The sequence below is a fragment of the Paramormyrops kingsleyae genome, chromosome 17 (assembly GCF_048594095.1).
Source record: "Paramormyrops kingsleyae isolate MSU_618 chromosome 17, PKINGS_0.4, whole genome shotgun sequence".
Classification (NCBI taxonomy): Eukaryota; Metazoa; Chordata; class Actinopteri; order Osteoglossiformes; family Mormyridae; genus Paramormyrops; species Paramormyrops kingsleyae.
The window spans coordinates 6,979,915-7,104,255 of record NC_132813.1 but is presented as its reverse complement, the minus strand read 5'-3'; the positions used below and the strand labels follow the sequence as shown (position 1 = coordinate 7,104,255).

At 46.3% G+C, this 124,341-nt stretch overlaps 5 protein-coding genes across 13 annotated transcripts; all 5 read left to right on the top strand.

Moving 5' to 3' along the window:
• Positions 1-5,212: 5,212 nt before the first annotated feature.
• On the top strand, positions 5,213-17,057 carry nufip2 (nuclear FMR1 interacting protein 2). Of its 4 annotated transcripts, none has more exons than XM_023836320.2 (4): positions 5,213-5,822; positions 8,659-10,374; positions 10,916-10,948; positions 11,780-17,057. In XM_023836320.2, exons 1-4 carry the CDS (start codon positions 5,684-5,686, stop codon positions 11,830-11,832), a joined length of 1,941 nt encoding a protein of 646 aa, XP_023692088.1. In that variant the 5' UTR covers positions 5,213-5,683; the 3' UTR covers positions 11,833-17,057. The 4 variants fall into 4 exon arrangements, with proteins under 4 accessions (XP_023692088.1, XP_072557084.1, XP_023692086.1 ...); XM_072700983.1 differs by lacking the exon at positions 5,213-5,822 and adding an exon at positions 5,920-6,192; XM_023836318.2 differs by lacking the exon at positions 5,213-5,822 and adding an exon at positions 6,204-7,348.
• Positions 17,058-27,269: 10,212 nt separating this feature from the next.
• On the top strand, positions 27,270-73,336 carry nlk2 (nemo-like kinase, type 2). 3 transcript variants are annotated; one of them, XM_072700989.1, is made up of 14 exons: positions 27,270-29,110; positions 46,374-46,503; positions 47,320-47,375; positions 53,810-53,916; positions 54,586-54,671; positions 57,650-57,859; positions 58,866-58,967; positions 64,307-64,393; positions 65,580-65,778; positions 66,924-67,017; positions 67,101-70,705; positions 72,254-72,325; positions 72,469-72,578; positions 73,071-73,336. In XM_072700989.1, the coding sequence occupies exons 1-11, from the start codon at positions 28,611-28,613 to the stop codon at positions 67,153-67,155; spliced, it is 1,626 nt and encodes a 541-aa protein (XP_072557090.1). In that variant the 5' UTR covers positions 27,270-28,610; the 3' UTR covers positions 67,156-70,705; positions 72,254-72,325; positions 72,469-72,578; positions 73,071-73,336. The 3 variants fall into 3 exon arrangements, with proteins under 3 accessions (XP_072557090.1, XP_072557089.1, XP_023692093.1); XM_072700988.1 differs by having other exon boundaries at positions 67,101-71,731; XM_023836325.2 differs by having other exon boundaries at positions 67,101-72,325.
• On the top strand, positions 72,231-73,336 carry lyrm9 (LYR motif containing 9). Its single transcript, XM_023836316.2, has 4 exons — positions 72,231-72,325; positions 72,441-72,578; positions 72,707-72,799; positions 73,071-73,336. Exons 2-4 carry the CDS (start codon positions 72,453-72,455, stop codon positions 73,083-73,085), a joined length of 234 nt encoding a protein of 77 aa, XP_023692084.1. The 5' UTR covers positions 72,231-72,325; positions 72,441-72,452; the 3' UTR covers positions 73,086-73,336.
• An 855-nt stretch (positions 73,337-74,191) lies between these two features.
• Positions 74,192-106,621, top strand: nos2b (nitric oxide synthase 2b, inducible). Of its 3 annotated transcripts, none has more exons than XM_023836341.2 (26): positions 74,192-75,810; positions 94,333-94,404; positions 94,501-94,593; positions 95,315-95,463; positions 95,687-95,849; positions 95,968-96,059; positions 96,182-96,323; positions 96,428-96,567; positions 97,692-97,866; positions 99,291-99,392; positions 99,849-100,043; positions 100,603-100,682; positions 100,785-100,929; positions 101,139-101,243; positions 101,353-101,402; positions 101,711-101,885; positions 102,027-102,159; positions 102,300-102,378; positions 102,929-103,119; positions 103,338-103,507; positions 103,929-104,139; positions 104,223-104,310; positions 104,487-104,608; positions 105,082-105,230; positions 105,452-105,646; positions 105,849-106,621. In XM_023836341.2, exons 2-26 carry the CDS (start codon positions 94,348-94,350, stop codon positions 105,897-105,899), a joined length of 3,252 nt encoding a protein of 1,083 aa, XP_023692109.2. In that variant the 5' UTR covers positions 74,192-75,810; positions 94,333-94,347; the 3' UTR covers positions 105,900-106,621. The 3 variants fall into 3 exon arrangements, with proteins under 3 accessions (XP_023692109.2, XP_023692108.2, XP_023692111.2); XM_023836340.2 differs by lacking the exon at positions 74,192-75,810 and adding an exon at positions 94,079-94,196; XM_023836343.2 differs by lacking the exon at positions 74,192-75,810 and adding an exon at positions 94,099-94,145.
• A 1,092-nt stretch (positions 106,622-107,713) lies between these two features.
• mrps23 (mitochondrial ribosomal protein S23) lies at positions 107,714-109,720 on the top strand. 2 transcript variants are annotated; one of them, XM_072701567.1, is made up of 5 exons: positions 107,716-107,913; positions 108,339-108,518; positions 108,763-108,840; positions 108,932-109,055; positions 109,534-109,720. In XM_072701567.1, exons 1-5 carry the CDS (start codon positions 107,870-107,872, stop codon positions 109,555-109,557), a joined length of 450 nt encoding a protein of 149 aa, XP_072557668.1. In that variant the 5' UTR covers positions 107,716-107,869; the 3' UTR covers positions 109,558-109,720. The 2 variants fall into 2 exon arrangements, with proteins under 2 accessions (XP_072557667.1, XP_072557668.1); XM_072701566.1 differs by having other exon boundaries at positions 107,714-107,913; positions 108,932-109,720.
• Positions 109,721-124,341: the final 14,621 nt, after the last annotated feature.

Here is a 124,341-nt window from a genome sequence, read left to right as displayed (position 1 = left end):
CTGGGTTAATTTCCCCTGCCTTGTGCCCTGTGCTCCCTTATGGCCTGTGAGCTCCAACTTTTCTGTGTCCCATCACTGAAAAGGCACAGAAACGCTTTCTGAAAATTGAATTATGTGTCATGCTTTATGTTTTAATTTAATGCAGCAAAATTAAGAAGGGAAATGGTGTATTAATTATTAGCATAACCTGAGAGAACTTGATTAACTTCAATATCTTTAATGAAACACTAATGGCGTCGATTGTAGAAGTTGTTTTAGGCGAAGCTTGTAAAAATTACCACAAGAGGGCAGAAATCACTTCATCCACTTTCAAAGTACAATTTTCTAGGCTGTCTACAAACAAAAACAAAAAGTATTGTATTTAGTTGGCATGATATTCTCATCATGTCCTGCTGTCAGGCCTGCCTGACCCGCCTGTCCCTCCGTAATGTGGCCCTCATGGGCCCTCCTGTCCCTCCGTAATGTGGCCCTCATGGGCCACACCTGACACTTATTGCCCCTCTTTCGTCCATGAATTTAAGTACCTGTATGTATCATCATCACTAGTCTGGTCATTAATGTCGCTCCTTTTGCCAGCCTGTGTCCTTCCACGTTGTAGTCCTCTTGTTTTGATCCCTCATGGTCCTGTTTCTACATCATGGGGACAGCCCCGCTTCCAATCAGAGGACTTTATCACCCTCCTGAAGGCCCATCAGAAGTGGAGGAGTAATGCCACAGTCTGGAGGATCCCTGAGGCCGTAGCTCTTAGATGTTAGCGAGACTCTCCCCAGACACGGATCCCTAGGAAGCAGAGACAATCCGGTGCTGGCAGAAATGCAGGGAATAGTCAAACACGAGAACATTCATCCTGCCATCTCTTTGCCGCCTAATGCTGGTCAGCGCACCGCTTCTCCAGAGCCTGCTGCGGTCCGGCCACCCGCCATTTCTCCAGAGCTCTCTGCTTCCCCGCGAGGGGAATTCCCCCTGGCCGCCGGCTCCCAGCAAGATTCACTCACCAGCTCCCTGTAGTTCATCGTAGATTTGCCCGCTGGCTTCCCACATTTCGGCACAGATCCACCTACTGTCTCCTTGTAGCTCGATGTAGCCCCTCCTGATATTTCCCATCACAGGAGGAAGAAGCAATGGAAGTAAGCAGTGTCCATGGCTATTGCCCTACCCAACCTGGTGACTCCAGAGTACACCCAGGAGAGGTTGCCACCACACCCCCAGATCCAGACCTCAATGAGACTACCACCGTGCCTCTAGAGTTCTCTCTTTGCTTCTGCGGAGTCTCCGAAGCCCGTGTTTGCCACTTCGCTGTCTCTGAACCCCTTTTTCATCTCTGTTGTGTCACTGAAGCCCATCTTCATCTCTTTTGTGTCTCCGAAGCCCGTCCTCACCTCTGCCGTGCTCCCAGAGCCCATCTTTGCCTCTGCTGTGCCCCCAGTACACGTCCATTTTCAATTAGCCCACACCCCAGACTCCCGGCCCAAGAGGAGCCCCTGTGCCCTGCTCTCCTCCAGGTGTTCTGGGTCCCCACTCACCCCCAAGTATCCCAGCTTCACCCCACTTGCATCATCTCATGCTGTCCCGCCAACACCCGCCTCTCTCCTGATGTCCCACCAGCACCCGCCTCATCTCCTGTTATCACGATGCCTGACTCTCCGGTCACTGCCAAACCAGATTTGAGTGATCTAGAGGACTAAGAGGAAGACCCTCTGGGCCTTGCCTTGAGCCCCACTCCGTGGGCTTCCGCCTCAACCTAGGTCCTAGGCAGCCATTGGTGACAGCTGAGGTTCAAGAGAGGGGCTGGCTGAGTCTCTGTCTCCCTGTCTCTGTCTCCATCTTGCCCGATGTTGCCCAACCAGGCAACTCTCCTGCTGCGGCCTTAAAGAGACAAGTGCTCTCCAGCTCCTGTCCAGCAGTCCCCTTGGCGTCCTCCGGCCCTGCTGGCTCTCCAAGGCTCTCAGGTCCTGTGGTCTGTACGAGCTCCACCTTGCCAGTGAACAGGGTCCCCTTGGCGTCCTCTGGCCCTGCTGGCTCTCCAAGGCTCTCAGGTCCTGTGGTCTGTACGAGCTCCACCTTGCCAGTGAACAGGCCTAGGAGGATTGGCGTCTCAGGGTCGTCACTCAGCTTCCCAGTGTCCGGAAGACTCCCTAGACAGCCTCCGTTTTTATTCATTGCACCTCAGTCTCTGTTCCAAAGCTTTGGTTTTCACCTGGTCTGTGTGCCGAGTGGCTCCCTCATCTGTTCCCACATTTGTCTCAGTTGCCCCTCTACCGTCTGCCATGTTGTCGTTTGACCTGTTCTATTTGTCCTTGACTTTCTTCTGCACTCAGGTCCCCATTGATGTCTAGTGTTTGTCCCTGACACCTGGTCATGTCCCGTCTCTGATCTGTTTCGTTTGTGTGGTTTTGTCTGTTGGCCTCTCCTGTTGTCCTTTGTGGGGGGGGGGGGGTACTGTCATGTCTTGTCCACCGAGTCTGCCTGACAGGGTTGGGGCCATTCCGGAATGCATTGATCAATTCCAGTCCAAATCAGGAAATGGAACTGGAGTTGGAACTTAAATCTCCCTGAAATTCAAATTCAACTCCAATTCTGTTCCCTTTAGTTTTTTTTCCCAATCCCAGCTCCATTTCCTGATTTGGACTGGAATTGATCAATGCATTCCGGAATGGCCCCAACCCTGCTGCCTGACTCTCCTATCTCCTCCCACATGTGGCCTTGATGGGCCACACCTGATGCCTGTTGCCCTGCGTTAGTCCATGTACTTAAGTACTTGTTTGTCATAATCAGGCCGGTCATTAGTGGTGCTCCTCTTGTCAGCCCATGTCCTTTCTCGTTGTAGTCCTCTTGTTTCATCCCTCGTGGTTCTGTTTCTTTCAAGTCCTTTTGTTTCATTTTATTTCAACAAAACCCCTTTTTAGTTCATCAAAAAAGCCTGCCGTCGAGTCCTTCGTCCCTCATATTTTGACAATTCCTCTATTTACAAAAAGAAAATATATTCAGTTTTACATATATTATGTCTTCGGGGAAAAAATTAATAGGAAGGCTCATGTTCATTCAAATACAGTGTGTTACTTGTGTACAAATCAAGAGCCTAACATGTTGCTAAATTTTGCATTTGTAATTTTCATATCAGTTACAATATCAAAATTACATACTTCAATAAAAAAAGTCAATGTCATCATTGTCTTATATTAGCTAAATATGGTATTTTAAATTTTACTAAATTGATAATGTATTCAAATGTATGTTTAAATTCAAATTATTCATAATCTTACTGCTCCTCCTTTAAAAAAATTGTTACACTACACTGAAAAAACAGCACAAGCAACTAGATCTACTTTAAGAAGAGAATGCAGTATTCCGCAATGTAAAAAACTCTTTCGATAAATCAACTTTCTCCTTTTCAGCGAGAAATCTATGGAACAAATTATCAACTGAGCTTATTTTATGTCTTTTGGTAGTTTAATATTGTCAGAGCAAATGTGCACACATTCACGAGTTGGTGCACATGTGTGCAAGTGTTTTACTATTGTGACCTGTATTTTATATTATTAGGGATGCGATATTAAGGGGTTGAAATGTCTGTATGACTTTATGACCTGTATTTTATACATCATTCACACTTTATTCTAATTCATGGTTTCATTTACCTGTTCAGGGACTACGGGCAGAAAATAACAATGTTTGCTAAAACCTGGTACGATTCATCTTTCCTTAATTGTTGTATCAGGTTAATGTTTTATTGTGCACTGTTCTTGTTTAAATAAATAAATACAAAGAAAAGTCAACCTGTTTTTTATTATTGTGACAAGACTTTCACAGTAAAGAATACAGGGGCTTAATTGTGTCGTTCATGCTTTAATTTGGTCAGTGTGTAATAGCATGCAATTAATTGTCACGATAAAGTGAAACGTGACAGTGATTGTCACGGTTACATTAAAAGTCTACTGATTTCATTTTGTATATTTTAAGTTTGATTAGTTGTCCCTATATATATACAGTGAACTGAAGTATGGCGAGTCAAACACGTGTTCCTAGATGAAGGGAAGTTAAACTGTAAAGTCACAGTACAGCTTCGTAGATGATTTACTGATTCGGATTGTGAAATAGTTTCAAACAAGCCAACTAACTAAACATGCATAGTGAATCAAAGTCCGATGCTGTCCTTGTCAGTTAAACCTTGTTTGTGAGTCAATACTGTACGTATATCAGTAGTTTTAAAACCACTTGACCTTTTTTCTCTTCACAATTTTAAAATCCTACGATCTTTGTTCGTTGTTCCGTAATTTCTAAGTAATTCTAACTGAACTCATTTTTTATTTGAAGTCATTTTCTTTAAAACGTGTAATGCTTGCAGAAAGTGAAGTCATGACACACTCGCACGTAAGAAAAAAAGAATTTTCGTTAACATTGGAATGTAATTAACACTCCTTGAATGGTCTTGTGATTTTCTTTGCCTTTAAAAGCCTGCTTATTACGCCAAGCACTCCCAACTGGATCGTGTGAATTTCTCGCAGAGCCCAGTCGAGCTTTAAACTATATTTTTGTAAAGAAAGTCGCGAGCAAGTATCACAATTCCTTTATTCCTTGTTTTAATTCCAAATCCCCGTACGGCGTGGGAGGGACGTTCGGCGTCTCGGCCCTGATTGGCTGACCGGATTCCCACCACGGATTGTCACTGGCTTACGAGAACCCCACAACGATGACCGGTCATAACTTTTCAGCAAAACCAGAAAGTAATTAAACTGCAGGGAAATAATCATACCGATATCCGAAAATAGAATATGACATTTCGTATTGATTATTTTTCTAGTTCTACATAAAACTGAACAAGGCACGTCACGTGCCGTTTTAGTTAACTGCTTATTTGTATTATTATTATATGACTTCTGGCTGGAGAGATTTTGGACACTTAATATAAGTCTTCAATTATCATGTTATATGCACCAAATCTTTAAATGAATAGTCGTTCGTGTCCTGATGATATTGCACCCATTTTCATTGCTCTTTCCCTAAAAAGGTCTACAGAAGCCTGAATATATTCTCCAGATCTCTTATCGACCTTCAGAAGGTTGCAGTTTTCTCTGAATCCCACTAATCTTTCGGGAAGAAGTAGCAGGTGATATTGCGTACACAAAGTATCACAAGATTATGAGTCACTGTGGCATTATGCCAGAACTAGAGGGGGGGGAAAATACATTTTCGGGGGGGGGGGGTGATATTTTGGCTGATGCCACAACATTACACTACTTTCAATGTAGCATTAATATAACATGTAACCCTAACTAAGCAGGAAACGCTACACCCCGGCTTCCCTTACAAAACTTGATTATACAACATATTGCAACATAACTATTGTAGATCTCTGTGCGGGTCTCTCTTCTTTCTGTAAAAAGCCAGGTTTTAATCGCGGATTCACTTCGATGGTAACTGTTCTTCTGCTGTAGCTGGAATTTTAGACGGGAAACATTGGAAAGCAGGAGAAAAAATGAGCTTCTCCAGCAGACTGCTGACGTTGATACTGGGATTCTGCTTTGAAGGCGGCGGAATATACTAAGCGCCCTAGCGATGGGGTCGCAGCGGCTTCCCTGAAACCGCCGGCGGTGATTGGGCAGCGCAGTTCCCCCCACACTGCTCGCTCGGCGAGCCCTGGTCGTACGCTGGTTGGAGCCGGAGACTCTCGCCTTGCAGTTCAATGGAGGAGCGGCCCAGCGAGCTGGCCCACGAAAAACGCTCCCGCCATGGAGAAGAGAGGAGCCCCGGTCGGCCGAAGAAATCGCTGAAAAATGATTCGAGTCACTGCCAGCAGCAGGAAACGGCGACGAAGAAAACAGGTCGGGTGTTTATATTCGGGGTCTTGTGTCTCCCTTGGACACGTGAAAGCCGCAAATGAACTATCTGCATGGAAGTTGCGCCCGGTGCTTTAGCTAGTTGTGGACGCGTTAGCAGTCGGCTCGTCGCCCGCGGACGGGCATTGACCTTGCGTGCCGGCTCCAGCCCGTTCCTAACTCGGATTTTCCCCGACATCACTGACTGTTTAACGTCAGGGTTTCCCGGATCGCTCGTGTTTAGTAGGCTTCCAAGTAGAGACAGTTTGTGGGGGGGGGAAACAGGAGCTGAAATGTTATTTTAAAAGAAACACGAGCACACGTTTTGCCTCCCCAGCAACACAAGCCGGCTCCGCTGGAATGTTCCTGCTTTTTGGTTTGCATTAGTTGCTATTTCCTGTCCGCCATGATGGAAACAAAAAATGTTACTAACTTGTTTTTTAAAACTGGTTTAATATTTGAAGTGGTTTGGCATTCGCGATGTTAAGTTGGACCAGAGCGTCGTCTACACTCTGCATTATTAAAATGGGCTCCGGCCATGTCGCCGTGTCGTCGGCTCGCCTTTTCGCGACGGGCCTGTTGCTCTCGGCTGGCTAAAGCAGCTAGCCATCGGTGTCCGAGTCTCGGAGGGGTGCTGGTTTGTAAAACACTAACTAGATTAATCGATATTCTCCAGGTTGTGGTGTCTGCATTATAAAATGCAGATGTTATCAGGAAGTGTTGGCCGTTTGGCTAGTTGCGGTCTCCGCGATCCGGGACCATGACCCATCAAGTTTGTTAGCCTGCCAGACGGTGCAGCCCGGGGGTAGCATACCGTTATTCTAGCCCCCCGCTCAGATACCCTTCCAGACATAGGCCACCCACAACGCCGCGTTTAAGTATCTGTTGCTAACTGTATTTCATATCCCCTGGGGACGATGGGTGACGTTGGATTTTAGGAGTGAAAACAGTTGAGGACCGATCTGCCTTTGCCCACTACTTGGCTGGCTTACTTTGCGTTAAATACACGCCTGTCTCGTTTCTTCATCCAGTGACCCACATAGAAAACTAGTTGGATCTCTGGTGGTAGCTAGTAATCTGTTATATGCAAGTGATATTTGGTCATGTACGGAATAAGTTAAGCTGTCCCCAATGACAGCGCTCAAACCACTCCCTATTAGTGGTTGTAACCTAGTTTGCTAACACTAGCAATATAGCTGGCCGTACGGGCTTTCGCCGTTAATCGTGTGTGAAATTGAATTGATGCGTTAACTCGCGGCTTTTACGGGGCAGTAGTCAGGAAGGGACGGCTAACCAGGCAACTAGATTAATATAAGCAAGTGGGATATCTAAGCCGCAGGTCCTGCTGAACTGTGGAATGTGCTGCTCTTGCAGTTTGAACGTCGCAGCACAAGCCGCACGTCCGAACTCCAGCCGAAAGGGAGCGTGCTCGTGGCGAGGCGGCGGGCGTCGCGAGCTCTCGCGGTTCGGCTCGAGCGTCGGAGGGCTTCGATTGCCGATCGGCGGCCGATTCGCCCGTTCGCGAAAAGTCGGTATGAATGAACGCGCCGCCCCCCCCGGGTCGCACGACGCGTCATATGTGGGGGGTAAAAATAGGTCGTGAGGGAGACCTACCGACGTATTTTAGAAAGTAGACTCTGGGCGACAAGAGCCAAGTCTTTAATGAGCGCTTCAAAATGTCGAAGGTTGAGAAGCGTGGCCGTGTTGGAGGTCGATTGAGGCTGGAGTGTTAACGTTTGACGTGTTTATTCCTTTCGCGTAAACGCCGCAAAGTGCCGGATCACGCAGGTTTTGCTAGTGTGGCGGATGTCGGTGTTTTGAATAGTAAGTCTATTGCGTGCTTCTATTTTAAGACCGTGCGTCTTTCGGGGTTACCAGAGGTATCTGGCAGTTTCTTTTGCGATCTGAACCGCTCAGTGAAATCTCTTGGGTATCTCAGTCGCCTTGTCCTTTTTATGTTCATTTAAACATTTTGTATCTGCAGCTCATAGCCACAGGAACTGTGTACTCTTCTAATTTATAGTGATCGTCTTCTCTTACGTGGCACTGAGTCCTGCCTTACACTGATACATCTTTTCCAGTTTTTCAGTTATTTTCACTTTTTATACATTTTTCTTTGTTCCCTTCTATCTTAAAACACCAGTAGCGTGACACACTTTATATGACATAGTGTGGTATGTACAACTAAATGCAATAGATAAATGGGCCAAAGGATAAAGTCTCTGGATATAATAGCAAAACATCCAGTCACAGCTGAGTTCCATCTTTTGCAATGACTTTGAGAAATATTTGCATGTGAATTATTTTTGGCATGTGGGACCAGGTGACTTTGTTTACTTCCTCTAATCTTTAAATGGCTTTATACCATAATTACCATAAAAGGTGGCTAGTATTGAGTGGTTCCTGTGATGGCTTCAGAAGGCATTTCTCAAATCTGGAAACCTTAGTTGCAAATAAAAAGAAAATGGATAGCAGGTCCAGTCACATTCATGCTGTGATGGTGTGATGTGATTAGTGCTTGTTGAGTTTTCCGTTCCACAACTTTCTTGTAAAACCAGGGGTGGTTAAAGTATGTGATTTATTTATTTGATTATTTATTTGCTCATTTATCTATCTATGTATTTATTTTATAAAGGAGTGATAATTCAGGTATGTGGCCTGCCTCTGCTGTCCCTGGCAGGTTTCCACTTCACATAGTCATCCTGCTCCAACATTCTCCTGGAAATCTCACCATGTTTCTAGTCAGTGGAGATTTGGAACTGCCTTAGAACCTGTAATCTGAACTTCACGTCATGAAAAAAAAAAAAGTTCTGACATTTTGCCTTTTTTTTTCTGTTTTCAGGCAATGGAAAACTAAATGGTAACATTACAGAGAGAAAGAAGATTCTTTCTGCACTTGAGTCAGTTAGCATCACATATCCCATTAATGGTCATGGCTACACACAGCTAGATACAAACTTAAGACTGAAGCATGCTGGGAAGTTCCTTAGCAATCTCCCAGTAGAGGGATGCAAGAGTGTTCCCGGTAATAAAAACAGTATGGACAGCAAGAATGACAAGCCTTCGGATTTTAAAACTCACGAGGGCAAGAAAGAGTTTGTGACGCTCCTGAACGGCGTGGTGGGCCTCACTGGGCTCCTCACTAACGGTTATTCCAGTAAGCCGGCCCCCGACACCGATGGCAGTGGTTCCGAGAGCGGCTGCGGCACCCCTAAGAAACGCAAATCCCAACGCGGCGGCAGCAAGTATGCCGAGGATGTGACTCTGCCAGCAGCCATGCAGCAGAGCAGTGCCTCGCCACCTAAGTTGGAAGCAGACCCCGCTCACCTCCAGTCGGCCGAGAAGCCAGCTGGCTCGCAGGCCGACTCCCCCAGGACCACCCCGAAAGCCGAGCCCCCTGCCTTAACGCGTGCCAGGCCGGTGACGGGCTTGGCGACGGGTGCTTCTTCGGCAGGGGAGCAGGCACGCAAGAACTCAGACGGCAAGGCCGTTGGCTCTGGGAAAAAGCACGAGGACAGGCTTAGTAAGGCCAAACTCGCCACCGTGGTGACTGCAAAAGAGGACTCGTGGACTCTGTTCAAACCGCCGCCTGTGTTTCCCGTGGACAACAGTAGTGCTAAGATTGTCCCCAAGATCAGTTATGCAAGTAAAGTCAAGGAGAACCTTAACAAAACATCCCAGGTTGGATTGGATGCTCCCCTTCTCCCAGTGCCTGGCAGACCTCCGCAGGTCCCCATGTCTGCAATGAAAACCATCACCTCGGCCAGCTTTACCAACGGCCCTGTCCCTGGACAAGGGAACCAGTGCTCCCAGTCCGGACCCCTCTTCCCCGCTGCTGCTAGTACTGTTCCGCTGGCTCCCTTTCTCCTGGCGGGTGAGAATGTAGCATCATCTTCTGAAAGCAGCAGTGGCGCGTCGGCTGCCCCCTTCACCACAGTGGGCGAGCACAGGAAGCCCAGCCTTTTCGTTTACCCGCTAGGCCCTCCGAATATGCAACCCCCGCTTCCCAGTGGTCGTCAGGCCGAGCCCCCTTCTGTGCCGGGCAATCAGAAAGCACTGGGAGATATCTTCCAGAACCAGTGGGGACTGTCCTTCATCAATGAGCCTAGTGCTGGTCCCGATGGGACTGCGGGGCGACAGGCTATGAAGAACCGGGCCGTGGATGTGTCTTTCCAGGGGGACTGCGCTGCTGCCCCTGGCACTCGGGCCTCCCTTACCCCTCTGCAGGGTCCGGAGAACCCACCCATGCCAAAGGCTTACGACCCAGATGTGCGGACTAGCCCCCAAACCCTTAGTGTTTTAAAAGCATGTTCTCCTGCAGGCCTAGCCTGCGAGGGCTGGACACAAACGCAGCCACTCGAACTGGATGAGCAGGAAGGTGGGGTGGCCAGTATAGGTGCAATAGTATTTCCTTCGTTGAAAGACGAGGCCCCGCAGGCATGTTCGGCTAGCCCCATGGTGGTTCCTGCCAGAGAGCCGAGTCACTCCAAGGGCTTCGATAGGAGTTATAGCTGGGGCTCCTTCAATCTCAGAGCTGCTGTAACTTATCACACTAAAGGTAACTCTCCAGCAACTCTCTCGTTGGTCTTGAAAATGTCTGATTTTACCCATTTGAAGGTCACGCTTGATTGGCGTGCCATAAAATGTCCACAACGTGTCTTTCCTGCTCTTCTAATTTCTGAGATCCTGTTTTGATGGAGGTCCCCGCTGTCTTCCATTACATTAGGTGCTGTGTACATTGCTAGAATCATCAGTCATCTTTGTATGCAGCAGAATGTTAGCACTGGATTACATATATTTTGTACGTGCATAGTAACAGGTCTTGAAACAGAAGACGTTACAAATGTGCAGCATTGTGTTGCGAGCGGAAATACCAAAGAACTATCTTTACATGAAAAATTGTGAAATAAGTCACTTCATTGACTGTTTCTATGAACTTTGATTCTACACTATCGATTTTAACTGCAAAATAACGGTGGGGAACCTTAATTACACCTGGGATCTCAAAGGTTTATTAAATTGTTAGAAAATGAAACTGTTAGCATATCAAAGTGAAATTTTTGCTTTCCATAACATGACTGTTTGTTCTTATTTTACAGAAATGGAATATATTTTAAATTTGCAAAAACAAGGTAAGCAAGCATTTACATTTAATCATTGTAATTGAGGGATTGTTTTTTTTTTTTAACCCAGTAAAGGTCATTCTCTAGGTTTTGACATATGGGAAGGATATTTTAGGTGACCTTTACCTTCTCTTTCTGGCATTGGGGTTTTACTCGGGCTCCTCTGTTCATACATTACATTTATTGTGCAATTCCTGATTAAACCGCACGTTAATTACAATGTTGGGCCCGCAGCCATGTACTTTCACCCCTTCACGTTCGAGAGGTTTAGGGGCAGAAGATGCCCGCGAATGTGAAAATTTGCGAGTAATACTTGATTCCATTATTAAAAATGCTAAGTTGACGGCACTGAAAAGGTCAAAAGGTAATGTGAGAAACGCGAGATTCCACGGTCACAAAGCTAACACATGAGTAAGGCTGCTTGCCGAGACAAAGATGTGCGGAGTACCCAAGCCAAGATGCCTGGATCCAAGACTTTATTTTAAACCAAAAATAATGTAATAGTATGCACTTACACAGTCAAATATTAAATAACATGAATATTTATATATGATTTTATTTGATCCGAGTCATTTTCAGTACTGTGAACATTTCTGCTTACGTGTCATCCAAAAATATTCCCCTTAAATTGGTCACGGCTAACTCGCAAATAAGCAAAACTGTGAATGTCAAACTTGTGAATCTGGAGGGGTGACTGTACATAAGACAGAAATACGGTTTCTTGAGTTTTTCTTTTTCCACCCATGGTACTTAACTGCCACAGTAAGTTGTTGAAGTTCTTGAACTTCAGCACAGTCCATTTTGATAATGGAAATCAAGTCATTCCCTTCTTCCCCACAGATCCAAAAAGAGTTGTTCTTTATGACAAGAGCCAAGATGGACCCAATCAGTGAGGTCGGCACAGTCACATGACCTTCACCTGAACACTACCGTGAGACAAGGCGTGTGGGCTGCCTTTGGCTCCTTTTGTCAGACTCAATAGATTCAAAATTAATCACAATCGTCACTCGCATAGAGGAACTGGAGACGTATCCTGTAATAAAGACTGCAGAGTCGTGAGAGAACACAAGCAGAGAGAGGAAGAGGAGCGAAGGTCGGTGTGGGAGAGGCAGAAAAATCCAGTATACCGGGATGGCCTCCCGTCGGAGACCTGGAGCTGCTGTGGAGCCGTCAAAGGGTGTGTGGCTGCCCAAACTTCACCCCGAGCAAAGGGTTCCTTTTATCCTCTGGTACAGACTCCAGTACCCAGGTCTGAAGACTTTGTTAGAGTCTTCACCTATGTCTATGGATCGACGTAACACCTTATGCTGTGACAGACACTGGGTTCACGGCACTGTGGGGGGTGGGGGGGGGGTGTAAGAGGTAATGGGGACATTGTTTCCATTTCCTGAGCCTTTCCATGGGGGGTGGGGGGTGGGAATCATAATCAGATTCTGCTCTTAATTTCCTTTTGAATCCAGGTTGACTGATACAGGCACATTTGTGCATTTTTTGTGTGCGACATTGAAATTCATAATGGGGGGGAAAGGTGATTTCAAGCGGATGCCTTGGGGAAAAAAATGGATAAAACAACAGGAGGAACTGAACATCCAGTCTTTCTGCTGGACAAACAAAAGCATAGATTCTTGGTATTTGAGCATGGAAAGATGTCGGGCCTTGGGGGATACAATTGTCTTAACTTTATTTTGGAAAGGAGATCACACCGTACAGTATTGACGGACCGTCTTGTTTGGCGATGCCTGTGTTTTTTTTGTTTTTTTTTGTTTTCTTTTCTTTTCTGCTGTTGGACGACAGATGAAACAGAACCAGAATCGCAGATGGAGAGCGGCATGTCCGGGTCCGGACAAGTGACACAGGAGTTTCCTGCTCCTCTACATCTTCTGTTCTGAACTGTTACGCTACTGTGGTCTAACGGTGTCGTGAGTTTCTGTTGATTGTAAACTTGACCCTCATACATAGATCAGTATTTAATTAACTTAAAGTGGGAGAATCTGAGTCAATGTAGTAATTATTTCCATGTCGCTATACTACAGTTGTGGAGTTTGGATAAACGATGGAGAGGTTCGACCACAGAGGCTCCGTCGCTTTTCCTTTATCATATTAAAGCTTATGCAACATGGGATCACCTAGAACCAAATTAAATGTGCTACCGTGCATTTCAGTCATGATAGCATCTCATTGCACAAACAGGTGCAGTCTCTTGTTAAATTTGGCTGTCTAAAAGTGACGCTGCCTCTTTTTTTTTTTTGCGCCAGATTCGACATTATTTTGCATTATTTTGTCTTGCTCTCAATCGTTAGTTCGCTTGGACATTATCTTCCCCTTTCCCTCCCGGTGAATCTTATTTTTTTTTATGGTTATAGAAGTGACTGGTGAAGAATCAACCTTGCGAAAAGCATTCGTTTGTCAGGCGAGTGGCTTACCGTCCCCGGGGTCCCTTCTCACCCAGATTGATAACTGTGTCACTCGCTGTATTTCTGAAATCTTCACCGTCTATATCGTCGTTCCCCCGTATGCATCTGACAAGGGGTTAATCTCCCAGCCCGAAGCTACATCTTTGCATCTTCTCAGTCTTGCTCTCCATTTTCTTCGATTAGGATTAAAATTGACAGGTTTTTTGCCTGCTGTCTCCCCGCTTCCATAACTTATTTGATTATAACGAAATTAGCACTTTATGTAAACTAAATTCTTCTTCTAGAAATAGATCTATATATGACTATCACAATAAGTAGATAAATACTAACCCTGGTTAAGAATGGCTTTTGGCTGTTTGTTTTTCTAAATAAAAGCAAAATATTAAAAAGACACTCAGGTAGAATTAGTAAAGCCATTATTTCACAAAGTATACCAATACAAACAATTATTGCCAAAAATCACTTAAAAGCTGGTTATTTGCTTTCCTTTGTGGTTTTTGTTTTGTTTCAGTTTCCCTAAGTGATTTGAATAATTTGTGCTTAATCTACAGTTGTTCAATACCAAATTGCTACTGGGGACATAACTTTCATTTTAATTTGGTTGTGTGTACCTGCACAATGTCTGTTTTCATTTTACAAGGTTCGCAAACATTACTAAATGTACTTTTCACGTCCATGTCCTCGTGTCGGAATAAGTATCGTTTGCACTCGTCCGTGTTTGTCGTCGTTTTGTTTTCCGCACTGTTATGTCTTGGTGTAAGTTTGTTCGGATCTTTTTTTTCTGCTGGCCTGGTGATCCTGTCGTCGTCGGTGTTTCCCAGTCTGATCCCACCAGCCTTTCTTGTGGTGTAGTGTTCCAGCTTACACCCAGGCTGGGGAGTCTGTTCCATTTCCCCACTTGTGTCTGTTGTTCGCGGGTGGCCTGCGTTGTAAGTGGACAGTCCAGGCCTCTGGACTGACCCTATAATGAGATGTTGTTAGTTCAAGCTGGTGTTTAGTGTGTCTTTTTTTTCTTCTTTTTAACCTTGTCTGCAAGCCTATCTGCCTGTGGATTGGTATCATTGTTGTTTCCTCCGCTTGTCTGTCAGATCAGACCAGCTTCTGCCTGCATACAGGGTCTGCTGCTTCAAATCCTTAGTCACAGGTTTCGGTTTGTGCTCTACGTATGTAGAACTTACTGAGCCCTTTTTAATTAATCTTAGTCCCTAAAGAGCTTGCCTTTTGTTTAGCCCAGTGCTATTACTGGTGTTGCACTCCAAATTACCCAGAAGGTTGAGGAGCACCTCGTCGGCGTGTGAGCTGCAGACTGCCCCAGCTAGTTCAGCAAAGGCAAAAGTCTGTAAAAATTGGTCTGCATGTCTTCAAGAGTTTACCTCATTACCTCTGCTACGTATGCATCGCAGATGGTGGGTCTGCTCCCCTCACCCCCCCCCCCCCAATCCCCTGTTCATAAATGGCTGCCCCCCCCCTTTTTATATATAATTGCGGAAGACAACTGCTTAGTTTTGCACAGTGCAACAGTAGCAGGTCGACTGTGGTTCTGGCCAGCTGTTGCATTTTATGTCTTGTACCTCATTAGTTAGCTCGCCAAGCGGGGGTGGGAATAGAGCGGCTCGCACAAAGCCAGAAGGACATCTGGGTCAAGTGTGACTACACAACTTGGCATTAACACGTTTGCGAAGAGAAAAAAAATTGTTGGGGGGGGGGGGGGGGAGTCCATTTTAGAGGCCTTTTTGTTTCCTACAGCTTCAAAACCTGGGGGAGCTACCGATGAATAAAGGTGCCATGCTTTGGGATAGCAAGGCCTTAGGGCTGGGCTTCAGTGAAATGGAAAGGCTGGCTGCTCTCTGGAGCAGCGCGCGTGATCGCCGGGATGTACGTCTTTCTAGATGTGTTCCTGTGAGATTTCAAGACGAGGAATTAACTGTTAATGTGGTGTGTATGATATGGGGCTGAAATACTGTGAATTTTTCATTTCTTAATCTGATTCTTCACTTTGCCCCCTAAAATTGTATTGAAAGCACTTACCAATTTGAAGCTTGTTTTATATATTGGTGATATTTCTCCCTTTTTCGATGGCAACGTTAAAAGCCCGCAAAACCGGATGTTGGTGGGCACCAGACCAGCTCTCTGCTCGTTTGGGTGCAGGAGGTGTGAGATTGATAGTATCTGTGTGCATGTCTTTAAACAACAGATTGGTTGATAGGTCATCCTGTTATTATAACAGAGTGATGTGGAATCGCAGAAATGCTGGAATGAGTCCCGTCGGCCGGTCTGTCTTGTCTCGTGTTGATGATGTCTCACACTTGTCATCCGGCAGCTGTGGTTCATTCTAATGCCTGAAAGTTTCAGTGTGTGTGTGATTTGCAAATGCAATATGCAAATGTCCCTGTGTCTATTGATAATCCTGACACACTGTGCACAGGATTCTTATGCTAAAAATAATAGATTTGACTACTTATAATTTGTGCCATGCTAAGCTTTACTATGCTGTATGAGACATTGCTATGCATTACTTTATTTTTGCTTTGTTTCTTTTAGTAGTTATTGGGGGGTGGTAACATCAATTGGATATAAATCCATTACTGCTGACAAACATACTGGAAACAATAAGTTTTATTTCTTGAGGTGGGTGGGCATTGTTTGCTTCTTCCTACTAAAGTGCTGATTTGGTGCTTATTGATTCTTGTTTTCAGTTTTTGGCAGTCAATCTCAAATCTCAAAGAACATCGGTTCTTTTTCATGTGGTCCCAATGTTTTAAGTATATGGTTAATAGTCTTTAGATGCACAGTATAATTTTTAATTCCTCCACTTAAAGGAGAACGAGGGCTTTCATAAGGAGATCGGACATCACACATTGCAGAGGCAGTTGTTAAAGATTTGGTGATATTTGTGGTAACTGAGTGATGAGGATTGTCACTTTTGATTTCTACAGAAACTGTCATTTTGCCCAGATGGGTTACACATGTAAGATTCAGAAATACTCTTTCAATGCAGGCAGCCCTTGTATCATGGAGGAGGGAAAGGGAGAGTTGCTGTGGGGGAGTCAAATGACCCCCCCCCCCACCCTCTTAATTTGACAATATTCTGAAATATGTTCTCTTTGTGGGTAGGGAAGTCAGTATAAAGTGCAAATAAGCACTGTTATCTGGGGTGAACATTGGGTCATATTTTCCATTCTCAATGCTTTTGAGTTCAGGATTTTTTTTCTCTGCATGTGTGATGGTTCAGGTTAGTTTGAACCAATTGTAATCTAACGTTATTAAACAGTTTGGGCGGAGTGGTCAAACAGAAGTCAAAGTAACTTGCAAAATAAATTAAAAAAAAAAAAAAACACAAGGCACACAAAGTTAATTTGTGTATGTTCCATGTTTTTAACAAAGAATGCAGTGCATGCACCATTAATTTAAGCCTTTATTCCACTGGGAAAATAAAACTGGTAATTCCTTCTGTTTGACACTCCTGTCATCCTAGCTCCAGTGTCTTTTGTTTTTATTTTAAAGAATGAGAATTCCCTCCATTGTCAGGAATATTGACTCAAATTGAAATCTCAGCACACTGCATTAGATGTTTTGCTCAATAGGTTTACAATTGTTAGACCGACCCAAAGCAGGTGTTCGTACACTAATGAGCATAATCGACTCATCTTTAATTATGCTTACCTATTTTCAATAAAGTACTCTAAAATAATATTTTTACCGCATCAGTTGAGTTTGCATCATTCTGTTTTCCTTTTGGATATATTTCTTTTTTTTTTTTTCCTTTCCTTTACAGAAGTGATATTGCCCAATGAAACGGATGAATTCTGTTGTATAATGGACAGGTCCACAGAACAGACCGTTTTATTACTCATGGCTGGTGTATCAGACTCTGTTACCTGTAATACAGAGATTTATGGGTCTGTTTAGTGGTTCACAATGGTAATATTCTATAATGGAGTAGAGGAAAGGGAGGGTGGCAGCAGGAACACATGCATAAAGACGGGAGCAGTGACTGCTAACAGGGCTCACTTCAACGGTTTGTACTTGAACTCCGAGCACCTAACTGACCAGTGCTTGTATAATGCATTTAAAAAGAAGGGTTTTTTATTTTTTTGTGGGGAAACAAACATCCGTACTGTTCTAATAACAAATCCCTTTTGCAATTGCATTTGTACTTTTGTGCGCTTTCTATTTGCTGGTCGGTTTGTTGTGCCTTGGGTTAGAGTCTCTGCTCCTGAAATGATACCAATCAGCTCTGTCTGCATTGTTTGCTGAAAGCCTTTGCAGGCTGTTGTGTCTCGCTGGAATTCCGTTCCCATGAGGAAATGGACTGTTGCACATTTCCTTCCACAGGGCCCACTCGGTTCACTGTCACCTCTGAAATGACTTACCGGGCGCATGATTTGGCTGCGGTGGAACGTGTCACGGGAGAATGTGGGGGGGGGGGGGGGTATAGAGTTTTGTCACAACAGGGACACCACAGGAATCTTTGTGACCCAACAAACACCTCCTCACACCCAGTCCTACATGACATGCACTTCTCTGTGTACCACAAGCTTGAAGGCGAAGAAAGCGGCCCACCCCCTCCACCGCGCCCCACCCCCTCCACCACACCCCATGCCAAAAATTCTGTTGGCGTTGCACCTTGTCTTCCGATTACACACCACCACCTAGAATCATGTCTGAGACTGTCTGGGGGGGTTGTCACTCTCGGAACACCTCGAGTTGCTTATGTGACACTAAAATCTGTGTGTGGCACCCATGGCTTACACTAACTCAGCTCCTGATTGTTCACAATCCGTTTTGCAGACACATGAGTCCTGTCCCACCTCAGCCTATTTCCGGTATACTTGGTTCTGATTTTATATATGTAAGTCGACTGACAAACAGTGCTTGCTGGAAATACTAATACGATTAAAATCTTTCTTTTTGTAAATTAATTGCCGTCTTGCTTAAAAAACAAAACAAAAAAAAAAAAACGCTTATGATGTCTGCAACCATTGTCTCCAATAAAACCATGAAAGTGCTCCACAATGTGTCCTGGGTGCCTTCCCATTCTTACACCCTCTCAGCATGCTGAGCTCGCTTACTGTACCTCTTAAAACACAACCACTTGTAATGTAAACCGAAAACATCCTGCAATACCTCCCCTCTTCAGACCACCCTTGTTCCGAGTTGTCCTCCCCAAAAAATAGTACTGTGAGAATCTTTATTTTTCATAGCCTCGTGTTCATAACTTGTCTTTCACGACTGTAATCTAAGTATGTTATAATGGATGTACTGCTTTGTACTCTTCATCCTGTTTCTTGCAGTCCACTGTTCATAGGATGTCTTCCCCTTTCATAAATGTATTTGCATGGAACAACAGCTTTAAGGACGTTTTTTCCGTTTAAGTCAACTCGTACATAAGCCTCTCTCATATGAGTAATGGAATGAACGACTTGTCAGAGGCCAATTAAAGAACAACCTTTTGTAGATAGAGGGCGCTGTTGCCTCGCGGCGGTATACGATTCTCGCTGATGCGTATGTTTCACACAAACAACAAAGAGGTGCTCCACCATCGAAAACCTGGGTTGGTATGGGTATAGCGATACTCTGGAAGTACAAAACCTCAAATGTCAGACAGACCAAAGGTACGGAAACAATATTTCGAGGAAGAAATGACGTTAAGCTGGATATAGCACAAAACTGCTTAAGTAGTCCATTCAAAATAGAATAAGGTACGCGAACCATTAGTTCCTCATTTAATGATTTAGGTGTTTACAAAAAGCTTTCCAATAATCATTAATGTGAAATGCAACCTTTTTTCGTATCGATGACTGCATATTAGGACAAACAAAATGACAATTGTTATATTAAGAATGTTTAGTTCATATGGAGTCTGCAAAACTAACAAGAAGGTTACGTATCATTAAGTGTTTCTGAACCGGGAAATCCTTCCCTTGGGTTGAACGATTATCTGCAAATTGCTGTTTCTCCTTCGCTTTTATTGAAGCATTGTTCTGATTTTTGGCACAATACTTTTTTCTTGGGGCCATTTGCAACCCCCACTGCAAAGCCTTGCCAAATGCTCACTTTGATTAAATATTTAGTCGTTGGCATCTTATACAGGCTGCATTGCTGTTAACTGCCAAGTGAGGGCTGAGTTCGCTGTCAGTACCACGCGCAGGTGCATCCCCGCAAACCCTGCCTTTTAGTGGGGACCATTCGGGAAAAGCGTGACAACAAAACCTGCGAGGGGCCAGCGCCCTGCTAAAGAATCCTGTACCTTTGTGCTGCCTTCATTACCCGGAAATCGCTGTAAATTCCCCCCGGAGCGGATCGCGAGTAGAGCTGCGGTGCGTTGCACTCCTGGCGCGGTGCCCATTGCCATCCACCCGCGAAGACGCCTCCGCTAAGGCTTCCGCTGCATCGCCCTCCCGCAAGAGCGCGGCCTCAGCTAAGCCCCTTTCCTGGAGATTGCAATCAGCAATCAGCGCTTGACGCATCCCTGCTCTGATTATGTAATCACAGATATTGAAAGGTACACAAGACCGCCATCACGTGCATAATAAACAGGCAGCTCGAACAATTTTTATACAACTGAAATCCACTCGCATATAAAGTAAATGCACATACATATTATAGAAGTTGGTTAATTTCCGTATTGCACTTAATTTTAGGCCAATGGTACTTTATTTGAAGTGCTTTGTTTCATTACGAATCATTCGCATAACGTCTTGTTTTAATGCTGAAACACGTCGATCTATGACAAATTCCTATTGTTAGATTAGGCAACAAAGAATGCATTTGAACGAGCCACATGCGAACAACAAAAAAGAAAAATCGTTCCTTTTTGTTGCTTCAGATTCTATAAACCGCGTTCCTGTCACTGTAGAAAAATGGCTCCATGTGATTTGTTAGTCAAATGAGTCTCACGGTAGTATTATTATGCAAAACTATTCATGACCATAATCTGCATTTTATATGTAAATCCTTTGAAGTTTCATGTTATGAGACATTCTGTTCGTCTCTCCTTCACAGGTGTCTTTCTCAATAACTTTGAATTCCCACTTACATTAGCATACGCTTGACACGGTCGGATTTCTGAATATCTTTGTTTTATTAATAACAGTTTTTAGAGTCTTGAGTTTGTGGAGTATTGGTCGTGTTACTCTTAAACGCCTTAATGCCTTGTCTTCGGGGATCTGTTCTATTAGTGTTTTACAGAGTGCAGGAAAGATTTGGAGTGGTGTGTAATACGGACCTACAATTTGAAACACTGAGGAATGCTTATGAAGACTCTGCGTTTCCCAAAAATATCACAGTAACGATAAAAGTAAATATTTGGGTTTTTTTATATGATCTACGAACTTACCACATTTTTTTTTCTTTTTGATGCTGACAAAATAGTCTCCTAACTTTCAATTTTAAAAAGCACTAAATTCTACTGGCGCCAATAATGTACGAAATGCAGCGTGGCGTTTTTAACATGATGAAAGCTGTCTTGTGTGTTTCATCTCATTGCTGAGGTGAAGATTTGGACCTGAATCTAAAAACAGCTCTGGTAACAAGTCGATGATCTAAAAATGAAGCGGTTCCTCCGTACCAGAGGTCAGCCAACGCTACCCTGCTCATTGTGCTGTAAGGCAAAGAAGCTCAATTTTAGAAACGCCACAATGCTTTCGTGTTGCTTATCTTTCACAAACGAGGCATTATGACGTTCCATCACATGCCTAATGCATATGAAATAAATAAGTAATATCCAGTTGTTGTGTTTTATTCATTTATTTGCAGCGCTGAGACTCCATCCAGCATCCCTAATCGTTGAGCCTATATTTGGAAGCGAAGGGAAAGGGCAATGGTACATTCTGCCCCCAATGGTAATCCATCACAGGTCACAAACACCCTAATTTAAACTGTACATCTTTGGAGCCACGCGAAAAAAACAAACTTCACTCACAGGAATCAAACCCACAACTTAAGAGAACCCTGTCCAGCACCAAAACTATACACGTACTGAAAAAACTTTTTTTTTGTTTTTTTTTTTTTTGGGAACCTGAGATAAGTGACTTTCCACGCTGCCTCCTCGCGGAGTCGAGTTGCTCTTTCTCCTCATTTCCATGGCAGCCTGACCTGCTGCAGTCGCCTGTGGTGCTCTTGTGACTGACATATGAGGTCACAATGACACCAGTACAGGCTTATCATCAGCCGTGGTTGCAAAGGGGATCCAGTTAAGCACAGACAAGAGAGATGGGGAACCACTATGTGTCCGTAATTAACTTCAGGAGTATATGGGTGCTTTAGCAAAAGAGAGGTGGTTTTATGTCAAGCCATTATATAGTGGCAAAAACCTCTATATTGATTAACAGCGTTTCTAAATCCGTTCTCTCACTTTAACTAGAAAGATGATCTCTGATACCTAACTAACTTCATTGGTTGAAATCAACAATTCTATCAGGCTTTTTCTTTCTGGCTGACCTCGCAGTCCACTCTGTGATGAGTAATGTCAGTCAAAACTAGGTTGTGAAAGTGAAACCAGGTAGTTTAAAGTTTAAGGATCGTGGTTACTTGTATGTCACTGCAAGCGTCATGCAAGGCACAATATGGGAAAAGTTGGTTTTAGCTCCGCAATGCTAATTTCATTGATTTGTAGACGTATTTCTGATTTCTCGTCATGCATTTCACCTCTTGTGTGATAAATTTCAGTTGGCCAGCAGGCTATTGGTACAACAGTGCTGATTATTTATTGCTGTTTTTTTAATTATTATTTTTTATAGGTTTTATAGGTCGTGATTAAATTGTTGATACTTGCTCAGTTCCTCGTGTTCCCGTGTATCTTTTAATTGCACGCTCTTAAATTCCATTTTCAGCGTGTTTGCTCGTGCTATTGAAATGCGAAGATCTCACTAATGCAAACTGTTTGTTTTTCTTTCATCTTGATCAATTTAAAAAGTGATGATAGAACACCTTCTTCTAGTGCCCGTATTTTCTTTCGCGATTAAAATTGACTATCATCAAAACAAAAAGCGTTCCTGTGGTTTTAGGAAGCTGTTCTTTAAATGGAAACGGTGAGCTATTTTATGCTTTTACTCTATTTTCAAAAGAAGCTACCAAGTTAAACATATAAAGCCCCTCTATAAAATCTTGATATACCTAAGCATTAAACGCGGCTATCATCACTGGAGTAATTTAAAAAATGATTTAGCCAGAAGGCAGATCACCTCATTGCTGAGCGGGTAAGGGTGAGATATCGCCCCGTTTTACATTTCGCCTATGTGTGCGCGCACTTTGCAGCCACCTGCCTTTTGCTCCGTTTACAGGCTGCAGGCTTTTTCTGCCTGCGATCTCTCCTGTCCCACGTGCCGGATTAAACTGGGACACGGTGCCCGGTCCAGAAATGTGAGTCGCCGATCCGCCATCTCAGGCCAGAGCTAAAGATCACAAACGTGCCATCAAATCTCAGAGGACAAACAGCGATTGGGATTTTAATAGACCAGTTTACCGTATTCCCCTCTAAATTATAAATTGACTTGAGCAACGAAAGCATTCTTTAGAATGCTTACAGCGCACTTTGTGGTTATATTTAAGGTATTTATAGGTTTATATATAGATCTACCAACCCTTTTTCTATCTTTCGAGGAGATTCATGTTTCAGTTTTGCCTCATTCAAATCATCCGACGCACTGAATTTATTAAGCTTTTTTTTGTCAATTGAAACCAGAGCGGGTCATTTAAATGTTAGTTTGTTTGAAGGAAAATTGACAGTACCCTTAGTCTCTCTTTAGTTGATTTTAATTTTGTTCATTTACCAAAGTGCTATATTTCTCTTCAGGCTGGTGTATTTTGGGAACAACAGCACTGCACGAGCACACGGAGACCTGCGCCTCTTCTTGCGCTCAAGAAAGACTTTCTTGACAACCACTGCATCAAACGGATCCATTATGCATGCAAGGTGAAATGGCATAAATTATACAAGCGTGGAACGGGGCATCAAATCCGAGCTTTGAATCTAGTGTTTGCATACAGCATCAAGAGGGTGACACATGCTTCCCTGCAGGTGGGGGCTCACCTAAAATACATCGCTGCCTTGGGAGGGGAGGGGCACCAGACCACTCCCCTTTACCACCATGAGACTGGAGAGAACCTTGAGGTGAGGCCTTCTCAGCCATCATGTGCTTAAGGATCATGAACCTTGTATCTTTGTGGCAAACCTAGACGCCATCACAGCTACTATATCGTAAATGACTTTCTTTAAAACATGCATGCAATGCAAAAGTGATGTTTATGAAGAACATCTGCTTTAAGTCATGGTTGATGGAGCCTTCAGCACTTTGGCTGCATGGTGTTAAGAGACATTTATCTCCTTTCTGCTGTTCTCCTCACACCAGTCCCACATGTCACCAAGACCCATGCAGTTTCCTCTCATATCTGCCACACCCTAGCACAGTGGTCCTCACTGCACTACACCCTAAACACAGTGTTCTTCACTGCGTGGTCCACAGGCCACTGGCAGCTCCCGGAAGCCAGTGTGGCGGCCCGTGACTGAATAAAAAAATAAGCAAATTATCCTGAGCATCAGATTTATTAATTATTTGTATTATTATGTGTTTATTTATGTAATATATATATGTAGTTTTTTTAAATCTAAATGCAATACAGTTTGTCCAGTAATGTGCACCTACTTAATTAACTAACAATCAAGGGAAGCAGGTTACTAACCAGGTTTTAAAAAGTAAATGCTGACCCCCAACCCAACCCCCCCCCCCCCCCCCCCCCATCTGAAATTCAATGAGGAACACCGCCCTTGAAGAAGGGGCAATTTGCTGTATGCATGGGCCTTGCCATAACCCATCTAACCCATCGAAATGAGTCAGGGTGATCCCTTTATTTAATACTAAAATGCTTTTAGGGGAGCTGGACAGCACTGGATCCTGGGCTGATGTGCTGGAAGAGGGGGGAGACCCGGGAGGGGGTGTCACTGAATCCGGTTCTACGGAGCTCCAAGGCTGGTACGCGTGGAGGCAGGGAGCAGGAAGTGCGGACTTTCAACTCTCCGCACTCTCAGCTTGTGTGTGATGTTTCGGTCCCTCCTGGGGGTTGCCTTGAGCTAAGTGCATCTGAGTGCTCACATCCTCACAGCCCAACATACAAAGCAAATCATCCTCAGATTCATAAGGCCCCAGTGCTCTGGCTAAGCTTGCAGCACTTCAGGAATAAGATTTGGCGTTGATGACAAAATGCAATTTATGCAGAAGAAATGCCTGCCGTTGCCGGATCTCTTTTTTTTTTATTATTGCGTCAGTTGCATTGCACTCAACATCCAGTGTGCAGTAATCTGTGATGATCTTGAAAAGCTGTGGAACAGATGGACCTGCTGCACTATATTTAGACGATGCTATAATCGCTCCTTTGATAGGGGAGGTTTAAATACTTTGCTGAACAGTGGCAAAGGCTATGAATTTTGCAAACAGCGTTAGGGATTTCATATGCCCAGCTGGCAATATCTATTATTTAATGGCTCTCCGATAAGTTGTAGATATTTGTATTAACAATCATAAGATACAGAGATGCTGGGGAATATGAAAGGATAACTTTGGGAAGAAGGTGTTCAAAGTTGGAGGAGTTTGGGCATGAAATAATAATTGATACTTTATTGATCCCCGTGGGGAAATCGTCTTTACAGGGAGCTGGGGGCCTTGCTCAAGGACCCACGGATGTGTTGAGGCTGGGTTTGAACCGGCAACCTTCTAATTATAGGCACACACGCTGCCTCCAATTATGTTTTCAAAAACTCTACATTATTTACAAGGTTTATATCCTGAGTTTACATATTTTTTTGTTTGTTTTTATTTCTAAGCAGGAATATATGTCTGTGATGATTTATTTACACACACCTGGATGTTTATTTCAAGTTAATTGCCATGTCTAGAATACAACAGCACCACGCCATATGGAATCTGGCACTGCTCACAGTTTGGTCATATAACATCAATTATATTCATTATAAAATGAATAAAAAGATTGTATTTCATAATATATAACAACCTTCATGTTTTGTGGGTAGCTCTGGTTGTGTGCTGGGCTGTGTGACTTGCATCATGCTGTGATATGAAAGTTTACCTCTCCAGAAAAAGTGGATAAATGTGATATGTGATGTGATGCTCTGGTTCGTGGGGGGGGGAGGCTGCTCTACAGTATGACAACAGGTAACTCCTAGTGGACATTTTTTGCTGTTTTGATTTATTAACATGCCAGCCAAGCAATTTCAGCAATCTTGGTCTTGCATGATTTTTGTTTCACTGCTTCTTAATTCCCCAGTCCCCCAGCTGTCGAGGGGACCGGGGTGACACCCAAGCCACAAAGTCTGGGAATCTGGTTACATTTAGTCATGGTCAAATGTGGAGCATGGCTACATTTTCCAGGAAAACTAGGCTTATAGTTATGAAGGACAAAATTTTTATTTCCAGCTTGAGCTGGGGATTAATTATTCCTTCTTAATTAGTGCCAATATTTAATTAGAAACATCATTTATTTAGGCTGAAGATTTCTGGTGCAGTGGCCCGCCTTACAGGCCTGAAATAGATTCAGACTGTGATGCCCTTATTCTGCGAAACATTTCTCCTGGCAATACACCTGAATCTGCTATTTCTGTGAATTAGTGTGCATGTGAAGTGGGGTCAGGATGGAAGAGCTGCTTTCAACATAAATAAACCGCTTTCCCTGAACAAATATGCCAGGGCACTTTGCTTAAGTTGATATGTGTAACTCACAGTTTAGTCATTGGTTTCTTCTGCGCTAATTTTCTATAAAGCTGGGAACCAGAAAGGACAAAATGCACTACAATGTCCACATGCTAAAATTAGACAGGTAATGTTAAAATATAACGACAATTTAAAATATTGTCATTATCATCATAGGTTTTCCTGGTGAGGTCACGGCAATTTAAATTTCTATTTTCACCGCTAAATCACCGTTTTACTTACCAATAGTCACCAGGTGATTGAGACAAATAATGAATGCCCAACGTCCTCTAAACATGAAAAGATTAAAGTAAATGTATTATTAATAATACTTTATATTCTAGGGATCTGTGGTCTAGAAATAAACCTTTATTTTAATAAGTATAATACAGTATTACATAAAGTGATAGTGAAAGCACGATTGTCGATTGGTGATTGGTGGATGAGATTTAATTCTTGCCCAGTAATATTCCTCGTATTTTCAACCTTGGGCGGGTTGTGACTCTAGTCAGGCACCATTTCTAATCGTTTATAGATACTCGCTAGTGGAAACACCAGGGGGCGTAAATAGACACATAGAGATTCATCTCAATTGACTTAAAATCTTGTAAGGGGCGGGTCCACTGATCTTTTATTATCAGACCAGGCAGATGACATTATCCGACACTTGTCGATTTTCTTTATGGTTACTCTAATAAAAAGTGTCAGCGCAACTATTTTAATCTCATGGCACGTTCCCGCATTTATTTTAAAATATCCAGATATGTTCTTGCGCGTAATGGCAAAAAACGTTTTAAACCACAAAATACCTACCGCTGATTAACAGGAGCAATCTATATGGCTGAATTGCTAATTACCGCGTTGTAAAATCGTCCGGTTCTGCGACCAATAAATACAGGTAATGGTTTTCACTTTCCGTACCATCGTAACCGACAGGATCATTATTCTTCGGCGGTCATTGATTGGTTTGCGTGTCTCCTAGAGTCGTTGAGTGCAACTGGGCCCTTCGTTCGCCATTTGGGATCAGCATCTGCATTCATTTGCAATACAATTTAGAGCCCGTCCAAACCATAATGGCGGCAGTTTTAAGTGTCATAAACCTTACGTCTACAAGTAAGTCCCTCGTCCCTGTCTGGCTTGCGGTGATTGGCCCCTCCGCCTCAAACGTGTCAAAGTTCCCTCCTCTGACTGGTCCAAGCTCTGTCAATCACGCCAGGGACGGCCCGGTACCCGAGAAGCTGGGGTTGCGCGTGCCCCTTCCTAGGTCCTGGCAGCACCATCCGGCCGAGGGGTGTCGTCAGTCCACCCGCTTGTTTTCGATCACGGAGAAGCCGGTGCGGGTGTTTTATTTTTGTTTCCATCTTAATTTTCTTAATTTCGCACTTATGTCGGCGGTGTGTATGGTGACAAAGCGGCGAGCGAGCTAACGAGCGACCATCCCCTCCCCAGACCCGATGGAAAAAAATAAGTTGACCGATCGATCCTGGGGAAGAAGAGTTCGTTTTCCGCGCTCCGGGAGGAAGGATAGCGAGTGCTGGTCAAAATGATCCGGATTTCTGCAAGCAGACAGCTGCGGGGATTGTGACATTTTTTACAGGTGGCCTGAGAGCCGGCGTTCATCGGTAAAACGGCGACCGCGACGCGCGCAGACATCCTCCCCATCTTTCACGCGTTTGTGTTTTGGCCAGGCATCGTTTCTGCACCGTCCGGGCACCGTACGCTTTGAGCTTTTTGTCACACGCCAGGCGATTTTTTTGTCTCCATCGTTTGCTGGCTTTTTGACCCTTAAAAATAATTTTTAAAAAAAACAACAACAATATTTCAGCTGTCTCGACGGCAGCGATTCACCCTCGGCAACTTCTGCAAAACTGCGCGCGGCACCGACGGCGGGCGGGCAGCGGCAGCGCGGGGTTTGACAAGAAGGCAAACATGGGGAAATGTAAAAGATGAGCGTCTGATCGTCCGGATCCGGGCTCTCGTTTTCACTGCAGAAGCCAGAGAAACCAGACGAGTTTCGCCGGCGGAGAGGGGGGAGGTCCGCTGCTTTCCAACATGAAGGAGGTCTAGGGCCGTGGAGTATTTATTTATTGAGGGGGGAGCCGGGTGTGTTTTCTGTCGCATCTATATTTCCCCATTTTTTTTATTTTACTTTTTTTTTTAATAGGCTGGGGATATTATGCATTTATACAGTCTTGATTGCGGCGGCGGCATTTAATGCATAAATATTGTCCCCGTAAAAATAAGGTAAAGGTAGGAAGTAGGTCAGATGGTTGAAATGATGGGGCTGGCGCATCAGCGGGAGTGAGGGCATCTCACACAATGATGACAGTTGCCACGTTTGTTTGATTTTATATTTTGGCATGCATTTAGTTTTTAATTATTATTATTATTATTATTATTATTATTGTGTGCCAGGCCTTTTGTAGCCAAATGACCGTTCGACAGCCACCTGCCTAGGTCCCGTCTCCCTCGCCACTCTCCATCTTTCTTTCTTCGCTTGTAAAATCTCTGAGGGGGATACATTTTACTCCTCACCCTCGCTTTGTCGGGTGGATGGCCCTGTGCGGGACCACGGCTAGCAACGCCGCCAAGATGATGGCCGCGTATAACGGGGGCGCCTCGGCCGTGGCGGCGCACCATCCGCACCACCACCACCAGCTGCCGCATCTCCCGCCGCCCCATCTCCACCACCACCACCATCACCCGGGCCAGCATCATCTGCAGCAGCAGCATCCCCCAGGCTCGGCGGCCGCTGTGCACCCGGTCCAGCAGCACGCCTCCACGGCCGCCGCGGCTGCAGCGGCCGCCGCCGCCGCGGCCGTCATGCTGAACCCGAGCCAGCAGCAGCCCTACTTCCCGTCGCCAGCTCCCGGACAGGCCCCTGGACCGGCGGCGGCTGCAGCTCCGGCCCAGGTCCAAGCCGCGGCGGCCGCGGCCGTCAAAGCTCACCATCACCACCACCACCAGCACCAGCACTCGCACCACTTGCAGCAGCAGCAGCTGGACGTGGAGCCCGACAGGCCGATCGGATACGGAGCTTTCGGCGTCGTATGGTAAGTGCTGCCCGTATGCATGAGCCGCTCCGTGGCCGCAGTTTTATTTCCCATGTCGAACGTTTATCATCTAACCCTCCCGTTAATTGTAAAACACCGAAAGACGAGCCATGCTGGGTTTGATTTAAACATCGCATGAGATTTGTGAAATTCTAGTTTTCTTTTTAATAGCTTGTGTTTTAAATTTGCTGGGCTTCGGCTGGAGTGCAGAGATGAATGGTGGGGTCGATTTAGGGTGACGGGTGGATGTGCGCTTTGAAAATGTAGGGAAAGGGATTTCGGGGGGCACAAAGATGCAGCTTGAATGAGGAGCAGACGAGCACCCCTTTAGATCTCCTAAAAATGTGTAAAATGAAAGTGATCGGTCCCGGCCCGGTGTTGCGCCTTGTCCTCCTTATACCCGAGACTTATCTCCTCTCTGCACTTGCTTGATCATTTATAAGGATCTTTTAAGTGCTCTTTACTGCACTGGTAACATCTGCGCGTACAGCCTCTGCGTGCATTTCGGCGCATCGCAGTTTTAAAAGAAGTTGGGGGGGGGGGGGGGGGGGTGTTCAGATAGGCGCAGTGGAGCCGCGTTAATGTGTCCGTCGGTAGTTAATTTTTCCCTGAATTGTAGGGTCTTGATAACGGCCACCCTGCGTCGTATCTCGGGTGTCTGTTTGTTTAGGTAAATATTTGCTTTCGGAGCCTGTGCCGTGCCGTTTAGGATCCTGTTGCGTTTAGATGGGGGTGTGTGGCGTTTCAGGAGCACCGGCTTCGGCTGCTCTGGGTAATAAACTTTGCCTTACCCCCCCGGAAAGACTTCAACCAGGTGCTCTGAAGTCTGCCATGCTGTTTGGGACCCCGGTTTCCTGTTATCTGCCACAGGTTTGGCTTTACATATCAGGCTCTGGTGTCTTTATTTTATAACTCGAAAAATTCAAGTTTCTTTGCCGTATTTCTGTATTTTGGGCCATCTCTGGTCACCACTGCCCTGCCCCCCTAGGTAACAGTTGTGAACAGGGGCCACAATCACTTCTGGCATGGGGGGCAATTTGTTTCCTCGGCACCCGTCATCCCGGAGCGGCTTGCAGTGTTGCAGGAGCGCAGCAGCTTCATCTCTGAAAATAAAACAATCGTGTTGCAGGTATGAAAAGATCTGCCAACATGCTGGGAAGTGTTACCTCCCTTGGGGAGGGGGGGGCTGTGTTTGGGCATCGTTCAGTTTCTTGTAAGGCCAGACACGCAAGCATGTGTCAGGACCGTTACCTCGCTGACTGAGAAATGTGGTGCGATTCATGGTATTTGTGGATTGATTTGGCACACAGGATGTGTAAGTTTAACCACAAACCACTCCGCCACTTTATGGGAAAAGATTACTTTATTCGCGCGTTTAACTTACCCCAGTGATACTGGAGTAGCTGTCAGCAGAATTCCAGCCATTAGGTGATGAATTTTTTGAGTGCGTGGAAGCTCTCGTTCAGTCGTTCAGTTTCGTTTAGGCCCGATCAGTGGGTTTTCCATCATACATTATATATCAACACAGCTAGAAGCATGTTGTGGGGGAATCGCTCTAGCTGCTCATTCCAGCACCCAGCTCTCACATCTTCGGCCTTAAACTCAGGCTTTGTATGCCCGGTCCTGTATCTCGCCTTCTAATTAAACAAGCATGCTTCTCCAGTCTGCCGGTCGTAAGAACGGCCTGCTTTCGAGGAGTGATTCGGGGGGAGGGGGGCTGTCAGTTTGCGCATCAGTGTACCAACCCCTACCACGGCCCATAATCCCAAGCTGACATTTTCCCCTGAATGGCTTCCTGTCTCCCATCGTTGTCTCTTAATCTGTGTCGCTGGCTGCCTGCATATTAATAGCCTCAATGAAAGGAGATGAGCTGGACGAGAGGATCCCCCCCCAGCCAGCCAGCCAACACCTGATTTCACTTCACATCCCGCTTGACCCGTGAGCCTTGGAGAAAACGGCTAACTCAAAGGGAGATGTTTACGTCAGGCTAAGCGGCCGCGTCTGGCTCGCCCGCGTCTCTGACATCTGACCTTTGAAGCTTGCCGCTGAGGCCCATGATTCTGCGTGTGCGGTTCGTGATACCTAAACACCAGTTAAAATTCAGCTATCCTCATACAACATGAAAAACCCACCAATGTCAATAAAATGGTTTTCATAGGTTGTAAGCGATAAATCCGTCGTCATGCGAGGAATCTGAAAATCGTATGCCATGGTTTCTTTAATAAAGTGCCGTGGAGATATGAATAGTGACTCGGGATATTAGAAGTTTCGTCTTGTCAGTCATCCGTATGTCCGCTCGTGACATTTTTTTTTTTCCTTTTCTCCTCCTCAATCTATATGTTCCCTGTTAATAAACTTTGGTTTCAGCTGTGATCCGTGTACGAGTGGGAAGGAAGCACCCCGAACGCAGCCCCTGTGCTCTCCCCGGGGGCCGTGCCTCCCCCTCAGGCCTGTTGCTGGGTGGGTGGGCTTTCAGGCAGAGTTAATCAACATTCACCGACTCGTGTCCGTTTCTTGGGTGGCTGCTGCCGTGACGGAGATGCCAGCGAATGAGTCAAACATGCGGTTTGTGGAAGGAGGCCGTGGGACAGTCCTCCGCTTGGCTTTCGTGTCGTTGAGCGGGACTCAGTCTCGTTTCATGGGGTTTTCCTTTCTCAACGACAAGTACGGTGTAGTGTTTGGGTTTCTCTTTCGCTGTTTGGAGTGTAAACGGCTGCTTCTCATTGGCTGTCTGAGTCCCTCTGGTGTATTTGAAGCCTCCGTCCCATCTCCCGTGTCGTCGCGCTGAAATCTACAACAGATATGAGTTGCGGGGAAAATGATTAATGGGCTGACGAAGCATTACCACGCTGACGAGGGTAACCCCCCCCCCCCACAGGTGTCAGGAGCAGGCTGTCCGTATTGACCTGCCCCCACCTCCCGTGACGGTGATGAAGAGGTTTTAATAATAGTGTTGGTGGCAAAACAGACTGCTGGCGTACTGACAGCCCCCCCCCCCCCGCTAGAGGTGGGCATGCTGGACGTCCGAGAAAGTCTCATTCATTTTAATATTTATTTAATTAAATCTTTAACAGCAACAGTGGGTTTTTTTTTTTGATGGATGTAACACATGCTGATGTTGTGTGTTGATAGTGAGATAATGGCTATTAGGTAGAAACATGGTGAAACTGATTACTAACTGTACCTTATGCAAACAAACACTCACGGGTGACTAATATATGTGTTTGTCTTCGTCTACATATATTATGAATGATAAACCGATCCATTAAACCATTTTCTGACAGAAAATTGTAAATCCTTTGCCAATTAGATCTTGCTAATAACATTTCCAGGAAATAGGGGAAAAAAATAGTTTTTGCTAGCAATATTTGTTAGGTTTGACTTTGGGAATTTCATAAGGATGCAGGGAAGTTGGGGAGAGGAAAAAAGTTATAAAGGTTTCTAAAAAAGGCAGGTGCTGTTAGATACTGTAAAGTTTGACTCTGCTGTTTAATGCTTCACCTTTGTCTTTTAAAGTTGTGGATTAGTTAGGAAGCGTTTGGATTTTATCACGTTTTCCCCTCCGTGAACCAAACTGACAGACCCAACCGGTGCACCTCGGGAATGCAAATGAGATGAGAGTTCAAACCCTTCTGAAAAAATCTAAAATATTCTCACCTCCTAGAGAAACTGGGACTGTCTGAAAGGATCGTTGTTACCAGCTGCCTTTGTCGTCTTTAACTGGCTCTGCGAGTCACAAGACATTCCAAGGGATGAGGGTGTATCCTTGTGTCTTCATGGGCTAATGAAAATATCACTGTACTCTCCAGGGCATAGAGACTGATACAGAGTGGCCCAGCGTCTTAAAAGCGCAGTGCCAATCGGGCGTCCCATTGGCCGGGCACTAAATGCAGCTGGATTCTACTTTTTGCACTTCTGCCTGTTCGGTAGTCCTGCCCGCGCAGTGACGAGACTCCGGAACTTTCAGCCGCGGAGCCGACTCGCGGGATGAGATTTGACATTTTAGTCGGGATGTCGTTAAGGAGAGGGATCCGTAATTGAGTTTTCTGAAACGCAGTGTCTTCGGAAACGGGTCACAAATGCAGCAGGGCAGTGAGATCCCTCGCGGGCTCTAAAGCCATGTGATTGGGTGAGTTTGGTGATGGTGTAGTGTAATGAAGTACGTGACAGTATGTGACAGTTTGCCAGGGGAAATACCAAGGTTCTCTCCTACCCTTATCTGTCTCTGTATCTGTCTAAATCTCTCTCTCTCTCTATCTGCTTGCATGGACTGGGTCACCCGTCATGACATCATTGCTGGGAAACCTGGCATCGCACTTCAGCAGAGCCTTAAATCACAGCCCGATTAATAAACACTGGACAGGCCCCTGCATTCATCTGCGGCCCCCGGGGGTCTCGCTTAATCGGAGGCACCTTGGTGTGTTTCCACTGCGCCCCTGCAGCCACTGCCTCCCGCAGTCTCAGGCTGCCTTTAAGCTTTTTGCCCATATCTGCCTTTTTGTGCCTCGTGCAGGTTCGCGCTGCTGAAAATGGCCAGTGAGTGTCCCGGTCTGTGTGTAATTGTGTGTGTCTGTCTGTGTGTCCTGGTTGTGGCTGTTCTTGGGTCATAATCGCTTTTCAGGAAGACTGTATGGCTGCCATTCTGGAACAGTGCTGAAGTGCGCTTAATCCAGCTGCCGTTTTACACGCCAGCCCTGGTACATCCCCCCCCCCAGGGAGGGTCCGAGACCAGCAGCTCATCGCCAGCTGACACACTCCAGCACCACATCCTCGCCCTGTCTCTCTCTCCTCCTCCTGTCCCCCTGTCATGTGACAGTGGATCTCCCAATGCCCGGTGCCACTGCTGTCACGATAACTTGTTGCTAAGTTGATGCTTTGATCCAAAGTGGCTTATAGTTTTACTCCTTCCCAAAGCTGGATATTTTGCTGGTGCTCTTCCAGAACTTTGTGGATTAAGCAGCAGAAACCATGGAGGTTACAAGCTTGTGGCCTCGAAAGACGTGATCACTCTCCACCCCCCCCCCCCCATGAAGATAGAGTCGTGGTGCCCTGCTATGGCACATCTGTGTGTACTGGGGTTGCTTCGTTGGACCTGAGGGCATCCAGCTGAAAGGGATGTGGTCCCTTGGGAGGGAGCTGACTGGCACAGTGTGAAGCACATCCCTGTTGCCTCACCCATGGCAGCTGGTAATGCCAAGCTTTGGAAGGGGAACCAGGGAACCAGGAAGCTAACAGGAGCCAGCAGCTGCGATTGGAAACACTTGGGGTATAAACAAGTTTTATTGTCAAGCTTGAACTCCCCCCCGATGGTGTTAGCTCCATGGCAACGGTGCAACCTGGTTGCTATGTTCTAATGCTGGATTTTTACCATGTCATACTTAATTCTACCTTGGGACGGAGCAGAATTTGCAGTGGAATCTCGGACATCAATTCCGTGCCTTTTTCGTTTTGAGCCGAATACTTCTTGTATGCAGCTGTTTGCTTTATCTGTAGCTTAGAGGTTGCCGTTCAGTTTTACTTTATAAATCGGTATTCAAAAAAGTTAAACCGTTGAGTCAAAATTACCCTAAAGTGGAACTTATTTCACAGTCTGTTGAATACATTAAGTATTATGTAGAGTGTAATTGCGCTCTGATTAATCATTTAGAATAATTCCAAATTACAAACTACACAGGCGTAATTGACCCCATGTCAAACACAGACAGCGTGTCTCTGTTTAGGGCCATTGATGGTCTGTCACTCAAAGCTCCTCCTGAAGTTAATTGCACTATTGAGATTTTGAATGTTGCCAGATCCAAATAGCTCCCCATTCTGTTCCTCGCCACCTGGCTTTCTCACCCCATTCCCACCCCCGCCGTCCAGACGGCGACATCAGCGTCCTGTCCCAGGGATTATTAAGCCTTTGGGTTTATTTATTTTGTGTGCAAGTGGGTGGGGGGGGGGGGGGGGGGTAGTTATTGTGGCGACTCCGGGGCTCTTGGTACATCCTGCGCCGAAAGTTGGCATCAAGAAGAGCGACGGCAGTCGAAGGCAGGTTTTAAGAGGCCTGCGTTTGGCAGAATCTGAGGCTGCGGAACGGCCCACCTCACCTTATGGAGCGCGGGACAAGCCGGCTGCTCGGTGCAGCTGTTTTCCCTTTTCTCTGTAAACCCCCCCCCCCTCCCATCTTTCCTTTGGACTCGGTGTGACCCGACTCCCTCTGGATAATCTGCTTGGAGGAGCCGCGGGAACGGTAGCTGGCTGGAATGGCAGCCGCTTGTTGACGACAGGTGTCTAACCGGTCCTCCGCTCGCGTGGCGTGGTGCCTCCGTGGGTGGAGAATGCGGGATTATGCATGTATTCGTACGTCAGTGATCTCGGAGAAATTTGGGTGGGTGTACAAGCGGCACCAGCTGAACTGGATGCCGGACTCTGACTCTTTTTATCATTGTGTAACCTCAGAGGCCCACAGTCATTATTCAGAGCTTCATTTTATTATTAGGTTTGAATTCAACGGTTTGATTTCTGGACGACTCTTTAACCCGCTTCATTTGACTAATCCTCTTTCAGTCTGTGAGACCTGTTGGATGAAGCTAAATCTATCTTTTGGGGTGGTATGCTTTCAGTTTTGATGGGAGAGGTAATGGATTTGCTGGTGGCCGAGGTTTCGTTCGGTAGCAGTTTTTCCATTTCAAAATGCTTCCTTCTCAGATACATTTTTTTTGTTGGGGATTTTTGATAAATGTTTGACATTCAACAGGACCCCCTGTTCTTTGAAATGGACAGGGCATCATTTTCAGATTTTATCGTCTGAGGGTTTTTTTTTTTTTTTTCCTTCCTGAAAATTAACATAAATCACTCTGGAAATACTTTTATGATGAGCTTTCTTGTTTCGATGAAAAGAACACATTTGACCAAATGAAACTGGGTTGACTGGGTTGACTGGGTTGACTGGGTTGACAGTCACCAGCAGCAGTCACCTCTTCTTAGAGTTATAATTAAAAAAAAAAAAAAAAAAATTCTAAATTCTTGACCCGCTTCCCATCACACAAAACTGGGACCTGGGCATATTGATGTCCAGGTAGCAGGCAGTATTGAGGATATTTTCAGATGGGGGGGGGGGGGCAGTTTGGCCACCTGGGAATGGACTGTTGAACATGGAGACACATCCACCTCTGCTGCGGCTGGCCGGAGACGGGGGGCAGGCTGCGGCTGGGGGCCCCTACAGCCCGGCATGCGCAGGGTTAAGCAGCTCGCACTGCGGCGCTCTGCGTGGGAGAGCACGGGGGGGGGGGGGGGGGGGGGGGGGGCACTGCAGCTGATTAGAGCATCCTGAGGAAATGTGGAAGATGGCCGATAAAGCCATCGATTAGGAGACTCCGGGGAGAGCAGAGGCTGCGGCTCCAGCGTCTTAATTACACCCCTCAGCCCCCCCTCCCTCCTCAACAATCAACACCACGCAGCCTCCTCCTTCCTTTTCCTGTTTGCTGCGCTGTTTATTGCTCTGTGGAGCTGACTGCCCCTTCTGTCAGAAGCCAGGGTGGGGGAGGGGGGTGGGGGGGTTTGCAGTGCAAGAGCACAGTCTTTTCCCCCACTGTCCCCGGCTCCAGTGAGAATGGCTCCTGGAACAGTGGGATCCATTTGTCTGACATCCCCTTCAATAAACAGTAGTGCCTCAGCCCAGGAGATTGAGAAAAGTCTCATTGTTTTTGTATTTTGTGTGTGTGTGTGTGTGTGTGTGTGTGTGTGTGTGTGTGTGTGTGTGTGTGTGTCAGAGAGACTGACTGCAGATGCATGCATGCATGTGCACAGATACCTGTCGAACTGTCAACACGCATGCTCATACATGTGCTGGCACCATGTGATGCTGCGAGGTGACTTTGTTTTGTTTTTTTTTTTTGTCACATCCCCCCCGCCCCCCACTCAAACCGAGGACACATTTTGTGCAAGCATTCGAAGGCAATGTTGTTTCCCTCCCTTCATAATTGATGACTGTTACCATGCCGACGAAGTGGAGCGAAATGCATTTCTGTGTGGGGGGTTTTCCCACTCCACAGATTTCCTGGCGATACGTGGTCTGAACCCCACGTCTGATTCCGCTCCTCAGGGCCCAGAGACGCACAGAATTCCCGCTCTCGCAACTCCACTCCAAACCTTCACTTTATACCCTAGTACTTTTTCCACATGCCTGGCTTAGATTTTTCATTGTACTTTTTCAGTTCAAACTGTTATTGAAGAACACAGGCCATTATTTTTTTATAGCTCAATACATGCATAATTTGCCATGCCGTCTGGGAGAAATTCCCAAAATGCTGGATTTCCTCTGCCCGTGTACGCAAACCCCCTCCGGTGAGTTCTGCTTTTCCCGTTTTGTCCGCCCCGGTCTGGGAGCGGTTCTGGTTTCTACAAGCAGGCGGCTGACTTTCAGGACTGCTGCCGATGCCGTTCCAGCACTCATCTGGTTTAATCTCCAATGTGGGTCTCTCTGCATCTCATTGGGTCGTGACCTAGATGATTGCTCATTATGAATTACACCCAAAATTAATAAAAAGGCATCCTCTTTTTTTTTATTATTTAAAATCAATGTTTTATTTAATGTTCCTGGCACCTATGAATTATGCTGCTTGTTTTAAACTACCTTCAGTTGTCTCAGGGGATATTCATTTCTGAATTGGAGTTTCCTCATGGTTTTTTTCGTGTAGCATAAGACGGTGTATCTGACAGTCCCCATTGAGAGCGGTTGAACGGTAGTTATTGTTTGTGGTGTTGTGGAGTCAGTGTTTGTGTTCGCTGCCTGAAGTTTGAGGTGGGCGTTAATACTTATGCTGGTTTTTGAGGTGCGATGCAGAAGCTTTCGGGTCGGGATGGGGTGTGGCTGCCTACGCTAGTCCCGCATACCCATATCTCCGCAGGACACCCGCCCCCCTGCCTGCGGGCCCCCACAGCCACCCTGTCGCTGTGACGGCGAGATAACTGCAGCCCCCGACCAGTGCTCTGCAGAGAGGCGCGTATACGCCCGCGGTATTACAGCCATGTGAAACAGGAAGTGAATGGCGGGGCAGGAAGTGGGCTCCTCGCGCCGCCGTTCTCGTTAAAAGTCAGCGGGGCTGCCTTCCAGTGGTTTCTCTTTCTGTTTTCCTCTTCAGTCCCTCCCCAAGGGGGAAGGGGGGCATGCTGCTTGGTCACTGCCAAACCTATCAAATGTTATGGATTCTGTTGCTTTTTTTTGTCTGTATTGTCCTGTGTGCTGGTTCTCAGTGCCCCCCCCCCCCCCCCCATGTCTCCTGTCCACCTCCATGCCCCCCAAGACCTATTGTAATTATCAAACTTATTAGGCTGCCATATGTTTGCCTCGCTGATCCTATTGAGAAGGCTTTCCTTCAGGTACTGGTGGGTGGGGTTGGAGTGTGTTCTTCTGATAATGACTGGTGCTGGTGTCTATCCAATTATCTCCCCACCTCCCAGCAAGGCTTGCCCTTTGCTGAACCCTTGGCAGGGACTGTGAAACTAGCAGCATTGCAGGTCCTGCCTGGGAGAGCATAGTACAGGGGGTATGATGCTTGGGGCTTGTGGGGACCCCGACCCCCAAAGCAGTGTGCACGTTGTCGGTGTTCATAGGCTGCCTCTCTGCACATCACCCATGGATCTTGAGCAGAATCTACATCTCCGCTCTCTCTGTCTCACATGGCGAATGGGCTTTTTGTCTCTCCTCCGCTGTGATGCTTTCTCTCCAGGGCTCTGTACGAACACGTCGTGTTTTACTCTGACACGCTGAGGGGGAAATGGGGGAATATTTGATTTTAGTAAGAGGTAGTGTTCGAGTGGGCGAGAGACAGCGGCGCTCTCATCTTCATTTTTGCTAACTTCTACTGTATTCTGTCTCTGTGCCGGCGAGCAGAGCCGAGCGTGGAGTACAGGCACAGCCGGTAATTCATGTTATCTGGCACCATCTCCTGCCGGAGGTTTTGAGCGCCGTGCGTTAGTGTGACTCGCTTGCACCGCGTCTTTCCTGGTACCCAGTACCGCTACTGGTGGACAGATGATTACATTCCGGTCAATACCAGATTGTCTGTCTGATATTACCAACACTAGGTAACCTTCAAGCTCCACAGATCTGTCGCGAAAATTGGTGTCAGTGACGATACTTCTTAAGATCCTGTGAATGTGTCCAGTGAGACATCAGCAAAGTTCTTCCAACTTGGGAGGCTGTAGCAAGCTTGAAAGTGGTGAATGTCTGATTGTCCAGTGCAATCATCTCCGTTATTTTAGCAATTATGTCTTCTGCCCTGGTTCTGCTACCTTTGGACACATCAGATCCTGACTTTTAATGAACATCTGCTGATACCAATCTGCTATCTGATTCTCTAGGTCCCACTGCCTTGTGGGGGCAACCAGACGGCCCCTCATTCTGGCGCAGACTAGGCTTGGGTGGTATTACTGTTATATGGTATACAGTATTTAGGGTATGGCACAGTGTTTTGGAATCTTGACCCAGGCAAAATTTTATTGCCAAGATTTCGAATTTCCAGAATGGCATTGCTTTTAGAAACTTCGTCAAAATTCTGTAAGTTATCGTTCAAGCTTACTGTGGAGTGACGTTACCCAAGGTGCAAGAGGGGATGAGTGGACAGAGAAAGCGCTTTGATGTAAGATGATTAAGCTATTAGCAGGTCTGTGCTGGTAACCCCTCCAGATTAATTAGTCCCCATATGTGAGCTACCAGCCCCCAGGCGGCTAACGCTAATGCCATGCTATCGGCATCGCCTGCTGGGGCTCCTTGAGGTGTTGCTAATGACACCAGTTGTTGAGGAAGGTGGTTCTCCATCCTAGCCTCAATCCTTCGTTCCATTCGAATCAACACCCAGCATATATATGTTTTTATCCATTGCTGATCTGCTTATCCTGTTTCTTATGATTTGAGCTCTGTGGTGGCAGCGGAGGAGGTTGACCTGTTGTTCCTCTGCTCTGTCACCTTGTCACCATTTGACAGCTGATCTGGAGTCACTGTAAACAGAGGATGACTGTCACGGACTTCTGTACCCCCAGCTGTGTCGGAGTGACCGCCTTTTGATGCAGCAGTATCGTACACGAGTCGATTAGGATTCCGGAATGAAATTATGCTTTAATGATTTGTGAGCACATTTCGTAACTCCTGTTAAGGGCTCGGGTTCAACAGGGGTTTCGTAATCGAAATGAGTATATGTGTACATGGTGTTGGTGTGGGAGGTGAGCCTCGATCCCTGGGCTCCCCAGCTTCATGCCTCAGTCTGGCCTCCGAGATCCAGCCCGCTGCTGCCTATTCGAATCTCCAGCCTTGAGCCAGACGCTTTACGTAGGATCGCACCTTTTTTGCCCACAACACCGATGAGCCCGTCCGCGTTTACTGAGACAGAATCGCGGCCGCGCGCTTGCGGGCGTCACGTTTGGGGCAGCTTGGACCTCAAGGTCTCAAATATCACTCTTTCGTTTTCAGTGAACAGACCTCCCCACCCCCCGCAGGTTACCTTAGAATCGCTGTACACCGTTAGGTGTTGCGTTGGTGCTCTGTAGGGATATCGGTTTGGTTTGTGAGCCTGCCTTTCTGCGGAGTCCTCAGCTATGTCATATTTCCAGCCATAGGGCAGAATGCAACGTCTCCTCACGGTAACCCCCACAACCCCAAAAGCAGTAATATTTACAATGCAGAGAGCAGCCACTCTGCTCTGCCCACATGCATGAATTCCCCTCACCGGCACCTCCTGTGATGTCTGCCAGTCAGCCATCCGAGTTGACACAGGGACTTAGGATTATAAAGCCTGTGTGCAGCCAGGCCTCCTGAAATGGCCTCCCTTCTTGGTAACCAAAAACCATCGTTTCTCATCTGCTGAGCCTACTATCCCATCATAAGAATCAGCCCGTTCTTGTTTTGTGTATTTCTGTGCATTTTTAAAAAACGCCTTGTTTCTAGTTTCCGGATCCATGTTGCCGCGGTTTTGACAGACTTATCAGGAGCGCGTCGTCAGCGTGGGGCTGTTAATTACCCGGCAGGGCAGAGGGGGAAGAAAAGCCGGCTTTATTTTCTCTGTAAATAGCTCAGGTGCCCTTTAAGACGAGGTCGTGCTGAGAGCGGCGTTATCTAATCTGCAGGCGCGACTTTTCCTCAGGACACCATTCCTGCATTTGGGGCTGGCCAGAACGCGCTCTGTTGTTCCATCAAATTGCCTGTTTCTGGATATTTGAGCAGGAGACTTCCTGATGAGATAAAAACCAACATTTCCAGACCCCCACCCCCAAGCAAGCTCCCAGCTCTTGTCTCGCATGGTCTGCACACAACACTGTTTAGGCATCCCGTTAGATTCGTGCTTCTGGCCTGCCGTTGCACATTAATCGCTTAATTGATCCACGGGTTTATACATTTTTATCCATTCATGTGGGTTTTTTGGGAGGATTATGGAACCAGAGTACGATGACTGAAGCTGCAGTGACTGGCACATATATGTATATAATTATTCTTCCCCTCTCTCTCCCCCTCAACCCCCCCATGCCCTGGGCACGTTAGAATCATCCCGCTTCCGCGTCTGTTATACTTTTAATTTGTGAATAAGTAGGCCGTTGACCCAAATCCGCTGAGCGCTTCAAAACCGCCCAGTGCAGCGACCAGGACACATTGCTAAGCTCCCCCGCGGCACTTGCGTCCCTCCGCCGGTCGGCAGGGACACTCTGCAACCCGTCTGTGTCACCACGGTTCGGGGACGTCCATCGTTACCTGTCGTCCGGGTGCCAGTCACTGCGGGCTGCTGTACGACAGCATGGGGGCTTCAGCTTTGCATTAAACCTGTCCTCCATTCATTATGCAGACATATGCTAATTCCCGCCGATTCGTCTAACGAGCCCGAGCTGCAGCTTTAAACAGAATCATAACTGCTGATGAGGCCGCCGTACGGTCCGCGATTGTGTGGCTCCTCGCTCTCGAGCAGTCGTCCTGCGAAACAACTCTCAAGCCCGTTACGGTACCGGAGCGCGACCTGCAGAATTAACAGGGTCAGGGGGAGTGGCCTAGTGGGGCCGCCGCACTCAGCTCGTCCGCACGGGGGCCCTTTGGGGATGATTGTGCTGCCTGGGTGAGAGGCCCCTTCAAAGCGTCCAGAGGATTTCCTGCTATGCTCTTTGATGTCTCTGTGCAAGTATTTGAAAAATGCAGCGAGCAAGTGAGCGAGAGAGAGAGCTGTGCGTTCAGGCCCCAGGGCCGTCGGGCACGTGACTGCTGGGAGGGGATGGGGGTACGGTTGAGGGTGGACTGTTGATCAGGAAGATAGACGGCAGTACCCTGAACTTGATTGAGTCTCGGTTTGGCTGCCTACTCTGTGCTAACGGTTGCACTGGTGCTGTTATCTTTGTAGGTCCTGGGTTTGTGTGTTTTTGGTTCATTTTTGCCCATACTTATTCTTGCAATAGCCTGATTTGTCGATGAGACCTTCGAATGATTAAAATGTAAGCAACCTGATGCTATCGCTTTCCTTTCCTGATAAGTCACTTATAGCAAGAACCCTCCTACATTGGCAGTGCTGCTGCCAACATAGCATTTAAAAACTGTAGATGTGGGCAAACCTGCAGTGCATTGTGGGATAACGCATAGCCGCACGCTTTGTTTTCCATCCAATGAGTTGTTTGGGGGTGGTTGGGGGGGTTCCTCCACCCGGACATATGCTGAGTGAGGGTCGTGTGAGCTTTAGATGATGAGATTTGCCATCTGTTTGCTCCAGAGGGTCAAAACGTTCAGAATGTGACAAAATGAAATGACACGTGGATCGCTATGATCCATGCCTGGCCTAAGCCTCTCAGCAGCTTGCGTGATAGATTGGGCTGAAGGGAAATGTGAGCATGGGAGGTCAGCAGAGGCTCTGGAGGTCTGCTTTTCAAGGTGCCGTCTCTGCTTTACCATGGATGTGGGACAACATGTGTCTTGGGGGTCTGAAATGCCATCGGTCTCTCCTACCTTTCTTGCCCCCTATCAGTGGTCTCCTACCCTCATGGCTCCCTTGCTCACAGTTGAAGACTCAAAATCTCAAGAAGTATCTGGGTTGAAGTAACTTTTGGTACCTCTGGTCAGTCCAGATGTTAACCTTGAGTAACTCTTACTCCCAAACTCATTAATCGACTCTGCTCCTGCCGTTGAGCAGTCCAGCTTGAAGTGCCAGTTCTCAGTGCTTGCAAGTGATCTTGCCTTAAGGCAGGGGTCTCAAACTCCAGTCCTGGAGGGCCGGAGCCCTACACAGTTTTTGGTTCACCCTCATTTAACACACCTGATTCAACTCCTTGTGCTAATTACCACACAGCTCTTGAGCTGAATCATTTGTGGTGGAACAGGGAAAGAACTAAGCTACACAGGGCTCCGGCCCTCCAGGACTGGAGTTTGAGACCCCTGTCTTAAGGGGAAATTTTGAAAAGGGATAAGGGAATTTGGCATGCACGAGGGTCACAGGTAATCTCGGATTGGCTGCTACCAGCTGTTCGCGTGATACCTGCTTAACCTATTCCGTAATCACAAATGCAAGCAGATCACCTGGGTCTGCAGTCTGTGCCGTAGAGGATCATGTGGACCCATCCAGCCGTTTTGCAAATTAAACATGTGCAGATGCCAGGAGCCCCCCCCCCCCCTTTTTCTGTCAGTGCATCGGCAAGTTGAAGAGCGCCGTCTCCCGTGTCAGCCTGTTCATTGGGCCCCGGCCCGTTCATGGCACCAGTGCATTGGCTGCCGGACCTTGTTAAGGGAAGAGTGTGCGCGGTAGCGTGAAATTGCTGTGCCTCTGCTTCCCTCATTAGCCTTGCAGGCTAAAAAGATACCTATTAATAATAAACAAAGAGCAGCTAGCCTCCATTTTCCTTAAACAAGTCCTTGATGCATATCGCTACCCCCATTTAATCCGGCCAGTGGAAGTGGGGCCTGTTGCTGGCGTTCTGGCCCGGTCCGTCTCAATCTGGCTTCTGCACTAAAAATAAAAGTATCGACATCCCAGATGCGCCACTGCTGCCCCGCTCAGGATGGTCCGGTGAGTCTTGATCCATGCGGGAATATTAACAGTGGGGACAGCATTAATGTTCATAGTCACCGGGGCAGTCCTTGGCAAGACCAGGCTGTCAGTCAAGCTCTCTAGGAACACGGCTTGGCTATTAGGGCGGAGACCATGCTGTACCGCAAAGACTCTGCAAGAGATACAAAATTACATGCAAGTCCCTTCCTTTTCCGAATAGCTTCTTTAAAGCGTATGCCAGAAATGGTTATCCATCCTGCATCTTTCTTTGGCCGAAACTGACTCTCGCCATGATTTCTTGACGTTGTCAGGAACGGTTACCAAGATCCAGCTGTGGTGACAAAAAACACTGAACAAAACACTGGCGGATTTTCATGGATGTTTTGTGCGACTGGTTTAATTTCTGGTTTGTTTCTAGTCTTGTAAGACTGTTTCAAGAAAATGTTTTCTGTGTTGGTTGTTCTGTGTTGTCAGGCTAGTTTAATGAAATGGTTTCCTTACTGATTTATCCCAAAAAGCCTAGCTAGTCTGGCATGGTTAGGGCTCTCACTTTATCGGGGTGGGGGGGGGGGGGGGGAGCTCTCTCTTGCTCTTTCTATTTGTATTTATTTTTTTTTCGATGTGGGCGTCTGCAAAGCTATTGCTACAGTGCATTTATGAATCAGGCTATAATCTTCCCTGGGAACGCTGATTTCTGTGGCCACCTTCTAGGGTAATGTGAGCTTAATGCACACTTGAATGCATTTTCCATGGTCAGACAGCACTGAGGAAACACAGAAGTGATGACAAAGAAGAAGGATTAATTCTTGCACTGGCCTTCGCCTTGTCTGCAGCCCCCTTTTAAAACTTTGGTATGGCCTTGGTTCTCAGTTCTGGACATCCTTCAGAGGATAGACGTTTTAAAATTGAGCACCAGGGAGCACTCTTGGAAGATGCCCTCTTCCCTTGCATGCAGTCGAGGTGGGTGTGGCCACCATGGCAGAAGTGTCCAGAACCTGATGAGTCATGAAGCTTTTCTACAAGGGTCCCTGTAAGGAGATTGGATGGTACTAGTGGGAGGCAGGCACCGGGCTGGCTTTTAGCCACACTCCTGTTTATAAGATGTCCTCTGTTGTCTCCTATCGGCCCTGAGGTGACAGGAGCATCCCAAGGTTGTGGTGGTGGGCTGTGCTACAGAGCAAGCTCAGATCACCAAGTAAGGTCCCCTTTTCTGCCTCCCTGTTTCCTACTTGCACAGTAGAACAGCTGGAAGTGGAAATCGCCAACAACAGTTCTCTCTCAACCAATCATCACCAGTCTTTTTGGTGGCTTGCTTTTCTTATTCCAGTAGGGCTACCACCATGTGTTGCTCTCATGCCATTTGACCAGTCTGGTGCTGAGTTTTTGGTGGGCTTTTCTCCCTGTGGGAGGAGTAGTGACCGCGTGTGACCATAGCATGTCTCGTGAAAGGTCTTCCCTTCTTGTCCACCCATTCCATCCTCCTCTTCCTGTGATTTTCTCATTTTCCTTGGTGTCACGATGTTTAGTCCAGCTTGTGAATCACATGGCTCAGCCTCTCCTCGAGGCAGCCTTAATCATTCATTGTTCCGCCCCAGATCCACAACACCCTGATGTGCCCAACTCATCCTTTGTTCTGTTTCTCTCCCCGGCTCGGCACTGACCCAGAGTGTTCCTTTCGCACGCCCTGTTCTGTAGCTGGTGGCCAGACTTGGGTTTTAATTGTCTACTGCAGTCTCCCTGCCCTCCTGAAAGCCTGACTTGGCTCGCCTCGGCCCAGATCCCACCCTGCAGTGTCCTTCTCCTTTTGGTTCATATTTAATGCACTGCGTCAGGGTCTCAAGTGCAGTGAAATGTGTTCTACATCTTGTCTTGTCGAGTATACATACAACTTCACTATCCCCTGAACTGGGCCTTGAGGAACACCTGAGTCATGTGGGTAGAATCGGTCACTGAACACCACCAATAGATTGCACTTTGTTTGTGGGGTCAGGTGGGTTTGTACATTAGTACAGATATAACATCCTGCTAAGAGCTGTTCTGCTCAGATAGCATGGAAAGGGCAGTTACTGTGAAGCTCGCTTGCAATTTATTAGATTTGACGGAACTGTAGACCCAAAAAGTAATGTTGTGTCTGATCAATGTAAGTCAGGCTGGCACAATATATTTTTAGCTTGTTGGCACCAGTGGTGTGATTTCAAGGTTTGCTGCATGCCTTCATCCCTGAACCATATGGTCGCTTCCATTCACTTCCTACACCCCCCCCCACCCCCCAGGTCAGTGACAGACCCCAGAGATGGGAAGCGCGTCGCCCTCAAAAAGATGCCCAACGTCTTCCAGAACCTTGTCTCCTGCAAGAGGGTCTTCCGTGAGCTGAAGATGCTCTGCTTCTTCAAGCACGACAACGTGAGTGTCTTTGTAAAGGAAGGGGGGGTTGTGTCCTGCTGCTGCCAGGGGGGCGGCCTTAGCTACTGTGCTCCTAGGCCCAATTCCAGGAAGGTAATGAAATGTTAACATTCAACTTTTTCCAAAACTCTTTAGAGAACATGACACAACCTTCATGCCTTATGACCACGTAGATTTTTTTTTCTTTCAGTTCACTCATTTATAGATTTTTTTGGCACCTTTAATGATTTTTGGCTTGCTTCATCCACTCTCTCCCCATTCCTTTCTTTTGCCCCCCATCTCAACTTTGGCAATTATTGACCTTTGACCCCAGCCCTTGGAGCCACCGTTTTTGAATCTTCCCTGAGGCTGACCTCCTGTGTGACCCACCGGTCGTGGCCCACAAGCTGTTCCCGAATTGCATTCCGAGGGAACGCTCTTGTGTGAACGGCCCGACCTTTAGGGGTTAAAGGTGATGCGGCTTTCTCCGCACCGCTCCAGTGGGAGGCTGATTACCCTTGCGGTTTCAGCTCCCCCTTTGCAACCCCCCCCCCCCCACTGTGTTTACACTGTGACGATGGAGTGGAGAATCCTCTTGTCAACGCTGATACTGTCGGGTTGGATACAGAGGGGGCCACGTTACTCAGTTTCTGCAAGTCGTATCCAGTTGTATTGTAGCGAAGTGGCCTCCATCTTCCTATGTCTCCTGCTGTCATATGACCTATGAGTTGGCATCTCGGACTGCCAGTCCGGCCCAGCGTGACGAGATGCTATGTGACAACCACCACCGTCCGCCCGCCCGTCGCTGATGGCCCTGGCCTTGTCTCTTCTCTGCAGGTCCTCTCGGCGCTGGATATCCTGCAGCCCCCCCACATCGACTACTTTGAGGAGATGTATCCTGACTTGGCATTCGGGTATCGACCCGGGAGGCCCATCAGCCCAGCCTCATCCGCAAATAGATGGGGGCGGAGAAATGGGAGGGAGTAACTGGGGTCGGTCGTGTTTGCTGTCATCCTTACTGCTGTTGCCGTTAGTGATGTCGGCCATCACTACGGTGACCGATCGGGCTGGTGTGTTTCACCGAATGGCCACTGCTTTGACTTTTTTTGCCAATGCCCCCTTTCCTCATTCCTGCTAGGGTAGCTGAAGCCGCTGTACCTTCTGCCCCTCCCTTATATCCTATTTATTTTATCTGAGCGCCCAGGAGCGTAGCGACGCCCAGAGAGACTCCGCGGCCGACCTGGGTCTGTCGCCCCCGCCGTTCACAGGGTCATTAGGAAAGCATGCAGCGTCTGTCCTCCGAGGTACAGCCTTGGGCCTTGAGTCATCTGACCGGCATCACCCCTTATTCAGCCCACATCTGATGGGGGGGGGGCGGTATATAGGCTGACAAGAATTAATCCAAGAAGTCACAGGTAAAATGCGTCCTTAGGGAGCGCCATTGTGTACATTCCAGCTGTTAAATGAGCTGTGGCCCCAGCAGTCTATCCCAAACACCTCCCCACAGTACTCTCTCCTCCGCCTCCTTGTTACTTCCTCACCAGGAGCTCTGCACACTCTTCCTCTCTTGTTCAGAGGGAATTGCTGGAACGGTAAGGGCCCAGCATCGTTCCACGCTCTCTCTCACAGCCGGGTGTAGTGTTTGGTGTAGCGTGCAATGCTGGCTGGCTGCTGTGGCCGGCCATCAGTGAATTCTGTAGCTGTCTGACAGATGGTACAAGACGGAGGCAAAGAGACGTCGTATCGTCGAGGTCTTGGTTGGCTCATTCTGTGTGTTTAATTATTGTTTTTTTTGGGGGGGTCTGTAATTGGAACATAATTCAGCTGGCCAGTCACTGACAGGGCTGACCGCCCTATGGTCTCCCCTCCCCCCAAGCCTCTTCAGGGGCGTCAGGGGCCAATGTACCAGGCCTGACGGCCGACTGGGGTCTGTTTGGCTCTCAAGAAATGCGATTCAGGCATGAAGAGTTATCATTCACCTGAAACAGGTTAGGCCAGGGCTGTGTTGTTAAAAATTACAAAAGGGATCAGGTTAGGTCGACCTCGTGTGTGATTCTGACATTTCTGAAAGTAGAGGTTTGGTTTTTCCCCCTTTTAAAAGGGGGAAAAAAATACTTTTTTTTATTTTATATATATATATATATATATATATATATTTATATATATAAATGTTGACATTATCAATCTTTGTTTTGACAATGTTGCCAGCACACAGATGTATATAATTAATGTACCTAGTATTTAATTTACATTGGATTAATTGACTCAGCATATAATAAAAGTTTATTCAGGAGTCTTTCTTTTGGGGTTAGGGTGTGGAAAAATGACCAGTCTGCCCTTTCACCTCAGAGCCCAGTCAAAGCCAGTTCTCCCTCCCCAGGCCTGTTACTCTCCCAAATTTGCACACGGTCTCCTGGATCATGTTAAATCGCAGCCACGCTGCAGATTAAAACGTACAGGAGACACTCTAGCCGTGGATGAATTAAATTAAGCACTCCCCCATTTCTCAGATACCTCTGAGCGCTTTGATAAGCAGCCTGTATGCATCTTAGCTCAACACATTTAAGATCTTCAAACACAAATGTAAGTTGCTGGATCCCAGCCAGACAGTTTCTTGTGAGTTGTGGATGGTGTTTCTCATAGGGAGTGAACACTTTCTATATTAGTCGGAAATTTTTATGCCCGGTTTTAATTTTCGACATAATTTCTTTTTAACCTCCAGTTTATTATTATCAGTTTATTTTTGTCTGGAATTCCCATGCTTTATTAAAACGTTCGGTTTTGAAGTCTGATAGCGCATTAGACACTGACGTGCCCCCAGTGGCATTTCTGTAGCAGAGAAGTTTCAGCAGTGCAGTACAGGGTGGGGTGGGCGGCTGCCTTTATGAAAATTCCCAGAATGCTTTGCTAATGGAGAAAAGTATTTCTCCTTAGGTGGTTGGGGCGGTGGGGGTCAGTCTTATAACTGGCACCCTGGCAACAGTGATGTGTAGCCAGTAGACAGTTTCTGAGGGGGGCAAAACACTTTGTTTGTCAGTGCAATTTCTGGTACATGTGACATCCCCCCCCCCCCCTCCCTTTTTTTTTCTACAAGTGCCAATTTATGAATACCGTCTCCTCCCTGCAAAGCGCTGATTCCTGATATGTGCAAACGGTAAGAAAAAACCTTTAGGCATTAATTACAAAGGAATTGGCTGTATACTACAGGAATGGTTAATGTTTGTGTGACTTTGGGCCCCTCCCCCAGGACCTGCACATGTGTACCCTTTGGAAAAACAATGTAAGCCTGAAGAGGGGGCCCATTGCATTCTGGGTATTGTGCCACTGGGCCACGCTGCGATAAGATACAGCAGGACAGAGAGCTGAGGGGGCATCGTGCTTGTTTTCAAACGAATGGGAGCTGGAATGATCCATCAGCCCCCACTTAGGTTTTTCCGCCCCACTTGCCTTCCTCCCCCAGCCTTTTGTCTCCGTGGTTACATGTTCTCAGCCCCTGTGAGGTGGAATGGAGACTGGTGGGTATGGCACCCAGGTGGGAGCAGTGAACTTCCCTGAGCTTAGCCCACCCCACCCCCCCAGCTCCCTTGCTTTAGATCGCAGCCGGAGATCTCCCCCCTCTAAAAGCCAAGCCCAGGAGCACCTTGAGTCTGCGTGCCCCCTTTCATCCCTGCTCAGGCCCTTCATTTTATCCTTTAATCTCCTCCTCCTCTCCACCCACGGCATTCTTGCCGCGAATGCATCCCGTCGACCTTCTGAACAAACAGAGAATGAGCGCTGAGTTGACTCAGTGTCAAGAAAGACGGTTTTTTTTTTTGTTATGAGTGATAGTGATTCTTGCTACAGATGTCAGCTACACCTGTTTGACTCCATCATGGCGTGTGTAGTTGAAAAGCCAAAGACGTTCATTTGAATCTCTTGGGGATTCTCGTCTCCATTGGGTGTGTTTGTTTCTTTTATAGCTAAGCTTTTGTGGGTGTGGATTTGCGCACCCTGTCACGGTAACGAGCGGGAGGGCACCCCAGGCTGGACCCAAGCCTAAATGCCAGTGTACCTTTGCTAATCCTGGCGCTGGTCCGACCTGTGTGTCACCCAGCGTGACATAAGATCCATGTTATGCTTCCTGATGTCGTGTGTGGCTCCCCAGCTGGTTAGAGCTCTGTGCCTGTCGATTCAAATCCCAGGGTCTGCAGAGTGATTTCATCGTTGGGACCTTGAGCATAGTCCTTAACCCCCAGTTGCCCCACAGACTGTGTGACCCTGCTTTCTCAAAAATGTATGCTGCTTTAGATAAAAGCATGTGTTGTATTAAAAACTGAAAAAGAAAAAAAAAAAATTCCAAGGGGTGGCTCTTAGAAGAATTATGGCCACTGCTGTGGCCAATGATGAAGGACAAATGAGGAGCAGCCTGCTCTGACTCCGCCCCTGAACATCTCACTCTTGTCTGAAGGCTCCATGTGTCAGCAAGGGGTTAATTGCTCCATTTGCTTATTGGCTGGCTATTTTAGATGACACTTACTTAGTAACCTCCCCCACCCTCTTTGCCACTGGGATGTACAAGGAAGCAGGTAGGAGCAAAGCCAGTGACCAAAAACGTGGCGGCCCCCGGTCTCCAGGGAGGGATTACTGTTGTACCCTTGAGCAAAACCTGAATTTGCATGAGCTGAGGCTGGAGGGGAACACGTGAGGCTCTTAAGCCAGACGGGTTGAGTTGGACAAAAGCGTGTGCTGGGCACTGTAAGCGTGTGCTGGGCACTGTAAGCGTGTGCTGGGCACTGTAAGCGTGTGCTGGGCACTGTAAGCGTGTGCTGGGCACTGTAAGCGAGCCTCATTACGGTGACCCATCAGGAGGGCGTTCGGGGGGGGGGGGGGGTCCACCGCGCGGACTTTCAAGCGGAACGGAACGTTGTCAAGGCGAGCAAGTGTGATAAATTTTATTATTTACATTTTTCCCATGTCCCTGTGCAGAATGTGTTCTCCAGAAAAAGTGTGGGGAAGCCACAGCAGTGAGGTGCTGCCAGAGCCGTCTGCGTGCGACTCGGCCTGCGAGTAAGCGTCACGCGTTTCATTGCGACGTCCACGTCCCGATAGGATGCCGTAAATAGCCGCAGTCGCCGGCTCGGGCCAGAGCTGATGCGGTTGCGCAGTAACGATGGCTAACGAGCGACTCCCACACGCCGTCAGGGACGCAATGCAAAGGTGAGGCGTGCTTAATTAAGGGCAGAATCACGGTGACGGCAGTTCCGAGGCCACCCCCCGCAGCCCCCCCCCCTCCCGAAAGCAGGCTAATTAGCGCGGCTCAGCGTTTGTGTGTTCTGGCATCCGTTTTGCCTTCGGCATTTCTTACACTTTTATGTTAGGGGGGGGGGGTCACATGGCTACTCAGCCCACTCTGCACTCTCCAATTCTTGCGTTTCGAGATGAAAAGGCGCGTTGAGTCATTCCGACTTAACTGTGACTTTGCAGCCTCCCGCTGCTCCTCTGGCAGGTCGGAGTCTGGCGATAGTGGGGGGGGTCGGGGGGGGTGGCCATTGCAGGGAGAACCGGTGCTGAAAAGCCTGCTCATCTCCTTCTCAGAAATCGCCTGTTACGCCAGCAAGGAGAGCACGGTCTGTCGGTCGGAGCCCGCTCACTTCTCACTGGTGAGACACTGTTGGGAGCTTCATCTGGGAGGGGTTTTCATAAGTCGTGACGTAGAGAGAGAGAGAGAAAAAGAGAGCAAGAAAGAGAGAGAATTTCCCCACATGCTCACAACAATGAACAGTGGTGCTTTTGGCATCTGTAAGAGTGGCCTGGTAGAGTGGGGTACAGGGTGGGGGGGGTGAGAATATTGATCATGCCCCTGGAACTGAACCAGGAAAACCCCTGTGCATCACACAGTTGCTGGTAGTTAAACACAGGTGGCAGGAGTGACAAAGCAGGGTGGTTCAGGTGAGGGTGGGTGGGGCAGCAGCATGACTCACAGCAGAGATCAGGTACCCATCAGCCTGTCTGGTTAAGTCACTTTGGTTGGCATGGAAACTCCAGTGAGACCTTTGGGGACATGTTACGTACAGGGACTCGGATACAGCTGAATTTGGGTGCAGGGTGGTGGTGGGTATCGTCGGTAGGGGTTTGGGAAAAGCACAGGAGCTTTTTGAGGCCCACAGAGAGGTTCCATCCCCTGCACACTGCACACGCGCACTGGGCCACTGGACTCGAACTGGTCCGAGAACGGTTATACCTTACTGTGGGAATGCAGGTCATTTCACTGGGGAGAGGGACAGCCTGCAGCTTCAGAGGTGCCAGTGAAAATCTGTGGCAAGTCATCTGCTAATTATATACAGTGCGTGGAGGTGGGGGTTCTGGGTAGGGATGTGATGCAGGTGAAACGGCCACAAAGTGAGGGTGTTGGCAGGGCACCGGGGCCATCCTTCTGGCATCAGAGACTTATTTTGGGGGGGGGGGCATTGGGAAAGCCCTCCATTCCCAGCTTCCTTGCCAGGAAGACAGCAGGTACAGGAGTATTTTCTGACAACTCCGGACCGCCAGATTGTTCCTGATGAGATCCGAAAGTGGCCATGCCACACGCTTTGGGTGTGTCACGTATCGCCACTCACCGAGTGCTTGGACCGGGGTGGAGGAAGTAGAATGGCCTTATCCTGCATGAGAACGGGACACATGTCCTGGAGATGATGCCTCTAGGGTTTCCCGATCCCTCGGGGTCTAGCCCGATTTCAGGATGCCTAAACGATACAGCCTTCAATTAACAAGCGTCCCCCCTGGGCCGGCTTGGCTTCTGCAGCCGGTGGAAGGAGGGCTTGGCGGCGTGGAGAAGGTGCGAGCACAGTTCCCCTGAACCTCGCTGTCGTTGCGCGTCAGGGCCTGTGCTCTGGGCGCCACAGAGCCGATCCCGGCGCCGTTAGCGTGTCAGGCTGACAGTGGTAACGTCAGACAGCTGCTGCAGTACACGCCATTTATGTGAGGGGTGGGGGCATGTTTCAGCGGCTTGCTCGCCGGCTCCTGGCCCGTGAGAATGCAGGCCCATACTCGATCCCCCATCTGGCCTTATTAATGTGACCCAGAGACAGCGCACACAGCTCCTTGGGAGGTCCAGCAGTCATTAGTCTGCCAGAGCGACTGCAGGCCTTGTAGCCGTCTCCCGATGATCATCGTCCTGTCTCCTCTAATGAGGCTCCACACTCCTTGTCTTCCTCCTCCTCCTGCTTCTTGTCCCAGGCCATGCTCCATTATCTCTGTGACCCCCCCACCCCAGTTCCTTCTTTGCGTAAACAACCCCCCCCGTTCTAGACTGTCGTTTTTCCCCCCTTGACTCGCCGACCCCGAATAGCTACGTGGTCACGGAGCTGATGCAGAGCGACCTTCACAAGATCATCGTGTCACCGCAGCCTCTCAGCTCTGACCATGTCAAGGTCTTCCTCTACCAGATCCTGCGAGGTAATGGGGAGGGCAGGGTGGGAGGGGGCCCACGTACACGAGAGCTTGAGTCACCCCCGCCTGTCTTTGACGTGCCTACTCTTGATTGAGAGCCTGATAGGCATGAATTATCATTTGTTTATAAATATTGTGTGTCCTAATAGCGGCCTGACGAATTCATGCTTAAATAGTGTGTGTGACTACAGCCGCAGTGGTCCGGACTGCGGCGTTATTTGTTTAAATTTTACGGCTGTGTGTGTGTGTGTGTGTGTGTGCGTGTGTGTGTGTGCGTGTGTGTGCGTGTGTGTGTGTGCGTGTGTGTGCGTGTGCGTGTGTGTGTGTGCGTGTGTGTGTGTGTATATATGTGTGTGTGTGTGTATATGTGTGTGTGTGTGTATATGTGTGTGTGTGTGTGTGTATATGTATATATATATATGTATATATATATGTATGTATATATGTATGTATATGTGTATATATATATATATATATATATATATATATATATATATATATAAAAAAAAATATTGTATTTTTTTTAATGTGCAAAATGGCTCTCAGCCTCCGTTGTGGCAGGGAAACATGAGAACCCTCAGGTGTGTGAAGTGCTTTTTGGCACCCCTCCCATCCCGTCCCCCCGCCCCCCAAATGGCACGAAGCGTTGCCTAATGGCCCTATTTTTCTTTCCAGGGCTAAAATACCTGCACTCAGCTGGCATCCTGCACAGAGACATTAAACCTGGCAACCTCCTGGTGAACAGCAACTGCGTGCTTAAGGTGAGTGTCCCGGCGAGCCCTGTGGCGGGTGTCGTACCTGGGCGCCGCTCGTTAGCGCCTTCTAATTAGCCAGCCCTACTGCTTTGGAGTAGGTCCTCGCTAACAGGGCCATGACTCATGCGCCGCGTGTGTGTGACAATTACTCCACCTCCGCAGGACTTGATTTATTTTTACACAGAGCGGGTGGCTTTAAATTGCCCTCTGAATGCGTGCATCTTAGTGCGTGCTCTGGGATGAACAAGCACCACATCCAGGGTGTAGCCCTGCCTTCTCCCTTGTGCTGCCTGGGAGAGACCTTTATCTGGATGGATGGATGGATGGATGGGAGGATATGCCATCAAGCAGTCATTTGGGTGGAAGTTGTTCCATGAAGGCTCTGCTCGTCCACCTTAGGTTGTCTGATGCCAACTGACTTGGCATTGATGTCCACTCTTTGTGTGTGTGTGTGTCTGTGTGTCTGTGTGTGTGTGTGTGTGTGGTGGGGGGTAGGGGTCGAGGGAAGGTCAGTCCCCCTATGGCCCACTGGGTTCTGATGCCACTGCCAGGGGGGGTTTGCAGGAAGGAGGGGGCAGTACAGGCATGCTCCACAGGGGATCATTTATCGCCGGCTAACGTCGTGGTTTAACTCCCTTCCCTGGAGTAGCCTCACTCCTGCCTGGGGTCTGTTCCTAAGCGGTTGGCGTTTCACCACCTCGCTGTCTTGTTTTCAGCCACACATGAGAGCCAGGCTCTCTGCTTGTGTGGGTGATCAGATGCCTGCCTGTCTGGGCGTGAGCCAGCGGGGCGGCCCCCGTTTTGATGATGGGCTCTCCCTGCACTAGCATTCGCTTCCATAACACAGCATCTCCAATTGTTTTCTATGTGGGGGGGGAGACCTGAAAGAGAGACTGTGAAAGTGCCACCTCTCTTTCCTGCTGCCTCTTTTTTACGCATGACGTATCATGGGGAGGAAAAGCCCGATTAGTGCAGATGAGTATGTAAAGATCGACCCCCGTGGAAGCACACGTCCCTGTGGGGAGACCACATGATGCACCACCATCGTGCCGCACCGGGTGGCGCTCTATCTCAGGGTGTCATTAGTCATGCACCACGTACACCTTAATGCCTTTGCGTCCCGCCCTGTCGGCGAGGACTGGACCCTCCCACATGGATCAAATGAGCAGATATCCAAGGAATTTGGTTTGTCTGTCTGTTTGTTTATTTTTAAATTACTAATGTCAGTTTCAACCAGACGTATGTGAGCTTGAGTCCCCCTCATAAACAGTACAGGAATTCCCCAAAATCATATGTTCACTGCACACTAATGCGAGTGTTGTTAGCATGTTTAAGGTAGGCTAGGCTGTGACGTTTGTTAGGTTAGGTGTACTGTATTAAAATGCATTTTTGCTTTGCAATGTTTTCACCATACGATAGGATTATGGGAACGTAACCCTATCATAACCCAGGGAGAGTCTGTATAATAATAATAAAAATTTTGGCTTGATGGTCAGTGGTTGGCCTGGCTGATAATAGCGGGCTTTTGGTCGGCGAATCGGCTCGGGGCATGTAAAGGCGGTGCAGGCGAGGCTTGATGCATTGCACCATATTCCTGACAGCAGCCTAGACCCCGAGTCCCCTGGAAGACTAACGTTACACATCCACTACGATCTATAGATTACTCCAGAGGTCGGACTCGGGCGGCCGGCTCTGTCAGGCGCTGATGTGTGACAACGGTCGGCAGCGGCCCTGTGCTTAGCGGCGACATGAAATGGAGGAGCTACAGCAACGTCACTGCTGGGTCACGGAAAATGGACCCTGAAGGGTGACGCCAAAACTAGTAAATCTGTAGCAGTTACCAGTAACGTCATTGACCACCCCATCCCGCTTTGCAAGGGTTACCTTGACAAGATCTGTCACAGCTACCTCCCCCTGCCCCCACCCAGGAGCCTTGGGAGATATCAGTTCAACAGGTGGAAGAACATAGTCAGGAGACTCCAACCTTCCCGATAGCATCAACAGAGGGAGCCGTCATGGAGTTTTTGACGCCAGCTCAATGCACTAACGACCGGTCTGATGAGTGCGTCACTCCAGCAAGGCCAAATTCCCGCTGATTTGTTTATTCTCTTAAAAACAACATGATTCAGTCTCAGTCATCAGGGACTGGTATCCTTAATCTCATTTCTCACAGATGTTGCAGAAGGACTCATTGCAGACTGTGTCCCGATAATAAGGCATGGATTATAAATAGCTGAAATGAATGACCAACATAATTTAGCCCACTAAACACTGAAACGATTGTCATAGGTTTCGTACGGCAATAAATAGCTGAAGTTGTATGGCTTCTTGAAGCTTGTAGGCTTGAAGCACTAGTCGTACAACTTCCTCACCAGTAGCAGGGTTACATGAAGTACCAAAACATGGTTTCAGATTTTGACGTGCAGTGATGCTCTCCTAGGGTCACCGCAAGGAGCTGTCCTCGGACCAATGCTTTTTTTTTTTTTTAACCCAGAATTACCCCAGCAGTTAGTAAAGGTTTCGCGGTGGACTCTGCCTCTAATGACCAGCCAGATTTTGGACTTTGTACTTGTGCTGACTTGTGCTGGACGTTTGTACAAACATAGATGCAGTGTGGAGTTTGTAGGCTGGCTCATCACTCTGGGGTGGAAAAGGTCATGATAAAATAGGATGTGTGCTCTAGATAAGCTGCAGAACCTGGGAGAGTCTGAACTGTGGTTTTTGCTTATTTAATTGACTGCTTATATCTTTCATTTATTTAATTGTTTTAAAGTTATGAATTAAATTCTATATATAATATATGTTCATTTGTGTGTGTGAATTTATACGTATCACGTACTTTATCATTTTAATACAAATTTTGTTAAAACAGATTGCATCTCATCAATTAGATCAGAATCAAGTTGTTTGTCTCAATAAGTACCTTTGCTTTATCGAACGGTTTATTCTTGCAAATAATTGCTAATTTGATAATTGCATTTCAGATCTGCGATTTTGGTTTGGCCCGGGTGGAGGAGCTGGACGAGTCACGGCACATGACTCAGGAGGTGGTCACCCAGTACTACCGGGCCCCGGAGATCCTCATGGGCAGCCGGCATTACTCCAATGCCATCGACATCTGGTCCGTGGGCTGCATTTTCGCCGAACTCCTGGGCCGGCGGATCCTCTTTCAGGCCCAGAGTCCCATCCAGCAGGTGCGTGCTTAGCACCTCCCCTAAAATGCTAGTCGCTAATTAGGTGCTAAACGCCGCTCTAACTGGCGCCGTAGCACCGTAGTATTAGCGTCACGCTAACTACCATGCTAGCACTAACCGCTATCTTGCCTTTAACTGCCATTTACTCAGTGGCAGTTCTGGGGGGAGCGCTTCTGGGCTGTATGGAAGGGACCTCCGGGAGGTTACATAAAGCCTCAGCGGGTGGTAAATGGCGGACGATTTAGGTGAAAAATCTGCCGGGTGGAGGTGTTGGAAGGCGTGGACCCGCCTCTCTCGGAATAACATGTAGAAATCAGTGGCCCTTCCCATACCCCGCGTGGCCCTCATTCATCACAAGCCGCGGCTGCGGGCCCCCATGGGACCCGGTGGACGGGCACGTGTCATGCCGCGCCTGGGGATCGCTGCCTGCCCACACTCGCTATATTTATTATTATGTGTTTTAATTTTTTTAAAGGTCTCCTCAGGGGAGGAGCACTTTGTTCTATAAATATCCATCTGCAATGCATGTGAGACCAACCCCCCCCCCCCCCCCCCCCCCACGCCACGCCAAGATCTGCACCAGCAGCAGTTCTCTCCTTTTTTGTTGTTTTTCTCTTTTTTTCTTTTTGTTTGGCTGAATCTTGACTGTCCCTCTGATAGCAGGCCCTTGGTCCTTCAGTTTGTTTTTTACTTTGCCTTCTAAACGACCTGCCTGTTTTTTTTTTTTTTTTTTTCCTCCCTCCGTCTCCCTCCCTCCCTCCTTTCTCTCTCTCTCTCGGACACCGGGTGCCCATGCACTCTCTCTCCACTGGCTCTGAAATGGACACCCCGTTCTTTGCCGTATTAATGTTTGATGAGCACGGTGAAAGGTCCGTGGTGTCAATGTCGCCGGCAGACCCCCTTCCCGTCTTCCGCCCGACCGATCGGGGGGCCGTGTGGGGCTTTTTCGCGCACGTCCAGCGGGAAGGGGGTCAGCATTCTAACCCCCCACCCCCGAACATTCCAGCTGGATCTGATCACAGAACTGCTGGGGACGCCATCGCTGGAGGCCATGAGGACGGCCTGTGAAGGGGCCAGGGCTCATATCCTCAGGGGACCCCATAAACAGGTGAGTACCGTGGCGGGGCCATCTGTCTCGCAAGGTGCCAGTGCGTGCTGGGGGGGGTGCATCTGGGAGTATTTCTTGGGGTGTTTTTCCTTTTGCTGTGACGGGACGGGCTGCAAATTGGACCCCGGACGAGCTGCGCCTATATGGCGGCCCTGTCGGGTCGCCCGCCTGACGCCTTCATTAAGAGGCTGATTGATCGGCCCAGCAGGCGTGGCCTTTCCATTTTAATGGACCTGGCAAATGAAGCCCAGGGCCCTCCGCCTCCCAGCTTGCCGGCCTCGTACATCACCACATGTCACCGTGCCCACTGTCCGCCACGTCTTGCGTGAGCTGTGGGTAGCGGGACCGAAAAAGGGTCCGAGTGGCGAGACATTGGTACCGAAGAGGTGTCGTCAGATCCAGGTGTGCGCTGGAGGAACGGACCCCGATACCGGTTACGTCTGGCGGGGTGGGTGGGGGTGTCCTTGACCCCACACCAGAGGTTGACTCCTGGTTGCCCTTTGGACTCGCCACCCACCTCCTATCCACAGGCCGTCCTGGGAACAGGATGTTTTTAATCATATCCGTCAGCTGGCGTTCAGGTTACAGGTAGCTGGGGGGGCGCAAGGTGCAGCGACCTGCCCCCACCCCGCCCTGGCAAAGGGGGGACGGCTAGGGTTACGCCAGATTACTTAGGGGGCGGAGACGGGGGTGGGCTCATGCAAACATTCATGACCCACGGAGACGCGCGGGAAGGAGCGTCAGCAAGTGGCTGGTGTCGGGTAGGGGATATGGCGGGGGGGGGGGGGGGGCTTGGAGCAACGGGCGCTTTGTGCCGCAGCATGGTGGACAGGAGGCCGCATTCTGGCCCGTACAGGTGGGGTGGCGGTGGACCAGCGCGGAAACACGATCTGAGCCACACGCAGTCCTCGCTAATGCTGGCTGCGTGTTTGCGGTGAGCCATCAGGGGGGGGCTCGCGAGGCAGTGGCGCAGATACCGAGACAGACAGGCATCCGGAAAACTCCAGGGAGGAGGGGGGGATTGAGCGGGGATCAGCGAGAGGAGCCGGGGGGGCAGGCACCAAGGAGACCTGTGATTCGAGGAGACGGGTCAGGCCTCGTTCGGATCAGACTGGGGAGTGGGAGATGGGGTGGGGGCGGAGCGAGTCTTGAGGGATTCTTCAGCAGAAACAAAGAGCTGCACAGAAGGGAGGGGTGGCACGTTCACTGTTGCTGCCAGGATGCACGTTAATCAAAGAAACCTGGGGATGGCGCCCCCCAGCTGCCAGCCACGGTGTCACACCCAGGGAGGTGCTGAGGTGTAGGTTCTGTTGGATTTTTTTTTTTGTCTTTTTTTTTTTTGGCAGTGTAAATCCTCTCTTCATGGGGGTGCGAGAGCCTCAGTGTCTTACACAGCGTGCTCAAGGGCCTGGGGGTAGAGCGACTGGCAGGTCCCCGTCGCTGGCAAAGGCCACGTCTGCCCAGTGACACGCTGATGGTCAGATTACACCCCCACCCCTGAGATCATCCCCTGTCTGAGCACAGCACAGGTGGGGGGGCGTTAATCATCATGAAGTTGGGGGGGGGGGGTGCTGCTCCCTCATGAAAAGAGACACCTTGGCACCTGCAGAATAGTGGCGGTTCTCTTAATACACTGCCTGCCTCACACACACACACACACACACACTCTGAAAGTGGCGGTTCTCTTAATACCCTGCCCCCCCCCCCCCCCACACACACACTCTGAAAGTGGCGGTTCTCTTAATACCCTGCCCCCCCCCCACACACACACTCTGAAAGTGGTGGCAAAAACACATCCTTTTTCTACATTTGTCCTGTCACCCACCTACTGTGTGAGTTCCACACCCCACAGCCCCCTCCTAAAAAAAGAAATTATAAAAAATAGTCACACCCCAGATGGTTAATCTGTGCAAGATCCCCCCCACCAGAAAGTCCTGAAGTGGAGGGGGCCACCATCACTCAGTGTCATTATCACTGTGACTCCTCCCCCCCACCCCTCCCGCTGGCAGCCCTGAATCCCCATACCCAGAATGCTTTGTGGGCCACAGTATCGACGCAACGCGATGATGAGCAGTTTCTGGTGAGTCACATTCATTCTCATCATCCGCTCGCTTTCGGCACCGAGCCCAGACCACCTGGACTTAAATTAATTATCCCCCACCACCGTGGGATCGCGTCCCTTCTGAAGGTGTCTGGTTCTGCCCCCCCCCCCCCCCATCGGGAATCTTGCTCGGAATACGAGAGAATTAGTTCCACAAGTACTTTGAAGAAGACATCTTGTCGTGTTTTTAGTTTTTCTTGTCTTTTTTTTTAGGGGGGGGGGGGGGGGCAAGCATCCATTGTCTGACTAAGAATCGTAATGCATGCAGCGGACAGGGAAACAGCCAAAAAGTAAACTTACTTGTGTATGAAAAGTCTGCTGCCTTGGGAGGGATGAATGGGCGCCCACTAAGCGGGTATTAATAATGCTAATAACATTAGCGGTGAGGAACGTGTCGCCATGCCGACCGCTCTCAGCCCGCCTGTCACAGCAAATTAGCATCAAGATGCCTCTGAAGCCAAATCTCCTTATCAGCCCGTTCCTAGAATCTAACCCCCCCACCCCCGTACCTCCAGGACTCTGCCCCCTGCCACACTTAGTGAACATTTTATAGCAGGCTGGGGAGGGCCTTTGACACGCCCCTGCCGTTACTGACCCCCCCGCCGGCACCACCCCGGCCTTCTCTGATTCCCCGTGGTAATTCGGCTAAGTGCTGGTGTTTTTTTTTTTTTTTTTTTTTTTTTTTTTTATTGACACAGGAAGCTGACGGGGGGGGGGGGGGGTTCCCTCTGGACAGGGGTGGTAATGCAGCCCAGCGCTGATGGGTTCTGCTATCGCCACCCTTTCCCTAACCGCGTGCCTTCTGCAGCCTCCTTCCTCTCTTCCTGCTCATTTATATATTTTCTTGTGTAATTAGTAACTACAGTGCAAATCGGGGTTAATTAGTCATCTGTCAGTGCATGTAAGCCTGCGCTTAAACGGCCTTTTTATATGACGCTATGCAAGTAATCTGCCCCTGACCCCAGTGCCACAAGGAGGTGGTCGTCATCTTAGAAATATTGTCCCTGCAGCTTAGAGCTGGTCACTGGCTTTTCTGAGTCTGTTTTGGGGGGGGGGGGGGGGCAAGTGCTGTTGTCTTGGATGCCATCCTAACCTGGTTAGGAGGCCATTTACCGGGGAACTGATGTCAGATCCTGGTTACAAACGCTCACCGAGAGGAGGGGAGATGGGGGGTCATGAAGCAATTTTATCCCTGGGGGGGGACACAAAGTACGCCAAAGCCTGTTCTTTTGGATGGGCGACAAGTTTGGTTAAACCAACAACGAACTTAAAGATTCTGTGTACTTATTATGCAGCCTTGGCAGGAGTGTAATAAATAAACTGATGGCATCCCTGACTGACGGCAAGGCCTGCCCTCACGCCTCTCCCCACCAATGACCCTTCCCTGACCGCCAGCAAGGCCAGCCCTTACGCCTCTCCCCACCGACGGCCCATCCCTGACCGCCGGCAAGGCCTGCCCTCACGCCTCTCCCCACCGACAGCCCATCCCTGACCGCCGGCAAGGCCTGCCCTCACGCCTCTCCCCACCGACAGCCCATCCCTGACCGCCGGCAAGGCCGGCCCTCACGCCGCTCCCCGCCAACGGCCGGTCCCTGACCGCCGGCAAGGCCGGCCCTCACGCCTCCCCCCACCAAAGGCCCGTCCCTGACCGCCAGCAAGGCCAACCCTCACGCCTCTCCCCACCGACGGCCTATCCCTGAGCGGCGGCAAGACAAATCCAGAGCCGTCAGCTGCTCCCAAAGCATGACATTTTCCGGACGGCTGCGGGCCTTCACCACAGTGGCCGCTGACTTCGTCCAGCGGACAGGCGGATACGCTGCGTGTCGTGTGACTGATAGCTTGTGGGGTTTAAAGACTCAAAGCGCTCTGCCTCCCCCCCCACCCCCTGTTGTTTTTAACCCCCCCCCCCAGCTGGGATCATACATATAACTGGAGCAGATCATTTGGCTTAAAGCGCTTACAGAGCAGTGAGGTAATCAGAGAAGAACAAAGCCCTGGGCTGTGGTGGTGGTGGTGGTGGTGGGGGGGGGTTATTGTCCCGGTGGGGGGGGGGGCAGGCCTTTCCCTCCTGTCATGTTCTCCTGTCACTTCATCAGGTAACATGCACCTCTTGTGACGCACCCCCCCCCCCCCCATCACACTCCTAGCTACCTTCCGGAAGCATTCCAATGACCCCATCCCCACCTCCCAGTTAAAGTCCAGTCTCTCCCCATTTGTGGAGGTTCGCCATGAACACGTGGAACTGCTTGGCCACCTGCACTCACTGTCCGGTGCTCCATAGCTCACAGGTGTCCCCCCCACCCCCCCTTGGCAGGCCTGTTTCGGATGCCATGAGACCTGGTGTGAGACATCGACGGCTGATCTCGGAGGTGCACCGCGGTCTGCGCAAGCTGGTCACGTTGATCTGTTTGGGGTCACGGGCCTCGCTAATCCAGGATTAATGCTGCGGGGACCCGGTAGCGATGCGGAGACACGCGTGTGTGCCGTGTACACCGTGTGCACTGTCCATGGGAACCGCGATGTTAACAGCATGCAGAAACCGCAGCGGTTTGTGGCTCAGTGGGTCACGACACTGGGCCTGTCACCGGAAGGTCATCGGTTCAAATCCCAGGGTTGGCAGTGTGATTTTCGCCGTTGGGGCCCCTGAGCGAGGCCTTTAACCCCAGTCATCCAGGGACTGGCTGATCCTACACTTTTTGGAGAAAAGTGTCTCCTAATTAGGTGTGATTCATGCATAGAACACGGCCACAATGCAGCCTGAATCAGACACACTGGGGGTATCCTCAACAAGCTGATCACACCTGGGACTCGGCACATGGCGTCCCCCATACCCCCCCGGCCCCCCAATCCACAGAGCACTGGGGGGAACAAAATAAATGAACTGGTCTCCCCTCCCAGTCAGTGTATGTCACCAGCCAGGACCTCCATCTGTGTGCTCAGGAGGCCCTATTCAGGAAAAACAAACCAGCAGGCTGCTCGATCAACTTTTAGACTGCCGCTGGGGGTGGGGGGATAGGGGGGTGGGTGTAATTAGAGGATAAAAATAGCTTGCACATTGTTTCCCATGTCCCTGCTCACTGAGATGGAGCTGGCTGTGAGGATAAGTTCATTCATGTAAAAGAACATGGTGGAAGGTGGATTTTTTTTCTTAATTATCTGAAAGGTTTGGGCACTGATTCAGCATAAGATTGCCTTTGTCATGGCCGGTGATGTGCCGTGTCATTTCCTGTCTCCACAGCCATCACTTCCTGTCTTGTACACCCTGTCCAGCCAGGCCACCCATGAAGCAGTGCACCTCCTGTGCAGAATGCTTGTGTTCGACCCGGTGAGTCCCGTTGCGGGGGGATCATTCCTCTGTGCAGATGACTGTGTGATGTGGGGGTTGTGATTCTTATCCATGCTCACAGTCTCCTGAAGTTTCCCATACTGTGTGTGTCTGAGCGTGTGTGGTGTGCTTTGTGTGTTGTGACCCCCCAGTCACTGTCCCACAGGGAGAGGTCCTCAGAGCTCTGAACTAGACCTCTCACAAGCCCCACCCCCCATTACCAATAGTGAAGCCAACTGGAAAATGCTGATGTCCGCACGCTGAAAGGACGTGTAGCTCTTAAAAGTCTTAAGCCATGTGCCGGAGGAACTTTCTGGCACCGTCCATAAACTTGGCGTGACTTTTAGGAGCCCGCTTCACTCTGTTCAGGTTTACATAGTGCTCGTTTTGGATAGATACATAGAGGGGCTTTATATTCTGCAGATAAGGACAAGAACACAGAGACAAAACAACAGGCAGCTCTATGCTGTTTTCAAATTCTATGTTGGGGAGGAAGCCAGGCATACATCGAAGGAAAACTAATACTGCTCTTGTTAGTTATGGGAGTTTAAAACCCGCGGGGGGGGGGTCAAAAAAAACCATGTGACTGCCCACCCAGGGCCATGTTGGCTTTGTCAGAGATTTATACATGTCATGGACACGGTAGACCCTCCGCAGAGAAACAGGCCGTAAATACTGGAAATAGGACCCTTCCCCCCCCGGAGTCTAACGGCTTATTTCTGCCACCAAGAATTACACAGCTAGATATGGGTGCGTTTTGTGTGCTGAGGACATGGGGGCGCCATTTCACAACTCAAGTGTTACACAGGCCTTGGAGGGGTGACTGTTCATGTACTTGCCGGAGGATGGATACATTCCCCCCCCCCCCGACACACACACATTTCAAAAACTAAATAATTACTAGCAAGTAGAGATGGAATATCTTAGCTGGTTAGCATAACATGCTGCTTCAACATCTTTAATATTTTGTGTAGTGGCTGTTTGTGGTCAGCAGGGGGCACCCAAAGCTCAGGAGCGCCATGCAGATGCGTGGATGGAATGGTGGTAAACAGCACCACAGTCCCCACTGAGCCACTATGCCGCCCCTATTTCATTAATAAAAGCATAGATAAATTTAAATGGGATGGCATCCGGAGCAGGTCGTTTATGTGACCCCGCATTCCTGTGACTGGAACTCTCTGTACAGTCGAAGCGGATCTCTGCCAAGGACGCGCTGGCACACCCGTACCTGGATGAGGGCCGACTGCGTTACCACACCTGCATGTGCAAGTGCTGCTGCTCCACGTCCTCCGGGCGCGTCTACACCAGCGACTTCGAGCCCGTCACCAACCCCAAGTTCGATGACGGCTTCGAGAAGAACCTCACCTCCGTGCGGCAGGTGAAAGGTCAGTGGCGTTCCCCATCCCGTCCCCGTGGCCTCACAGAACCGCCCCCCCCCCCCCGCTTTAATCCCGCGGCACTGCGGCCTTGACGGGAAAGTTCTTGACAGGCTCTTCCAGTACCCTGAGTCTCGGGCAGTGGCCTGCTCCCGCCGGCTGATTGGCTGCCTCTGATTCCGCCCACCTCCTATTCCGCCACAGAGCAGCATTACTGCAAGCCCGAGAATCTAATTGGTTAAGTAGCGCAAGAAGATCACTGCGCTGTTAGCTAATGAAATCCGCAGCCGGGCTCCGCCTGTAATTCAATTGTTTTCCTCATTCTGGAGCTTGAGATTGGCGGCAGCCTGTCCTGTCATCAGGTATTAGAAAGTGGTCGGGTCAAGGCAGGCTTACTGTAAAGGAAGCCCAAAATAAACCTGGCTTCCCACATCCTCTTCCTGCTCCTCGTGTGCTATTTCCTCTAAAGGATTAGCCCGTTTCTAGGTAGTCAACGGTTTGTTGGCTTAAAGAGCTATACAGTGCAGAGCCTGAACAGGGTAAACCAGCTTAGTGTCTTAGCTGCTGCTCTGCCTATGTTGTGCAGCCTTGGTTAGCATTCCAGTATGTGCCTAGCTGTGTGGGTTAGCATTACAGTCTGATGTGCTGCGTGGGTTAGCATAACAACCTGTGCTCTGCTGTGTTGGTTAGCATTCCAGTCTCTGCTGTGTTGTTGGTTAACATTCTAGTGCTGTGCTGGTTAGCATATTAGCCTGTGCTTAACTGCATGGGTTAACATTCCGGTGTGTGCTGTGCTGTGTTGGTTAGAATTACAGGCTGTGTTCTGCTGTGCTGGTTTGCATTACAGGCTGTGTTCTGCTGTGCTGTTAGCATTAAAGCCTGTGCTCTGCTTATGATGTGGGGTTGCATCTGCTGACGGCTAAACTCCCCTCCGCCAGTCCAGCCTGCGAGGCCTGATCCGGACCATAAACCTCACTGCTGTCTGTGTTCCTGTCCCGTTTCTGTGTAGCAAAGCTTTGCGTCCATTGATGCGCTTCTCAGCTAATGAGTCTCCCCCCCAGCCCCCCATTCAAAGCCTGCGGGCCCGGCTCATGCGGCAAATACCCCAGCAGCACTGCCCCTGACCCCCGCCCTCTGTCTCTGCCCCTCCACAGAGATCATCCATCAGTTCATCCTGGAGCAGCAGAAGGGTAACAGAGTGCCTCTGTGCATCAACCCACAGTCTGCAGCCTTCAAGAGCTTCATCAGGTATGGAGGGGACATGTAGGGGCCATCTATGGTAACTATAAAATGCCAAAAACTCACACACCCCCTCCCCGTCCTCTGCCCAGCTCCACGGTGGCCCAGCCGTCAGAGATGCCCCCGTCCCCCTTGGTGTGGGAGTAGCTCTGGTGGATGTCCAGCACACCTCTCCCACGCGCCCGACTACTGAGGAACTAGGAGTCCGAAAACCTACGTAGCATTTCACTGGAGTCTAGGACTAGCTGTGTCGATAGTGTGTACTGTAACCTTAACTAATGAAGTTTTCAAAGAATCAACCACTGCTGTGTGCGGGCAGGGCCGGGGCCCGGGGCCCCCGGCGGGGCCATATGCACGCGCGTGCACTCGGACGTCCGGGCTGGCGCTGGGCCGTGGCGGCGGTGCCAATCACGTGCCCGCGTGGTCAGCAGCAGAAGTGGGCAACCGCCGGGGTCTCAGAATGTACCGGCAAGGGCGGGGCTGGGAGGCGATGCTCACGTGGCCCCCGGCAAGGAGGCGTGGAACACAATACCCAACCACCCCCCCCCCCCCCCATGATGCTTAATAGCCTGTCAGTGGGGCCGTGGCCTGGCTGTGCTTTTCCTTTTGTTGTGCAGTGCTTACCCATCTGTTTTTGCGGACTCTCCCTGTCCCCCCCCCCCCAACCCCCCCAGGACAGAAAGCCAGTATTTGCTGGGAGGGCCTGTATGTTGTGCAATGGTGCTAGACTGGGCTTTGGCTGGCACCTCCAGCAGCATGTCAGTATTAGTAGGCCTTGGTCAGCCGGGGGCTGAGGGACAGAGTGCTGGGGGGGGGGCATGGGAATCCGCCTGCCTGCAGATTCAGGGGTCGTTCAGGGGCCACTGTCGGGCAAGCCTGCTTATTTTTTTTGTTGTTTAATTTTAATAAATTATTTTCAGAACCGGCTTTTGGCCAAAGTGGCTAAAAATGAAGAAACTTTACAGGGCAAAGCAGCAACGACGACCCCCACCCCCCGCCCCCCACACACGAACATACACACCCTACAGGGCAGGTGTACCAGGGGTCTGTCTTAATGGGGATGGGGGTTCTTCATATAAAGATGCCGTGCATTTGAGAGTGGCAGTGGATCTGTTTGCCCCCCTCCCCCCCTTTTGGGAGCGCCAGGTGGAAATGGGGGCGTATCCTTTAGTTGACCCGTGAAGGCGTTGCACGGAGCATCACTAGTGCGAGGTGAGGCCTGCCGTGTTTATCTCCCGGACGATGACAAACCAAAAGTAGAATGCAAAAAAAGGCGAAGAAAACGAGAGATAGAGAAGACAAGAAGGCGGCTTTAGGGCTTAATTCATTTTAGAAGGTTGACTGAAGTTTCCAGACAGGTTAGCCTGTTTCCAGCTGCCGGCCTCTCGCACCGGCAGCCGTGGAGCCTGCGGAGTCTCGCTGGTGTCGGCATCAGACAGGAAGTGGTGTTCCCGCCCTTCCTTTAGCCACACCTCCCCCCCCCCCAAAGCTGTGCTCTGGGGTACAGCTTCCAGAGACACGCATTTCCATGTGCCGTCGTGGCAACCTGAGAGATTCTACATTGACGACGGTTGCCATCACGACGTGACAAATAGCAGTTTAATCCAATCTGCTTAAACACACACACACCTGAAACACTTGTCTGCACCTGCTCAGAAAAACCCTGAAAATAAAACTATTTAATATATTTTTAGATTATTTTTTATTTCCTTTTATCATATGGCATGCATTTCCATGATCCACAGATTATGTGTACATAAGTGATAAATTAGTAGATTAAATTAAATCATAGAATCAAAATCGTTAAAAAAAAAAAAAAAAGATTGAAAGTCAGACAATACTGCTGTATAGAACATAAATTAGCCTGCACATTTGTTAGGGCTGTGAATTTGATTTTATTTTTGAAACTTATATATAATGTATAAAAATCTATTTTCTTTGTTTCTTTTTTTATTTTTATTTTTCCCTGCACTGGAAAGTGTTTAAAGAAACAAATCAAAAAACTTTTGAGCAACAAAAAAAACAACCAATAATCATTCTGTGTGCTGCCGATTCAAGTTTCGAAGTAGAAGCTGTTCCCATTGATCTTAATTATTTTATTTTTTGCTTTATTATCATGTTATTATTGATAATATAATTATTCCGATTTTAGTTTTCTCCTGGTTTAGAAAAGAATGAAAAAACACTGAACTATTGTGTGTATATGTATATAATGAATTCAAAAATGCTGGTCTCTACCTCCTGAGCTCTATAACTTGGTTGTTTACCTCCGCACTCAGAAACTTGAATGTCCCTTCCAGCTTTTATATTTAAATCACAGAGCATTTCCCCTTACCCCACACCCCCCTCCCCACTTGTACAATGAAATGGATTGCATTTGGGCCAGTGGAGGGGGCAGCAGGAACCACTACTTTATGAAATTGGACTTTTGACCCGTACATTCTGGACTGTTAATTATTACCATTCGCACTCCAAAACAAGAATGACCCTTCACCTCCGTGGCCCAGAGGGGGGGGGAATTTGGCTGTGTGGAGTTTGTGATTTCCCCCCCCCCCCCCCCCCCCTTTTATTTTCATTTTATGTTTTGAAGACTTTGAATTTGAAGGAGGTCCAAAAATATGATGACAAGTCTTTTGTGAGGCAAGCAGACAGGAAAACGAACTGTCGCTTGGTGTGTGAGACGACGTCTGCCACCTGCTTTGGACAAAATGTGAACTGGTACTTGTGCTATCAAAGGTTTTTATAAAACATTTAAAGTTTATACTCAGAGGTAATGTTATTTGATTATATAATACATTTTAAGATGTACAAATCCTGCTTCGGTCAGCCAGAAAGCTAGAGAAAGAAATGGCCTGTTTTCCTGGGATGTTTTACTGTGGCAAAAATCAGCGGATGCTTTCTGAAAATGTAGATTTGAAGTACAGTGGTGAAACTCATTAAATGTGACATTTAAAGAAAAACAGGTTTCTGTTTTATTTATTTTTTTCTTTTTCAAATGCCCCCCTCCTCTTCCTCATTTAACCTTTTTTCACCGTAGTTTTCAGCTGCCACCTAGTGGTTTGATGGTGTTTTACACGTGCGGCCAGTAATTCATACGCAATAAATCGATAAATCTGTATGAAACAACAAGGTGGGAAATGCTATTTTCAAGCACATCTCGGAAGATGTCTGCGGGCCAAATCATCTCAGACTGGATTCCTAACTGTTTGTTGCTTTGAGCATCTACTGAGATGACCACCAAGTCACACTGAGTGATTTTAATAGCAGATCAATGATGTTTTGAGATTTTGGTACATTCTACTTGACATCCACGCATTTTGTAATGGTGCTCCCTGCATGACTGATTAGTATAATATGATTTATTCATCCATAATCATACAGAGAGAACAAGAATACAGATTATCTCCATGCTCTTGATTGACTTAAAAGACCAGCACTAGCATGTAATGCAATTCTAGTTGGTCATGATTTGATTTTAGTCATTTTAACCAGCGCTGTGTGTGGGCAGCAGGCCTTTGTGAGAGGCTCTGTCGTGCCTTCTGTCATGTCATGCCTTTCTTAACTGATTGCGAACATTGTTTAGCTTTCAGCTGCGTGATTTAACATGCATCCATGCGTGGTCTAAAAGGTGGTGGTTCTTTTGGAAGCTACTGAATTCACGTGACTTATTGTACTCTGGAATCCCTCTATCTCAAAGGTAAGCTTTGTGTGGGTGGGTATGAGTAAAGCCCTTTTTTAAATCCAAAATGTTATGTAATATCTAATCACTACTTCTGGTCAAGATCACGTGACACCGCACGAGGCGTGAATAAACTCAGAATGGAAAATTAGAAGTACCGTTTCTAATTTGTGGTTTGATCGTTTCACTAAATTAATAGCCAGTTTGTTTATCATCAGGTTTTGTCTCTAATACTGGTTTAAATATGTAAAAGAAATAACGAATTATGTCAAGTATTTACTGTTAAATGTGTGATATTGAGAAACACAATTAGGCCTAATGTATTTAATTCATCCAGTAAAGAGCTGAGCAACAAATTTCAGAATTACCATGAAAAAAATAATACTTGGAATACCTGGATTTCATCGAGTTTCCCCCTTGGTGCCAATTTTAGTCGTGAAAGAGTGTTCTTTTTAAATGTAAAATTAAATAGCCATGAACCACATTGTTTAAAATTGTATTTGTCTTTCAGCCCAGAAATACCGATTCAACGTTTGAAATGAGGTTTTTCAACAATGTCCCTGGGACAGCTTTCTCTACTTAATCCCCTTTTTGAATTTGACCTTTTGTAAATGAGGCTGTCCTAGAGCCAATGTGAAAGGCAACTGTTTTTTCCCTTAGAAGGCGAACTTACAAAGAACAAGAAGACGTGTAAAAACTCACCTGCGAGTTTGGGGGGATCCTGTGGGAAAAGCCATTGATAGGATGGTTGAGTCACCCCACAGGAGCGCATCCAGGGGCGGTTTCCCCGGGCCGGCGCACATGCTGTCACTTTTCTCCGCATGCCCACAAAGAGAGCATTCATGCACGCCAGAAACGGGACCTTTTGCCGGCCTGGGAAGACTGGTTTGTGGGCCGGCCAGCTGGACGCCCTTGACTCGCTGGGCAGCGCATGAGAGCGATCGGTCCAGATGGCAGGCAGTCAACACCTCGCGTTTGACAGCACAATTATTAAACCAGGAATGAATGTCACGATGGTGGAAAAGAGGGGATTCCTCACAAATCGTAATTCTGCTTTTAGAAATTACAGCTTGTGCTCAATATGTGACCGATCCACAGAATGAGGGAGTTGGGTGCACAGTGTAATTGGCCGGGGGTAGATTTTTCAGGTCCCTATTATATTTAGTAATATCAGTACTTCATAAAGTGCTAAATGAATCGGATGTATAGAGCAGTAGATTTCAGGCGTCCAACGCACATATTTATATACCAAAACTAGAACACATGATGCAATAAAGGAATGACTATATGTAGACAAATATGTCAGTGGAATGGAGAATTTAAGTACTATAGCCTATAAGAAACATTTGACACCACCATTAATATGTGCTCATTGTCGCTGTTCTCCGAATTCGTATTACAAAGTTTTTCGAATTAAGGATGGATGTGTGTGCATTAAGTGTTCATTTTCTTATTATTATAAGCTGGGTAATTTTATAAGAATGTATTCTCAGCTAAAAGGATTATATTTGGCTAAATAGATCTGTGATCGCCTAGGAACCATGTATCTTTTAATGTTTCCTTCAGTGCCAGCTGCTGGTGCACAACGCTTCGGTAACGCAGAAAGGAGCTTCGGCGGCTGTCCAAGTGTTTTAAAAAGTAAGACTCTAGTTCATATTTATGTATCTTCTTAAAATAATAAGTGGTATTGTACGTTGCTGTCAACTTTGAAGTGAATGCATCCCCCCCCCCAATCTTCGTTGCCTAAATGAAGGTAAGCGCCGGCATGTCTCCTCTGCCAGGCGCCGAGATGGTCAGGACGCCGGTCCACCTGTACCGGTACCTGCTGCGGTGCTGCAGGCGCCTGCCCTCCCCGATCGTCCAGCAGCACTACCGGCACGCAGTGAGACAGGTAGCCTTCCCTTCCCGCCAAGTTTCTAGAAAGCGTGTTCACATGTAAATTATCCCATTTCAGATTCTTCCCATATCATGAGTGTGAACCATAGCTGTGATGGACGTTATTTCTCTGTAAATTCGCAGGGTTTTAATAGCCATGTGGATGAGGATGACCCTGAACGCATCCGGCAAATAATTAAACGGGCCATAGAAGACGCCGACTGGGTCTTGAATAAAGTAGGCACCTTGGGAGCGGCTCGTTTGCCAGATTGATCATTATTTCTATTTAGAGGAGATCCTCAACTTGTCCCTACAGGGGAAAACGTGTCCCTGCAAGACTCGTATGTGTCGTTGCTACGTTAAATACCAGGGCCATGGAAAAAATGAATTTTTATCAAAATGTCCTTCAGGATTCACCATGGTGCTCTTTTCGTCAGGCATTTAGTGCTTATGCATGGCCAGTGTAAAAGCATTACATGTTAAGTTATGCATTTGTTTTTTGTTGCAGTATGAGAAAGAATGAAGAGGTGTTGACGAAGAAGATGGTGCGCAGTGTGTGGTTCAGTGGGCTAAGGCTTTGCATGACCAGAAGGTCCTTGGTTCAAGCCACGTCTGCAGGCCCTTAAGCAAGGTCTTTAACCCCCAGCTCCCTGGGCGCTGCTATGGATGGCTGCTCTTCGCGGCCAGCTGGCTCTCACCTACAGAGAGCAAGTTGGGGGAAGTGTCAAGAGAATTTCCCCATGGGGATCAATAAAGTATCGATTATTATTATTATTATTAGAATCAGTGTCTTTCTCAGTCTCAGGGTGTTTATCAGTATGCGTGCTTGACCATTCTCGGGTACTTTTGCCGTCATCTTCCATTACCGAAGTCCAATACTCAAGAACAGACGTAAAGAGAGATCGATATTAAAAACGAAAAACCTGTCGTTAAGTGCCTAAGATCTGCTGCGCACCATCATGCAACAGTTAGGAAGTGAAAAAATTAAAGCTGCCCCCCCCCCCAAAAAAAAGGTGAGAAGTGGTGTGACCTGGACTGGTGGGTCATTCTGTATCAAATCACAAAGAAGAAAGAAAATTCCTTCCTATGCCAGACTTCCTGGGAAATCCCAGATATTTGATCTGTATCTCTAATGGTTTTGAAACTACAGCCCTCAGTCCAACGTCTGACATTCATAGCCCTTTTGATATGACGTACACCTTTGAAACTTGTTTTATGTAGAATTTGAACATGTAATAAGATCAGGTGTATCTTACGTACTTGTGTACTAGGCTCTGAAAATGTTATAGATTGCACTTTAGGCACCTTCATAATGCTTTATAATTGTCAGTGAGAGCTTCATTGGAGTGTATGAAGTACTATATGAAACAATGAAACACCTTATGTCTGTCAATAGAAGATACTGTAATGCTTTATTAATTCTTATACTGATCATTATAATGCATTATAGATGATGGCTTCAAGTAAAGTGTTAACCAGTTTTTTTTCCCCAAGATAGATAATTTTATTTATTACATATTAAACATTATTATTACATAAACATATTAAAGCATTACCACCAGTAATAGATAAATACAGTGAAAACTTTTTCTTTTCAGAACATAGATATGGTATTCAGAACATAAAAATGGTATTTGGATTCATAGTGACAGGTCAGCATTTCAAATAACTTTTAAGATTACAGTGTTACAGATTTTGGGTAATACCTTAATTCTATAGTTTATCATTTTGACGAACTTCAGAACATAAGTATCACAAATAACACAATGACCTGAATGACATATATTGGACATGGCATTACTCAGGAGTTAGTTTGGGAAAAGAGTACATTTTGTTCATGTCACTGGAACTAATTGTGTAACTGGAAGCACTAACACCTTGAGTGCTAGGTGCATTGATGAGACGCGTGATATATTGTAGTGGTGCCCAGCATTTGTCTTTCGAAGACCTTGCAAGTCAAGAGAGTACATTGTGTTTGTGAAATTTTGACTTGTCACCATGAAATTGTCACTATCAATCTGAATACTATTTACTATGATTGTTTAAGTCCTGAAACAAAGTTTTCACTGTATTTATCCATTACTGGTGATAAAATTGTCTAGCGTGAAATATATGCCTATTTTCACTATTTTGCATTCATTTATGATGGGGGGTAGAATGTTCCTCTTATTGACATAAGTCTATGTGGCAATTCTGAATCTGTGACCTATGTAATGCTTGCGATTTGGTCGAATTTGTACAGCAACAAGAGCATGACAGCTCGTTCGTTTAAAAAAAATCACGTGACCCTGAGCGAAAGGGATGCTTGAAGGTTTGCTCCGCTCTGGGCATTAGCCAAACTTGAACTTTTCTCAAAATTGCTTAGGCATTGTCACTTAAAATGTGTTGGTAATATGTCTAGTTCAAAAAGTGATAAGGATTTTCCACTTTTCTCATCAACCCGCTCTCAATCTGGGAAGAAAAGAATAACGACGCAAGTGGTTAATGAGAGCCAAGCTACCGAGGCTATTTCGGCGCAGACAACTAGCCTAGCAACCCTGCAGCAAATTTTGTCGGAGGTCAAGTCTGTGGCTAGTCGACTCCCTAAACGATATAAAAATGTCGGTTTCCTCATTAGAAAACTCCTTCTCAAACCTAAAAAACCGAGTGACCGACTTAGAGACGCTCATAGAGGAAGCCGAGAGCTGAAGTCCCCGCACGGAGGACAGCCGCGATCGCCATAATATCCAGCTAACGAACATGCAGAAAACCGTAGAACAGCTGCTGTTAAAAGCTGACGACCTGGAGAATCGGGGACGCCGCAAAAGTTTGAAGATTATCAGTCTTGACGAGAAAGCCAAAAGTACTACCCCTGTCGTGGAATTTCTTAAATCAATGATTTCGACCTGGGTCGGACTCCCGGCAGGTCGCCCTCCCCCCGCTGGTAATCGAACGAGCATATCGAATCCTGACTCCCACACCGACTCCGAATCGACCACCAGAGTTCTTAGAGCAGCGCTGAAAAAGCCTGACATCGTTCACGGAGGATCTAAACTACGTTTCCTCCCAGATCTGTCTGCAGATGTTTTACGGAGGAGGAAAGATTTGGACAGCGTGGGTAAGGCGATGATTCGTATGAACATCTACCGGGGCTTTGCCTATCTTGCACGTCTCAGGTGCCTTCATGATGGTCGGATCCGTCTTTTTGACGACCTCGAATCTGCAGCGGCTTTTCTAGAAACGATAAAGTGACTTGCCTCATTTCTTTCGTAAGTTGATATGGAGAACACTGTGTTTTGCGTTGTGTTCATATGGCTCGTTATTTATTATTTTTCTGCACTATTACATGTATTGTATAGTTTATTTTTGGGACATTTCGTAGGGGTCAAAAAAGTGGCTTTTTTGCTCAGAGAGTTGGATCGACCTTAGGCGACCAGATTGTAGTTGTGGGTTGTCCTACTTTGGTAGAAGAGTTCACGTTTAAGTCTTTCGGTGACGTCATTTGGGTGTTTTACTACTCAGATTTGGGAACAGGGTGAGGGGCCAACAGTGTTGTCAATTTGATTTTACACACTCAACGTTTGATTTTATTGTGAATATTTGGAGGTATCGCTGTTCTCAATTTTATCGCTCTTCACTATCTTTCAATGAATCTGGCCTTAATTGTTTTTTACTTGTTTACCTACAAAGTTTTTGACCAATATATCTGAGTCTCTTAAACTTACTACCTGGAATGTTCAGAGGATTCGTAATGTAATAAAAAGGGGGAAAAAATAACTCATCTAAAAAAACTAAAGATAACTATAGCATTTCTCCAGGAAACTAGGTTATCAAATGTTGAACATTTAAAGCTCAAAAGAGATTGGGTTGGCCAAGTTTACTTTTCTTCATATGATTAAAAAAAAAAAAAAAAGGGCACAGCCATTCTTATACATAAAACTTCCCCTTTGTTCTGGAAAAGGAGGAGAAAGATCCAGAAGGAATATTTATTTTGATTATTAGCTCAATCTTCAGTCATCACATAACAATCTTGAACGTGTATGCACCTAATTGCGATTCCCCTAAATTTATATCATGTATGATTTTATTGTTAGCCTTTAACTTAACTATTCCCGAAATCCTTATCTGTTGGAAGCATGCTAATATAACGCCCATATTCAAACTTAGATTTCCAGAAGGCCTTTGACGTTGTCCCCCCAAACGGCTCTTGCTTAAGCTCAAAGAGGCAGGGATTTTAGGAACTGTGGCAGCTTGGATCAAAAACTGGTTAACAGATGGGAAGCAGCGAGTAGTTATTAGAGGCACAATGTCACTGTGGGCCTGCGTTCATAGTGGGGTACCACAGGGTTCAATTTTAGGACCACTATTGATTAATGATATTGACACCAATATATACAGTAAACTGGTTAAATTTCCAGATGACATCAAGGTGGGTGGTGTAGCAGATACTGAACTAGCAGCACAGAGGCTACAACAGGATCTTGATTTAATTAGCGACTGGGCTGATACTTGGCAGATGAAATTTAATGTAGATAAATGCAAGGTAATCCATGCAGGGAGCAGAAATATAAAGTACAGATATTTTATGGGTTCCACTGAAATAAAGGTATTTGATTATGAGAAAGATCTCGGTGTGTATGTTGATGCTTCCATGTCCCACTCTTGCCAGTGTGGAGAAGCAATAAAAGAGGCCAGTAGGATGTTGGGTTGCATCTCTAGGTGTGTGGAGTTTAAGTCAATGGAGGGGATGCTACGATTATACAATTCCTTGGTAAGACTCCACCTGGAATATTGTGTGTTATTTGTGATACTTATGTTCTGAAAACGGCTAACTGAAACTCCACAAATGCACTTAAAAATATGACCATGGATGTTGGGCTTGTAGATGTCTGGCGACTGCAGAACCAAACAATGAGTGATTATATATTTTATTCACATCCACACCACTCATACTCTAGAATTGATTACATTTTTATTCCCAACACTTTTTCACACGCTGTTTAAACTTGTTTTATATACTCCATCCTCCTCTCAGACCATGCTTCAGTACATTTGCATATAGCCCCAACATTTCATATACCTAAAACTCCAGTGTGGAAGTTTAATACATCGCTTTTAAGTAGTAATTCCTCATGTTCATATATCAGTGAAAATCTACTTCAGTTTTGGCTTGATAATTGATATTCTCCAGTATTTCCGGTTACCATATGGGATGAGGCTAAGGCCACTCTACGTGGCCTTCATATTTCTTATACTTCGTACCAGAAAAAAGTTTTGGAAAGTAATACGAAAGCTATTGAGAACAAAGTAAAGAGGTTGGAACTACTGCATAAACATATACCTACTATAGCAAATTTCAAATTATTAATAAATGCTAGGACTAAACTAAATTTGGACCATACTTTGGACAATACCCAGAAATTATTACTTTTTTCCAGACAAAAATATTATGAACTTGGTAACAAATCTAGTCGCCTACTTGCCTACCAGCTTGGGAATCAGAGCAGTAGTAGTTCCATTACTATGATAAAGACAGCCCAGGGTTCTTACGACCCATTGACCATTAATAAAACATTTAGAGACTTCTATCAATCTCTTTATAGCTCCGATATATCAGACTCTGATCTGTCTATTGCCACTTATTTAAATAACATTTCCTTGCTATCCAATGATAACAGAGGAGGAGCGTTCCAAATTAAATGCTGTATTTACCCCAGAGGAAGTATTTGTGGTGATCCAAGCTATGCCTAATGGTAAAACCCCAAGCGCTAAAGGATTTCCTATAGAATTTAATAAAAAGTTTTGGCCAGAGATTAAAAAAAAATATGCCCGCTCTCAATGATATTTTGTCAGGGAATACTCCGTCTTCTTGGAAATATGCGTCAGTAAGTTTATTATTAAAGAAAGATAAAAATCCCTCTGACTGCTTGTCTTATAGACCCATCAGCCTACTTAACGCAGAACATAAAAATGGTTAGAAAAATATTAGCCCATAGACTGGAGACTTTGCTTCCTAATATAATTAAGCCTGACCAAACTGGTTTTGTGAGGTCAGGATACGGTACTGATAATGTACGAGCACTCGGTGTAATTCAATACCTTAATACTCACAAAAGCCCAGCATTAATAAGATGCCGAAAAAGTATTTGAGCGTGTAGAATGGCCTTTTTTATTTGCAGTATTAGAACAGATTGGTCTTTGCCAAACTTCATCCATATTGTTACAACTCTTTATACCAACCCAGTCGCAACTGTTCATACAAATTGCCTGATGTCTGGGGTTTTTTCTGTACATAGAGGCTGTAGACAGGGATGCTCCTTATCACCCTTATTATTTACACTAGTTATTGAACCCCTAACGGAGTCCATTAGGGCTAAACCCAGACATCTGCGGGATTACTGTGGCTGAAGAAAAACATTTATCTCTATTTGCGGACGATGTACTACTTTTTTTTTGTTTTTTTTTTAACAATCCTGATAGATCAGTCCCAGCTGTTCTGAAAACTATATCTTCCTATAGTGAAATGTCCGGTTATAAAATAAACTTGGGAAAATCTGTAGCACTACCTTTGAATCTTCCCCAAGATAGATTTACACATTTTCCTTTTTGTACCTCTGAAAGAGGATTTACCTACTTGGGCATCTTTGTTACCCCTGACCTTGACAGTCTGTTTCAGGCTAATTTCCCTCCTCTAGTAAAAGGGACTTGGAGAAATGGTCACCTCTACCAACTTCTTTCTTTGCTAGGATGAATGTTATAAAAATGAACATACTTCCCCGGTTAAGTTATTTATTTCAGAATCTTCCATGATATATAAAGCCATCATTTTTTAAATCCTTGAACTCTCTTATTTCTTGCTACATTTGGAACAATAAACACCCGAGAGTCAAATTTTCTAAACTTACCAAACCTAAAGATCTTGGAGGATTTTCTTTGCCTAATTTGCAATTATATTATTGGTCTGCACATATTACAAATATGATGACTTGGTTCAAGTATTGACATCAATCCCTATGGTTTGGTTTGGAATCATTTGCTTATCACCCTTATTTGCTAAAAACCTTGCTTTTTATCGATAACATACAACAGATTTCTTCAGTTAAGGTTAATACTATTATTTATATGGAGAGGTGAAAAAATATTTTAAAATTTTAAAATCCCTGTAATTCTGTCTCTAATCTCCCCTTTAGCATTAAATCCTGATTTTCCTGGTCAACTTAGGAACATTGGTTTATTAGAATGGAGGTTATATAATTTGTCAGATTTCTCAGATTTACTAATAAATGGCTCCTTAAAGTCTTTTGAACAACTTAGGACTGACTTTGACATCCCACATAAGGATTTTTACAAATTCTTTTAGATACGACACCTTGTTAACTCTGTTAAAAGGGAGGAGGATACCTTTCAGATCTTGAAAATCTTTTGCTTTCTCCCAGGACACTCCAGGGCAGGGGTGGCCAATCTTATCCGCAAAGGGCCGGTGTGTATGCAGGTTTTTGGGATAACCTTTAGGTCAGCTGTTCAAACCCAGGTGTGAGGACTCTTCAGCCAATCAGTCCTCTAATCAGTAATCCAGTTAGGGAGTTTCAGCGAAAATGCTATAGTTATCTTTAGTCACACTGCAACCCTTTCTGGATAAGATTGCCCGCCCCTGCTCTAGTGCAAGATTTCTGAGATCTACTCGTTGCTTCTGTTTTCAGACTCATCATCTCTTGATGCTTTGAAAGTAATTTGGGAATGGGATCTGGAAATAACTTTTAGTTCTGCAATATGGAAAGAAATTTGTAACAGTATTTTTCCCAAATGTACAGTACTTCGATCTCAATCCATGAACAAAATTTTAAGTTTTTCACAAGACATACTATACACCAGTTCAAATGCACAAAATGTTTCCTAACACTTCAAACTTGTGTTATTAATGCAATTCACATGTTGGGTTCATGTTTTGGTCTTGTGAACATTTGCAAAAGTTCTGAAAAGAGTTTCAATATGTAATCCAAAATATTATCAAGAAGCAATTTACTATGTCCCCTGTTTTCTATTTTTATTGTATTACATTTCTGATGATTATTTCACATTGGATATAAAAAATATGCTCACTACTCTTTTGTTTCTGGCAAAAAAATGTATTTTACTTCACTGGTCTACTCCTCACTTCCCTCTGTTAATATGTGGTTGAGACAGATATCAGCCCATTTCCCAATGGAAAAATTGACATACGATCTAAACCACAAATCAGACAGATTCTGAGAACTATGAAGCCCTGTATACTGTTATCTACAAGATCCTGCAAAGTGATATTATTCTGAATGTGTTTTTGTTTGCTTGTTGCGGCTCTGTTTTGGGAGTGTGTTGATGTGAATTGCATTTATTTATTTTTTTTGTAAAAACCTGTTCAAAAACCAATAAAAAAAAAAATCATATCTCCAGAAGGAAGCTCAATAACACCAATTTTTTTGTGAGATTCTCTTCAGATTTATGCATGGTAAAAATATGAACATGATGCTTAACTGCCCACATGGTCAAACGAGGAAATGAAAATCTAGCACATTTCAAAATATTATTCTGACATTCTTGTAACAATAATACTTATGGTTACTGCATAAACATGGCCTAACATCATAAATGACAGGAAACTGAGTACTTTGTCAAGCATCCTGTTTGAGTGAGGAGCTCTCAAATGGGGTATCGTTTTGTTACATTTTTAATTTTTGGCCATTTCAGAGCCTTGTAGGAGGAAAAATACTTAAGTGAAACTTTAGATAAACGTGATACTTGAGCCCATGGCTGGACACAAACGGGTATAGAAGTTCCTGTTTGACTGAAATGGAAGGAAAGAGGCAGAGGTGTCATGATACCGGCATGGTGAAATTATGGGCCCTTTGCAAGTCGCTAATGAGGTTAACAGGAAATGACAAAGATGAGGTTCTAGATAAACACTTCCTCCTTCAACTGACAAATGAACGAGTTGGATTCAGGAAACAAGTGATATTTATTTAAGACAATTCATTGTCACATACTTTTAATGTTGACTGGAATTAAAAGACAATAGGATTATAGACTGGCCACTTTGTTTACTTGACATCAGTTATCACTAGAAACATGATGTAACAGTAACAGAAGAGTATGCTACTAAAACAGTACTTTCAAATGGAAATCTGCTTCTGAAAGGCTGCATTGGAGGTTTTCTCCAAACGTATGGTGCCAATGATTAAGAAAAGGGGGGTTACATCTCAAAATAGATTGTTACAGATCCATAAACATTTTGTGATAAATGAAATTCATTTTTGATTATTCTGAAGAAAAAAAAACAACACATTTACTATGAGATTTCTTTAATTTGTGAATGTAAATACTGAAAATGGTCTTTCTGCAAGTAAATACTACTATGGTTTGTTTTGAACAACATGCTTGGCTAATTGTTGGATTTTTTTTTTTTAGTGTTGCCAAAATAACTTGGCACATGTTATATATATAATGCAGCGTTTTAATTAGTTTGACTGAGTCACTCCACATTAAATCACGATGCTGGAGAAAAATTTCCGAGGTCACCCTCTCAGATTCCCCTGAAAAAAATTCACAGGTGCTCGGATACCGGACTTATGGAGAAATCCCAAATATTTGGTCAGTGTCTCTAGTAGTTTTAAAACTACAGCCCTTTTGATTTTTTTATTAATTTTATGTATTTTGCCAAAAAAAACCTTTTGGTCCAACTTCTCAGCCCTTTGATATTGCATGAACAGCCTTAAAATTTTGTGACCACGACTAACTTTGTCTATACAATTCAGAAATGCAATCAGATTAGGTGCATCTTAAATTTATTTTTATATAGCGCCTTTCACAACGGAGTGACCCCAAGGCACATTACGTGTGTGTGTTGTGATACAGTACTACATTATACACCAATCAGCCATAAAATTAAACCACCTGCTTAATATTGTGTTGTTCCCCTTCGTGCTGCCAAAACAGCTCTAACCAGTCGAGGCCTGGACTCCACAAGACCTCTGAAGATGTCCTGTGGTATCTGGCACCAAGATGTTAGCAGTCCTGTATATTGCTAGGTGGAGCATCCCTGGATTGGATATCCTGAAAAAATGAACATTTAAGCAAGTAAAATGTTATATTTAGACAAAATTCTAATTTCATTACTAAACTAACACCACGTTTACGAATAAGATTAATTTCTGTGTATTTACGAGTATTGTCTTATTTTTAGGAAATCCTAACCAAGTATAATTTTCTTACTGCACTGGCAGATAATTTTGCAAATTTTAGGCCACCTTGTCTCAAAACAGAAACCGATTACCTTAAATTTGAAAGCCTATTTTTTGCAGTGGACTTGTTTGCCCAGCACATCTCACCGATGTTCAATCGGCATGAGATCTGGGGAATTTGCAGGTCAGCTTAACACCTTTAACTCTTTCATATTCCTCAAACCATTCCTGAACAATTTTTGCGGTTCTGGCAGGGTGCACAATCCTGTTGAAAGAGGCCACCACCATTGGGGAATACCGTCACCATAAAGGGGTATATTTGGTCTGCGACAGTGTTTAGGTAGGTGGTAGGTGGCAAAGTAACAAACATGAATGCAGAGACCCAAGGTTTCCTAGCAGAACATTGCCCAGAGCATCACCCTGCCTCCACTGACTTGCCTTCTTCCTATAGTTCAGCTTTCCCAGAGGTTCTTCACAACTGTATTACACTCGGTCATCTTATTAACCATCTTCTTTGTGCAGCCTGTCAAAATGACAATCATATTAACCTGCCACACCTAAATGGCCTTTTTTACTGACTAACATGTGACACACTGTCATGTCACATTTAATAAATGGCAGGTAATTAATTTAGAAACATAATTATCATAAATGAATTTCCTTAGGGTATGGGAAGGGAAAGCAAGTTTACTATACATAAACACATAAAATAAGAAATGAAAATAGAAAGCATATGAAATAAGCTAAAATAAAACAGTAATAGCATAATATTAGTATATGTTTTTATTTTAAATAAAAAAATATATAAAATGTAATCATGATCCATCCATCCGCTTTTCAAACTGCTTGGGTCGCGGGGGGTCCGGGATAAAAAATTAAATAAAAGCAGCAGAAATTTTAGCGTAGATGTATTAGGATAAATTCACAGACGATTACGTCACCCACGTGGTATGGAATTGATCCTTTTACTATAATATTATGTTATAATTATGGATTAATTCTGATCGCGTGTGGACTGATCATCCTGAAATTTGGATCAATCGTCCATGATTCACCCCAAATATCACTAGACTGCACGAACACGTTATTTAACGATCCCCTGTGAAACCTAATTTTGCCATAAATAACTTGGGCTCATAAAAGAAGCCAGGGTGCTCATCTGGGCCATTAGATCGGCATGCAGGATGCTTATCTTGGTTTCGGGGGATAGGGTGGGGGGTCGGTATACAGCACCCTATATTGCCTGTAGGGGGGAACAGGGAGGCGTTGCGCAAAGACACCTGGCGCTAGGACGCCCATTGTATTGCATTATCGCAAGCAGAATCACTCAGAAAAAAGGGGGAATTGGAGCACCATATATTGCCTGGGGGAAGGGGTGAGCCTGGCCAGCTTACCCCCTGCCCACACGCAACTCCAAATTTAGTATAAAGGAAGGGAGAGATTCCAGTACTGACCGGAGTTCAGCCGTGGGATAGAGCGCGCATCGCCCGGCACTTTCTCGGAACTCACGTGTTGGTCTCCTGCCAGGACTGAAAGGGCTCCCCAGTCCATGTGTGAAGGTGGGTGATGATAGCACGTCCGAGTGTAAATAGCTTTGCAACTGCTTATGCTTTCCATTGATTGTTGCGAGTAAATTATCGCCGCTTGTGATAATATTTCGTAATATTTCCTTGCTTCTTTTATGTATTATTGCTTCTTTTCTATATATATTCGTACCTTTGCACCTAATACTATTAGCTATAAGATATATATTATTTGATGCCCATTGTAGTACGAGTTATTTTGCATTGCCTTCAATATGATCGCTTGGTATTGGTGTTAATGCGAGATCATTTTGTATTACTTATTAAAGTGTATTTGAGTGAACCTAAGCGTGCCTGTTTGTTCCTTCGAGAGCCCTATATCCCTCTCTCGTCGATTTTAATACATTTTGGCGTAGTCGGCAGGATCTGAGGGGAAAAAGATATAGGACTAAGGAACAAACATGTTTAGGAGAAAGATAGCAGCGCCCGAGCCTGAAGTCCTCCCTGAGTGGGATGAGACGCAGTTTGCTGCGTTAGCTCAGGAGATAAGGAAGGGTGGAGGGCCTGTTGATTCCTGGACTGCTGCGTTGAGAAAAGCCGACCCTGAGCAGGTATTGTCGTGCCTTAGAAAGGTTCCGGTTGTAAAGGATCCCGTGCGTGCTCTACAGAGACGCCTATGGCTCGTGTTGGCTGCATACAGAAAGCAGTATGAGCGCGCAGACCAGGCTGAAAGGGAGAAAGAGGGACAAATGAGAGAGTTAACTGAGGCATTAGGTCGGATGACCCTGGCACAGGGTCAGGTGGATATTTTACATCAACGCCTGCAACAAGTAACGGGGGTTGCAGAGCGGGTTGCGATGCAAGTAGCAAAAGCCAATGCTAGGAAAAAACGGACTCCATGTCCACGAAAAATAAGAGCATTTGTTGCTACTGCAACAGCAGCTAATTGGGATCCGAGCGATGGGATGGCAATATCTGGGACTCAGATGATGAGGATATTGATATTTACAACCCAGATAAAGTCGCAGGTCCTGATCGGGGATCTCTTATGGATCCCCCTCCGTTAACAACTTCTGCACTCCCTATTTCACAGAGAAGGGAAGTGCATGATCCTGCTGGTCAGAGACCACGGCAGTCTGAGCTACTTGTGGAGGATTTCACACAGAAGGAGATTAGAGACATACGGGAGCGGATGAAGCAGCGACCAGGAGAACCATTAGATAAATGGTTGGTCAGGCTGTATGATCAGGGTGCGGGACAGATATCCATAGATCATATGGATTGTCATCATTTTTGTGATCTAAGCACCGATGCTGTAGTGCGGTCTCAATGTCGGGAGCACAGGCAGCCACCAATAGATGGGAGAAGCAGTGACACTACTCTCCTAGCCCTTATGGGCAATGGGGTGAACCAGCGATACCCCGATGAAAGCAGCTGGCCGGAAAAACCGGGCCAGTGGCAAACATTGTCAGAAGCGATCGCTAGAATGCGAGAATTAACTATGAGGGCGGATGTGTATACCAGGCATGTAGATGTGCTGGATGATTTATCTTTAACAATACTGACCCGGAATGCTCTCATTAAAACAGCACCCACTCCGTACAAAGCAGCAGTGATGTCAGTGTTGTTGACTATGGTAGGGGAGAGAATAGGAAATGTGGTGTTCAGGTTGAGAGAATTGGGAGATCTAGGAGAGTGGGATAAGTCTAACCATGATGGTGATTACACCTGGGACCCAGGAGTGGGATGGACTATTTAAATTTGGAGGTACGATGATAGTGCGACCGGTATTGGTGGGGAAGGTGAAGATGCAACCTTTCCCCAGCCCATACCTCTCGCAAACAAGGTAGTGAGATTGAAGCAGCACCGGATTGGTGGAGTGTAAGAAGCATGGGTTTTAAAATGGAAATAGTATGTAAATGACAAGGGCTATGAGCAAGTGGCGGATGTTGTAGAGAAAGGGGAAGAGATTGTGATATTGACGGGGACTCAGATTATCAAGGTTCCATCCAGGTGGTGTTGGAAAACACATCGGATGAGCCGGTAACAGTGGAAAAACATGACCGGATTGCCCAGCTATTAGTTAAGCCTGTTCATATGGGTACTGTGATAGAGGTTCCACGACCCCAACAAATCACTCAGAGAGGAGAAGGGGGTTTTGGTTCCACAGATGTGAGTGGAGCCAAGGTGTGGGTTCAACAACAAGATGGCCCACCGAAACCGGCAGAAGTCATAGCTATGGGACAAGACAACACTGTGGCCGTCATGGAGCCGGGTGCCGAAGGGTGGCGCCACGTCCCAGCCAATAAGTGCTATTTGCGGGAAAACTAACATGTATGTGAGTTTCCCTTTTTATGTATGCAGAATGACGCGATGGCCCAGGTGGTGGATGTGGCTGATGCTGCCGATGACCCTCAGCTGCGCTGCAGTTCCAGGGACACTGGCAGTCGTTATAATTGGAAGTGCACCAAGAACCTCACTGACAGGATCAACGATGTAACCACGGTACCATGGAGGATAGGGAATGGTACCATAGTTACTAATAGGATGCAGGGATATTATAGGACTGTGGACATAATGCCTTTGACGCCGCACGCCCGCGATGTGCAAATTATACCTATTGCCCACACGTGTATGTCCGTGGCTCATGCACACATACACAGCACAGTGAAATGGACTGTGAAGTTTCCTCCGCTACCCAATTGTAGGGCCAGGAGAGCCTGGTACGATACTATTTTGGGCGGAGCAGGAACTGGACTGGGTATTATGAATACCATTGACTCTGAAGTAACAGCACATAAAGTGGACTCTGTGGGTAAATATGTGCATGATGCTGTACCACCGTAGGACACTAAACTAAAGGCTCCCTGCAGCAAGTGTACCAATCCTACTGGGACATTATGGCATCACAGATACTCGTGGACATGAACAAAGGAAGGGAATGGAAAAATCTGACTCGCTGGATGAATTGGACTGAATGCACAATAACTATGTTGAATGCTAAGATACAGAGGAATAATGTTCAACTAATGCTAATGACATCCAATCCCAATGCATGGAAACAATTCTGGGGTATTGATTCTAGCATGTGGTTGCACCTAAAGCCTGAAATGACGCAGTGTAATGAGACTTTGTGTACTGGGCAATGGGAAATGTATAGTGTAGCCACTCCCCAAACCTTGTGTAGGTTCCATGTGCTGCCTGTAATAGCTGGAGGGGCATATTGGACTTTACGAGTAAAGGGGGAATGGCTAGACATCTATACCAACCAAACATATGATGTACAAGACTGACGAAACAGATAAAGGACATGTGTGTTCTCTACGAACAGGGTATACCAACCCATGTTTTGACATGAAGGGAAGCGTATGTCAATGGGACTATTCACCCCCAAGGAACATGTTATTTGAGGTTGGTCCTCACATCCTATGTGTGAGTACCATGCATGCCCATGAGCAGCTACCATATGTGCCGTATTCTGGATGTTTAAATAATACATACATCTGGAAATGGCAAAATAAAACATATTGGTTAACAAATCACACTTCAGGGAATGTGCTTACGACAGTGCAGTGGCGTATCCTACATTCCGGAATAGGGATATCGTTACAAAATCATGCCAAATTATTAAATGAATCTTTGCAGTTAAGGCAAATGGCTCAGAATCCCAAGCATAACACCACTCAATTGGCTGTGCAGACCGTTATGGTCGGTGGGAAATTGGTAGCGTTGGGGAAAACTATTGAATCCACGGCTCGAAATGCTTGGTGGAGCATATTTGAAGGATGGTCTCCAAAGGCACAATGCTTCCTGGACGTAGTCATGCATCCTGTATTAGTACTTTTAATTGCTGTTACACTATTGGATGTGTGGAACACCTGTTTATGTATCTATACCCACAGGTTATATGATCACATTTCTGCACGGGTTATACATTGGTGAATCATGGCCGAGGGACCGAATGTATTAGGATAAATTCACAGACGATTACGTCACCCACGTGGTATGGAATTGATTCTTTTACTATAATATTAAGTTATAATTATGGATTAATTTTGATCGCGTGTGGACTGATCATCCTGAAATTTGGATCAATCGTCCATGATTCACCCCAAATGTCACTAGACTGCACGAACACGTTATTTAACGATCCCCTGTAAAACCTAATTTTGCCATAAATAACTTGGGCTCATAAAAGAACCCAGGGTGCTCATCTGGGCCATTAGATCGGCATGCAGGATGCTTATCTTGGTTTCGGGGGATAGGGTGGGGGGTCGGTATACAGCACCCTATATTGCCTTTAGGGGGGAACAGGGAGGCGTTGCGCAAAGACACCTGGCGCCAGGACGCCCATTGTATTGCATTATCGCAAGCAGAATCACTCAGACAAACGGGGGAATTGGAGCACCATATATTGCCTGGGGGGAAGGGGTGAGCCTGGCCAGCTTACCCCCTGCCTACACGCAACTCTAAATTTAGTATAAAGGAAGGGGGAGATTCCAGTACTGACCGGAGTTCAGCCGTGGGATAGAGCGCGCATCGCCCGGCACTTTCTCGGAACTCACGTGTTGGTCTCCTGCCAAGACTGAAAGGGCTCCGCAGTCCATGTGTGAAGGTGGGTGATGATAGCACGTCCGAGTCTAAATAGCTTTGCAACTGCTTATGCTTTCCATTGATTGTTGCGAGTAAATTATCGACGCTTGTGATATTTTTTTATGTTTCCTTGCTTCTTTTATGTATTATTGCTTCTTTTCTATATATATTCGTACCTTTGCACCTAATACTATTAGCATTATTTGATACCCATTGTAGTACGAGTTATTTTGCATTGCCTTCAATATGATCGCTTAATATTGGTGTTAATGCGAGATCATTTTGTATTACTTATTAAAGTGTACTTGAGTGAACCTAAGCGTGCCTGTTTGTTCCTTCGAGAGCCCTATATCCCTCTCTCGTCCATTTTAATACAGTAGATTTAAAAGCACAAGATTGAGACTCACCTGGGGTTCATACACTGTCAGAAAAAACGTACCAATTATCACATCACTGGGGCTAATAGTTTGTATATTAAACGGCTCGACTGCAATGTCTGTGGTTTATCTTGAGTAACCAGGTCATGATTTCTGGTAAGAGACATTGCTGTGAATTTTTCAGATGTATTTTTTTGACACTTTAATTACCACAGAAAGAATGTCATTCGCTCCCATTATATTCGAGAGAAGCCCGACATTTCTACAGCCAATAACCTCCAATACTAGGCAACTCTCAGCAGAACAGTTTTTGAGTGAACTGCCCCTTTAAAATCAGTACTAAAAGTTAAGGGGAGCCAGTGCCGTCATTTTAAAAAGAATAATGAGTTGATTTTTCTTGGTATTTGCTAAAATTCTAGCAGCAGCATTTTGAAAGAGTGGCAGCTGTCTAATGGCCTACTTGGAAGGGTGGTCAGAAGAGCATTGCAGTAATGCATCATACGGTAAAGAATGGCATGAACACACTTCTCCAAGAGTTTCCTGGACACAAAGCCTCTGAATTTAGCTATATTATTCAGATGATTATCTTTAAATTTAAGGTGTGCCTAAATATAGGCTCCATGTCTCTTTCCTTAATTAAGAACAGTTACAAGCGGAATAAGGTACCAAACCTGCATTTACAGTTAAGAGTAGTTACGTTTTTTTTGTAATTTGACATAGAATTGCAGTTGCCAGGCTCTCACACAGGAGGTTACATTGTGTACCTAGTGAGCTATGCTAACAGGCTGATTCGGAGGTCCATTCGCTGGAAGATGGCCAGACCATCTGCAGATTAAAGGGTGAAGCGGAACACGGGGATGAGAGGACAGGGAGGACTTAAAGAAAATGTGGCCATGGACATCCACATAGATTCACGAGTACTTTGGATCAGTTATTTTGTCTGGGTTGGTTGCACTACCTGTCTTGTGCAGATGCTCTAAGTTAATTTAGCACGCATGATGGGTAGCTATTGACCCATTTCTGTTAAGATACTGAAAACCAGGAAGAGCCGGCTGAGCAGGTAGTGCAGGCCCATCTTGATCTCAAAGGAGAAAAGAGCATTTTAGATGTAGTCCTTTTCCTTATTAGAAAAGGAAGCAGGATAGTTATGGGTGAGCAGGTTTCAGGGTTTCTCCCTGAGATACTAACCATCTAAATTGGCTGGTAGAGGCATGCCCAAGGAGGAAGCATCAGTGACTGGCAGGGTTGTTTCTCCAGAAATGAGAACTTCTATTCTTTTTGTCTTTGTTTTTATTGTCAGGAATGTTATGAGTAGCTCTCCAAGTATTAATGACCACAAGGAAGAGTCTGTAACCTAGATATGGTACATGCCTTCGGTGTCTGGCTGCGGTTATTCGTCTGGGTGTTGAGCTTGTCATGTTAAGTCTGACTGTACAGGGGACCCCCCCCCCCCCCTATTGCAAGTACATGTGTAGCATGAGAAGCTGATGCCTATATGTACTGTCACCCCAGGGGGGGGGCATACTGAATATGGGAATGGCTCGTCCTTGGGACCTAAATGATCAGCCCAGTATAGAGTTTCATTCGAAATCCAGCTTGCTTACAGTGTGGTTTTATCAGTTTCTGTCTTAAATATATATTTCTGCTTAGTTTTTATATATTTTAGTTTCTGTTTTGATGACCTTATTTCTCTAAGGATGGAGTGAGAGTTGTGGAGCTATTTTATGCAAGGGCGTAGGTTTGGTTTTAGCATTGTTACAGGCCAAATCAGCCCCAAACCCAAAATGGAACAGCTAAACATATTAAATTTTCCCAATTGATCTGCTGAACTTGCCGCATAATCGGTAAACAACCGCCAACCACCCCCCCGATTACTAATGTTGCACTGTTTTTAGTTATCTCATATTTTCTGTATGTCCCCCACCCCCATATGCTGGTGAGTTTTTTTTTTTTTTTTTGGGGGGGGGGGGGGTGACAGTCAAGGTTACTGGAGGTTACACTGAACACTGAGTGGGCTCTGCTAATAGGCTAATTGGGGGGGGGGGGGCAGGAGATGGTTAGATATGATTGGCTGTGAGGATAAAGTGGGGAACTGGTGGGGGCTATGGAGTGTAAGAGCTCTGGGCATTAAGTAAGTCAGTAAGTAAGTAAAATTTATTTATAAAGCACCTTTCGCAGACAGAGGTCACAAGACTTACACTAATTAAACTTACACTAATTAAATGCAAAAATTTCTGAAAGTTCCATAGTCTTGGAGCCACAGACCGGAATGCATGGTAAATGTTCAGACCACAGGCTGTGTTTTCAGATTATTGTCTTAAATTGATTAGTTTAGTCTGTTTTGGGGCTTTATTTTTAGCCCTTACCTGTTGCTCTGCTGATGCAAGTAGAGGAGCCAGCTGAACAGGTACCAGAGTCCCGGGCGGGCTGGTGCTTAAGGAAGCTAGCGCGGCTGGGCCCTTCCCAGCTCTAAAAAGAAGAAGCACTGCTATGGCAGGTGTGGTTCTGGGTGTATCTGCTCATGAAAGACACTTTTCACCAGACTGAGATGGAGGAATCGTGATCAACGAGGAAGTGGCAGCAGGTCCAAGCAAAGGGCACGTGTTTTATCGGAAATGGCAGTCTTGGACCAAGTTCATATTTTGTTTGGGAAGAACTCACTAGTGTCACCTAGTGTCAGGAATGCTGTAACTAATTCTCGCCAAAGGGAGGGGGGCTACTTGTGGTTGGTGTGGGCCTTCTGGAGGGTACCTTCTGTGTAGTGGGGGTTATTAGTCCTTATTGCAAATCTATATGTGCAAGCACCCCCCCCCTCCCCCCCAGATACATTGAAGCAGTGAGTAGAAATTGCATCATTTGGCATGGACCTGTTGCTGATGAGTGTTTACAGTTGTCCCTCAGATAAGGTCTGTTTTACAGTGCCACTCGTGTCCTGTGGATTGCCAGTCACGTGTTATAGTTTGTTACATATTTACTCATCGCCGTAAGGTGTTCAGGGCTGTGACAATTCAGTGTGCTCTCTTGCAAAAGACTGGAATCTCACTTAAGGTGTGTCACACTCTGGATAGGCTTCGGATGCTCTCAGCTCCAATTGGATGAGCAGACACTGAAAACTGATGGATTTCATGTAGTCATCTTATTGACCATTAGCATTTTCCATAAAGGACTGTATTGTCTCACTGAAAACAAGTTTAATATCTAATATATTTGGTATACATCAATGACCAATTAAGGCAAATTTTCTTTTGCTAGTTTTGTATTTTTGCCAAATATTAGATATTGGAAAATGGTATTATATATGGCTTTATTTTAGTTAACATCTAAATGGTTAATGAAGAGTAAAGATGACTACCGTATAATTTATTTGTCAGAAATATCTTCAGTTTCCTTGAGCTGGCACTGCGCTGGTCAGTCCGTTAGGTAGACTGTGGCAGCCAAGAGTTGCTATTTACTGAGGGGTCCAGACCTTCAAATCAGCCGGTATCTCGCCCACCCACTCCTCTTGGAAAGGAGCAAGCAGCTCGGGGTATCGCCTGGGAATTGTGAAACTGGGAATTAGAGGTAACATGTAAACACCCCGATATATAATTTGGCTTCAAAAAAATACTTCACATTTATAGTAAGTTCTCCTCCCCCCAACGACAAATTAGGACACGCAAACAGCAAAGAATTCTGATGTAATCCTATTTGTCCAAATGTTTAATTAAGTATCAGGTTTCATTAATTACAGTCAATTGTTCTTAATGAGTGTTACTTATATTGTTTTGATTCTTTTTTTGGGGGGGGGTGGAGTTTTAATTATTTCTATGAAAAGCCTCATTAACCACCTGCTGTCATTCATATCACAAATTATTGCCGGTCAGACTTATTTCGGTAAATTCCCGCCCAGTTACTCTGATGCCTTTAAGGTATTGTAAAAATGAAACCGCAGTTGTGTTTTACAGTGACGTGTATTTGTTTTTCTGTCAAAACAAATTCGGTGATTCATTACATAAACTGACACTTTTTACGAATAAACAACATGTCGACACATAAAAAAATGTAAAATCCAGTCTGCTTCAGTCAGGATTAGCTTTTGGAGGTAAACTAATAATACATATCTTTATTTTATTTCATGACAAAAGAAAAAAGATCTTTAGCCGATATTCAACCTTTATCAATATTCCCAAGAATTAAATTTGGCACGCGTGTACAGTTAAATAGCATGCAACTTATCCCAATCATATTTGGTTCTGCTATTAACGTGGCACTTGAAAAATGCGGCTATAGATCAAAATCTGCGCTACATAAAAACAAAAAAAATCCGTGTTGTTTATTTGGAACGTAACGAAAACGTTAAGCATGGCATGATAGGCCTGTCCTTACCTGTTCTTAGGAAGTCTTCAGAAGTCAACAATACACTTTTAAATACTGAATACTTAATAAAAAGGGACATAGGAAAAACACTTCAAAGTAAAAACACGCGCTCTTTGACTCTTATATGAAATAAAAATTTACCAATGAATATCCCATTGAACCCCCCCCCCCCCCCCCCCCCACCCACCCACCCACTGTGGCTGGTATGAAACACCTGTTCATATTGGCACTCGCTTTTTTCTTTTTCTTTTTTTCCCCCCAATATTTTTTCTTGCCCTTTTAAAAGATACATTTTTGGGATTATTAGCGGGTGGAGCTAGATTGCGATCTCATCCAGTGGATGCCACTCCCGCTTACGGTAAATAGCCTACCTCTAAGTTACCGGACCTACGAAATATTTTTCCTTGTTTCATTATCGTCTTTCCCCCCCCACCCCCAAGCACCATTTGAATACTATATAAGATCTACATCTATAGTTATTGTCTCACATGTGCAGACATCTTTGCAACGCGTCTGATCAGATACTTGTAGGAAGGCTGAGGTAACTTCTAGTGCAGCAAGTGCATCTATATTCTTCGCGCAGTACCGTTATGTACGTAATATCAATATTGAATATATGTGTTTTAGCAACTACGCTCCTTCTTTTAGTCTGTTTTGCTTATTAAATTATTAATATATTTAAATAGCCTTAGTTATAAAATATTTTTGTTAACTTTTTTCCTTTTAAGCAATTCGTTGACAAAATGAAAGTACTTCAAGAAGAGAACGTGAAAAATACACGCCAAGCGCAGGTGATCAAGGTACTGAATTTTAAATAATTTTTTTTAAATTTTTATTTATACGTGTGTCAGCGTATTTGTGTTCTTAATCTATACCCGCTGCCCTTCCCGGGACAGAGAGCGGCCCCCGGCAGGTGCCCGTTCTTACACGTCCGCAACCTGATCGACGGTTCAGACTGTCAGGACACTTTGCATCATAAAGCTGTCAAGGTATGAAACCTATAATGACAATTATTTTCATTTCAGCCCACAACACGATGTTGGCAAATTGTCATAGTAATATTTATCTAGTTTATAAAAGCCATGGGTTGCTTTTTGTTTATTAGTTAAAATAACTGTGATGTCCGTTTAACGCATGCGGTCTTAGGGGTTAATGTGTATTATAACTTTGAGCCTTTTTAATTTCGAATACTCCGTATTGAATACTTGTTGAATGATTTTTCTATCTATCTATCTAGTCTGTCTGTCTATGCTATTTCTGTAAATATTATAGATTTCAGAGCAAAGTGAGTGTTTTAAATCTTTGTTAACGTTAATTATCCATGTATCAGTACATTATGAGTTCATTATTAATTTACTGACTACAGCTGCATTAGTCAAGGGTCTCAAGTGAGCCTGATTAAGATGAGGGAATATTACATAAGAAAATAAGGACTTTTGCCGTTCTTAGGGGACATCTCCAAAATGCAGCTGCTTAGCTAACAGTAATCTTTGTCATTTTCAACCTCTTCAACCTATTTGGAATTTCCCCATCTTTATCTGACAGGCAGATGTCTGAGTATTTATATTAATATATGTTCTTATATATTTAATATTTTAATATATTTCTAAATTTGTATTGAATATGGAAATTCCCTTGTGACAAAAAAACTGAAGAAAGCATTGAGCTATAATATTGTAACCAAAACATATGTACTTTACCTTCCCCTAGAATCAGCTGTGTACATCAAAAGTATGTGAGAATTCCAAAATGACACCCAAGTCCCTGGTGGTGGGGCCGCAGAAATGCCCCGTGTCCCAAAACGACATCCTAGTGCAAGCCATTGACTTCATCAACCAGTACTACCACTCTCAGAAAATGTGAGCTGGCCGACAGAGATATTATTAAAGAAATGATTTCAAATGCGTTCTTCATATCAAACGCTTTCACGTAAATTCTAAATAATGTACTCTGCTCCAAAAGCAATGCCACGACTGAGATATTATAAGATAATACTAAATTAAATTAATATTAAAGTTGAGCCAGTACTACTCTTGTATGAAATGGAATTTGAGTGACTTATTCCTTCATATTGATTTGTAGTGCCAAACCTGAAGACCATCTTGCTCGTGTGGAAGCTGTTGTCAAGGAGATAGATGCCACAGGAACCTATCAGCTGACCATGGAAGAGCTGGTGTTCGGGGCCAAACAAGCATGGCGAAACGCCCCGAGATGCATTGGCAGGATCCAGTGGTCGAACTTGCAGGTGAGTAGCGAAAGCTGTCCGGACCACGTCTTAATTTCATCCCAACCCATATGAGTAGTATAGAAGATAGCAGGATCGTTCCTTAATTGCCTAAATGTGCTTCTCAACTGGTACACAGGTGTTTGATGCGCGAAAGTGTAGCACAGCCCGAGAAATGTTCGACTTCCTGTGCAGGCACATAGAATTCGCCACGAACGGAGGGAACTTGAGGTAGGTGACGTCTTCCAGAATCTCCAGTGCTGGTATTTGGCTCTAGGTTATTATTTAAATCTTAAGAGATGGACCAGAGTTCTGCCTTTTGGTAAAACGGTCATTGTCGCGTTCCCCAACAGGTCTACAATTACGATTTTCCCCCAGAGAGGGGATACAAAGCATGACTTCAGAGTGTGGAACAGTCAGCTGGTGCGGTATGCTGGGTACCACATGTCGGACGGGAGTATTCTAGGCGATCCAGCCAACACTGAGTTTACAGAGGTAGCTGCCAGAGACGTGTGATGTTTATAACCACTCTTGCTCCTGTTTTATGTCTCATGCTATTTAGAACCTCACTGTAATGCCATCTCCTTCCTCCTCCTTAGCTTTGCATCCAGCTGGGGTGGACACCAAAATATGGCCGCTTTGATGTGCTGCCTCTGGTCCTGCAAGCTAACGGTGAAGATCCTGAGGTCTTTGAAATTCCTCCAGAGCTCGTCCTGGAAGTCTCAATGGAGCATCCTCAGTGAGTCTCAATTACTCCTTCCATGAAAATAAATCAGCTGCACTGTAGAAATACTGAGAGTTCAGTATCAGGAGTTCATTAGTTACTCATTTGGTTCTCGGCCAATTTATTGAACATGTAGTACTTGATGTAAAATAGAAGCATATCGCGGAAATAGACACATGGTCATTTTAAGAAATCGAAGCTGTTAGAATATTGACGTTCTAAAATGGTTACAAATTCGTAGGTCTTGAGAGCCAGAGTGTATCTGATTTTCATTATACCTCATCCCGTATTTGCCTAATTAAATCAATTGTTTTTTTAATGACTGAATCAGACCAGTCTCCTTTCTCTGGAGAGCTAAAAATTTAAAGAGACCTTTCAAACCAACTGGCCACTGCAATTTGGGGGCCAGTGCTAATCTGGAGAGCCCTACACCCAACAGAATGCATTGTTGGGGTACATTCTTTCACCCGATATTAAACAATTGAAACTCAAAGCCTAATTATCTAGGAAGCTGATTTCTCTGCCTCTTTAAATACCAGCCACTTAAAACCAGTTCATTAATCTCTATGAGCAGAGCCAGAGGTTAAATCAAGCATTTTAAGTGCACTAGTGGAATGGTGGCCTGTTTCTGTAGGATTAACGTCCCAAGCGATTTCCCACATCACTAATTACACACCTCAGAACCATCCATAATTTTCTGAAATTGTCTTCTCTTATTGTCCTGAGGATCGATTATTATTATAGTCAATTTTTACTATTACAAAAATGACAGGATAAGCTTATGTTTTGGCAGTGCCAGGAAGTAAACAGCTACTCAGTTGACTTCAAATGCATCAAATAACAGAAAAGTTTGAACAATATTTAATCATTATGAGGCATTAATTAATATATTTACTGCTATAGTATACTATACTATACTGCATATGTACTACTAGTATATTTTACCGTACTATACTTACTACTACTACATATTACTATGCTATGCTATTGTGTACTATATTTTATTACATAAAGTCATTGAGTATCTAAACTGTTTAACTATGTATAAAAGTGCAGCTCTTTTAGGTTATTTGCAAAAATGGACATATTCCCTTGTTTGGATGGTGGCTGTCTGACTGATGACCCCCCACCTTGCCCAGGTATGAGTGGTTTGGGGACCTGCAGCTGAGGTGGTACGCTCTCCCCGCCGTCTCCAACATGTTATTGGAGGTGGGGGGCCTGGAGTTTCCTGCCTGTCCCTTCAATGGCTGGTACATGGGCACGGAGATCGGGGCGCGGGACTTCTGTGACCCCCAGCGCTACGACATGCTGGAGGTGAGGATGGTCACTCCTCCTGTTTTATAGAGGAATTTGAGAAAGTGACTTAAACTTACATTACAAGGTGTCAGTCAAACACAGAGCTGATCTTTCAGTGATTCTAGGTCCACGTAAAAGGTTTTTAATATTATTGAATATCTTCTATCAGAGTAATATTGTGGCACGGATGTGCAGTGGTTAGCACTGTTACCTCACACTTCCAGGACCAGGGTTCGAGTCTCCGGCACGGCTCCGTGTGTGTGGTGTTTGCATGTTCTCCCCGTGTTGTCGTGGGGTTTCCTCCCAGAATCCAAAACCATCAGGGCTGTGCAGAGACTATTTGAAGGGCCCAAAGATAAAAAAAAAGTACCTTTAAGGCTCGTGCACAAGTTCACATTAAATAGTTTGGGCAGAACGGGCAGAACGGGCAGGTGCTCAGGCCCCCCCCCAACCACCTGAAAGCACAATGACGACAAAAGCATTTCAAAAATCAAAATGGACTACAAGACTGACTGAAATAAAATAACAATGCGTAGTTCGATTTTAAACTTCTGTTTTTGCGTTCAGTTTTGTGCCTGTTTTAGCCTGCCAGATGTCCCTCCTCTAAATAATTGATAGTAAGTGTGGTCTGTGATAAGCATCTCAAATTGACAAAATTACATATGCCCTCATGAGACCATGTTTTCCATTAAGAGATTAGATAAAATTTTGGCATGCAGTGAGTCAGTCATAAATGTGAAAGCTCACTGTGGAACCATTTTGAGTGTGACACAAGTTCTAATTGTTTGTTTGTGTTAAGAGAAAGGAATTAACTAAGTAAAAGACAGGCCTTAATTGCTGCCACAAACATGTTTATAAACAAGTTAAGGACTACAACACCATGAAAAGAAACGGGACCAAAATATGAGGTGACATTGAAATAGGCGGTATTACACAAGCCGGAATTTCTTGCTTAGCCGGATAACTTGTCAGCATTAAGGTAGTCTGAGCTACATTTAAGTGGACAAAGATGTAGTCCATTTAGCACAGACTACCTTAAATCCAACAAGCTGGCTATACAAGAAATCCTGCTTCCCATAGGGCTGTCAAATGGTTATTTTTTTAAATCATGTTTAAACATAATTATAGTCACAGTATATTCAGTATAGGAATGCATTTATCTTTTTCAAACAAAATAAACAAAGCAACAATGTTTCCTAGCCTTTCCCCTCAGTCAGCATCCCTGTGAATCTGGCATTTTGTGTAACATCATGACCAAGCTGAACTAAAAATGGCGGAAACTCATAAAATTGAAATTAAAATGAAAGAGAAACAAAAATGAAAAAGTGTTAAGATTAAAACTAGTTTTTAAAACTGAAATTAAAATGACCTTGATCACACTCCCTTGTGTCAACACATTTAAATTATTTTTCACTCTTTATGTCTCTGCTTCGCTCTCAAAGACTGTTGGCAGCAAGATGGGCCTGGAGACAGACAACCCCTCCTCGCTCTGGAAGGACGTGGCCTTAGTAGCCGTCAATATCGCTGTCATGCACAGCTTCCAGGTATGGCCACCTGGGGGGGGGGGGGGGCTGGCTACTCTCGTTATTACCTGTTTCACAACATCAAATATGCGGAAACTCAAATTTCCAGAAGCAAACTTGACTAAATGAAATGTATGAGGAAATATTTCTGGTATTTGTCCCCGATAACTGGAAGTCCCGGATATCACCAGGAACAAAGTGGGGGCATTGGATACCCTGGCAGATTCAGGGGGCCCAGCAGTTTGAATACGTGAAAGGGGGGGGGGGGCAAGGTGACATTCTTTCATGGGACCCAGAATTTATAGCTACAGCCCTGGGTGTTGATATGTTTCAGATTATTCATTTAATCATGCTGGGACAAATAAAGTAAGAGTCAGCACACGGAAGCTCAGTGTTTCATGTGTAAGATTAGTTACTGGCCGTGGCTTCCAGGGAGTGTAATGACCAATGCCTGGTTTTCACGTGGGGGGGGTACAGAAGCATAATGTGACCATCACGGACCATCACTCCGCCAGTGAGTCCTTCATAAGACACATGGAGACTGAGTTCCAGCTGCGGGGGGGCTGCCCGGCTGACTGGACCTGGCTGGTTCCACCCATGTCCGGCTCCATCACACCTGTCTTCCACCAGGAGATGGTCAACTACGTCCTGTCACCTTTCTTTTACTATCAGGTGCTGTGACCTCCTTGCCTCAACACGGTCATTAATTACAGTATTTTAATAATTAAACAGATTAGTTGCCTTCAGTTATCCATCATGAAGTGAGATTTGTCCGCTAGCTGGATAACTTGTCTCATTTAAGGTACCACAGTTTAAATGGATTTTTCGTTCATTGACATACATTTATCCCAGACCACCTTAAATCTGACGAGTTATCTTGTTAACCTAAAGTTCCAGCTTCATAATACAAGCCCCAATTCAATCGAAGAACACATAGACGTAGTAGCCCTAGCACTAAGTGTACCTAGCTATAATTAGGTAGGTCCCACATTTTTCTGTGTGCTATTTTCAATTGCAGCCACATGATTGGCTGTTTTGCATTAGCAAGCAGGTGTAGTTAATAAAGTGGCCAATGAGTGTGGAGTAGATTTATTGCTATATCCAGAATACTGAATATCAACCACACTTAGCCACGCCTGTCAAATTTGCATGTTTTACTGTTCATCTAAGTTGGCCATTATTTCTATCATTTCCTCATCTGCTTTTTTTCTTCTTTCATGCGTTTTTACAGCCAGATGCCTGGTTAACACACAACTGGAAAAATAACGTGTGGAGAAAAGGGAAACTCGTGTCTTTCAAAGGACTAGCCAGGTAAAACACTGAATGATCAGCTGGTACAATCCATAATGTCTGCTGCAGACATCGTCACTGCGGGCTGGACCGTCAAACTCATGAAACTGCATCTTTCTGCAGAATGGTACTCTTCTGCTCCACGGTGATGCGGCGCTTCATTGCTCAGAGGGTACGGTGTACTGTAATTTACGCTACAGAGACAGGCAAATCACAGTCCTTCGCCAAAAAACTCAACTCGATGCTGAACAGTGCCTTCAATTCCAGGGTAAGAGACCCTCCTCCCTTGACTACTAGAGAGCCAATGGTCTTATAAACATGTGACATCTTAATCCTCCATGGTTGTACTCAAGTAATTATTTATACAAACAAAATGAGAAAAGAGAAAGATGTCTTTTAATGCATATTTTGGGTCCTAAATGCTATACTGGAAGTAGACCCCATCGTGTATGTGTAACTGGTTCTGGCCTCATGCAGGTGCTGTGCATGCATGAGTATAACATCACTGACCTGGAGAAAGAGTCCTTTCTGGTTGTGGTAACCAGCACCTTTGGCAATGGAGAATCCCCAGAGAATGGAAAGGTCTGTATTTATAATGACCTTTAAACAGCCTCTATGACTTTTTCTCATTGATTAATAGTCAATAAAGTTGACTTTCTCTGTCCTTCTTGTTCATGTCTTCATCTTACAGAACTTCTGGAAGCATCTTTATGCCGTGCCGTGCCTTAGAAACAAATTCAGGTACATCCCTCATGGAAAGAACATTTTTAAATGAATTTGAGGAAGCACTTCTTTACACATTGTGTAGTTAGAGTATGGAATAGTCTTCCTGTTAGTGTAGCGCAAGCTAAAACCCTGGGTTAAATCAGAGCTAGACAAGATTTTAACAGCTCTGAGCTATTAGTTAAGTTCTCCCCAAACGAGCTTGATGGACCGAATGGCCTCCTCTCGTTTGTAAATTTCTTATGTTCTTAGATACTGCCCCTAAAGCTAAGGAGATGATTGGTTGGATGGAGGTGGGTAATGCTGGGTCTTCTCTTGCTGCATAGGTACTGTGTGTTTGGCCTGGGCTCCCGCATGTACCCACAGTTCTGCGCTTTCGCCCGGTCTGTGGACACCAAGCTTGCGGCTCTTGGGGCCAAGCGCTTGACATGCATGGGAGAGGGCGATGAGCTGAGCGGACAGGACAAAGCCTTCATCATCTGGGCCAAGAAAGCCTTCGCGGTAGGCCAACAGAACAGAATATTTTTATTTTTAGTCATGTTTGCTGTCATTTTGTATTTGTTAAAAAAAAGATCACTGGTTCATGTTTGTCTTTGCTGTCTCTCCATCCCCTGGTTGTTGTCGTTGATTTCTGGGCAAAAGGATGCCTGCCAGGAATTTGGAATCAGTACCCAGCTGGATATCCGGCTGCCAGGGATGGACCAGCACACTGATGACTGGGACCCAAGGAGATACCAGCTGCAGCACAAAAAATCCTCCCAAGACCACATCACCGGTAAGCCTCTTCCTGTCTGAGTCGACTGCAGATATTCCATCTCTTAAATGATAAATCCAAATGCCTTCTAGTCATGTTTTACAGGCTCTGCCAAGTTGTACATTCATGTTATAATGCATCTTCTCTGTCTTCATCTGCAGCCCTCTCAGCCATCCACTCCAAAAAAATTCTCCCCATGAAGCTGAAGAGAAGGCAGAACCTCCAGAGCTCTCAGTCAAGGTGCAGGACCCGTTACGTTCTCCTATCCTATCCTAGACCTGAGATGCATGTTTCTCATTGGCTGACTCTTAAACATGAGAGTCTTTTGATTCTCGTCATATTTGGTTTAATTGTCCCTTGCTCGAATCATGCTGGCAGGGAATAAATTATACTGGAATCGGTCCATGTCAAGAGATGTGCAGAGCTCTGATATTCAGTTAAATCAGTTAAATTCTAAGACATTATAAGATATATTAAAGAGGTTATGGTGTTCTTGAGATCCAGATTTTACTTAAAACCAGAGAAAAGTACGAATATATGGTCCTGTTTGGGTCATACAAAGACATGTGACTTACTATCGTATCGTTATGTTTTATTTGTGCACGTGGCTTTCACAATAGATGTTCTATTAATTTATGGGAATGAAGTATGTGTACATCAGTAAAGTATGTGAGCACAACAGGCCACATATCGCAGGAGACTGCCACTCCTTATGATGAAATCTGCAGTGCTTCAGGGTACGGTGTGGCATGCAGGAAGGTGCCAATCGTTACGACATTTTATGTTTCAGCCGTGCCACTATTCTGGTGGAGCTGGAGAGTGACGGCAGCGCAGAGGGCATGCAGTACCTGCCCGGTGACCACGTTGGGCTTTTCCCGGGGAACTCGACGCAGCTGGTCACTGGCATCCTTAAGCACGTTGCCGACGCGCCTCCCAGCAGCCAGAGTGTGCAACTTCAGTATCGATCGGGCACAAGTGCAAGTATGTTGCTCTAGGGACTGTGTGACCCTGCTTTCTGAAAAAAAAAATAAACAATGTATGTCCCTTTGGATAAAAGCATCTGCCAAATCAGACGAACTGTAACAAACATGAGTAACATAGCATTTGCAATTCAGATAAAGTTCACCATGGCATCCAAATAGGTCATGAAAAAGAATATACATCGCCTCAAGGATATACTTGCTTTCTCTGTGCCACAGATGGAGACGAAGGCTGGCAGGCCAACGACCATATCCCAGCATGCACTCTGTCCCAGGCACTGACCTACTTCCTGGACATTACCACGCCCCCTTCGCAGAATCTTCTTCACAAGCTGTCTCAGCTGGCAGGCCAAGAGGGTCATCGGCAGAGACTGTTAAAGCTATCTCAGGTAAGCACACCTGCAGCACTGCTCCTTCGCTTCCAGTCTAACTTACCCTCAGCTGCACCCCAGACAGTGTAATATGTCCTCCTACTCTCTTCTGTCCCTCCAAGGGTATTGAAAACAGCTGAGACCATAATTTAGTAGCCATAAATTTTTGCAGTTATTGCTATTGCTTAGTAGACTAAAAAGACTGGAATGGCTTTTAACTCTGCTGGACAATCTACTGAGGCAATTTAGGCTGAGTACCTCATTTATGAGGTACAAGAGAAGGCTCACTTTTCAGTGGTAAGTCCAGGTACTCAAGCGCTATACTATTTTATGACCAAGTTTATCCTTTAGATGAATGTTTTAGATACCATTAAGCACTGTTACACAGGAGTACAAAGGCAGGGATGTGAAGTTGAGAATGTCTTACTGGGTCTTGTAGGACGCTGAGGAGTACAATTCCTGGAAAGCATTTCACAAGCCTACCTTCTTGGAGGTTCTGGAGGAATTCTCTTCCTTAGAGCCCCCGGCGACTTTCCTGCTCAGCCAGCTGCCTCCTTTAAAGCCCCGCCTCTATTCCATAAGCTCCTCCCCTGAACTCAACCCCAGGGAGATCCATCTTACTGTGACTGTGGTCAACTATCATACGCAAGGTACGGAGTTTCTGCATGACTCACAAAGTGCTGGCTGTCAGGTGGCTGCTTCTGGGTGGTGACATCTGACCTTTACGTTCCAGATGGACAAGGTCCAATGCATCACGGTGTCTCCAGCACCTGGCTGAACACCATCAAGGAGGGAGACATGGTGCCTTGCTTTATCCGCAGGTATGAGACACCAGCATCTGTCACCTTCTGTGCCTGAGGTGCACCTGGTCTTTTAGCCCTGTAGAGACCTATCTAGCCATTTTTAAACCAACCCCAGGCCAGCTGCAAATGCTGTACCGTGTTGTTCATGTTGGGCCATTCAGAAGGTGCTTATTGAGTCTGTCTCTCACTTCCAGCTCCAGTGATTTTCACCTCCCAGTGGAGCCCAGCTCTCCAGCCATCCTAGTGGGGACGGGCAGTGGCATCGCCCCCTTCAGGGGCTTTTGGCAACAGCGGCTGTATGACACGCAAACTAAAGGTAACATGGGAAAAAGTTTCTGTGATTAACTTTCCCATGGCCTGTGGCACGCATCACTGTAACACCATTCATGAAAAAATAGTTGTGACTCTGAACACTAGGGCTGGGAATCAACCTGAGCTCATAATTTGTTCTGATTTTGATTCCCAAGCGCCCGATTCAATTCAAAATTAATTTTGCTACATTTTTTTAAAAAAAGAATAGCGCACTGTAGTTGCCAAATGCTGTCTATTACCATGTGAAACAAGTAACCAGACAAGGTTGTTGTTAAGTAAAATTGAAAATATATACAAGTCATGGGGAAAAGGCATAAATTAGCAAGATCGATCTCGGGATTTTGTGAATCGATAGTGAATTATCAAAACCAATACCAAGAGCAATTATAAAATCGATATATTTCCCCACCGCTACTGACCACTACAGTCTTGCCTGTATATTTACGCTATTTGGTCGTCTTGTCTTGTTGTGTCCAGGTGTGAGAGGTGCACCCATGACACTAGTGTTTGGTTGCCAAAGTTCAGACAAAGACCACATCTACAAAGAGGAAACCCAGCAGATGATGAAGAATGGGGTGCTCAATGACGTCTTTCCTGCATATTCTCGTGAATCTGGCCACCCTAAGGTGTGTTTTTATAACTTAATTATGTCATCTGAGTATGTAGAAGCGAAGATTCATACGTAATGCTTGTTTGCTTCTAATATGGACCATAACCTCATTGTTTGCTAAAAATGAAATCAATTATCAAAGACAGAGTCCATAAAGTTGAAAGTGTCAGTGTATATTAACACAACATATACTGAACTGTTGGGATGACCTTGTTTCCTTGTGGTCTCCATAATCAGATGTACGTTCAAGATGTCTTGAGGGAAAGGTTGGAACGGGAAGTGGTGAGGGTCCTGCACTGGGAACAGGGACATCTCTATATCTGTGGGAATGGAAGGATGGTCCAGGATGTAACCAACACAGTGCAGGACATCCTGGCAAAGCAGCTGGAATTGAATCCCTCCGCTGCTGTGGAATACATGACCCAGCTTAAGGTAGGCATTGTTTTTTGACAAGAACAAAGCATATATGTTGATATAGCAAAAGTGAGTAAATGGAACCACCATTTCTGGTTGTCATTGAAAATATGTATAGTCAAACTTTGAGATATTGTGCTTTTATTGATCATCAGGCACCTATGCCATGTAAAGTCATGATTTGTTACCATCATTCACCTCGCTGTCTTGTTTTTGACAGTTCGAGAAGAGGTTCCATGTAGATGACTTTGGGGCAACCATTCGGACATAACAGAAGTTAAATTGTGATCAGGCTTCGCAACGAGTCTAGAGAGCGGCACAAACTTGGAGTCAAGGGATGGAGTCTCAGTGTTATGGTCTGAACTTCAAGTTAATGGCTCACTTTGTGGAAATACATTCCTCTGCCAGTCTTCTGTTTATACAACAGATAGCTGTTGCCAGCCAAAATGCCAAGTGGACGCTGTGTGAGGGAGGAACAAGCATAAGGGAACAGTTCCAGGCGTCACAGGCTGTGAAAATTATTTACAGTTCAATTTCAAGTGAGAAAAATATGTGCCGATTGTGCAGTGATTTTGTTCTCTTTGATTACATGGATGTAATTTCATCTTGGTCATTTAAAACCTGTTCCTGTTCCTTTTTTGTGCTTTTGTGCATTCACTATCTGATTATACAATCTCTGTTTATACAGTTTTATGTTTCTGTACATGAAAAATGGACACACTGCAATTTATTGCCCTTCATAGCTTGCTGATAATCTCACTGTGTTGTATCCTTAAATAGAACATTTTAAGCACTGTTTCTAGAACTTCCTACATTTTTTAAAGGTTTTAGTAACAAAATAAACCAGTATATTACTTATTAGTGCATGATTAGGGCTCATTTAACAATAGTATCATACTATATGATTTATTGTAAAACTTGGTATGTGTCCAATTTGTAAATAATTTTAATGTTACCTACTGATGAAGTAAAAATAAACATTTAAAAGCTGAACGTGTTATATTGCATATTGTTAACTTAAAAATGTAATTTGCTTTTATGAGGAAAAAAAAATTGCAATTCAGTGTGGAAGCCGTACTACCTTATTCTGAAACCCAATAGCAGCTGTATTCTAGTACTCACTCTTACTACAAGTTCTATAATGGCCTAGTTATGCAGCTCTAAATGTGAGTATTAAAGTCCTTTTGAATGTTGAAGAACTACAAAGCATGGTGTGGATGGGGCCTGTCATTGGCCACTAAGTATCCATCCATCCATCCATTTCCTGTAGCTGTTTATTCTGTTCACGGTCACAGGGGGTCTGAAGTCTATTAGTTTACTAAGTAAACTTACTCATTAACACAAATAGCCAAACTGAGAGTTGCATGGCCATTACCATTATATATACCATTGATCTCCAACCATTATTTACAGTGAGGAATACACTGGGGGGGGTGCAACGGTGGTGTATAGAAAGACATCTCTGAACACGCAAGCAATTAAATCTAAAAGCAAGTTTAGAGGCAACTGGAAGTCCTACCCATTACTAGGCAGGGGTGCCTAATGAAGTGGCTAGAGTACAAGTCTGCACACACAAAGTTACATGTATGTAACAGTTTTATTCCCTTATAAATAGTCTGTAGGGTTTGCAAATTACCTCAACGGTTTTGACGTAGCAAATTTTAGGTTTATAGTGGAATAATATAAATTTGCCGTATGATGTTTTGCGTGAGCGTCTGGGAGTGTGAGTGTCACGCCTGATGCGTGAGAGTTGGCAGCCCTGTATAGGTATTTACTTAACCCACTGTATTTGTGATAGTCTAACCTAATCACGATTGCTCAGCTTATGATTGACCCCCACTCATAAGTATTGGGAACTTTACACTTTACACTAAGTAATTCTGTGGAAGGTTAACATAATTTTATAATCATTATTCATCCTAATAAAATGTACCCATAACATAAAATAGTTACTATCAACTTTTCGAATTTCCTATCACGTTCACGAAAAATGCATTTTAAGGGCAATCTTATTCTCATTATAGTATATAGTATATTTCATTGGTCAATTGACTTTGACTTTGCAGTTCCGTTTGACCCGGAAGTGACGCGAGCGGACGGCCATATTGCTTTCCGCCTGGCGCCGTAGCGAATGTTCGCCCACTTGACATTTGCAGTTTTGGAAAACAGATCATGACCTACTCAAGTGTATGAAGGAATCTCCTGTTATAGTGTAGCATAGTCAGAGGTTACAACCGGACAATGGCTGGAAGCCGACTTGAAAAGTTTGGCACCATATTCACGCGGTAGGTTTGCAAGCCAGTTGTACTTGTCTTGGATGCGTTGCGTTCGCCGTTTTGACTAAACACATGAGAAACGCACTTCAAGGTTAAAAGCGAGCTGCTCATCGACTTGGCATGCTTTTCCCAAATTGTGTTGCGTAAAGATGAATTATTCGGCCATTATTTGTTATAGATATATGAAAAAATGTCATGGCTGTTTTTGGGTCAATTAACGATAATTTCTCTACAGGTTACAGTCTTGTATGGGTCACATAATACCCTTGAATGCATTGAATATTTTCGTCAGATATTGTATTAGCTGTACGTTGTTGTTAAACCTGACGTTATATTTCAGAAACCGCGCTCCAAGCTCCCTAATACTAAGAGCTAGCTTTAGCATTAAATTCTAGAGTCAGACGATCACTTTAACTTTCTGTCTCCCTGTGTAGGATGGGCGATTTAATTCGCGGTGGAGTTGTGAAAGCAAAGGATGTTCCTGTCTGGTATGATGTATACGCTGCTTTTCCACCGAAGAAGGATCCTCTGTACGTGAAGCCAATGGCTAAGAGATACGGGAAAGTGACAGTAACTGTGCCTGAAATATTCTACAAGGAGGATGAGGTTCGCGCGTAAGTTAGCTTTTGTTTTGTACAGATATGGGTATTTTTAAAATCCGCTATTTAAACTGTGCTATGTAAAATCTTAAATTGCGTGAAGTGTAGATATGGAAACTGTGTGTGAGGCACACGGCGAAAACGTGGGAACGATGTTAAGCAGTGTAAGGCCAGCAGGTGGTGCTGTGTGTCCGTGGTTGCTTTGACAAGTTCCATAACTTCCAAAACCTGCTTGTACATATGGATTTTTCTTTTTCAGAAAATTTTATGCAGTTTACGGGACTGGACCGAGGGCTTTTGAGCTTAGTAAACCCAACTTTATCTCCACCTGCCAACGGTAGTTTTTTAATTGTATTTTGTTTAGTTCTGTTCCGAGATGCCTGTTCAGGTAGGGTAGTTTTTAAAGCAATATTTGGGTTGGACTGTAGGTTTGTGGAGAAGTACGGCGAGCTGGAGAAACAGGGCGAGGTGCCGGAAGAGGCGCTGTTCGAGGAGACGGGGAGGGCTCTCCTGGCAGAAGGAGTCATGCTCCGGAGACGAGGCGGACCCTCGGTCAGTGGAAAGGTGTTGTACGGTGGCGGGGCAACAGGGCTGTCCATAGCAATCATGGACATCTCTTTAATTGTCCTGTCCCTGATTTGGAGGGAATTGCACATCAATATAACAGTGGGCTTTTTATACTGTTAAATTAAGTGCTTACATAATATTTTTGAGCTATACTAGGATGCACTGTGCGGGGAAAAAATAATCTGTTCTGTGACTTGCCGTGATGATTCATACCAGACTTTCAAATTTTTCTGTCATTTGATTTTTTTTATCTCATAATTAATGCTCATACTTTTCACAAGTAGCTTATAGAAGGATGTTTACTTTGAGGTATTTATAGATTTACTTGTATCAGAGGGTTTAGCAAATTTTAAAAAACGATGGTCTTAAATATGCACGTCCAGCCTTTTTTTGACAGAGAAGCCCTTAATCTTCTTTGTTTCTATTTCTTTCATAACCTGGAACACTTTTTGGCCTTTTTCAGAATGCACGTGTTGGGACTTTCTGATGCAGTGACTCAGTGTACTATTGATACACCAATGTTCCAGTGTACAGTTGTTACACCAAACAAACCTGTTTGCTGTTTGTCTTGTGGCCATTATTGGCTACAGTGACCTGATGGGAATGTCTGTAACTTGTGTGGTCATTAAACAGTTTCCACATGCTTGTCACCCCTTCCGAGTCTCTCCTCCTTCTCACACTGGCCCTGAAGTATATCGTGCAGCACTTATTGTACATCGCATAGCCTTTAATGAAGACTTTGAGCGATTCCAGTGAACAGTTTTATTATTATTATTCTTTTTTAAAGCAGCCCTTAGGCGGCGTCATCAGAATACGTCGTAACGGCCGCCGAGGGACCTTCCGCACGTGATAACTGTCAGCCGCTTATTCCCACTGCAGAGTGGCTTCACGGTGAATAGCCAGTGCGCTTTGAAATCGGCGGGTTCCGAAATTGGGTAGCGTTCGACCCACTGCTCTCCGCTTTGAGTCTGAAATGCCAGCATTCTGGTGGGCATACTTATATATATATATATATATATAAAAAAAAGCTGCACTGCTTTGAGCCAGCGCACTCCTCAGCGGGTTTTGTGGCCGCAGACGGTGCCTTTATATTTCCTAGATAACTGGGTGTTTAAAGCTCAAAAGCTGAAGTTCTACTGAAGAGGGAGGAGCAGTCCTTTCACCGGGCCGTGTAGCCTAAATTTAGTGTATTTGCAATAAATTGATTTAATTTATTTCAAAGTAGCTTTGGATGAGTGACGTGTGTGTTTACCCTGAAGCTCATGCCCTCCATCTGCAGTCACATTCCGCTGATGCTCCCCGACAGCCTACATTCTCCTTCACACAGACCGCCCCCCCCCCCCCAAAAAGCATAATCAGCTCGGTGTGGAGGGGGGGCAGGCTCCATATGGTATGCATGGCATAATTCATCACGTACTGCTAGTTTTTTTGGCTCCTGCAAATCATCAGCATATTGATGATTCTACCATGAGACCAAGTTGGCAGGATTAATGTTTTCTAACATACAACTATTATTTATTGCCATTAATTCTTAAATATGATTCCTCACGGTGGTGCCCGCGTTTGCGATGAATGTATACCAGTCCTTAATGTGTGTTTTTTGAATGCGTTCAGAAAGCACTGAAAACGTCCATTAGCGCTGTCACTTAAACGGCAACCGCGTGCATCTGGAGAGCGAAACTGGCAGCCCCTGCGATCCGGCCTTGCAGTTCGCGTGAGGAAGGACCTGTGCAGCAACTTCTTGAAGTTCTCGTCTAATTAGTGTTTCTAATGACATTGTTCCTTTTCACCTCTGCCTCTCAACCCAATGCTTAGGGATCACAGGGCAGTCCACCTTTTTGCTCCCTGGCAAACGGTCCACGTTTTTGCTCCCTCCCAGCACTCTACCAGGTATTTGCTGTTCTTTGATGTTCTTGATTGGCTTAGACCTAGGAGGGACCAAAACTGTGGACAGTCTAGGGCAGGGGTGGGCAGTCTTATCTGCAAAGGGCTGGTGTGTATGCAGGTTTTTGGGACAACCTGTAGGTCAGCTGTTCAAACCCAGGTGTGAGGACTCTTCAGCCAATCAGTCATCTTATTAGTAATCTAATTAGGGAGTTGCAGCGAAAACCCACATACACACCGGCCCTTTGTGGATAAGATTGCCCACCCCTGGTCTAGGGGGTCTCGGGAATGAATTGAAAAACTGCTTTTATTTACCAGGCTTACATGTTAACGTTAGTAGCTCTCAATTGCTAATAGGCTGTTCCTACAGCTTTTGCTCTCATGTCCGAGGACAGTCTAGCCTCCCGCCCAAAAGCGCGGGGGGAGGGGTTGCGTCAGACAGCGACTTTGTAGATTTCACAGCTGCAGTGGGTTCGCCTGATGGACTCCCCCGATTCAGTGGGGGGGTGCAGGGGGGGGGCGGCAGTGGCTTTCCTCTGCCATGTACCGCCCCCATGTTGCCGTGACAGCTATCCCAGCCGTGCATGACAGCGGATTGGATTTTCCATCGTTGCGGCGCCCTGAAAGGAGTGTCTGATAAGCGTCGGTCTTTAAAACCGTCCGTGGGCACGACCCTTGGCCATCAATCGCACGGACCGGACGGTGCAGAGAGATAAGCGCAGGCCCTGGACGCTGCCTGCTGCCGCGGACACCCATCGCAAAACATTCCCACCTCCGAAAATGTGAAAAGTCATAATTAATGGCCCCGCCCCTTTATTTTCACACATGTGCTTTGATACGGGAGGAATCCAGCAGGGAATCTTTGCAGAGACAGACTCATATTAGTCTCAAGATGGGGGGGGGGGGGGGTGCTGAGAAAGTGCCTCTCTGTCTCGATGATGGGCGGGGGGGGGGGGGGGGTTGATCTGCGTGCCACACAGCTGCAGCTCAGTTCAACAGCAATTTTAAAAAGTTAATCAACCAGTAATAGCCAAGAAAGCACAAGGCCAGCTGAAAGAAATCTGTTGTGTGTGTGTGTGTTTTTTTTTCCTCCTCTCAAAGCTCTTTTCATCCTTCTATTTTTCTCCCCATCTCATGCCACAAAAGAGACACTGGAGACGGCTCCAACAGCCTCTTAAAGGCTGACCTTGTTGGTGTGTCTAATTATTAACCTTTGGGTTTACTTTTTTTTTGTGTGGGAAAAAAAACTGTCCATCTTGAAGATCCCCCGCCCCCCCCCCCACCACCCTGGCCCTATTGCCAGAGAAATATCTCCCCGATAATGGAAGCGCTGATTGTCTGCGCACATTCGACTGGAAAGTAATCCTCTGCTGATAAGGGGGGGGGGGGGTGGGGGCAGGCAGGCGGCTACGGGGCTCAATAATAAACACGGTGGACGGAGGGGGCAGCGCCGTGGGCACCGGCAGCCTCTCCGGCGGAAACCATCTGGGCTAAATTGAGGCCGGGCCTGCGGACGTGGCGTACGCACCCTGCTGCTGCTCTGGCCGCCTCCCCCCCCCCCTTCGGTGAACTTTCAGGGCTTTCGGACTTATGTAACCGTGCAAGTGTGTGATCTGCATCGAAAGCGGATTGTCCTGGTTCACCCGTCACCCTGCTCATCCCCGTCCATAACGTCGAACGTTGGCGATGCGCCAAAGGCAGTGTCCGGCGTTGGGTTTGTTCAGTGGTTTCTCCGATAGGCCAAAATCGACTAAATGCACTAAAGATGTGTGAGTGCTGTGAGAGTCTCTGGGGGGAGGGGGGTGGTTCTGTTCAACAGGAAACCTCCTGTTTTTATCCCTTTTTCTGTTTGTCTCATTGTTCCCTTTTGAGAACATCATCTCAGGCAGGTAATTAAGTTTTCGGTTGGACTCCTGGTAAGTACTTGGCGCCATACTGTAAACGTCTCCGACCAAGCAAAGACTGGAGGAGTCTGAATGATCTAAGACGTGTTTTTTCCCTCATCACTCGGTTGGGGGGTAAAAGTTTATAGCGGCCTGGGAAAGTCACAGTGGAAGTGGTAGATGAATGAACCAAGTGAGTAACATGTTTTGGTGGAATGACGCCAACTCTACTGTTCTGGTTGAGGAGCTGATCCGGTCCAGTCGCATCTCACGTAAACACTGAACTTCCATGCTAAATTGTCTGCATTTGAAACATCCTGGTGGCTTTCAGACTGGCAGAGCCGTTGCCAACGACGTAGCTGATTAAACGGACCCCCCCCCCAACTTTCCCTCAGCTCAGCTGTCATTGTTTCCTTCCCTTCCAGTCGACATGAAGATATCTCATCTGTGCGGCGTTAAACCGTCTGAATGTCTGAAAGCGCCTTAATTGTTTTGCCTTTCTATTGTCCGTGATAAGGAGCCTCCTGTCAGTCACCCTGACGGACAGCTCTCAAATGTAACTGTATCGGAGCCCGCGAGGTTCATGGGGGGGGATGGGGGGGTGGGGGCTTTGAGTGACTTGTTTTATCTGGATTTTGATATCCTGTGCATTTATTTGCTATAAATTCTCACTTTATCAGCACATCTCCTTCCATCACCCCCTCCTTCAATAGCCTTGTCTTCTGATAAGAGGAATGAAAAATATCAGCTCTCCTTGTCTCAGAGCTGAATAGGTTTATATATATAAATATATATTTTTGAACTGTGACTGACATTTGACTGTTTTAGGCCGCTGATCGGCAGTTTTGTTTCTCTCTGCTTTTCCGGAACGCTTCCGGCCGGCGGCCATAGATGTCCGTGTTACATCTCTGCTCTGGCCTTTCAAACCCAGTTAGTGAAAATTGTCTGGGGTGCTTGTGATGATAAACATAATAGAAATATAATAGAAATATTATATTGAAAGGCTACTTCAGTGTGTTTCTGTGGGGGAACGTTCCGGAGGCAGATGGCAGAAGGACACGCACACATACTCACAGACACTCTCTCTGGTGCCACACAAAGACCCCCCCCCCAACAGAGTCTCAGTTCAGCCTGTGTTGACTGCCAATGATGAGTTATTGATTGGCTGGGAAATGTCATTGTTGAATAATAGCCTCGAGCCATGAGCACATTCGGGACTTGCGAGGGAGATGGGTCCCCTCGTAGCCACAGGGTGGCGCCGCAGCCCTGCGTTTCTCTGCCCTGTCCGCATGCTGCACGCTTCGCTGAATCCGTATCGAATCGAAGGACAGATGTTTGTTGCAGCATGCTTCCTGTTAGAATTTTCCAGAACCTATATGTGCAGGGAATATTTTTCTGTTCTCAATTTTACCCCCCCCCCTCCCAAATGATTTTCACTCGATTTGAAAGTGAAGTGTGTAATTAGACACGGAAAATTACAGTGAATTGTGGGCCAAAGAAAAAAATCTCACACATGTTGACGAAAGCCCCTGCCCCGGGCGCGACCGACCCACCACCACGCCGCCGTCTCCTGCGGAAGAAGTTCCGACAGAACATCAGTGAAGCCGGGGCGGGGACTGCCCCCACGTCCTCCCGGCCGAGCGCGAAGGAGGCCGGCGAGCGGAGCCGGCCGGCTGGGTGGGGCAGCTCCCTCCGCTGCTCCGGCAGAGGCCCAGGTGCGACAGGAATTAGAAAATAAGAGGCGTGAAAGTAGCAAACTCAGGGGAGCGTGACGGCCACTCGCAGGGGAGGAGGGGACATTTTAATGCCACCTTTATTTATTTATTTCCCCCCCCCACCCCACCCAAACCACAAAGAGTCACTCCTTTAAACGAACCCTTGATAAAATATGCAGGTGAATAAATAAACAGGTCGCCATGACGACCAAGGAGCGCTGCAATTGTCGCTGAGCGGCGGATGACTGGCGTCGCCATCCCTTCATCCCCCCCCCCACCCCCCCCCACAAAGCCTTTCCACTGTAAATGCCACAGTATATATTATTCATATGGCTGTGTGCCATTGACAGGAAGCATGGGGTGACACCCCCCTCCGTTGCCCCCCCACCCACTGGCACCGCCACCCCCTCTCACCACGATCAACAACAGATATGTTTCACATCTATCCTCCTAGCGACCAGCGACCTTGGGCTGTCAGGGGGTTCGAACCAAACCGGGCCTGCAGTGACTGCTGGGATTGCTCATCTGGGGCGGGACCCTCCCGGAGAGCGTGAAACGGGACGGCGAGGCCGCGTGGTTCTGCCCTGCCCCCCCCCCCCTCCGTTTAACCTCTCCTCCTACTCCATGCTGATGTCTGCAGAGAGATTAAACTTTTAAAAACAAAGTTTAAATGGCAACAAGTCATGCTGTAGACTCCTGCTTGAATGAACCAAGCTGGGGGGGGGGGGGGGCTTGGTGGTTTTTTCTCACTGTTTTCTGAGGTGGGGTTGATGGCAATGTTTGTGACGAGCTCCTTTCAGGGTGGAAACTGCGACGGAGCTGAAATCGATATCTGCTCTGCCCTACTTAGCCGGAGCGGAGCTGAGCGGAGGCTCCTGAAACGGCCGCTCGCCGTGGGAAACCTTCGATCGGCCATCAGGACATTCCCTGATTTTTTTGATGTTTTTTTTCCCCGGCACCGGGGGCTCATGGTAAGATAACGTCGCCGCAGTCCGCGAGCGACTGCAGGATGCCCGGCCGTGTTCCGGGTTCCTGGTTCCTGCTGTTCCTCGTCCAGAGATCCTGCTAAGGATCTAAAAATTGGCCGTAAATCCTAATTTTACCATTGTGTGTGGAGTATGTTAATGTGACGCAGCTTTGGAACCTTATTCACATCACAATCATGTTTATCAAATGGCTGGAAAATTGTTCCTAACTTGACCCGTTTGGTGGAGCGGGATCCGGTCCTGGTTTTGATCTTAATCTTGAGGGCCACCTCACCTCAGAAGTTCTTCAGCAGATCATAGCAGGCAGAGAGGAGGCACTTGAACACCTGTACCCAGTCTCCGGCTGTGGCCATGGATCGTTGGCCATGTAAAGGGTTAACAGAAGACCCCCCCCCACCACAACCACATCGCCAGCGACTGCCTCCCCCCTCCCAGCGTGCGCTATCCAGGTCAATGCAATTTGCTCTGCAGGCTGGTTCATTTTCAGACAGCGTTGGGATGCACAGACGCACACAGGCTGGCTCGCCCCCAGGTTTGGCGCCGCCCTCCCAATGCTAACTTTCGCATGATAAAATTCCAAATAATTGGCCCGATAATTAATCCTCGAGAAAATAATTCCCTTAATAAGCATAAATTGCACGCAAACCAGCTCCTTAAAATCAAAATGGGGCTCAGGATTCGGCGGCAGAGGCTCTGGGCCTTGTGCTTGTCGTCCTCCGTCTCCTTGCTCCTGTGCTTATCTCACACTCAGGTATTTACTTCTGAGTATATCTAGGATAGGAGCTGATTGGGCCGGGGTGACTTTGGTCCCTGTGGCACTCAGCCCATTGGATCTCATCAGCACACTGGACCGTGAGCTGTCTGTCAGCCATCGTCAAGGCCCTCGGACCAGTGAGGGGTGGTAGGCGGTGGCACCGGAACCGGAAATCAGCCAATGGCGCCGGTGCTGTTTTCTCATTGGCTTCTTTTTGGTTTATTACATCGACGGGTCAGTTTCCCAACAGCCATCAGTGTAAAAATTATAATAGTAGTATTAGAATTACTGTATCTCCATAAGCAAGCTTACGAAATGTAGCAATAAGAGAGTGTTAATGTCACCTGTTCCCCCGGGTAACGTCTACCGTGACAGTGCGGGTCAGTTCCCGCAGCCAGTGTCCTCTGGTCAACGGCCGCCCTATCCGCAAGGCAAAGGGCCAGCAGCACAGATGAAACAGAATGAAATATACGTTACATTAATATGATATATCTCTCCTTAGAGGTAGGAAGAGCCCGCAAGCGACGGCTAATTTTCATCGTCGCTGCACTTTGTAGTCACTGTGAGTCGACAGATATTATTCAGCAGAGCGGTGAAATGGCCAGGGACTATGTCAGCACCGCACGATTGATAGGGGTGATGGATTCATCTTAACCTCGTGTTTATAGACACCGTTGCCCTACGTATAACCACCCATCTGTTCCTTGGTGAGAGCGCGTTTCAGGACAGACCCGGTTCCCTGCTGAACTTTTAATTCATCACTCCACATTCATCCACCGAGCTCTGATTACAAGTTAAACCCAAAGTGAAGTTGCTTCATATTCCTCAGTGCCGAATGGACCCTTTCCCCACCTTTTAACCTTAATCATGCAGTGTGAAATGTATTATTGCTAATTATAATCAATAATTGCAGACAGGTAATTCTCTAATTAATGTCTGGGTCCTGAACAATTAAGTGACTTAATGATGACTTAATCTTGATTAACTTGAATACTATTTTTGTGCTGCTATTAACAAGGTGCACAAAGGAATCTAATAGTTGGGGAATGAATCCATTTTCTTTTTATTTATTCATTATTTGCGTCACCTAACCTCCCTCTCATGCTCTGTCTTTGTCTACGGGCTTCAGTTTACAGCATTTTGATGATTATTGTTAGCTTCTTGAAATGTAAGACGAAAAAGTGTGGCGAGCAAGGGTTTGAAAAGCACTTCTTTTTCTCAGATCTCATAGAGTGTCCTCATTGGCAGGTGTTACGTCATTGATTCATGTGGACTGTTTTGATTGGCTCATCCTTGGTCATGTGATACATCCAGTTGGCAGTTTGGGTAGTCGCAGTGGAAATTCGATTTGATTGAATACAGTAGGATAAATATGTCTTGTCTGTCTTATCTCAGAGTGGTGGCCTGTCCAAGGTTAGAGTGATGTGCCTGTAGGTTTCAGGCGTGTCTACCAGCTCAAACAGAAAGGCTTTTCAGCCGGTCTCCCATTTGCTTTCGCCCAGAACATTCTCTGTCATGTTTCTCGTACTGGAACAGCAGCTGGTTTTAGGACCTGTGGTAGATGCTTCCTGGGGTACAAAGACGTTTCAAATAAGAATTTCCCCGCTCAGTCACTCGTGTGGCCGTACAGTAAAGATGAGGAAGATGAAGATGGAGTGCGCACACACTCTGTCGCGTCCCCGTGCCTCTGTAGTCGATTAGGAACGGCTAACTGATCGCGGGAAACAAGCCGAAATGAGTTACTGTCAAGACCACTCTTTGGAAAAATAAGGTTTGCTGTCTGCAGGCAAGTCGCCTGCAGGTGTTATTTCAAAAAAAAAAAAAGATGAGAACAGTTTAAAGAGATATGGAAGCCACAGATTTAGCAACCGGCATGTTATTGCGACACGGCGTCCGCTGGAAGTCTGCGATTCGGCCCCCCGCTTTTAAGATGATAACTCATCTGACAGCTGGTCCTGCGTCAGGCTTATTCTTCTCGAGCGGCTCTTCAGAGCGTCGCGCCGGAGTATTACGCCGCAATCACGCCGGGTTTACCGATGCCTGAAGTCGACGGCGGCCGCGGACGGCGGACACGGGGCGAGTGAGTGGAGAGAAAGCCATCAGAGACGGAATTAAACGGGACCGCAGGGGGCGACCCGGGGGCCCCAGGGGGCGACCTGGGGGCCACAACTGTGCCCTTTGGTGACCGGCGTTGGCACAGAGCCGCGAGTCACAAACCTTTCCAGAAACGCGTCTAGATGTGCGCAGGGTGTAAATCCGACTGCCCTTCTAAGTCATTAAACAAAAGAAAAAACGTGATAAAGTATATTTAGGCCATTCAGGAAATGCCATATTTCAGCGCTGGATTGTAGGGGAAGTGCGTTGCTATGGTATAATTAACTAATAATGGGACCAATTAGGGCAGGGGAATGGTTTCGAATGAAACCCAGAGGACACACAGAGGCCCCCAGGAATCGACTCCTCGTCTTCGAAATGAGCAAATCTAATATGGCGATCGATCGGATCCCTAATGTCACAGCGGAACATAAAGATGGGACTAATCAGCCTTTCACTGGGCTAAAAGGTGTGCAGCTGTGCATTTTGTGTTTTTGTGTGTGTGTGTGTCTGTGCGAACGAGTTCGGAGCGGCCGTCCCTTAAAGACGCCTCGTCGATATGCGCACCGAGTACATCTTGGGTTTCAGCTTCGTTACCAAGCTAATATCTGTCTCGATATCAAGTTTGCGCCTGGGGTGTTCAGGCGGGGGGAAATTCCTGCGCAGAGCCGCTTTCCGGTGTCGGTCATATCTTTTAATTATGATTGGTGTGTTATTGCTCACCAGAGCATAACAAATTGCCATTATGTTGTTTTGCAGAGTCTAATTTAATTGGCACATTGTCACAAAAGTAATTATCTGTCATTTATATTGATGCCATAAGCACAAGTAAGAGTGCACCTGCTGCTGTCAGACGGCGTAAAAATAAATCAAGATTTAACCTGGCTGCCACTCTGGGGCCTCCAGAAGGGGGCGGTGGAGAGGGAGGGGGGTTATACCACTGCAAAATTGTGAAATCTTCTGCGAGCTCATCCAGCTGGTTTTGGGGGCCATGGGTCACCCTTCCGTGCAGGGCGAGGGGCAAAGGCCGAGGATCACCCCCCAACAGCGTCGATAATGAGCCAGAGAGGCCCAGATTGTTCTGGCGGGGATGGGTCGGGCCTCTGCACGCGGGAGTCCGTCGTTGCCCGCCGGCGATGCGCTAAGCATCCGCGGCCTTCGACACGACCTCAGCGGGGTGAGGCGCTGAGACTCGTTACCGCCACGGTGTAAAAAGTGAGCCACTCGCAGCCCGTGGAGTGCAATGCCGAATCTGTCTGCATGTTCAATTCAATCAAAAGAATATAGATATATATAAAAAATGGTTCATCTAGATAAAAGCAGAAGTACTAAAGACCTTTCACAGCAGACATTAAACAGATACGCTCCTCTCTTTGTTTCCAACACGTTTCTGGGTTCGCTAGGAGTTAAGTGGCCGGATTACGGAATGGTTAGGGCTGTCCATCGGTAACAGGGGCCATGACAGTTCGTCGACACCCAGTTATTTATTTTTACACAGGTTGTACCATCCAGGAATCCCAAGGTTTAACACACCTGGCTCCATTTCCTGGAAGGGGGGGGGGGGGTGGATTTGCAATGGGATCCACAGCCCCCTCACCTGCCGCCACTCTCCCCCAGAGCGGGCCAGCCCATTTTATTCGGTGAGCCGAAGCCACGTTAATGAGAGCTGCCTCTCTGCTCGGGGTGCCCAAGCAATTTTGCGCCCCCGAGGACCTGTCAATAATGGGCTCAGGCCATCCCCCCCCCCCCCCCCACCTCGACATGGCTGCATAGGATACATCCTTCAATGTTCATTTCATATTAATGTTTGTCAAGAATGATTCCACATTCGTCTCCCACGGGGACTGACTGAAGACACTTGGAGCAGCGAGTAATGAGAATCTTTAATATTGCCCGTCTCACTCGGCTGAAGATGAGATTGTTCCGGTTAAACTCTGCAATGTGCTATGATACTATTTATTTTCTAACATGCTTGCTGTCGCTTCATTGCATTTTTTTTCCACCCTTCCCATCCTTCTGAGGGCCAGAAGTTGCCTTTGCCCTTGCAAGGACTTTGCTCCTCGCACCTCCTCTCTTTCTGAAGGAGGTGGAGAGACCTCCGTCCCTCGTGACCGCTCCAAGGTTGCTGGGTGACTGCCGCAGCCTCACCTGCCACATGCCCTCCCCGTTGACTGTTCAGCGTCGGGCCCGGAGACGCGGACACGGCCAGCGCCTGGGCGCCTTAATGACCTCCTGAGTAATATCCTCTAATCTGATCGTTTTGGGCCACAGTGATTAGAGCCGAGGCCCTTTTCTCCCTTTTAAATCATCTTTTTATTTCACGAACAGCATTAAAAATTGAAGCCCCGGGAGGAGGCCGACGATGATGTAGCTGCTGTTATTAATTATGGTTTTAAATAAATAATGCAGCCTAGTCTGAACTTCCCTGTTTCCGTTCTCCTTCCTGTCCATTTTTTTTTTATACTTTCCAACTCGTTGTCTGATCCATCTGTCAGGGGTATGGTCGCGTGGGGGGCGGTGGGGTGGGGGGGCTGGCCATGATGACAGGGGTGTTCAGTTCCCCATCTCCCCTGTAAAGATGGCTTCCTCCCAGGCCCCCGGGTTGGGCATCGCCCCGCTCATCAGGCTGATGGCGACTCGGGTCTGCGATCCGGTCTTCATCAGGCCCACATTGACCGAGCTAGTTAGGTCTCAGAGCCTGACAATCACAATGGCGAGACCAACTGTTCCCAGGAGCCCAAATCTGTAGCATTTACTAACCAATCAAAGCCATTCAGTGCTCTAGGGGGAGCTGTGCGCTGGACGGCGAAAGCTCCATCCAAAAAGCGCGCTATGAGCCCGGACCCACGGATAATTATAATTAAAATCTGCCGGCTTTCTTCCTGTCTAATCTTCTGGCATATAGCTGAAGTTCAGAGACATTTGCATAAAATTGCCCGAGTTTCATAACACATTCAAATCGAAATTTATGAAGTTTTTTTCCTCTCCTTTTTTGATCCAAGTCCACTCATTTATGTAGAAGTGTTCTGATCATAAGGTTGGCTTTGTATATTTCTCCCGGATTATGGACTCGTGTGTGAAAAAGGTGGATATGTTACTAGATCCTGGGATACAGGTAAGAAACGCTAAAAGGGGGGGCAGAGGGTTTTTGGGGGGTCACAGGCTCAGAGAGATAACCAGCAGACAACCTTGTGATCAGACCTCCAAGAGCCCCTGGCTGACTCTGCTTTCCCAATTGTATGCTGCTTTGGATAAAAGATAAAATAAAATGTAAAAGATACTATGGCGAGTAGGTAAGGATTAACCCTTTGGTTGTCTGTTCCCGAACGCTAACAGGTGCCCCCCTCCCCTGGACCGTGGCGTTCTCCCGCGCTCAGTTGTCGCTTCCTGGCCACGTCTCGCCGATGTGCCGTTTGATAAAACCGCCCGGCCTTTCAGTGTGCCCGTCGGGGCCGCTCTGCAGAAGAGGAAGCCTCCCTTGACAAATTGGGTTTTGAAAGGCAGTTCTTTCATTGAGGGGGGTGCGTGTGCGCAGGAGGGGGGTGCGATGACTGGCAAAAGAAGACAGGAAGAGGCTTGTCTTGAAGACAAGGATTAAATGGAATAAAAATGAAAACAAATAAAAGAGAGCACCCCCCCCCCCCCAAAGCAATAACCCCCCCCCTTCTCATCGCCCCGCTCCCCCCTACTCCGCCCTCTGCTTTCTTCTTCCTGACGGCTGCCGTTCGCTCGGAGTTAAGGTTGTCTGTGATAATCTTATCTGCCCATGAATGGAAGCAGAAAGGGACAAAAGAGGCCAAGGTACAGCAGAGGTCTGATGGGACCCCGATTGCACAGCTGTCCGTCGCAAAGGCCGTTTCTGTGGAAATGATGAACGACACGCGTGCTGCCCCCTGCCCCAAGCCCTCGGCAGGGGATGCGAAATGGCGACGCCGTCTCCTCGGACAGAATGACGATGCCTGGGCCCCGTCTGTACCCGTGTGACCGTCTGCGGTGGGGGCCGCTGTTCGTCTCCGTGACAGGCTGTTCGTTTCCTCCCCGGCGTTGATGCTCAGTTAAGACCTTTAATACTCTGACGCCTGCGTCTGCCGGAGCCTGATGAAACCAGTGTGGAGAAAAAAAAAATATGTATTTTCTTATGACTTGTTTCTCCTGACATGATAAATTGCCTCATCTGTTCGGTTTGCAGACGTAACCCTTCCAGGCTGCTCCGTCTGCCGCGCGTACCAGATTCGGCACGTACCGCTCTCGTCTTTCAAGTGCCGTCGCTTCTAAAATGTAAAGTGCCTCTCTTAAAAGCCGCCCCCCCCCCACCCACCCCAGTCTATCCCACGTGACGTTATTTCTGCGCCGATGAGTTTTGCCCATTTCTGTGTCCTTTTATCGGCAAATCCTAAGTGAGGCTCTGTTTTTTGTCGACGTGATTAATAACATCCGCTGGGTGACATAGGCATCTCGCATTTCTGTCCTCATTCATAACCACATGCGGCATTAATGGGCCGGGTCGGGGCGCGGCCGGGGGGGACGCTAGCTGGTGCCGGCCATGACGCGGTGGCGGTGACGCCGTTCCGCTTACCCAGTGACACACTGCCTCTCCCCCGCCTTCCCATCAGCCCCCTCTTTCACGGTCACCCACCACCCCAGCCGGTCCGGCACCCGTCCGGGGATTTGACCAGGCAGAACTGGGTAAAACGGACACGGCGTCTCTCCTGGCGGTTTTATTTTTATACCCCCCCGCCCGCACCCCCACCTGTGTTCCCGATTATGATAAATGACACCAGATGAGAAATACACAACCTGGCAAAAAAAAAAGAAAAAACCTCTATCACAGCTGCAACATGGTACAGGAAGTATGTGCTTTTTTTAGTGTCTACACACACACACGTGCACACACACACACGTGCACACGCACACAAACAAGCACAAAACAGTGTCTTCAAAGAGACTTCTGGAGGCAGACACCTTCAGCAAACAGGAAGCAAATTCCCCTTCTCTGCCAACGTACTATCTAATTAAAGTATGGCGTGACAGTGGCTTCGTTAATGAGCTGAAGTGTTTCGCTTTTATCTTGATGTCCACTTGGGAAGCCGCTTCCCAGCACGACGGCAGAGCTGATGGTACCCAGTGGCTGCTGGGGTCACGGCCTTCGAATGCCGCCCCGACCAGTTCAGTCCGATATGCTTTCCTATCAGTAGACATGGAGCCTGCATTCCTGTGCTGGATTGATGTCCAGTAGAGGGACACTAGATCAGCACAGGCCTCTCTGGATAAGGACTTGGATGGATGGATGGATGGATGGATGGATGGATGGGAAAAAAGTAATTAAGTGTAAAATGAAATTTAGCACCTGTGTTTGGTTTGATGTGCCCCAAGCTCCGATAACCACACCAACAATGTATTTAAGCATCATTTTGCATGGCGCCATGCATGCAAAGCACCATGCAAAATGATGCTTAAATACATTGTAAGAAGGAAAAACATAGAGAAAACAATAGGGACTGTGGTAGAATCTGGGGGGGGGGGGTTGCTAGAATGTTCTTTCTCATCCTAAAGAAAAGGTAAATTCAGCACTTTCACTTGGTTGAAATGTGCTGCGCTGCACAGGTTTAGCAGCCGGCATGTCAACTGTTTGTTACCCAGAATGCTCGGCGGCAGCCCGCCTCCTCTGAACCCCAAGTGGACGAGCTGAAACCTTTACAAGGTCAAAGGGAGCTTTTGTGCAATGGGAGGCTGTCCCTGTTCGCGCCTGGAAGGGCCTTTATTTGATGTGTTGGTTGCACTTAAGATCTAAACGGGTTTAATGCCGCCTAGTTGTGTGGTGGCCAGCTGTCAAGCAGTGCCGCTCTATTGCACAGTGCCTCTGCTTTGCCATAATTCACTATGGATTCTGTCACAGTTGCCAATACTTCTAAAGCCTCGATCCTCCCTGCCTTCATTGAATTTTCTTTGCTTTCA

Bases quoted from the DNA above. Each gene is read 5' to 3' on its own strand.
- nos2b (XM_023836341.2), top strand. From the start codon at position 94,348: ATGAAAGTACTTCAAGAAGAGAACGTGAAAAATACACGCCAAGCGCAG. The intron at 97,867-99,290 runs GTGAGGATGGTC...TCGCTCTCAAAG, and splicing joins AGCGCTACGACATGCTGGAG to ACTGTTGGCAGCAAGATGGG. The intron at 99,393-99,848 runs GTATGGCCACCT...GGGGGGGTACAG, and splicing joins CTGTCATGCACAGCTTCCAG to AAGCATAATGTGACCATCAC.
- nufip2 (XM_023836318.2), top strand. From the start codon at position 7,174: ATGTGCTGCTCTTGCAGTTTGAACGTCGCAGCACAAGCCGCACGTCCG. The intron at 10,375-10,915 runs GTAACTCTCCAG...CTTATTTTACAG, and splicing joins TGTAACTTATCACACTAAAG to AAATGGAATATATTTTAAAT. The intron at 10,949-11,779 runs GTAAGCAAGCAT...TCTTCCCCACAG, and splicing joins TTTAAATTTGCAAAAACAAG to ATCCAAAAAGAGTTGTTCTT.
- lyrm9 (XM_023836316.2), top strand. From the start codon at position 72,453: ATGTCTCCTCTGCCAGGCGCCGAGATGGTCAGGACGCCGGTCCACCTG. The intron at 72,579-72,706 runs GTAGCCTTCCCT...GTAAATTCGCAG, and splicing joins ACCGGCACGCAGTGAGACAG to GGTTTTAATAGCCATGTGGA.
- mrps23 (XM_072701566.1), top strand. From the start codon at position 107,870: ATGGCTGGAAGCCGACTTGAAAAGTTTGGCACCATATTCACGCG. The intron at 107,914-108,338 runs GTAGGTTTGCAA...CTCCCTGTGTAG, and splicing joins TTTGGCACCATATTCACGCG to GATGGGCGATTTAATTCGCG. The intron at 108,841-108,931 runs GTAGTTTTTTAA...GTTGGACTGTAG, and splicing joins TTTATCTCCACCTGCCAACG to GTTTGTGGAGAAGTACGGCG.
- nlk2 (XM_072700989.1), top strand. From the start codon at position 28,611: ATGGCCCTGTGCGGGACCACGGCTAGCAACGCCGCCAAGATGATGGCC. The intron at 53,917-54,585 runs GTAATGGGGAGG...TTTTCTTTCCAG, and splicing joins CCTCTACCAGATCCTGCGAG to GGCTAAAATACCTGCACTCA. The intron at 58,968-64,306 runs GTGAGTACCGTG...CTGTCTCCACAG, and splicing joins TCAGGGGACCCCATAAACAG to CCATCACTTCCTGTCTTGTA.